At 51.8% G+C, this 140900-nt stretch overlaps 1 protein-coding gene across 11 annotated transcripts; it reads left to right on the top strand.

Moving 5' to 3' along the window:
• Positions 1-66282: 66282 nt before the first annotated feature.
• On the top strand, positions 66283-126639 carry ZBTB40 (zinc finger and BTB domain containing 40). 11 transcript variants are annotated; one of them, XR_015704372.1, is made up of 21 exons: positions 66283-66438; positions 74394-75184; positions 75811-75944; positions 82814-83009; positions 83542-83684; positions 89039-89231; positions 92083-92219; positions 92671-92860; positions 93925-94058; positions 95018-95186; positions 100616-101023; positions 101409-101726; positions 102435-102599; positions 103054-103268; positions 103854-104016; positions 104347-104433; positions 105422-105642; positions 106382-106688; positions 115296-115515; positions 116001-116284; positions 116456-126639. XR_015704372.1 is itself a non-coding variant. In XM_087755696.1 (21 exons), exons 5-21 carry the CDS (start codon positions 74455-74457, stop codon positions 106571-106573), a joined length of 3795 nt encoding a protein of 1264 aa, XP_087611822.1. In that variant the 5' UTR covers positions 66283-66438; positions 69244-69381; positions 71016-71500; positions 71682-71841; positions 74394-74454; the 3' UTR covers positions 106574-115116. The 11 variants fall into 11 exon arrangements, 7 of the variants coding, with proteins under 7 accessions (XP_087611822.1, XP_087611821.1, XP_087611820.1 ...); XM_087755696.1 differs by lacking the exons at positions 115296-115515; positions 116001-116284; positions 116456-126639 and adding exons at positions 69244-69381; positions 71016-71500; positions 71682-71841 and having other exon boundaries at positions 106382-115116; XM_087755695.1 differs by lacking the exons at positions 115296-115515; positions 116001-116284; positions 116456-126639 and adding exons at positions 69244-69381; positions 71016-71500; positions 71679-71841 and having other exon boundaries at positions 106382-115116.
• Positions 126640-140900: the final 14261 nt, after the last annotated feature.

The raw sequence follows: 140900 nt of genomic DNA, 5'->3' as shown, positions 1-140900 counted from the left end.
TCTTCAGCTGAGCCTCATTCCAGCTGCCACCATCAGCCAGGAACACCTGCAGGTCTTGCTGCTGGACACCTCACCTTTTTGTAGTCCCCTCTGCCTCTGATCCTTTGCTACTTAACCTGCTTTTCTGGCCCTTCCCAAACCCTGGTGCTGAGCGCATGGGCCTTTATCACCGTGGTGTGTCAACTATATTAATTTGAATCTCACCTCACATTGCTTTTTTTATTCTGGTCCAATTTCTATCAGGTCCTTCTCTCACCTACTGCTCCATTGCTGGACTACCTAGAGCAAGTGGAACATCTTGCATAAATCTGGGAAGAGTTCTTCTTGACTATAGTGCCTATTACCCTTGGATGTGTAGTGCCTGGGGTTGAAAAATGCTCTAAGATGCTCTTAGCTAGATGGGATCTAGCTAAGATCCCATCACCATGAACTGTAGAAGAACGGGCAGGATCTTTGGAAAGTTTGGTTCCTTGGGTCTTCTCTAGTTATGTGTGAACTGAAATCTTTATGATGCTCATAACTTGGCAAAAGTTGTGACAACATTGAGATACAGGCACTCACATGCACACAGACAAATTCTTTAAGCAAAAACCAAACACTATTCTCCTTGGCCCAACCCTTCTGGCTTAGGTTTCCCCTGCAGACAATCCAGCCCAAAACAGTACGTGAGGGTGGGATTAATTGAATCATCTGTAGACACCAGATATCTACGGGAGAGACAGTTGTGTAGGCACCTTCTACAGTTAATGACAAGGAACTTTGTCCTACCTGCAATGCTTGCCTCAGGATGATGTGATTTTTCCCCTGGAAGCCCCTATTTCTCTCCAGCGACTATAAAGGCAGGCAGCTCTGTAGCTGGCTGGGATGGAAAATAGCCCAGCAGTTAGAGTCTGGTGAAATGTAAGTAACTGAAAACAGTGTTTTATAATAGGAAACACTGCCTTAACACCAGACCTTGCTGTGAGACCCACCTGTGACAGTGCAGGGATGGAGGAGGCAGAGCCAGGTCTCAGTTACATCCTGCCTCCTGGGTGTTTTTGTGCAGGGCTGGGTGTTCAGCTGCAGTTTTACATTTATTCCCCACGTGTGCTGATCGTACCGGTGTGATTTCAGAGAAAAGAAGAGCAGGACACGTCCCACCTTTGCTGAGTATCTCTTTGGCCACACTGAGATATCCTTGGGCTGAGGACTCCTGTCCACCATGGGTGGCTGGGTGGGTGTGGGGCTGGGTTGGACAACCACATCACACTCCTTGGTGGGAGAAAATTAGAAGAATGGAAGAAAATGAGTTTCCTCCAGAGCTATTTTGCATTAACATTAAGGAGAAACATCAAGAACAGCAGATGGAAATATGACAAAACCAGAAGTTTTAATCCAAAAGGTGAAAATTTCTGAAAGCTCTGAAAAGTGTTAAAACCCAAGAATGAAGCTGTGGCTGCACTCCTAGCTCTATCAGGTGTAACGTTGCCAACCGGGGTGATATTATTGCAAGTCTCTCTAAAATTAGCATTTTCCTTAAAGCTCTGGCTGCTGGAGACAAATAAAAAGCATCTAGTAAAGAATCATGGTTTTTAAGCCAATCTTGTGATTTCTGGAGCCTGGTGTTTTAAAGACAGTTGAATTGTTTCACATCTGTGACTGGCAATCCTGTAGGTGCCAGAATACAGCTGGGAACTCCCAGAAACCCCTGAGCATGAGCACACATGGGTGTTGGGGTGTGCTGAGGTGCTGCCAACATGCATGATTTCAGCCAGTAGTTGTTTCCCTAATAACCCAAGATGCTGGAGTCCTGTGAATACCTACGCCTCTCAGCTTTCATTTCAAATAAAACTCTTTCTAATTCTCCCAGTTGTAGAGGAAAAAAGTTGACAGACTGTTTTGAAAGCAGCTTAAGCACCCCAAAAGCAGAAGGCCTATAAACCAAATTAACAAATGTAATATTTAAACAAGATTGCAAGCAGCTTAAGCCAATTCCACGCTGTTTTGAAGTGTGACTGTGCTCTGTGCCTGGCTTGGCTATGGTTGGGGTGGGAGGTGATGTGAGCGAAGGAAAAGCTATCATCTGCTCTGGAGCTTAACTCCGTTTCTGGGTCTTGTTCCTTAAAAAGCCACCTCTGGGGCACCTTTCTAAAGGGCTCTACAGGCGTGAGGGCCAAGTGCGTTCTTGGGGAGTGCCGGGAAATGTTAATTTGGGTAAATTGTGAAATGCAGAGGGAGAAGGGCTGGATGGACAGCTTCCCTGGTGCTATGCAAACCCCAAAAGGAACCAAATGGGACCAAGCAAAGACTCTGGCATCTCTGAGGCTCTACAGTCATGGTCTGCACCTCATGGTCTATGTCTTGGCCTGACACCAGAGCAGGGATGCTCACTGGCTCGAACTGACAATGCATGTTATAATAGATGTTCGGAAACAATTAGGAGTGTCTTACTGGAACCCCACCACTGCTTTTGGGAGGCTTTTAGCTCTAAGGCTCCAGTTGTAGCTGCAGACATTAAGGTCAAGAGGAGGTCAGGTTAAAAATACAGGATACAAGCACACAGCCCAGACAAGCTCCATCTGACACTCATGACAACTTGGCTGCATGGCTGCACACAGACCCTTGACAAATACACAGTGAGTACACTGGAGTGCCATTGTTGCTGGTGTTGTCACGCTCTAAGGGTAAAAGTAAGGCAAAGTTTGTAGAAAGGAACCATCTCATTTGTTAGGCTGATTGCTATATGCAATCCTGTATGCTATATGTAATTCCTGTACGCACAGGATCACGGGATAGTTCAGGTCGGAAAGGACCTCAGGAGGTCTCTGGTTCAATGTCTTGCTCAAAGCTGTATCACTTGTGAGATTAGGTCCGCTTAGTCAGGGCTTTATCCAATCTGGTCTTGAAAGCCTTCAAGGACTGAGATCGCACGGCCTCTCTGAACAATGTGCCCTGCTGCTGGACTGTGCTTAATGGTAAGAGAGGCTGAGACCTCTCTTAAGAAATACATTACACAGAGAGATGTGCACAGACACATATGTACACACACATACACACACACACACACATATACACACAGAGGCAGGGAGATGCTCACACTCGCTGTGCTCATCTCCTGAGATAAATGCTTGAATTACTTGAGCTAAAAAGCCAGCCTCTGCAGCAAGAACCCCCAAATCAGCCAATTTGGCCCTAAGGAGACCTCTTAACACCCCAGACCAGATATTTGTATCCATCACCTCACCAGCACCACCACAGGCACATTTGCATAAAGCCTGGGTGGAAACTCAACGAAGAAGAAAAGGAGGTGAAGGGTTCATCAAGGAGAACAGTAGTCCTGGGGGCTGTTGTGTCCACAGCACAAGAAGATCTTTCATGCTGAGGTGATAGAGAGCTGAGGTAGGACACCCAGGACAGCCAAACCTTGGGGAGACGTTGGTATAACACCCTCCTGAGTACTTTGGGATGGAAAGGCTAAGCACAGAGTGGAGGAGGACTGAGTCCAGTGTCCCCATCCTATACCTCTCTGCCCCTTTACATTCAGGCCCGGATCATGTTCCTTCACATTTGGTCATTACTCAAAGCTCACACTCTGGAGCAGCGCTTCAGCCAGTGGCAGCTAATCCCAACAGCAGGTCAAGCGCTTGTAGAGATGGACCTGACAAGAGGCACCCTCAGAGAAGGTGGGACTCCGTATGCGACTGTCTGCCTGCCCATATCCCAGTTTGGAGAGGATCGGAGAGGGAGCTATAAAATGCATTTGAAAGTGCAAGTTCCAGGTACTTTGGGGGACAAATGGACATTTATTTAAGGACTCAGACAAGGAAGAAGAGAAAAAAACGCATGGAAGTTCAGGCACATCTCCCTGGCAGTCTCTCTGACTCTTGCATCATTTGCAGCGCTCTCAAATGGTTATCAAAGCCAGGTTTTCATTCCCTGACTGACAGCAGTGCTGGTTTAACTGAAATGCTCTTAAGCTACTCAGTGTAAACAGGCATCCAGCCTGGGAAACTGCGGCCAAGACAGTGAAAGTTTGTCAGAGGCCATAACAACTTTAACTATAGGTTTCCCTAATTCCGCTGCCTCTGATAAGCCCATCCAGCTCCCCTCCATCCTGGGATCTACCATCCCCTTGTTCCTGGATGATCTTGTAGGAATAGGACCCTTTAAAGAGGGAGGGTCTGGAAACAAGTTTCTCCCTGAAAAATCGGGGCATGAAAGTCATTGTTTCCTGTTTGGACGATTGCTGTGAAAGGTCTTTGGGCTGCTATGAAGTGAAGGACAAAAATCAGCATGCCTCAGAGGCTGCTTTGGCTGAGTACGACCTTGCCCTGTGAATAATGCTGCTGAGAGCAGAAGGGGAAGGTTCAGACTAAGGCAGGTGCTGGTGGATACTGGAGTGATGCAGATTAGTTTGGAAATGAGGAATTCACAGGTTGATGGTGGCAAAGATCAATGAATGCATCATCAAATAGGAGCTGATCCATAAAACAAGCTGCCACTGCTCAGGAGAGAGGCTGTGCTGAGACCTCCCAAAGAGACAGTGATAAATGGAGCAGACATCCCACTGGTCTGTGTTATCAACAACAAAATGCTTTGACCCTCTCTGCTTTTGGCCAAAGGGTGCTGGTACAACAGAGAAGCCTCTCATGACCATAATGGAGCTATACCGGTTTATACTGGCTAAGACCCACACTTTCCACGCAGTTGATATATGGAGTGGAAAGAGGAGCTGGTCCTCCATATGAACTCATGACTTTAGCTGGCTGGGAAAAAGCTTCTGAAAACCATTTCAAATAGGATTGATAGACAAAATAAGCAGAGTGGGAGAATGAAGAAGAGGTGCGGGGCATGTGGGAGAGAAGGCCTTCCCCAGGCTCTCGGATGAACCTGGCCTCATGTGAATGAGGAGGGTTTGCTGGGGAAGGGCGCCCAACGGGGAGCAACGCACGGCGCTGAGACAGATGTTCACAAACACTCGTGATTCAGCTGTGACGAAGCTTTGCACAAGTGCATGAAGGAGTTGGAAGGAGGCCACTGTAGTGCCACAGGCTCCTTTGGAAATCTCAACCTTTCTGAACCAATCAATATCATGCCCGCCTGCAGGGTACAGAAGAAAGGGTTAATGCCTCCTAAAATCCTGTTGTTCTGAGAATGAAATAGAAAATCTGAAAGCAGGTCAGTACCTCAGCTGCTTCTGAATTCTCATTAATTTGCATTCCCCTCTCATTTATTAATGGGCTGACTCACACTGTATTTGCTTTCCCTTTGCTGCAATTTGCAAAATTCCTTCTTATTCCCAGTAGCCCTCTTGGCAGTGTTATTTTTCTCTGTTTTTCCCTGGCCTTTATCATTTCCTTGCAGGTCTTAGCTGAGTTTGCATATTCTTGCTCAGTTCCCCTGGCTATTTCTTTTCAGTCTTTTTCTTTTCATCTTCAGGCCTCCTAAAGCATCCCTCGGGGCTATCTCAGTGTCTCTGGGAGCAGCTGGGAATATCCTGCCACCCACTGTGCCCATGAAGGGGATTTTAATAGCTCCCTTGGCCCTCCATGCCCTTTTTCCTTTCAGTCCCATGTGGGGAACCAGATGCCCTCCCAAAGGCTTGGAAGCTCCCAGTGCTTGAAGCAACCTGGATTTCCAGACAGGGAACCACAGATCCCAGTAGCCAGCAGGTCCTGTGGAGATGCTGCTCCGCTCTTTGCTGCTGCCTGGTCCCAAATGCTCTGTGGGTCAGTTATTGCAGTGGACAGACTGGTTTCTTCTGTGCTCCAGCCAACACTGACCATCTTGCTCTGCCTGTGGTGGAGCCCAGTCTTCTCCAACCCAAGGGCCAGGCAGCCTGTTGTAGATGGCCCAAAACTGTGGTCCCCGCACCATTGTACATGCTTTGCTCCCCTCATTTGGCTGAGTCCAGGATCTGCACCCACAGAGAGCAAGATGTGACTGTGCGAGCCCATCGGAGGGGCACTGTTTGGCTATAGGAGCCCACCTCGAGGGGCTCTGTGGCTACAGGAGCCTTTTGGGGCTCCACACATTTGTTTTCCCAGGTGGTGGAGAGTGCAGCGTGCCTGGTGGGGGTTCACCGTTTGGTGTGGCAAACGGGGCGAGGGGGTGTTTTTGTGGGTGCCAGCCTTGCCAGGGCTCCCCGGGTGCTCCCCTTGTCCTTCCCCAAATTTGCCCACAAGAGGGAGGCAGCGACTTGCAGTGTCCACTCCCACGCTGCATGGGTGTCGCAGGGTCCCAGCCACGACGCCTGGGCTGCGTGGGGGCCCATGGGCTGCGTGGGAGCCGTACCCACCCTGCACCGCACACATGCACCACCGGAGCCCAGGCGTCTGGATGGGATGGCCAACGGTGGGGTGGCTGGGGCTTGTCCACAGCACATCTAGCCCTGGGTGGGAAGAGCTGAGGGAGAGCATCGTCTTGCCTCTCTGGCTTTTTTTTTTTGTGTCAAAAAGTTAAAGGATGTTGTTGGTGTTCATTTTTTGACCTGAGTGAGATATCTGTCCTCTGCCAGGGCTGGGTGAGACCTGTTAAGGTGCTGTGCCCATTAGCAGAAGACTGCTCCTTCATCCATGACACAGGTTGCTAGCAGAAGACGGGAGCTGGAGGGTACTGTCCTTGACAACCCTTTTCTGTCCCTCTCCAAACCATCAGCCCTTGCCTACTGCAGTGCAAAGAAGGCCAAAGGGAAAGGCTGAGGGACTTCCTGGTGTATTTACCAAGGTGATCCTTGGAAACTGATGCCTTTCCACGGACCTGGGGAAGGCAGAAAAGTCCTGTAGGTGCAGGGACTCTGCTCAGCAGTCCTGGATCCAAGGCAATAGCCCTGTTTCCAAATACTCCTGGGACCAGGCTCCAGGAAGCCAGACTCCAGTGACAGCTTTGTCCCCGTGAAGCCTGCCAAGACCTTTCCTATACTGGGAACCTGTTCAGATAGTGTGGTTAGCTCTGGTCAACCCAGGTGGATGGGAGGCCACCCTTTGTTCTGATATCAAAATAACGGGTTCATCACACATCATTTACTCAGATGTTGCCTCGATGACTTCAGAAATAAGCATGTCCCTTTGGGAAGTTCAAGGGAAGTTGACAGCAGCCAGGGATTTCTGTCCCAGGCCCTGGGTCTTTCCATTGCTCAAGAGACGCCCTGCTCTTTGGGCTGGACTCATGCAGTTGTGAGGCCCTCCTGGCTACCAGGGGCAGAGTTGAGGCTTGAAGCTGCTGTAAGATGGACCATCCCAAATCATGCCTCCCGGCGGGCAGCGTGCTCTGGGGTCACCTCACCCCATATAAGCAGTTCATTCTTCCATGCAAAGTGGCCTCACTCCAGCAAGGGCATGGAGATTGCTTGCCACGGAGAGCTGTAACTTCAACAAAGGCTTCCTTTCTCTGAACGGCGACACAATTGTTGGAGTTAAATAAATCTGTCATGCACAAAGCAAACTGCGTTAAACAGCGTCCTCTCCCACTCTAGCCGGATAAAAGCTGGGCACTTTGGAGAGTGTTTAAAAAACATTTTTCATTCCCTTGTGTTCACTCTTCCCTCCTGTTGCATCCTCATTGCATTCACTCATTCAGGAGCCTGCACAAGGACCTGAATTTCTAATAGGAACAAAAAAAGAAGAAGGGGAATAAACCCAGTGTTAAAACCCATTCAGAGCTTCTATTATTTGGGACCAAAAGGGGAAGGTCCCTTGCAGGTCACTTTTAAATGTGTCTCTCTAGAGGCAAAGAGATTCAAAGTGCATTTATCATCCTTCTTATTCACCCTCTCCGTCGTCCACAGCAACCCAGGGATTTTTTCCTGCTTCGTGATGCGGTGATTGCTATGAATCTGGCTGGGCTCAGCCACCATGGGAGGAAGGAGGGCTCTCCTCTGCCTCACACATCATCGACACGGCTGTGAGCTGCATACCACTGTTGCACTCAGCGTTGGTGGTGACATGCAAGGTGGAAGGGGCCCGGGATGACTTGTCCCAAAACTCAGCTGGGCTGCAGGGCAGTGAAACCCTGGGCTGCGGTGGGAGCAGCCAGCTGGAACCTTTTACGTGTAGTAATTCACCAAAAATGGGGTTTCAGCAGGACCAAAAGGAGCTGTAAGTTCATGTTTCAGTCGTTTGGATGTGTGTGAAAGTGTCAGCATAGTCCTGCTAGATGTTTCCAAGGTAAAAATGTCTCATTTCAGAAGTGCTGGAGTATTTCATTAGACAGCCTTGAAACAAAACTCTTTTCCTATTTTCTTAGGGCATTTTTATTTAAAGGCTGACCCAAAGCAGGAGAATATGAAGCTAAGCAAAACCATTGGGTATCCCAAAGGAAAGGGTTCCTTCTGGGTCAACGGGACAAACGGCTCCAGAGAAATCTCTTGTGATGGTTCTGATCCCTGGGCTTGGTCCCCAGCCCCAGGGTCCCCAACCCAGACATAGTCTGAACATGGGGAGAAACCACTGGTGCAGCAGATCAGCAGAGTCATGGAAAACTTCAGGACTGGAGGGACAGTGAGGAACAGGCAAAGAGGGAGCCATGGGGAATGGCATGGATGGGGGAGAGGAAAAGTTAAGGGCAGCATATGGGTGATAGCAAAGGAGGAGAAGGGGGAGAGGCAGATCTTCCGCTTAGCTTTCAGTGGTGCAACAGAGGACATGGTGGGAGAGGAAGAGGCAAAGCCCAGAGTAAGGCAAACTGAGGTATGGGTTGGAAGGAGAAGGGTTGGAAACTTTGGGGTTTCCTCCCTCTTACCCTGTGGAGTTTTGCTGGGAAAAGGCCCCATGGTCCATCCAGGGGTGAGGTCCATGAGGCTGGTTGAGCTTCACTGAGGTTCAGGAGAGGAGTTCAGTGTTGGGCAGGCTGTGGAGGGAGCAGGGCAGCCAGGCTGTATGACCCAGAGCCTGGAGAGTGCTGTGGCCATGTCCCTGGTGGGTTGTTGAGACAGGTGGGACCCACATGTGCCAGTGGGACAGAGAAGGAGTCATGGGGTGGTCTCTTCCTATGGCTCAACGTCTCCAAATCCTTGTACCCTCCAGGACACTGATGTCGGATGGGGTCTCTCACCTCTTTGACACATCTGGCTGGTGGCTGCTTGGCCATCTTTTCTCTCGCCCCACTAGGAACGGTCTGGCTTCATGTCTTACCCCTATGGCATCCCTTGCAGCTTCGTGTCCCTTCACATACTGTGTGGGGCTGCTCTTCTCACCGAGGTCAACATTGTCATCTGTCAGTCAACATGGTGTTACCCCAGCTCCAGATCCAGCCTGGTGCTTTTAGGTCCCCCCATCTCTTTCCAAACAGGTGGCTATGAACTAATGAGGTCTAAGGATAGTTAGAGAGTTATAAATATCTTCTGAGATGATGAATTTTAATCAGGAGCCTCTAATGAGCACAAGATGAAATCAGGAATGAGAATGATGGTCCCCCAATGGATCTTCATTAACAATTTAAATGACTGAGGTCTTAATTAAATGGCTCAGGACTTAGCTGAGGGATTACAGATTGCCCAGGGGGAGAAATCAAAGACTTCAAAACCATTTTTTTACACAAGGTAATGAGCTTTTAAATTAGATTTTTTTTTTTTTTAAATGAACAAGGCTTTGCTGTTTTATCTGGCTTCTTCACTCATTTAAATGATGCTCAGATCTTGAAAGGTGCAACCTTGGCCTGACAGCCACCTGTCATATGCAAGTCCCCACACTGCCCCTGTCATCATCTCACCTCCATGTCCTACTAAACACTGACCCTTGGGCAGGGACAGCATGAGGGTATCCATGTTCCCTTTAGGGAATCCCCCAGGGATTCCTGATCTCAGGGGAGATGTCTGCAGGAAGACATTGAGATGGGCCCAGCCTCCCATCAGCTTTATGACTCTTCCCCCTTGCTTAGTTGCTCTGAAATATTTTTCCTAGAGAGAAATTGTCTACTTGGACTTTAGTAAGGCCTTTGACACAGTCTCCCACAGCATTCTCCTGGAGAAGCTGGCTGTTCACGGCTTGGATAAGTGCACTCTGCGTTGGGTTAAAAACTGGCTGGACGGCCGAGCCCAAAGAGTGGTGGTGAATGGAGTCAAATCCAGTTGGCGGCCAGTCACGAGTGCTGTTCCCCAGGGCTCAGTACTGGGGCCGGTCCTGTTCAATATCTTCATTGATGATCTGGATGAGGGGATCGAGTGCACTCTCAGTAAGTTTGCAGATGACACCAAGTTGGGTGGAAGTGTCGATCTGCTGGAGGGTAGGAAGGCCCTGCAGAGGGACCTGGCCAGGCTGGGTTGATGGGCTGGGGCCAACTGCATGAGATTCAACAAGGCTCAGTGCCGGGTCCTGCACTTGGGTCACAACAACCCCATGCAACGCTAGAGGCTTGGGGAGGAGTGGCTGGAGAGCTGCCCGGCGGAAAAGGACCTGGGGGTGTTGGTTGGCAGCTGCCTGAACATGAGCCAGCAGTGTGCTCAGGTGGCCAAGAGGGCCAATGGCATCCTGGCTTGTATTAGGAATAGTGTGTCCAGCAGGACCAGGGAGGTGATAGTGCCCCTGTACTGGGCACTGGTGAGGCCGCACCTCGAGTACTGTGTTCAGTTTTGGGCCCCTCACTACAAGAAGGACATCGAGGTGCTGGAGCGTGTCCAGAGGAGGGCAATGAAGCTGGTGAAGGGTCTGGAGCACAAGTCTTATGAGGAGCGGCTGAGGGAGCTGGGGTTGTTTAGCCTGGAGAAGAGGAGGCTGAGGGGAGACCTTATTGCTCTCTACAACTGCCTGAAAGGAGGCTGTAGCGAGGTGGGGGTCGGTCTCTTCTCCCCAGTAACAAGCGATGGGACGAGAGGAAATGGCCTCAAGCTGCACCAGGGCAGGTTTAGGTTGGATATTAGGAAAAACTTCTTCACCAAGGGGGTGGTCAAGCATTGGAACAGGCTGCCCAGGGCAGTGGTTGAGTCTCCATCCCTGGAGGTATTTAAAGAACTGATAGATACGGTGCTTGAAGACATGGTATAGATGGACTTGGCAGTGATAGGTTAACGGTTGGACTTGATGATCTTAAGGGTCTTTTCCAACCTTGACGATTCTACGATTCTATGAAATACTGCATATGTTCAGCTTGCGTTTGTGAAGAGTTTCAGGATATACAAAACCAGATTTTTTTTATAACTGTAGTATTTGTTCATGCTCAACCCCAGGCCCGTTGCCTATGGCACACATACCTCCAGACAGCAGTCTTCCCTCCCTAGGCAAGCACTGATCTTCTCCTGAATCTCTGTGCTCCAATGGCAAGAAGCTCAAGGAGGGCTATCTGCAGGGGTGGTCTGAGGAACCTATATGAGGAAGAAGCCATTTTGGAAAAGCAAAATGCTGGAGTTGGATTTCCTGGCTATTTGTGCCTGGAGGGACAGCCTCCGTGGAGATCCTCTGCTGGTTAATAAGTCTGAACTTCCCCATGCAGCCTACAGGCATCTGTGACGTCTTAGACCCTCCACCCTCCTCCCAGAAATCTCCCAGGCACATCATATCGCTGAGAACTGCACTAGATGTTTGGAGATGACACTGAGCAAGTTTTCAGAGGGCTGAGAGAGATACACAGAGGCACAGAGTGCTATCCCATGACCTCTGTTTCATTAGGAAACTTGGCTAAAATGGACAGATGCACTTGGAAACTGAAGCAGGAGCCCTTTCCAAAGGGGCTGGCCTGGCTGAGTGCAGTCTGTTTTGGAGCTAAGATAAAGGGCACTATAAAACCTGCAAAAGCCCCTGAACTGGTGTGCTGAGTCTCACCCTGGGCTCCAGGTCAGAGAGCTGCTGTGGCTCCGGCACGGCAATGAAACTGTGGCTGGGAGCTTTGAATGGCTGCAGGATGGGGCATCCTCGCCTCGGAGGGTGCCAGCTGGGAGCTCAGCATGCCTGCATGGACATGATGCCTCTAGGCTCAGCCACCTCTGCACGGCTCCCACAGAACCCAGGGGTGACACCAGATGAACGATGGGTCCTGCACAGCTCCAGGTATGAGCGTGGAAGGATGGGATGCAGTAGGACTGAGCACTGGCTCTGGCAGGGTCCTGCAAGGGAGCGGGGCTGGGTAACAACCTGGGCTATTGCACAGGGCGTTTGGCCCTGAGAGGCATGGGGATGCAAAGAAATTGCCATGGAGCCCTCCCTCTTCTTCACACTCTCAGAGCTCAGCATGTGAGGCACAGTACTAAAAATGGCACCCATTTGCTTCTGCCCTTGCTCCCTATCCTGAAGGTACCACAGCCCCAGCCTCTTGGCTTGCCCAGTTTCAAGGATGCTGGAGGGAGACTCTGGCTCCTCTGAGGGGCTAAAGGACCATCAGTGACCCCCAAATTGTGTCCTTTGGGACGGAGAATCGGGCTGTGGGAAGAACAGGCAAAATTGTGGTGTCCTGAGAAGATGAGAAAGAGAAAACAAGTCCTTCCAGGGCATGGCAACACTGAGCAAAGGGGATGCTTCGCCTCCTGTGCCTGCTCCCTCTTCTGCATCCTTGCCCTTGCCCTTGGTGCTGTGTTGCCCAGAGTGCCAGGATGTGGGGCTGGCTTCTCCCCATCGAGATCCCCCCACCACGGCTGACCCATGCCACTCTCCCTCCCACCTCAGTCCCTCTCCTGGTGAGCCCTGCTGCAACAGGCAACTGCCTCAGGCTCCACAACCAGACCATAAATCATCCCCATGGCAGGCATGGGCACAGGGGTGGCTGATTTATCCTCCAGCGCTTGGTGCACCGAGGTTTCCTCTCCACCGAGCTGTGTCTCCGGACAGGCACTCTGGTTTCTGTGGAGCTGGGGGAGGCAGCTGGACCGTTATCTGTCTCAGACAGCAAAGATCTGGCAGGAGGGTCTTTGCTCATCCCCTCATTGGAGACTGCTGAGGATCTGGGGGATTTCGGACACCTCATCTGCAGCACAAAGATGCCAGTTTGGGGTCTGCACAAGGGTAGAGGCTTGTCTCCCTTCCATGGCTTCCCAGTCAGATGCTGGGACAGAGTTATTGTCTCAGCATCAGGGCTGGTTTTGTTGTGTAAAAAGCCCTGCAGATGATGGGGGGAGAGGGGCAGGGGTTGCTCTGTGGATGTGGTGGGAGGGGGATGAATGGGACTGGGGGAAGGATGGATGGGAAGTGGTGGCCCCTCTCAGCTACAGAAAGCTGATGTTTTTATCACCCTCAGCATGGCAAGTGCTTTCCAAACTCAAGGAGACTGTCCTTGTCCCAGAGAGCCTGCTGTCTGCAGATGAGGACAAGTGGGGTGGTGAGGGCTGAGATCTAGCACTAGGCAACATTAATGGAGATGTTAATGACTTTAAAGTGAATCTCCCCTGTTTTTTTCCTGCTCTTGCTCATCTGTTCAAGGCTTGGTGATCATATGCCCCTGTGAGCTCTTTGGAAGGGGCAGCAATCTCCTGCCTAAAGGGGCAAGCTGTCTATGCAAGCTGCAGGGTTCAGGGTGATGGTCCTTGTGGGCATCCTTGATGGGCAGCAGGAGATGGTCATGAACAGGGAGTGACCACTGGAAGACCCTACCAGAGAGGGTGGCCCAGGTGGTGCCTGGAAAGAGATACTGGCATTAACCCGGACCCATTTCCACCTTTTTCAGTAAATGAGCCCATGCTCCTCATGGCTGAGGTCACGCATCCCTAGAAAATGCCCCATCCATTCAGTTGTGATGCTGGCCTCCAGTGCACCTCCAGGTGCTGGGGGGTACCTCGCACGCCCCCAGCTGCTGCCCATGCTTGTCCTGTTGCAGAAACACGTCTGGAGTGGTGCCATAGTGCACCCACCATCACCTGCACCGACCCGGTCGCCATCCCCACAGCCCGAGGTGCGAGGGTGACTTCACTGGCTGCCCGGGGCTGGCTCAGGAGGGGCAGCAGCTGCAGGTCTGGCAGGGGTTTACACCTATCACTCTGTAACTTCTGACGGAGGCTGGATTTGCTGAAATGTTCACTGGATTTTTTCCAGCCTGCTGGGGCCCATAAATCTGCCTGTGCAGAGGCCGCTCCTGCTCCTTCCCCTCAGTGAGCGGGGCTGGTATTTTTCTTGGAGGGCGAGACTGGTTGCAACCCTCCTTCCAGCACCTGCCGCTCCACCTCGAGCCACATTCCTGAGCGGTGGCGGAGAACAGATCCGTCTCCGCCAACCAGGGATGCTGCAGCCTCCAAGCTGGCCCCGCTTCCCCCAGCTCCTCTGCAGCAAGGCAGTGAGGAGGTGCTGGTCTTCTCCCTGCTCCCACAGAAGCCCCTTTTCTCTAGCTGCCAATCTGCTTCAGAGCCAGAGAGCCTGGCCCAGCGCTTGTCAGGGGCAGGTCTCTGAAGACCATCTCTGATTGCTTCTTCTTGGACAGAGGGACCAGAAACACCGTGGATGCTGAATGTCCTGTTCAGCATCGATCCCCGGGGGACTGCCCTGGCTCAGCTGGGGGCTTGCTGTGGAGTATGGCTCCAGGGCATTTCATGGGACTCTCCTCCCTCTTTCGGCATGTGTCTCTCTGTGTCTCATCTGGAGCCCAGGAGACCTCCTTGCTGGCACGAGGAGCTCCCAGATCCCAGGAAACAATCTGGGATCCCCAGCATGGAGGATCTACCCCCCTCTGCATGGGCCATCTTGATCTCCAGGTGGGCAGAGCACCAGCTGCAGCTGAGGGATCAGCAGAGCTGGGTGGGAGTCGCAGCAGGCGAGGAGGAGGGAGGTGGCTGAGCTGGGGCAGCCTGGCTGCGGCAGGTCTGGGTACTCATCATTTATGGGCATGCCCATCATTTAACACTTCTCTCACAGACCAGGATCTGCAAAGTTCCAGCTGCTTTTCATCCTTTTATCCTTTACCAGTTCTTCATGCCCCACTTCAGAGATTACCTTTGAGTGGGGAGCTCTGCTTTGGCCCTCGTTGTGATGCACCAGAGAGGACTGTGGTGCCACTGAAAGATGCTTCAATACTGAGTGTCCGAGCAGCTCCTTCTTGCTCACCTCCCACCACAGACCTCTTTCCCCCATCACCTGGGCAGTTTTCCCTGTCTGCTGCCAGTGATTTCCAGATCCTCCAGGGTCTCACTGACAAGTATGTGCGAGTCCTGAGTGACGCGGGATGCAGTATGGCTGGCCGAGGGATGCTGGGCGAGCATCATGGCTCTTCTGGCTGAAAGCCACCTGGGATGCGCAAAGGGAAGCGTGTGCGTGTAAGAGAGGGCACTGGGACGCACCCCTGGGCAGTGTGGGGAAAGCTAACCTGGAGAGCTCTGCCGTACGCCGGGATCGTGTTACGCGCCTCGCTGTAATTAGCCTCTGGCTTTCCTTGCAGAATGAGCAATCGTTTCTGTAATCTGCCAGAGCAGAGTTATGGGCATGTCAGGTTGGCACAGGGGGGCTGTAAAATCAGACCTGCCTGACCCATAGCCATCATTTGTCAAAAGGAAACCACCTGGCCAGAGAAAAAGGGATTTATTTGCTTCTTCCTTCATCCCATTCTTGCAGGCAGAATGTCAGCTCCTTGGGGAGTCCTCAGCCCTGCTGCCACAAAAAGCAGCCATTTGTGCATCGTTCGGCTCCATTCCCTGATGCTTCTAACCTAGCATCATGCTCCACAGAAGTATCCTAAAAACCTACACTTTCTGGTCCCAGAAATGTCCTGCGCTTGTCCCCAGTAGGACAGGGAGAAGTTAGGAGAGTTTTGCATTGGCTTCAAATGGGTCTGTTCTCCAGGCCTGCTCTGCGCGGAGGTGGGGTGCCTCTGCAGTGGTTTGCCCAGGGAAACACCCCACGCTTTCCCCAAATCTTTTTTGTTCTGTTTGTTTCCAGGAATGTTTCATAGAAGGTGTCTGAAATGCAGCTGCGGCCAAGGATCATCTCCAGCAGCATGGCTTTTCTACTGACCATCACCTGCTGAAATCATGCATCAGGAAAAGGTCATATAATGTCCCCACAAGGAAATACCTTGTTCCCAACCCCCTCCTGTAAGATGTCCGGTATCTTACAAGCAGATCAAGGACTTGGGATGCAACTTTGTTCAAATTTAAAAGTGCATTCCTTTGAGCTGCCAAATTTGGCCTGAAAGATTCAGCCAAATTCCTGGTCCTCCTGGTGCACTGCGGAGACCTGATGAGACCTTCCAGCTCCTGCCACTTTCTGCCCACATCTGTTCCCCCTGTATCTGACCCTATCAACACCAGCAGCACTGGGCCACTTTGCTGTGTGCCAGTTTGGATGCCCAGCGCATGACAGCATCTTGTCTCATGGTAAATGACTCATTTGAGTCCCACTCTGAGATTCCCACTCCACCACGTTGTTAGCTCCAGCCTTGACGGATGGGCTCGTTAGCTTTAGGTTACTCATGAAGCATCTTCTTCTGTAGTTTCTGATTAAAAACATCTTTCTGTTTCATCTTTATGGGAAGTACAGCACTTATTACTTGGCTGCAGCTTCATTTAATCTCTTTGGCCTAAGTTAGCCAAAAGTAACTAAACACAGCAGGTTTTCAGAAAAATAGCTACCTCCCAGCTGTTTCTTCTGGATGTGGAGTGACATTCTGCTCAAGTGTTGGTCGCTTGCCTCCCAGGAGACCCCACTTCTCTGGGCACTGCCAGCACACCGGGGTGCTCTTTGCCTCTGGGAACCTTTTGTGGTTCAGTGGTCATGAAGGTTGGATTCAACAAAAGGCTGGGGAGGCTGATGTGTGTTTGGGGTGTCCCCATCTGCTCTGCTTGGGTACCCAGCACCTCAACATCTGCAGTTGTCCCAAGACTGTGTCTCACCTGAGGTCAGCTCAGCCAAAGGCCACAGAAACTGTCTTACCCCATCACTGAGTGCTGGTGGCACTGCTCAGTTTGTGCATGGGAGTCTACAGGTTAGAGCGGCTGGCCTGTAACCAGAAGACCGGTTTTCTAGGCTGCTGGCACCAGAGAAAACTCCTAGAAAGGGCCTGACATACAACTTACACAGCTCCCTGAGGAAATTCCTTGTTGGAGAGGAGCAAAAACGAGGATTTCAGACACTTGCAAGTGGTCAAGGAGGTCAAGCAACTCTTCTGACCCGTAAGTGAGAACCTATGTGCTGGAGAGGTGCTTCAAAGGAACGCAGCCCTTCCTGATCAAAAGAGAAAGTGCCAGTCCCTGTGCCAAGCATAGAAGGTTGTCTCCAACTCTGGTCAGCCTCTGCATGCTCTGGCAGACAGTGCTGAGACGGGACAAGAGACAGCTCCAGCACTGTCCTGCCTCTGGTGTTTCCTACTGTGTGTTTCCTACTGCTGCCCAACCTGAGCCAAGCCCCACATTTCATGCACAGGTGCCTGAATCTGCTCCTAGAGCTGAGACCTCCCATTGGGTTTTGCCAAGGTGGAAGGTCTGCAGGAGAACGCTTCATCCCATGTTCATCTCCAGCTGGATGACCATCAGGCCAAGGCAGAGGAGCTGCAGGTGAGTGTGTGTGTGTGCAGGACACCGAGGCTGGAAGAGCAGGGTTTGAGGGGGCTGGATTACAGCGTGCACCCAGAATGGTGTTCCACAGTGGCTGGAAGTGCTGCCTGCTGTTTGCTTCCTTTATTTCACCACTTTCAGATCCAAAGAAACAGCTGAAATCTCTGAAAGCACTGAATTTAGAAGGGAAAAAAATAATCAGAAACTGAAAAGATCAAGGGAGCTTTGAAGGCTTTATCTTCCAAGAATCTGGGATTATTTTTGGGAAGGCAAGTGGGGCAGAATAGCAAAAGGCAGCAGATAGCCCCTGCCTCTGATCCCATCGGGCTGTGGGTGCTGTAAGGCCAGCTCATCTTGGATTCAGTTGGGCAGATCGCAGGCTGCGGAGAGCCAAGACTCGGATTTATTTCTGCAGTTTCCCATTATCTGAATGTCCTGCTGGAACAGCACCAAAACACAGCGCGGGGAGTTTTGTAACGCTATTTTCTACTGCAGCGCATGGTGCTTGCACATCCCGCACCCAGTCTGGGCTTCCTGGTGCAAAGGGCCAGATGAGGCCAAAGGGACGCCACCTCTCCTACAGCACCCCAGATATTCAGATCCAAGATAAACAAGCTCCCCTACAGTGTCACCGAGAGGTGAGAGAGGAAACGATACAGTTGGATGCCAGCCCCAGAGGAGGGGACATGTCCCAGCTTCACTGCTCTTTCCTGGGGTATACGCTCAGATCGTGCGGGGTGATTCATGCCTCTGCCCTGACCCTGGCTGCAGCTTTGCCCTTCAGCTCTGAAAGCTCTTCCTCCCCTCTCCAGAAATACTTCTCCAGCAGGGAGCCAGGATCTAGCCACAACTATGAAACGAGGCAGACTGCCACCCATCGTGCCCACGGTTTAAAGATGCTACAGTGAGAGACACTAGAAACATTACACTTTGGGGCAAATAAAGTCACAGTGGCCAGCAAAGGATTAGCTCCCACCAACACGTGAGCTAAAGGCAGAGATGTGGTCTGTTCCTTTAGTGCTGTTGGTTTTCCTTTAAAACTACAGCATCACTTAGTGCAGGGACCCCTTTCCACTGGATGCACACATGGCTGCTCTACAAAGCACTGCTGGCCTGGCTACACCTGCTGGGCAGCTGGGGAAAAGTCACCTTGCTGGCCAGGAAAAGCCCACAAACATTTTCCGTCCATGTTTGCAGGTAGAGGAGCTGGGTAGCAGCTGCCCTCTAAGGAGAAGATTTTTGCACATCCACAAAACAATGCTGTGTGCAGTCAAGGGGCTTTTCTGTAAAGGGTTTCTGAGGTGGCAAAAATTGTCCACTCTGTGGGTTTCTGCTTATAACACATTACTCTTTAAGAATGTGACACTGGTTTAGAGAGATAACTGGTTAAAAGCTACCACACTCTCACCCTGAACTCTAAAGCACTGCAGCAAAGCATCTGTGTGAGGCAAAGGCATCCTGAGTTTGGCTGGTCCAAGCAAGGTGGGTGATTCACCCTTGCCCAGAAGAAGCGTGCTGTCCGCTCCCCTTGCTGGGAGCCTGCTCCGACTCCAGACAGACGGCGTCTTGTACACAGGTTGCGCAATCCTGCTTGGCAGCGCAGGCTGCGGGGTTGCAAAACACGAAGCTGTCTGCAACAGTCACACTCTGGCAACTCATCCGAGAGCAAGCCATTGAGCTCATCTGTCAGGGGTGCCAGGCTTTCCAAAAGCACAGACAAAGATGCCGATAAGCAGGGTTCTAACAAGCAGTAAACTGGGAAAGTTCATATTTCCTACTGAAACTGGGCAAGAAAAGCAGCTACTGCAATGCCCCTAATATTGCGGATGTCAAGGCGTGTGCAAGGTGCTGGCAGGGAGAGGGAGGGATGGAGAGGGAGAAGGGATCATTTTTCATTTTTCAATACATTTTTCATTAATAAAGCACCTGCGCGGGTGCACATCAGGCCCCCTCTGTGGTGGGGAGTGGGGGCAGCACCGTGTTGGGTGGTTGTGCCGGCCCCTATCACCAGGCAGGGCTGTCCTGATCTCATGTGGTCAGAAGTAATCCCACACAATTATTCTGAACAAGCACTGTTTTCCTTGGAAATAAAGAGCCTTCTTTCAAAATATCCCATTTTTATGAAAGATTGTTTTTCTGCTGCCAAGTTTGATTGGGATTTTTTCCAAAAATTATGATTTTTTAAATTGTCTTTTTTTTTTTTTTTTTTAAATCTGAAACTCTCCCAAAAAACTCCATTGGGGAGAATGGAAAGAGTGTGGAGAGAATGTGTTTTCTGTTGGCTCAACACTGCACCCAGACTCAGCGTGATGAGTAACTTTGGTTTATTAACAACGATACTGTGCTGCCCCAGAGCGATGCACTTGCTATTACTGTGCACTGCGGCTTGCTGCAGACTGCGACTGTAAACCTGATGCAAGCTGAAAAACCAAGAGACTCAAATCTGGAATTGTTCAAACCTCTTCTGACTATTGTTAAGAAGCGAAGTAGAGAAATTATGTGAAAGTACACCATTTGAGGTATGTGTGGTGGGGTAGGGAGGTTGACAGCCTGTACACAACACTCCCTCTGCCTGCTGGGCTGGCAGACCCAATTTTCTCATTTGCACTGATTTCTGCGGCGTCCCTGAGGTCCCCAGGAAACGTTTCTCTTTCCTTCATTTCTGAGGATTGGCTGTGTTTCTGCTCCCTGCTTTCCCCAGAAGATTTTCCCTCAGTTTTTCCCAGATCACAGCCCCAATTCTGAATTTCTCCTGCCTGCATCAGGGAGGTGCAATTTGACCCATCCTCCAGAGCAGTTTTCCTCCCTGGAAAGATCTGAATAACAGGTTGCAAAGAAGCAACTCACACCCATGCAGACATGGGGCAGGAGAAGGGCATGTGCCTGTGCACGTTGTCGTGTCGCCCACTAAAACCAAACTAGGACGGTCCCGCTAAGAAACAGCACAGAGAAAGCTGAAGAGGAGGAAGCCACAAAGTGCTGGTGCAGAGGAGGAGATCGAACGCTGAGGAGATGAAGGGTCCTTCCTTGGGTATCTCCTCTCCACAGGGAGATCGTGGAAGAGGAGAAACTTCTCGTGTGGCTCCAGCTCCCAGCAGAGGAGAGCGTGCAGCTTTGTGCTCGAGCATGCAATATGCAGCCAGTAATGCTGTAACAGAGAGGCAGAAAAACACATGGAAAAAGCAAAATCCAGCAGAGTCAAATCATCAGCACCTACCATAGCAAGTTCAGCACTCTTGCCTAACATACAGAAAGTGGATTAGGAATATCTCCCAGGAAAGGAAAGTAAGAAAACCTCTTTCTCCTGGGCTAGCTTCTCCTACACAGGGAGAGGGGACACAGTTCAACGACGAACTGGTGTAGGATAGCTTTTCCAACCACATGACAATGGCCCGGGTCGCTCTGTCATTAAAATTGCCAGCCTATGCTTTACATGGCATAGTTTGCAGGCTGAACTTTAAAGCTCCTTGACTGGTCACTACAAAGTTTCCTAGAAAATTTTAGCATGGGAGCTCGTTGTTGGCATCTCATACCAATAAACAAACCTCGATGTTGGTGCTTTCCATCCCCGACACTGCAAGTGAGAACATGAGAGGTTTCTCTTTCCTGTGAAAACCCCATAAGCCAGCCAGGTAATTAATTTTCTGCTTTTGAGGAGAGCTTAGTCTGGCAAGGAGTTCAAGGCAGGAGCATTAGCACAGCTCAGCTCCTGCTGAACCCCGGGAGAGATGGATGTACCTTCTCCTAGGGTCCCGCTCAGCTGGGAGGCAGCTAGTGAAAGCAAAATAGGCTTCCTAACAGCAATCACATCCTGAGTCATTATTTTCAGATACTTGAGTGTCAGCCAAGGACATACAGCGAGTCTGTCCCAGCGTGAGCTCTGTTGATTTTATCGGCCTGTTATTCCATCGTGCGAGAGGTCGCTGCCTATCCCGGGCTTTGTGTGATTGACCCAGCTCTGCCTGACTTCTCACCAGACCTCAGTGCCATCCAGCAACGAGCAGGGCCCAGTGCATGTCTCAGAAAAACGACATAATGAGGAGGTGGTGTTGCATCCCAGGGTACAAGCATCACATCATTTCCCCGTCCAGCATGCAACGTGTGGGGGTTTCACCAAGAGCTGTGGTGTTCCCATGTGGGACATCCTCTGGGCAGGGGCAGCTCTGGTTACTCAGGGACCTGGAGGCTTTTCCAACTGCTCTTACAAACCAGACGGGTTATTGCACAAATTGCAGCAGACGTTTTCACCTTCTCCTGTCCACGGCTGCTTCAGGAGGTGCAGAGAGAAGGCTGGGGTGTTGTTTCTGCCCCCTCTCATTGTTGCAGTAGTCGTCCTAAGGGAGCGGGGTAACAGCTTTCTCCATGTGCTGGGATCGGTGACCTGCAGGTCTGTGTGAGGTGATTTGATGAAAGAAAAACACACGTTTTGCCAAGTCTTTTTGCACTGTTTGCTCTTCACTGACAACTGCCGACTGTGCCCCAACCAGCTCCCCCATGCAGGTGGCTTGGCTGGTGGCAGCAGGTCACCATGGAGGTGCTCCTGCATGCTGAGAGCAAGAGCTCTGAGTTCATGGACAGCTGGTGGTGGCCTCTGTGCAAATCCAGATATTGCTCCCAGGTCAACTGGGCTAAACTGTCCAGTTGGGTCAACAGGCTGGGCTAGCACTGGACTTGGCAGTGCTGGGTTAACGGTTGGACTTGATGATCTTCAAGGTCTTTTCCAATCTAAACGATTCTATGACTCTATGGTTCTATGCCTGCCCAGCACACCGTTCCTTTCACATCCCCAGTCTCAGTGCCATGCCAGCTCTTGGCCCCGAGAGGTATGAGCACCAGCCACCCTGCAGACCTCGCATCCTGGGTTGGGTGCCTGGGGCATGATCCAGGATGGGCCCCTTGTTCAGGCTTGGCCTTTTGATGCTGCTGCTGCCGAAGTGGGCGCACACATCAGGAGTTTGTTATGGTCCAATGCAATGACATGGCACATCACCTCGGGGACAAATGCCTGTCTCCAAGGGGTGACACATCTTCCGTCCATTCTGCTTCTCTTCTCTGTCCCTTCCTTTGCCCCATCCTGCTGAGCCCAAAGAGCAGAAAATGACTCTGCAGCAGCTTGCTGCATTTTTGCAGGGGCTGGGGGATCCCCTCCCCCCCATGGCCGTTGCTGTGTGTAAGTGTTTTATTGTTTGCCTGTTGAGGTGTGAATGAAGTAATGGGCTTTCTCCGTCACTTCATCCGTCTCCGGCTGACAGCTTTGCTTAGACACATTGTGCTGTTCTGTATAAACCCTGTCACCTTGCCATCTCCAAACAGACAGCTTCCTCTGGGAAACTGTAATCAAGCCCTCCTGAGCACTCAGCTAGCACTGTCCGCGGCTCGTAAATCACGGCGGCTTTCCTGGAAAATCGCGAGAGGAGACAGACGGACCGACACACACACACAGTCAGCCATGGGGTCCCATGGCTCCTGGGCAGGCGGGCGGGCAGGAGCCACGGGGCTGGCCACGGGCAGCGGGGCTTTCCGGGAAGGAGGGAAACTTTGGCTGCCGATGCAAGCATGCCTGGCTGGGGTGCGAGGACCTCAGCGAGGCGAGGAAATATTTCTGCTGACCCCAGCGCTGCACCAGCCCGTGCATTGGCTGGCACCGCCACAGCATCTCTGATGTGCCTGAGGCTGGAGGCGCCTGTTTTGGGAGCTGGGGCTGACCCACTGGCAGTGGAGGTGCTCGCTGAGGGTCGTTCATAGTCTCCGTGTCCAGCCGTTAGATGGGCGACACCTTTCCCTCAGTGGTGTTGAAGTCTCCTCTGATACCAAGTCGCTGTCTCACACCGCCAGAGAGGGATCGTGAATGTGTCTGGGTTGCTGCTCCTGAGTGCTCAGCCATCTCTGGGTGGTGCTGGGCACCCCTCAAGGCCCCATCCTGGAACAGGTATCCCCTGTGAAGTGCAATGGGAGACAGCACCCAGCCTGCAAGGACCAGCTGCCTCGGGGTCACGGCTCTGCTCCTCCACGTCGTATTCTCCGCTCATCAAGTCCCATCTTCAAACTGCTCTGCTCGTGCATTGCCCTGGGCCCCCTGGCAAGCTGCCTCTGCCCGGGACCCGTCAGTCCTCCCGGGAGCCCAGCCGTCCGTGCATCAGCAGCAGAGCTGCTGCATAAACCTCTCAGCATCTGGAGAAAAATGCATGGGGCTTTTCTCTGTCCACCTGGGTGTAAATGCTGTGTCAGGAAGCAAGGCAGCTGCTCCCATTAGCAACCCGTGCCTCTCACTCTGTTATTTTGGGAAGGATGCTCAGCCAGCTTCAGCCGAGAGCTGGTGGGAGGTGACCTGGCCACTGCCATGAGCTGCCACCACCATCCCTGGAGCTGCGTAGGCACCTGTGCAAAGCACCCACCCGTGCACGCCATGGGACCAGCGTCTCCTGATCAGCTGGGGCTGGGGAGAGGTGGCTGAGGGTTTTGCCTTCTCAGATGCTCACTTCTCCAGGGACCCTTCAGCTGGAAAAAAGCTGTGTGCTATTTTTTGGCCATTTTTATTCACTGGCTTGGGAATTTCATGCAGGTGGGAGCAGAAGCCAGGGGGAATGACCAGTTCAGCACCGGCTGGAGAAGGTCTGTCCTCCTTCCGAAGGGACCAGACTCCCCACTTCCTGACAGACCTCTGTTGCCATCGGAGATATCAGTTTTAGAGGACAACAAGGCTTTATGGACCAACGTCCTCATTTCATCCCTCCTTTTCCCTGGATTCCATCACCAGGCTATCAAGCCTTCCCTTTCCTGAACCCAAACCTGTGGCCGAGGCGCTGAGCTCCAGCAGGAGCTGCCTGTTTCGCAGCTCTGGGGGCAAAGGAGATGAAGGCAAATTGTTGTTCCAGCACAGTTGGCAGGGAGGCATATATCTGGCCTGTGATGATGGAGCATTAAATACCAGTGAAGCAGGAGAGGAGACAGGGGCTGAGCCGGAGTCGGGGTTCTCTGTGAAATACAAGAGGACTTTATGTCTCTTTTAGGAGCCTGCAGCAGCAGGCTGATGTTGAGCTGGAGCACGGTGCATTAACCTGGGATTACGAGAAGACTAACGATCGCCCGCCTGGTGCTGTCATCCCTCAGCGTGACGGATGCTTAAAGACTTTGCCGGCACGGTCCTGGAGGACAGACCAGTGCAGCCGGTGTGTGTGCGGAGAAGCTGCCGGCGGGGAGAGGCACTGAGCCTGGGCCCCGAATCCCCAGCCCAATTCAGGAAACCATCAGCATGATATGCAACCCTAATTAGGGGAATAAACTTAGCAAAGAATTCAAACATAAATTTGCTCTTGCTGATTTCAGACTTCGCACACGTTCACTGAGCGGACGGGTTCCCCCAGGACCCCGTACTGAGCTCTGCACTGTCTCTGATTTATAAGGTCCTCTTGGACATGCTAAATATAGTATTAAGTGTAATAAATGTAGATCACTTTCCTAAATATTCTGTGATTTATGCCCAGGCTCGTTCCCCTGAGAGCTGGGCTCATAAATCCTCTGTGCAGAGCTGTCGCGGGGGGCACATTTCCTCAGGCGGATTGGAGAGTTAATAAGCGGGAAGGGAGCACCAAGTGTGAGAGGGAGCAGGGGAGAAAAGCCAATATGGGGAGGGCCAGAGAGAAAGTGGAAGGAGCTGTGGGGAAGGAGGGGGGGTTCCCATCACCCTTTTTTTGGCACATGTGGGCATGTTGGCAAAAACATGTGTTGGGCAGCGGGATGCTGTGATGGTCCTGATGGGAAAGGGGCTGTGGATGTCTCCTCCATGCCAGGCAATATGGCCCTAAAGGAGTCTGCCGGAAGGGTCCTGAAGCTCTGGTTAATGCTCCGTGGGTAGGAAGCTGCTGCTGTGGTTTGCAGGTTTGCTTGGCTGACCATCCTCCTGTGCCAGCTTAAAATCGGTTGCATCTTACTGGTGCAGGCTGTTCTTTGCTTCCCTTCTCTGCACAGCATCCACCATGAAGATTAAACACGGAAAATGCTGACACGAAGGCTGGAGGATGTGCTGGGAAACCCCAGAGCCCAGCTGGAGGGAATGGAAAGGGTTTTACCTACATCCAGCAGAGCACAGCCTGGGGAATGGATGTCCCTTGGGATGCCCAGGGCAGCTCTCTCCCCCTCCCCTGGGGACACGTTGAGACCTGCACACCAGGATGCCCTGTGCTAGGTGGGGCAGCTCCGAAAGCATTGCAATGGCATTAACCCCACCACAGCCTGGAGACAAGGACTGCTGCGGCTCAGGTCCGTGGGGTGTGAAACCAAGAGGGGAAGATGCTTTCCTCAGCTGAGCTGCCTTCTTCAAACTTCCCTTGATACTTGTGTCTGCTGATGCAATCCTTCCTCCCTGCCCTCCCTCCCCTTCCCAGCCCTGGGCACATCTTTTTCCTCGTCTTAGATGTGATTCCCTCCCTTTTGTTCCTCCATCCTCCTCTGGCGAGGTCCAGACTCCTGCCCACCAGCCCGTCTTTCAGCCAAGCCCTCACAGACCTTCACTCTCCTCCCCGCCAACCATCTCTTCCCACCGCTTTCTCCAGTGCCCATTCTCCATCCCCATCATGCAGGACACCAGCTCATCACCCTGGCCTCTCCCTCCCATGGGACCATCCTCTCTGAAGCTGTTGCTGCAGCTCAAGCACTCTCTGGGCAGTGGAGGGACCAGCAGCTAAAATCGTGTCTTCCTTGAAGAAGCCAGGCCACCCTTGCCGCCGTTTCCCACCCCACCCAATGAGAAAGCAGCCTAGGATGAGGTGTGCTACCTGATGGGAAAGCAACGCTGCAGGCTGGGAAGGGTTGCAAGTTCAGAGGAGGAACCTCTGGGCCAAGTGGGAAGGGGACCTGTTTGAAAAGAGCCTCCCAAAGGGAGGAAAAAAGGGGAAAAAATGGGAGAAGTGAAGAAAAAAGCTGCAGATTGACATCAGCGTGCCCTGCGGAGAAAGGCTCGTTTGTGATCGCGGACCATGCTTCCCGAGGAGGACAAGAGGGTGATTTATCTGCAGGAACAAGAGATGGGTCAGGCAGGGAGAGATGTGAAATGTGGATTTGGTCAGAGAAAACGGTCCCGCCAGCCCTCGGCACAACAAGGGAGGCCGTTGTGGGAGAGAGGATTCAGCAGTCCCTTTTTTTGGAGATGATTGCACCAGTTTGCTTCCTTGGTACACGCAAGGATAATCTCAGTGTTCAGCTTCATTGCTACTCGACCACAGCCAAAGCAGGAGGGCTAGAGCGGGGCACGAGGCCAGCTCTTTAATGACCGTACTCTGCATTACGGATTTCCAGTAAAAATCCATCATGATTAACGCGTTGAATTTGTCACAGCCTAGACTTTCATGACAAAAAACATGACTTTTTGGGTTTTCTCACAACAAGTCATGTTCTTTGTAATCTAATAAGCGTTGCTCCCCCACAGTCCTTTACAAACTCAGCTCTGTTTGGTTCCCGGGTCGTCACAGATGGGAAAATGACCAGAGCTGTGAAACACTTTCATGCCATTTGTCAAGTTTTATTAAATGGCTTGGAATATTTTTATTACCAAACAAGGGTTTCTCAGTGGGGCTGGGGACCCCGCATGGGCCCTCCTCCATCTCCAGGGCTTTCATGTGTTTTGTGAGACTCTTTTCCCCCGTTTTGCCCCCACAAACAGGCAGCCTTAATGAGAATCTGAGATTTCTCAGCAGCCTTGTGTCAAGCAGGGAAAACCTAGAGGAGCATTTGTATTTAGTTGCTTGAGGTATTTCAGTGCAAAAATGTGGACTGAAAATGACAGCCAACAGGCAGTGGGGTACAAAACCCCATTTTTCCCCTATTGGGAGGAGAGAAACGCCCCCCATGCAGATTTGTTCCCATTGGTATCAGCAGGGCTGTAAGAAGCTCCCACAGACGAGGATGGGACATGCAGGTCACATGGCTAGCGTGACACATCTTCTGCCCTCCATCCCTGGCCGTCTCTTCCCTGTGCCGTGCCGTTTCATGCCATGCCATACCGTCCTGCCCTATCTTATCTCATCCCGTCTTGTGTTTCTCAGTGCTGGCCTCCTCGTTCCCTGCTTACAATTACTTTGTAAGGTTGGCACAAGGACTCTTGCATGGCGAATGCATCCTGTCCAGTCAAAAAGTCTCTTGGTCTAAATTGTGACAATGAAAATTGAGGAAGAACATGAAATCCTGACAGCTGATATAAACTATAAAGTAACATGCTGGTCTCACAGCGACCAGAGGGTATTTGTGATCCACGCCAGAGAAAGCCTGCATACAGTTTAGCTATTTATTGCAGAAATTGCAGGGATTTGGCAAAGAATGATAAGAAGGATGCAGGCTTGGAAAGCCCTCCTGGCCACGGGGCTTTTCAATGAGAGGTGGGAAGTCCCCACCGTAGGAAAACATCACGGTCACCAAGGAGGGTTTGTCTGGGAGACAAAAATACCTTGATGGCTTTGGCCAGACTTTAATTACCAGGCAGGTTGATGGGTCTTGTCCTGGGGCAGACTGTCCACTCCTGTCAGGTCAGGCAAGGCACAGCCAGGACCCCAGATGACCTGGATGTTCAGGGAGACTCTGCAGCACCTCTGTGTTTCTGTGTCCTGGGCAGTGATGAGCTGGGCAGAATTTAATGCTGAAAGCTCATTTTTCTCTCTCTCGGAAATTTTCTTTCTGTGATGACAGCAGAGCTGGGCTCTCTGCCTGGACGGGTACCAGTCTGGGGGGATGAAGGTGAAGGCCAAGCACACTGGAATGCAGACGAGGGACCCACCAGAGGTGCAGAGGATGTTTTCCAGCCAGAAAGGAGTGGTGGGACAGTCCTGAAGAGAACCCCCTGCACATGTGGTATCAAACACAGACCGCTGCTCGATGCCTTAGGGCAGTGAATGGCACTGATTTACCCCATAAATTTTGGCATGGTAAGTTCTGCAGTACCTTGGAGGCCGGGGACTCCGTAAGATTAACTCTGAAATCAATAACCAGTAACCCTGGTCCAATAAACCAGGGTCTGTAACATAATGTCTCCTAAGTCTCAAGGGGCAGGAGTGTGATTTGGATAAAACAATGTTATGCACAGCGCCAATGGAAATGGACAGGCTGCTGGGGAGTCTGCTCATCGGCTGCTGCATCACGTGCTGTGTGAGCTACGTGATGGGATTATTTATCCAGAAACAACATTTTCCTCTTTGTAAGCCTCAAAGCAATCACCACTGTGTAGTGTGCATTCCCCTGCTCAGCAAAGAGCAATGCACCCTCCGGCCTAACCTGTCAATAAGGAAGAAATATTTGAATTTTATGAAAGTCTCTGTAGGTTGCAAGACAGTTTATGGGACCAGATCCAGTATATAATACTGGGGTCTGCAGGCTAGTTTGGTCAGGAGGAGAAACCAGTAAGGAAAGTCAGGCTAATCTCTTAGCTCAATGTACTTTTTCATATTACAGGCATCAGTCTCCCATCGCATGTATATAAAAAGGATCCAGGCAAATCCAGGGAACGGTCTTCTTCCAGGAATGGCTGCAGGTAGATGGACGGCGAAAGAAAGGACCGAGTCCTTTGTTAGGGTTTTTGACCGGAGCCTGTGGTTGTTTCCTGGGTTGAGGGTGACGGTGGGAATGTGGCCCAGTTGTGGGGTTCACAGAGTCACAGACCTGGGACACCCAATGTCCCGTCTCCCTTCCTGCCGCCTGCAGTAGTGATGGATCTCCAAGAGGTCAGTGAATTGTACTGCATGCAAGCACCTTCTATGTACTCTTCTGCCTGAGACACTGCATTTTCACTGAGCTGCAGATGACCTGGTTCTGAGCCTAACAAACTTGCTTGTATTTCTTTAGAGGTTTGCTGTGTGTTTTTATTTTGCAAATTAATATTATTTCTTTCTGTCCTTAGTTGTATGCACACTCAGCTCTTTGTAACTTTCCCTATCCTATTTGGTGTTGGCAGTGTGTCAGGTTCTCTCCACTTTATCTTATCAGGATAGTAACTTCTCTCTCCAGATATGAATGTGTCCAACTTGCCTGTTTCCCTTCTCACCAATTTAATATGTGTTTCTAATCTTACGGGTAGTTTCAGGGCTGTTGCTCAAACCACTTGGGCCCTTCTGTTGTCTTTTATGGTAAGATAGAGCGATACGTGCCCAGGCTTTCCTTACAGAAGCCTGGGGATATTTAACCTGCTTCAACTACCAGCATCTGCTAATTTGATAGTGCAAACAGAAAAGTGAGCCAACCTAGCAAATGTGGTTGTTACAGCTCTGTACCGATCATTTATTTCCCTTTGCCATTTTGCAAGCACCACTTTTATGATCTGCCCTTTGCTTGGAAGATGATCCTGAAACGTACGGTTACAGCAAGCGGTCTCTTGCCTCATTCAACGCCGCTCCTGAGAGCCATTCAGTTTCTCAAGAGTTTGACACTGGTTTGGTGCCTCATGCATCATTGCTCCCCTGCTGCCACAGGACATGCTGCAGCATACCCTGTCGCCATGTAAGGTTTTGGGGTTTTCATTTTTTTCTTTTTTTAAACTCCTGTGTCATAGTCAGTAGTAGCACTGGAAAACACGGTCATTTCTGAAGGACGTGAGCTCTTCCATCTGGTTTGGGAAGGTGGGGGTGTTTTCTTGGAAAGGATGCATCTGAAAGCTGTCTAAAGGGGCTGCATGCAAGAGAAAGCAGAAACGTCTTGGACTGGGACAACAATGCCTGGGGGAAACACCGGGTCCCAGCAGGGCTGGTGGAAGGGGGCTCGGGGGTCTCCACACCAGCCTCCACTGGCAGCAGGACTGTCTCCAGCACTAGATCGGGCTGGCCATGGCTTTGTCTAGCTGAGTCCTGGAAAACTCCATCCTGCACCTCTCTGGGGACCCATCCCAAGACATGGGGAAGAAGAGTTTCTCAATGTCCTGCCTGGATCTACCAAGCCCCAATATGCAACCATGGCCCCTGCTACCATCAGTTTGGCTCTGTGCTCTTTGTAACTGCCCTCCGAGTAGCTGCTGCTGCATTTCATCGCAGGATGAGATGGATCTGCCAGGACTGCCATACAGTGCCTGGGCTTGGTCAGAGCTCAGAGGAGACCCCAGAGCCAAGATGGCCGGGCACCAGCCCTCATACATCCATGTGGCAGGCTCCCAGGGACCCCACAGCTGCCACTTGTGTGAGCAGAGGTGATTTATGCTGACTTTTCATTTTGTTGTTTAGTAAATCAGAAACTTGGAAATCAGCATGGTTTCTTGTGCGAGCCTTACTAACGGCCGAGGTTATCACAACAGCTATAAATCCCCCACGATTCTGGATAGGAAATCTCATTATTTCTCTTCTCTCCTCCCCTCCCTGGGCCATGAGACCTGGCAGAGCCATGGGAGAGAGGAGTTGATTCAATCCAGCTCCGGCTAAAGTGATCAACCATGAATCATCATCTCCTGGAGACCCTCTCCTTTGCTGAGCCTTGACTCCAAGGGAAGCTGTGCTGGCTGGTCCGTGAGCAGGCACAGCCTCCAAGGCCGAAGCAGAAAGTGAGGTGGGACATCTCCTGCCCTGACAAGGCAGATCGCCATGCAAGAGAGGTGGAAACCATGCCGCTCTCCTTTTTTTGTCTGCTCCTTCACTCTCTGTGGGAACACAAAATCGCCAAGAGAGAAGGTGGACAAAGATGCTGGACAATCACTGTGAGCAGGTCTTCTAGGACTGGATAAGACTGTTAAAGGTCTTAAGCCAGCTAGGACATGAGGAAAAACACTCATGAACAAAGACAGACCCAAAGGGAATTCCTCTTCTCTCTCCTGCTGCCTTCCCATCCGTCTCTGCCCCCCAGGAGAGGAGTGTTTCCACACCACCCTGCCCCATGGGTCCCACTCTCCTGCTGCCTGCACCCCTCCTCCTGCATCTCCTGGCCCTTGGTGCTCTCTTAAACAGATGCTCCAGAGCCTTGCAGTTGGCATGTGGGGAGGGCATCTTCCTCCTTGCCAGCAGCCCAAGGGAGTCAGATGGTTTATGACCTTCCCTTGCACTTGGCAGCCGTCTGGAGAAGCTGTGGGTGTCCATGTAAGTTGTTCTTAGCTGGTACATTTTGTACGAATTGCTGCTAAAATAAGGACTGCTGCACCGCAGCACGTCAGTGAGCCCCACAGCAAGACGTCTTTTTTTCATCCGCTGTGATTCACTCCCTGCCACCCCATTTTTGGATAACAGAGGAGGGTGAGATGGAGGATACCAAGTCGTGTGGGTATCCCCATCCCAACACCTCCTCCTGGCCTGCTCACCCCATCAAACCGCCCTCCCTCCTGGTGTCCCTGGTGGAGTCCACTGCTGCTGCCCCCGGCCTTTCTGCCCCCCCATATCCCATGGGACACGACATGACCGCAGGGGAGGGCGCTGCTCCAGAGGAGGGCACCCCGCTGGCTCATGTGATGGCTTTATAATGTATTGCAGATTCCCTTCCATTCCCATCCCTGCTGCGTCCTATCATTTCCCTGTTTTTTTTTTAATTGCTGCTGAGCACAGATCTTTGTGTGCATATTTTTGTTAGTAGCTCAGTCATTTCATTCTTATGTTCCTACACAAGTCTTGGATGCATCATCGGGGCTCAGTGACTTATTGCTCTTCAGTGTGTCAATTTATTCCACCATCTTCTTCTGACACCACTGTTGCTCATTTTATAACCTGAAATGAGCAGATCCAGGGTAGCTTTCTCCCCAGCACCCTCTGCGGTCCTGAACAATCTGAAGAAACCACTCAGCGTCCTATTGCTGCTTTTTCCCATCACCCTCTGTTTCTCTCCCAGGCTTCCAGCTACTCGCAAACATCAGATTTTATGTCTTTTTATGTCTTTTTATTGCTTATTTTTATACCTTTTTTATTTTATAACATTTTTTGCCATTCGCTCTGATGAAATCCCATCCTAATTCCCTTGTTAGGTAATCCCTGGCATGCTTTACGCTTGCTTCTATTGCCTGCACTAAGGCTGGATTTCCTTTTTCTGAAGTACCCCGTTCAGCTCAAATACACGATGAAACCCTGTCGTTTCAGCAAATGCTGTTGATTTTCTTTCCCACATGGGCCTTTCTGCTTTTCCTCTTAGGATATGCAGCCTTCAAAGCCTCACTGATGGGCACATACACGGCTTCCATATCAAAGCCATGGCCTTAAATGAATTTGCCTTTAGGGCCCTTTAAATGAACTCTCCTCATTTATTTATTTTGAAGTAAGTTCCCACTTTCTAACATTGAGCAGCCTCCAGCAGTTTTGGAGACAGCACTTCCCCCAGTGACTCTGGCTAATTGCGTTGTGATCACTGGAAGTTAATAGCTCGGCACTGGCAGCTTCTTGAAGTAAAACCTCCATGCGACTTCGGAGTGAGGGCAGAAATGGCAAGGTATCTGTTAAAAAAACCCAAATAAACAACCCTGGCAGTCATCGTAACTCTGCGTGGTTGCTGTCTGGCTCGGATCAGTCACCCCTGCCTGAACTGGAACCCAAATCGTTCGTACTGCGGTTGCAGTTATTTGTGGGAGAAGTGTCAATTTTGATAACAGTCATTACAATCCGCTTTGAGGGACACAGCAGCTTAATTGTGAATTCGAAGCAGTTTTGTCAGATGGGTTCTGGATTCCTTGACTCCAAACTAAAGACATGAAAATGGGGCTTGAAGCAGCAGATATTCCCCCAAATACTGCAGATTTCCAAACTTTTTGAACCAGAGTAAACTTGCAAGCGCAATTATATGCGTGCCTGGGCTGCAATACTTAAAAGCATCCCTTGCAAAAATATCCTGTGTCTACTGTGGTGAGAAACTATTCCTCTGAAGCATGCCTTGCTGGGCTGTCCCCTTGTGCTGCCCAGATGCTCCAGGGCTTGTGCTGAGGGTTTGCAGGCGTGTTGCATCTCCGATGCATCCCCAGCTCCCTTGTAGCACGGGCTGGCAGGGGCTGAGCGCAGCATCCTGCCTGAGATGCCCTAGTCAGGACCTGTCTCCCAAAACAGCAAAGCAACTTCTCCCCCTTGAGGGCTCTCTGCACACCCGCTTATTTATAAATAGCAACTTCATCCCCATGTCCCCGCAGAGGGGACACCGTTCCTGCTGCCCTCAGCCCCCAAATAGCTCCTGGACGAGGAGGGCGGGCTGTGGGCTTTATCGTGGGACCGCCAAGCCTGGTGCAGGCAGCTCCCTGCCAGCTCCAGCCAGGAGCCAGCATTCCTCAACCAGCAAGCCTCTCACCCGATGAAAAGCCCCAATTCAGCTGCCTGCACGCCGAGTACCCGACACCTTCCCCAGCACAAAGAGGGCTTTCTGCCTCCTGCACCCGGCTGCTGCTGGGGAAGCGGTGGGCACAGAGAGCTGCCTCTCGCCGAGAGGGGTCACCGAGCCACATCCTGCACACACCCCGGACAAAACACGCTTGTCTTGGGGGGGGGCGGTGGAGAACATAGCCCAGGGCAGGTGGCTGCCAGCCGGGATCGTGGCTGCCAGACTTCTGGATGGGATGGCTCTCCCAGGTCTCCAAGCCTTGCTCAGGTCAACAGGATGGTGAGGCTCAAACTGCAAAGGTTTTAGGACCAGCCCTGTGGCTGGGCTCCTCTCTCTGAGCTGCTGACCTGGCCAGGCACGCTGGGGTATCCGGCGCTCCCCTGTCCCTGTGCTCCGCTACAGCAGGCCCTGAGCTGGGATGGAGTGGGTGGTCACACTGAGACTGCCACGCTGGTGGGTTGGATGGGGCGTGATGATACACAGACTTGGCTGGGAGGTGCGGGGTAATCCCAGCACTGAAAGAGGGTTTGTGATGGATGGAGGGTAACCCATTTAGGGAGGCACCCACTGGGGAAGCACTGGCGAGGCTGTTAGTCTTTATACTATCTTCTTTGCTCTTCCCGTTCCCCAGGAGACCCAAAGTTGGAAGTGGTCCACAAAAGCTCCCTCACCCGCCAGTGCCTAAATGCAGGCCACAGTGCGTGACACAGATCCTGCAGGATGTAAATTACTCAGCTCAGAGACCCTGCATCATTTCTGCTTTTCATCCAGGGGCTGTCCAATGCGATGTACATAAACCATCTAGGAGGAGAGGACCAGATCTCCGGGCTCCTATGCTGCAGCTGAGAGCCAGGGCCTCTAGACTGCAGCCCGGGCCTCCCATGCTTCTCTCTGCCTGTGCCTCAGAGCCGCTCCCTGGCTCCTCAATGGTCTCCTGGTCCAATGCTCCCAGTGCTGGATGTGGGGAAGTTGCCTGGGTCCCCTCCCCAGCTTCCCTGTCCATCACAGAGGGAACCCAGCCTTGCAAATCCATGTCTTGATGCAGATGCTTAAAACTCAGGCTGTGCAGTGCAGAGCATTGCAGCAAACCCCTTTCTTGGATCTGGTCCTGTGAAACTCAGAGTTAGGGTGCATATTGACTTCAGGTGGGTTTGGTTCAGACCCTGTGGTCATCCTGCTGCAGAAGCATAAGGGCCAGTCATCCTCCCCAGGTCTGGTGTCCACAAGGCCCATGTGCTGCCCAAAGAGGCTCAGCCCATTACAAAAGACCAGGGAGATGCTGGATGCATTTGCATTCCTTCTGAATACAAGTCAGATGTGATGTGAAACATCACAGTTCAGGCAGATTGGCCAAGAAACCAAAACCAAGATTGCTCTCAGCAAGATGTGCAAACCCTTTCCTGTCCCCCCTAATCATCATTTTGCCTTTTATTGCGCTTATGAACTCTCTTGCAGAAATCAGACGTGGCTTAAAAAAATGCAGATCCATTCTAGGTTATTGCCCATGTTTCCAAAGAAACAACTGAGCGCTTTGATGGGGAAGCAAGAAATCACTGTGAGGGTCTAATGAAGGGATAAAAGGCTGAAGTCCCAGGTAGGTATCATGGGATACCTTTCCCAGATGTGTGACCATTTTGCACAGTTGCGTATAAGCAGGTACGCCAGCACTGCTCACACATCTCATGGCCACCGCCTACCTCTGACAGCAACACTCAAGTGCAGACTGCTGGACGGGTGCAGTGCTTTCAGAAAGAGATGGGAGAGCCTTGCTCCATCTGTACATAACAGCTGGGAAGAGCAAAATAAATCAGGCTCCAAAGCCTTCCCTGCTTGTTTGCTTACTGCATTGAAGGCCCTGGGCTCCAAGCTCTCAAGCAGGGGTTGCACCAGTGGCTTCGTGGAGGCTGCAGAAGTTTCCGATCCCCAGGGAAAGCTGGTGAGTAGTGCAGAAAGGACATTGTGAATGGAAAGCATCGCGGCGCTCACAGCGTAGGGCAGGTCCCTCCATCACTAACGCAGCCCTCAACAACAGCCCAGTTGCTCTGGAGGCTCTCCAGTTGCTCTCCAGGCATTCCCATGCGATCAGCAGGCACTTCTAGTGGGGCGAGAATGCTGTCGGGACCATCGGGGGAGACACTTAGCTATGCTGCTGTTGCTCTTAGTGGGCTGTGCTTGGAGGTGGCATCTCTCCACCTCCTTCCTTTCCTTCCACATCTCAGCAACTTTCCCTCAACCCTTTTTCTTTCTCTCTCTTCTGCTTGGAGCTCCCCCATGCAGGCAACCAGGGCAGAGATGCTATAAACAGGATATGGTCTCTCTGGAAATCTGCAAGCAGGAGCGGCTGAAGGTATTTAAGAGTATCCCTGCAGTAAACAGGGATAAAGGGGGATCAGCTGCATGGAGCAGGGAATCAGTATCAGATGGGGTTGCTCTGCCATGCCGACTATTTACTGAAACAGGAAACAAATATTTTTTTGGCTTTTGCCAAAGAAAGATTTCCTTAAAAATGTGTTAATATTAGAAGTAAAAATGTAGCTTTTAGACATGTTAAGTGGCCACACTCACTGGAGTTTTATTTACTATATAAAGGTTACCATTGGTCTGTTTATCCTACGGACGAGATTTCCAGCAAATTACAAGAAGGGTCATGTAACAGTCAGCTCCTGCTTGCCTGAGCTTATTTGCCAGAGCCAAATCCCTGGAGCCTGCAGAGCTGGAGCAGAGAGAAGGGATATTCAAAAGGACTCTGAGAATGGGAGAAAAGAAATAACAGCGCTTTAAGTTGCTTTGAGCTCACTCACCGGGAAGGTGGAGGCTGGGCTCGTCCCGGTGCTGGGGTGGGGTGGGGTGGCGAGAGGCAGAGATGCTGTGCTGGACCCCCCGAGCCATCTGTGAGAGCAGCCAGTTGGAGTAAGGCTAAAGAAAACCCATCGTCAGTGCAAGCAAGCTGCTTTCCTGCTAACCCCAAAGAGCCAGTTTAAAGCCTGGATCAGGAGATTTTATCCCTTGGCCAACACTTCTTACGCAGTTTTACTATGATTACTCTGCTTGAGATATGGTGGTGCTCCAGAGAAACGTCCAGTCTCTGTCCTTCATTCAGGAAGGACATCCTGGGACTTGGGCTGAGGGAACACCCCCATTTAAATTTCTCTCACAGACATGCTGTCCCTTTCCTGAGGGTTCAGGCTGCCTTGCACCTCGCCCTGTCCCCCACGATCTGGCAGTCCCCTGCCTTGGGCAGGTTTGATGAGGTCGTCCCATCTCGTCCTGCCAGTTTTGGGACTTGCTTCTGCCTGCAGCTTCCTACACTGCCCTGTGGGAAGCCAATTCTCAAAACTGTTGTGAAAGTCCTGGAAAATGATTCAGTGTTAAAAAATATATCAGAAAATGGGTACATTATTAATGGCCCTGCTGTCAGCACCATAAAATCCCAACTGAACAGCAAGGCAAGGTGTTTTTTTTTTTTAATGAAGCAGTGCTAGTGCAATCAAGTAACACCGCTATCTGGAAGAGATGCTTTAGCCAAATTATTAGCCCTAATATAGAAAAATCAAGGTGAACATCAAAGGCTTGAGATACCTAGGAGGTTGAATTAGGTAATTTGCTACTTTTCTGGTCTTAAACTTAGTGATTTGCATAGCCTTATTAGCTGGAATCAACATGGCTTTACAACGGTCCTAGCAGCGGACAGGCAGAGAGCGGGCAGGGGAGAGCCTGGCTGCAGTCTAGAGGTCTTGGCTCTCAGCTGCAGCGTGGGAGCCCTGAGATCTGGTCCTGGTAAATGGCTGTTTGACACCTGGGGACACCTTGGACACTGATTTGCATGGCCATTCCTCAAAGTGGTTGGCACCAAAAGGTGCAGTGTGACCGGCTGCTCATTCACGGCACGAAGAGGCAGGCTGGCCCTGACTCGCTGAGTCCTGCCAGCGCTTCCACTCCACACGTGTAAAACCTGGCATCGCCACGGAGGGTGGGGGACAGGTGTCTGGACGGGAGGGACGGCCAAAGCAAGCTAACACCAACATGTGCACATCCAGAAAAGGGCCAGGCTTTGCGCCTGCCGCCATGTGTGGTCCCGTCTGGCTTCAGAAGTTAAGGGACCATCTTGCCTGGTCATGATGGGTTTTCATGGAGGGAAGCAGTTCATTTCTCCCTGCCATGTTTCACTATCTACCCACACTGGCGAGGTGTGGGAGCTGTTTAAAATAAAAAATAAATTAAAATGTCACAAATATCACTTCAGCTCCAAAACTGAAGGCTAGAGGCAGACACAAGCCACTCCGCAAGGGTGCACAATGGAAAGTCTCCGGCAGTGTTAGCCATATCTGCTGCTGTATGCATTGGATATCACAAGAGGGAAAACCTGAATCAGAAATAATGAACCAAGAGACCTGCATGTGGTAGGAGTAGAGATGACTGTTCCCTGAACACCAGGATCATCCCAGCATCAGGGATGATCTGAAAGGGATTGTCCCTCCTAGGTGAACCTTTCCAGGACCAGTTCTCCTCAGGGGTCCAACTTCTTGCCTTCATTGGCTGGTGAATAATGAGAGACATCCCCAGACCCTCATTTTGCCAGAGAGGTACGAACAGCTTTCCACGACTTTCATGGATCGTGCTCAACAAGCAGGAAAGCTGAGCTCTGTCCTGCTCCAGGGAGTCATTGTAAGTGGAGAGGCCCTGAAGGAAATCTCCAGCATGCCAAGTTTCCTTTCCACCTCGTGATGGAGGGGCAGCCTGCACTGTAAAGGATGGGGAGGAGAACGTCTACACAGTTATATCCCAAAACATCAGGTTAACTGGGGTCTGTACCTTCTCTGAGGGATCAGCCCAACATGCCATGAAAAAGGATGAGTTTCTGCCCTCTTTTTGGAATAGGAAGCTGGGACTTCCCCCACTGCATGCAAATGTTTCCCCAGATCTCCCCATATATTTCCCCACATTCCCACAGGTTTCCCCATATCTGTGAGAGAGGGTTTAGGGAAACAAAGGGAAACAAAACTGTTTTCAGGCACTCAGCGTCTCACACCCACATGCTCACAGCACCAGGACAAGTATCCAGCGCTCAGGCACTGAGACATATCTCCAGGTGGTCTGTCCAGAGCTCCTGGCAATGACACAGAAGAGAAGAGATGCCAGCTAGGCGGTCCTCACATCTCCCGGGCTCTCAGGCTGGCGAACATGCACTGGCTTTGGATATACCTTTTGGTACCATTTAGGAATTGATCTTTCTTTTCACGCTGGTCCACCCCTGTGAGTCAACGGGCAACGCTGCTGATTTACACGCTTTCAACTCTTTTTTTTTTTTTAAGACTCCATTATACTCCTTTTTTGGGCATAGTCTGTCCTTAGTTATATGCTGTTCCTTTGTTTTTGGGCTGCCCTTTGTTTTCCCAGTTGGCCTGTCTTGAAAAGCTACTCACAGATGTGCTATAAGCTGAATTATCTGCTGAACTTAGTGCCATCAATGCCTGATATTCTTTTATCCTTTTTTGATATTCCTTCTGGAGCTTTGACCTCTATACATCCTCATTCAGGCTTTATGTTTCTACTGCATATCTCCACAGATGCTCACAGACAGGTCTTTTGAAGGAAGCCCAGGCTACTCCTGTCCTCTGCTCTGATCAGGGAGGTTGTGTCAGTAAGGCATGACTTCTGAGAGCTTTTCTCCTTCTCCTACACCCTGCCACTGGGTGGGGGTGGACACAAAAACTTTTGCATGCTGTTCAGTCTGGTGTCTGCTGGTGGTGATGGGCAATTCTGGCACTATTTCTCCTTTCCAAACAAGCTCCTCACACTCTGAGACAGGACAAAAGACACAAAGTGGTGGGTACCAGAATGGTTTCAGTAATTTTATTCTACATGTGTAAAGCTGGCATAGCCCTCAGTAAGAGCCTTTGTCTTCCCAGGAATAGCTGGCACAGTCTCTTCTTTCTTCTCCCCCAGGGAAGGCTTGCATCCATGTTTCTTTGACTGCTGGCAAGGTGATGTGGCCGTGGTGAAGAGAGGAGTCATTTGGCTTCCAACCGCTCACCCTTCTCCTGTCCAGCTGGTATAACTCTAATGGAATGTCCCCTCTTTCTGGCCATTGCCATCTTCACACCATTGCTGGAAGCAGAGGATTAATAAACTGCAGCTCAAAAATGTCCATGAACGTGTGGGTTGGCTGTGTTGGACAGAAGATAATTTGTGGTGAAATCCACAAAACGTCTGGGATTTGTAAATGTTTTCATGATGACTTGGCTCTTCTCCAAACACTCCCATCTACTGACAAACAAGAGCCATGAATCACCACACACAGGAAAATCTTCCAAGCCCTTGACTTATTCCTCACCCAGCTCCACTAGACTGCCAGCTCCGATAGCACTCGCTGCCCGGTGAGGAATAAGGGCTTCAGGGTCAAGGTGAAGGAGATGCTTGGAAGCCCCACAGATGCTCTGTGTAAGTCCCTGGGCAAAGGAGGTGGAGACATGGCATGCTGGCTTCTCTGGGTAGCAGCCCACAGGACAGTCCTAGCTGATGTCAAGGCTAGGCTCCTTGACGTAGCCCAGAGATTACCTCCTTTCCCAGAGAGAGGATTTGCTTTCCACTACTGAAGGTGGGGTCCAGGCAGTTTTCTGCCTGATATCAGCTGGGGTTAATGATGCCTTTCTGCAGACTGGGCTGTTTGGGGTCTTGCAGAACTCCTTGCTTGCTGCCTGCAGTGTTTCCCATCAGTTCTTATTTTTGGACTCAGGAGTAAGCCTCGATCCAGCTGGCTAAGCAAGAAAAGCCCTCGAGAGCTGCTACTGCAGGGCATCTTTGCCATTTGCCACCCTGCATCCAGTAGGACCCTAGGGCAGGATGGTGACTCACCCTAACCAGGCAGCCTGGCTGCTGGGGACCATTCACCTGAACCCAGTCATAAAATACTCCCCCATTGATTCATAAACACAGTGGCTGGCAGCAGTTCGTTTGCTACTGGGGCTCAGCCCGTGTGCCAGGGGCAGACTCACAAAAATAGCTGATGATTCAGGGGCAGGATGCTTTGTCCCTCTGTCCATGATCCTGCCTCCATCCCCTAGTCAGGCCAGGAGAAGACAGAGAAGTGACTTCCAAGCAGCTTCTGGTCTCCGCTGTCTCCTGGTCTCTCCAAGAGGAACACATTAAAGGGAGTCCCTCCTTGTCAGAGCTTCTCATATGGGCTGTTACAGCAGCCACGCTTTTCAGTCCTGGAGCCCTGCAGCCCCTGTACCCTGAAAAGCAACACGTCCCTGTAGGGTGGACATCCCATGGGGTGCCTTGGTAGCTTTGTGGTGTGCAGTATGCGCAATATTGTTCCTGGGATTGCAAAGTCACTGCTAACGGCATGTCCTCCTGCAGGAGGGAATCAGACTTGGGGGTCCTCTCCCTCTTCTGCTCCAGTGAGCTCCAGTGCCACAATCTTCTGTGAAAATACAACCACCACTGCTTTCTCCAGCTTTGGTGGCTGGGAAGAAGGACACGTTCTGCCAAGGAGGGCCTCCTCTGGCTTCGGGAATGCAGGTATTTATGCCACTATAGCCTCTAGCTATGGCACGGAGCCCTACAGCTCTTCTTCAGATGCATGTGGTATGTGATATGTACCCTACCTGTAAATGCAATGGAGTCCAGGGATCCTAGCCCACAGCAATCCCTGGCAAGACACTTTATGTTTCCTCCTAAGTCACCTTCACTTTCAACATCAAACACAAGGAAATGCCAGGTTTCACTCCTGTTTCCCCCTGGCTATGCTATGTTCTGCTTTGTTGAAGCCCCTTAGATCCTAGGAATGGTTTGAGGCCTCAGCCAGAGGCCACTCCACTGTTTTTGTCTGATCCAAGCACTTATCTCAGAAAGGACAAAACGTGTGCCACCCTTTGGTTGCCTGGGATTGCCAGAGATTTGAGCCCATTCTCCCTACTGCAGAATTTGTCCTGTGCATTTCTAGCACCTTTTCCTTCCATCCCAGATCCCATCCTTGGCTTACAGCAGATTTTTTTTTTTCTCTCTCTCACATTTCCACCTCACTTTTCCTGTGATGCGTCCCCCCAAATGGATCAGTGAGCAAATCCCAATCTGTCTGGCACAAGGTGACAGCTGATCTGGAAGCAGGATTTCCAAGCACACTGACAGCCTAGCTGGTCCTGATGTCTCCTCAGAAGCAGGAGCTGCTGTGCTGTCTTCTAGATGACAAGGCAGGGCCAAGATGATGTGGAGCAGAAAGAAAGGAAACTTCCTCCAAAATCAGCTATGGACAAAATCATCCTTTCTGTTTGCCCCTTGCAACCCTCAGGTCTGGATTTGCAGAGGCTGCCTGGCCTCTCTGGCAACCTTGTGCTGATCCTGCAGAGATGGACTGGGCACCTTTGAATGGCAAGTAGAGGACAAAAACATCTCTCCCAGCTCTAGCAGAACAGTCCAAGGTTAGGATTAGAAAAGGATACCCCAGAATTTCTACTGAAAAACATTGCCACTTGTGGGAGAGACATGGGAATTTTGTTTTTCTGCTTCCTGCCTCCTTGTTAGTGATGGGATGTTAAACTGCACCTGCCTCCCTCTCCGATTTGCATTGTGGGAGAAGTGCCAGGAAGGGAAAAGGAGAACAGAGCAACGTTTTGGTGGTCAGACATGTGCCCCCAAAGCTTTGCCAACTTTTCAGCACTGGCAGTACTTAGCCATCACACGGCAGAAGTGTTTTCCCCAAAAACCGTCCGAGATCTTAGGAAACTGCCTTATTCTGAATTGGACTGACACACAAACCTCATGAAATCTTTCACAGGAGGAAAGCTACTGAGATATTTTGTTTTGGAAACACCTGCAGTCCAAACAGTTTGCTATTTCTGAAACCAAACTATTCACGACTTCCTGCAAACCTGGAAGCCACTGCTTCCTGCCAGCTGCTCTGGACGTGGCTGGGGAGCACGGGAGGGCTGGGACTCGCGGTTGCCTCAGAGCTGGGTGGGCAGATGAACCAGCAGGGAGGAGGGCAGAGCTCAGAGACACCAGCTTGCGCTCAGTCAAAATCTGCACATCGCATGTTCAATGATGCTGCGTTCTGGCAAAAACCATTTGCCACCAAGCTCCCAGCCTGTCCCGGTCCCACTTCCCAAGGAGAAACGTACCATTTAGCACACTGTAGCAGAAAGGAGTAGCAGCTGGAATGGGTAAGCAATGGGCAGTTAGGTGTGAAGGCGGAGCATGTGGCTTCCATGCCGTGAGACCAGGAATGCTCTTCTTCCCATGCGAACCTTGAATTCATGCTTTCAGGGCAATGCATGAAATAACCTCAGCAGTGGTACCTCTATACAGGAAGGTGATGGGATGGTTAGACTAAACAGTCTGTGGCATGGACCAGTTCTCTTCCCACAAGGACGTCTTCCACTGACTGGTAGATGTGACCCTTCTGACTATAAATATCATGACATTTCCAGTGGTCTCACACCTTCCTCTGTACAGGTTTTCCTGCAGGAGACCTGCCACGGGGTGCCCTAGAAGAAGGTCAGGATAAGGACAGCGTTGGAGAACCAACAAGCTAGGACGACACAACGAAATATTTCAAACTCAGAGGCATGGAAAATGTCTCCTGATAGTGGCTTTCTGTCAAATTCCTCTTGGCTGAGTGTCATCCTTTACTTTTCTTTATCAGCAGATTTCCTTCTTGGGACTTTTGTGTTTGCTGAATGACTCGTACCCCCAGGACATGATCACTGATGTGGCAAAGGGAAAAGTCCTCACTTCTGCCAGAACTGCGGGGTCTCAGATCATTGGCCATATCTGTCACACTGTTCATGGCCACAGCATCTCTGCAGGTCTTCCCAAGAGCTTGTCTGTCTCCCTGCACAACTATGGGTCTGAGATCAGATTTTTCTGGTGGCACTAGGCTTCTAGAGAGGTCATGCTGCAACACAGAAGCCAACCGGTAATTTACAGAGTAGTATTAGAGGTCTCATGCTAACGATACTTAGCGCTTGATGGAAACGAAGTTGCTTGAGTGGAGTTTCCAACCAGAAGGAGGTAACTAGAAGAGATGGTTTGGGAAACCCCATAGGGAGTTTGTGGGGTGTGGAGAGCAAGTCTCCCTTAAACACGTACAGCGTAGTCTGTAGGGAAGGAGGCTATTTTCTGGGGATTTGCAATGAAGTTTTCATTCAGCATTGGAATTAAAATTCATTTTATTACGGGACCTTTAAATATTTCCAGAGCCTGACCTTTTCTGGAGGCTGTTGACTAATTAATGTCTGGTCTGGTATTCTTCAAACTTTCCGCATAGTTCAACTTGTTGCCAGCTGCTTTCAAACACATTTTTCAAAAAATTAGGTTGTAATTAAGTACAGTTATTAATGACTGTTTTTCCTGCCTTTCCCATTGGGTTTGCAACTTACTTTGCTCCATGTGGCAGAAAAGATGGCCAATATTTCACAGGGTGAGTGAAGGAATGTCTAATATGATCTTTGACATGTTGATTTGACTCAGCTCCACCTCTGCATTGCATGGTGGTGACCACCAAACCGCACAGGAGAAACCTGGGTAGAAAACTACAGCGTCAGGGTCAAGTCCCTGTAGGGGAACTGACAGATGGGACAGGGAGCTCCTTCAGCCTTGGAGATCCAGTGTGTGGGGTGAGCGGTTCATGCAGATGGGACGATGCATTCGTTGCTCTTTGCCCTGCTCCCCAAAGGATGGAGAGGAGAAGCTGCAGACCCACCAGAGTGATGGAAATCACTCTCATGCTTAAAATTCAGGGCATGCTGATCTGGGAGCTCTGCAAATAATGTCAAGCTCATTCGAGTGAACACTCCTCTCCTGCATGGTCCTCCCTCCACCCAGGAGGGACTAACAGGGAGACCCGTGTGCGGAGAGAGCAGATGGAGCTGAAAGCAGCCAAGAAGGGAAGCGGCACTCCTACGCAGAGCCCAGAAAGGTTTTACATGCTCTCCGCTCTCCGGTGTCTCTGAGGTCACTCCTCTTTGTCAGGCACATGGCAGCAAATCCCCCTCTAAGCCCCAGATCTCGGAGGCATTATAATAATAAAAGCCTGGGCTGAAGCGTCTGAGCAAACACATCGGCTGAGCAAGTGTTTTTCCCCAGCACCGGGACCAGGTTATTCTGGGAACTGGCAGTGCTGAAACATCAAGGCAGCAACATCATCCAGCGAAATCTGCTGCCAGAGGGTCGGCAGGGGTGCGGGGGACGGTGGGCAGGTGAGGGAGCCCACCCACGAGGGGGGGACAAGGGGGGTGCATAGCACCTATTTCATTTCCTGACTGGCCTTCAACTGAGTCCTGGCAGCTCCGGGCAGCCAAGGCAGCGAGGGTGGAGGCAGATAGACGCTGACAAGTAACACACACGTGCACAGACACGGGGGCGCAGACGTGAACAGCCCCTTGCCAGAGGGCTGGGATTTCTCCAGGCATTTTACATCCCCCTTTTTTCCAGGCTCTCACCCTTTTCCTTTTGCTTTCTCCCAATGGTCCCAATGCCACGCATTCCCAGTAGGGCGGAGGGGCCCGGCGGACCTTGGCCATGGGGATAAGCATGCATGCAAGCACACAGAGGCTCACGCACCCCCCGCACTTCTGGCACACGTGTCCACGCATTGTGCACAGCAGGTCTGCAGGCACAGCGTGTCCCACAGCCAGGTGCTCCCTCGTGTGCACTGGGTGACGGGCCAACATGGACGCTGATGCTAGAGGTGTCCCAACGGTACAGAAATCCATCTGTGCTCTGCTCCCAACCACAAAAGCCACACTCACGAGTGAATGATGAAAACAAGCCCAGCAGTCACCTGCCTGGAGAGGTGCTGATGGGCAGGTCAGCCCGTAGAGCATCCGTTCTCCCCATGCAGCTCCGGCCACAGCTGGGACCTATCCCGCCTTGTGCTTTATCAGCAGATGTCCCCAGTCAGGCTGTGTTGAGGTTTATGAGCATCTACTGCCTGCCCTTCAGCACCTGGGATCTGGTTTTGGCTGATCTTTATGGGCGCAGTACCTGATGCCAGCCCTGGAAGCAGCTGGAGGAAGGAGCCAAGAGGGAGGTGGCAAGAGAGGAGATGGGGAGAAAAGCCGCCGGTGGAGGTGAACCGAGAAAGGTGGGACTTGGCCTTGATCAGGACCCAGGGCAGCCTGTGGCCATTCCCAGAATTGGAGCAAGGCTGGCTTCTCCGAAAGGATGAACAACAGGCCTGCTTCATCAGCTCAGCTGCTAGGAAGGACGGAGCAGAGCCAAAAATCCAGGAGAAAAATGTTATGCAAAATTGTTCATCTGTTACTGATTGGGAGGCTGAGAGCTCAATTCAAACCACCCAATAAAACCGGCTTGGACGAGAATTTCCTGAATCCCAGATTAAGTGAATAAAGATGTTTCAGGAGTTCAGGGCCGCAGTTGGGTGGTTTGCACACAATTTGCTGTTGGTTTCACCCTTTGTTGCTTAATGAAGAACAGAAGGAGGATCTCCCATCTCATTCGACCAAGGGAAAAAATTATTTCTTCTAAATTTAAATTAATTTCCTGTTGCAGGCACGGTTCTGTTTATCTGACCTACGCAGGGGCTCCATTTTGGATTGCAGCTCATTCTGCTCCGTGCAAGACACTCTTCCCCTCGGGGACCGCAGCATCCCAGGCTGGTGGCATCGAGTCAGCATGGCAGGGTTTTTGCAAGCGGAGCTCAGAAGCTAAAAGCTAATGGTAAGAAGTGCTTTGAAAGCCAGGTCTCAGTTATGGGGAAAAACCTGTGATTTTGCACACCCTGTGTGTCCCCCAACTCATTCAGGGAGTAGGTCCTTTCTCGCTGTACATCTCACTACAACCAACGTGCTCCCCAGTCATGCCCGTGGAGGAAGCCCTGAGGAGCGGTGGGTGCGCGGCTCAACTGTAAGGGCTGAGCAACAGCCACGTTCGGCGAGGATCACATCCCACACTGTGCTTGCTGGGGACCGAGGGGATTCCCCGCCCTTGCAGCATCCAATGTTGGAGAGCTGCTTTAGCAGGGGGGTTGCACAACCCTGAAAATCACTTATTTTAATAAGCCTTTTATTCATGGTGAGGGAAAGGAGCCAGGCTGTATGTACTGAAGTCTTTAGAAAGTTTCCAAATCATGGCTACATCTCTTGCTCCTAAAGGCATCAATCTAGATATCTGCCTATCATCTCCCTTTCTCTCCATCTGTTGTTCACCTTGCTAGTAAACGCTGAAGTCTCTTTTACAAACTGGAAACCTTTAAGTCACCTGGTGCCTGCATCATTCCTCTAAGTGGCATCATGTGCCTTGCTGGGACTTCAAGCTCTAATTAAGTGTGGAAAAGGGATGGAGATCCCTGGAGAAATCAGATCAAATTTTAAAGAAGGAAAACTAGATCAGAACAAAAGATAAAGAATCATCATGAGAAACTTCAGAAACACAGAAACAAGCTTTTTACTCAAGGGCCCATCTCTCTAAACCCCGTGCTTGATTTTGCATGAAAACCTCTCCAGAATATTCCCCTTTGCAGAATTTCTGGGGAATCTGACTTCTTAGGAGGAGTCCAAAGGCTCCAAGGACGAAGCAAGCTATTTGCAGCCTTGGGTCTGGAGCCATTACCATCGTACTGTAAAATGTAGCTTGTCTAGATGGCAACCCAGGGAAAATATGACAGTAACTGTCAGCAGGAATGTGATGGGTATGAACACCAAGGAGAGACATGCTTTCAGAGAGCCCCACGGGAGGATCAGCAGGAGTAATGGGATGTATGTGAGCAACAGCAGATTTAGGCAGAATATCAGGAAACATTTCCATCTCAGCTATTAGTTTTATTAGGAAAAGTCTCCCGTGGGAAACTGGAAGCTGCATCACTTGACTCACTCCAAGCTAAGCACTAGATAACATGAAGCAGAGAACAGGCGTGTATTGGCGGGGGCCGATGGCCCAGATGACCTAATGGTCTTTTCCATCACTCCGATTACAATCTAGCCCGGGTAGAAGCTCTTCGCTTGTCTCTGTCTGACTCAGGGTAATGACAGGCTGGAGAATAACATGTGAGTTTGTTCCAGTGTTATTTTCCACTTTCTTCATTTGAGGTCTCTGGGTAAAAGATGGGCTGCAGAGTGACCTCAGCTGAAGTGACAATATTTCCCAGTCCTCTTGCCAGGTCCTCCTCGGAGGGCTTGTGTGTGTTGGTGTGGGGGCTGCAGGGTGGCATCGGCCCCAGAAGCCAGGTCCTGGTTCAGAAATTGGTGCTTAGCAAAGGAGTGGAGGAAATACAGATACCAAAGACATCCAGAAAAGCTGGAAAAGCCTCTCACCAGCTTTTGCTGTCTGAGACATGCCTGCTCCAGAGTCTGTTGCTGCCTTTTCTCAGTGGTCGCTGGTTTCCCACAGAGGGACAGTGGGAGCAGCCGGAGATGCAGGACTTTTTGGTGCAGCTGAACAAGCAGAAGGGGCTGAGTGCATCTTCCCGGTGCTCAGGGAAAGCGCAGCTCGGCTGAGATGGGGACAGGGGAGATGCAGGGATTCATCTCATCCCGAAAGGGAACCCTCTGGGGAAGGCTGGAGCAATATTCCTTCTTCTCTGCTGACTTCACTCTCCCCCTCCTTCAAATCCCCTTTTTAAACTATTCCATCAGAAATCCTCCAGCCTCTGTCCTCCCAGCCTGCCCAGGCTGTCCCTCAGAGGACACAGGACAACAACATAGGGCACAGACTGCCCTATCTATGTTGTTCAAAGCTGAGATGAAGCAAGCTGATGATCTACAAAATGGTTTGCACAGCCTCATCCCACCCCTCTCCTTGCCACGTGCAGAGCCAAGGGGGACGTGCAGGTAGACAGCGAATGGCTCTGGGCTCACACTGGTGGCTCTGGAGCCCATCCAGCTCCTCTGTTGAAACCTCCCAGGTTGCTTCTTGCTTCACAGGACTTGGGTTTGACACCGGCCCTTCAGTGATACAGCCCAAACAGGTACGATCAAGCTGGCTTTTCCATGTTCCTCCCATTGCAAAGTACTTAACTGAAGTTCACCTCTTAACATTAAAGATATTTCTAAGTGCTTTATTAAGGGGCACCATAACCTCTTAAACACTTTGTTAACTAAGAGCCCTGACAGCTAGATGGGAAGTATCCCCTTGAAATGTGCAGCGAGTGCATCCAGAGGAGATTGTGTGAACCCACCATCTGCCATGGAGAAAGAAGGGCAGCGCTCGCCAGAGCCGTGCTCGCATTGCAGAGCATGGGATGAACAGGGATGCTGCTGCCCTGACTCCCATCCGTCCTGGGGGTGGATGAGGATCCTGAGCTCTGCTAAGGGGCACGTGCATGAATGCTGGAGCAAGAATTCTGGGGGATTTGGATGCTGCATTTCATTGACTCTTGCTGGCTATTTGAAAAATCGGACCTTAACTCTCATTGTCATTCAGCTTTGCCTCACTTTGCTGTCTAGTCTAGGAGCTGCCTGGGATTCTCTGCAGCTGGAGAAGAAAGGTGGATCCCTCCAAATGGCATGGCCTTTCAGTATTTCAGATGCCTTTTTAGAGTGGGATGCGCTGTCTCTGTCAACCTCATGATACCCTTCCCAGAATGCAAACTTGGGCCTGCCTGTTATGCTTCCTAAAAAGTTCTCATTTTAGAAATACCTGACTTAATGCTATAGAAATCAACTGGAATGGTCTGTACTGTGCAAAGTGATGGCAAAGATTTTCTTTCCCTGTTGGAAGCAACTGGTATGCTGCAAGCACAAGAACTTCATGGGAAAAACTTGTTTATGGGATTAATGACAGTACAGAGTGGTTGCCTGGGATGGGATAAAATCTTATCTAAAGAAAAACATAGACGGATACTTGGTGGCACAGGAAGAAATCAAGCTGGAGGGATGAGGGGTTCATAGGCACCGGAATACAGAAAACCAGGGACACTTCAGTCACCATTTAATGATTGCTTGATATCAGGTCTGCAGGCCACTTCTGCAATGACGGAGCAGGGAAAGCAGGAACTCTGGAGAGGGTTTAGGCTTCAGCTGAAACCCAGAGAACAGAAACTCCCACCGGTGCTGCAAGGCTGAATATGATCTTGATATACACAAGCAGGGAATATCAGGGAGGTGGCATTGCTCCTGCCTGTGATTTTAGTGACATCACCACCAAGATGGCACATTCAGGTCTAGTGCTTATGCTTGAGAGTGACACTGAAAACTTGGAGAGGACTCAGGAAAGAACCAGAAAATTATCCCAGGGCTAGAAATCATTCTCAGTGAGAGACTAATGGAACATGATCTGTTTAGTTTATCTAGTTTTTAAGAGGTGATTTAATCATGGTCTGTGAGAACTGATGTGAGGGAATACTTTGAGTGCAAAGGGCTCTTTAAGAGGGCAGACAAAGACAGAAAAAGATCCAGGGATTGGAAAGCAAAGCTGGTGGTTGTTGAGCTAGAGATAAAGTAACTATTTTTAACAGTGGGAATAACTGACCATTGGAACAAGGAGCCCAGAGATGTCGTAAACTCTCCATCCCGTACGGCCTTGAAACATAGACCGGCCACTCTTCTGTGAATATGTGAACTGAAACTCAGGCTGCTCGTCTTGATGAAGTTAGAAATGTGAATTTTCAGCTAAGAAAACCTGAAATGACCCGTGGTGGCAAGAGAGAGATACTCCATCTTCATCACACACTGACATGGTGGTAGGGCCAGGCTTGGCTCCTACGGACATTTGCAAAGACAGACAAACACAAAGCCATGCTTACTCTGTGTAAAGTCCTACCTGAGACTGCAAAACTTCTGCTGTTTGAACCTCCCTTTTCTGGTACATTCATCCGTGTTGATCCTTTCTTCTTTTGTATCAATACAATGTTCCTGGGAGCACGTTCTGTATCTGGCAAATGTGAAAGAATACTTTTCTGCATCCAACTGATAGTTTTAAAATATATTTTGAAAATGTATTTTCACGAGGAGAAAGCTCCTGGGAAGTCACCTAGAACAAAACTCCCTGAAACAGGAGCGTCGTGGCTGGGTCTTGTGGCAGTCCAGGTGCTCCTTCTCACATGCAGCACAGCTCACAGCTTCTCCATCACGAATTGGCTGTAGCACTTCTCAGCCCAGCTTGACAAGGACGAAATCATGAAGCTATCAAGGGCAGGATTTCATAAATGTGCAGATCGCCACCGTTGGTGAGGATCCTGGCTGGTGACCCTTGGAGGGGGGGTCTCCCCCTTTTCCTCAGCATGCAATAAAGTTTGTTTCCCCAGGCATTGCTGGGAGGCAGTCCCCAGGTCTCGTTTCTCCCAAACTCATTTGGTTGCTGCATTTGGAAATTTCTGTAATTCCCCTATGAGGCAGATCTAGAACAACAGCAGAAACAAATTTTATTCTAGAAAAGCAAAAGGTTAAGTTTTTCAGGACAAAACTGGAAATAAACTTGCTAGAAGAAAACACAAAATGAGGAAAATCCATGCCTTAACTTCTCCTGACAATGTCTGCTCATGGGTCAGCAGCAGGGACGTTGGGTCCTGAAGATGTGTGTGCCAGCGGGGCAGCTCAGGTCTGCCTCCCTCCCCAAACACACTTTGCTTAGGAATCCCCTCTTCCCAGTTATACTAGAGGGCTAGCAGATATACTCGGACTCTTTTTGGGAGATCGCCCTCCTGCCTCTAGGAAGGATCAACATCATATCATATCTTTCACGGCTGCGGTGATGAAAACTATGCTGGACTGCAGCAGGATCAGAAGAAGAGTCTTTTATAGGCTGCTTTTGCCCAGGAGGAGTCAGTGGACTCGCCACTTCTCCAGGCACCTTCCGTGTCATCATGACAACACGTAGTTTGTGAATTAGGGAGACTGTCACTCCTGGGACATGCTGCAGGGGCTCCCAGGGCATTGCTGGATTATATTACAACAACTGCAGCATACAAATAACCTAGCTTTGCTCTGTGGGTGTGGGGCCCTCCTCCAAGTCTAAGAAGGTCGCAGCACTGCCAGGGTAAAACATCTTCTCGTCGGTCAGATGAAGCTTTGTGTAGGTAGGTCTTTGCACTTCAAATGTCCTTTCTCTGATGTGAAAGGGCTCAGACAAGCGTTGTGGCAGGAAGGTTGCATCTGACGTTGATGTGACTTAAACCGCAGGCTCCCCACACGGCGGCCAAGCTGGCCACCTCTCTGGTCGACTGCCCAGCAGGAAGGCTGATGCAAATAGCAACTGTGGATGCTGGCACTTGCTGGGGGACAGCACAAACACGCATCTGTGCCGTCTGCCGGTTGCTATTCAGCACCCATCTTCCTTCTGTTTGTAAAGCTTCGGGTCCACCCAATCCATGAGCAGAAGCTGTTGCATGTGGCCGAGCAGCCCAGTCAGGCTTCATGGTGAATGAACAACAAATAAGCAAAAAATATTCTGAAAATAGTTTGAGGCTAAATATTGTTTGTGCAAGTTACTTGACCAAGACTCCTGAATGAGGAAGTCACCGGCAGGAACTGAGATCACCCTGGGAAGGATTCTGAAGAGAGTAAAATTCATCGCCTCCTTTGTCTCGCTGGACAATCGCAGCTTTCATCCTTCACCAGTTGCATTTCGAAATGCATCTCATGCTTGAAGCCAGAGTGGATGCTTTGGTCAAACTATTCAGCACACTGAAATCCTGGGCTTAAACTGTACCGTTCAGCTCATTGCCACAGTAACAAGGTTTATCCAAGCATGTTACCAAGGCTGTGAGGAGTCCTGGATCCTGGTACAGAAGTGAAGAAACACAGCTGCATCCTTAACGCAGCAGTTTCTGGGCCCTGGGAAGGACTAAGATCTTCTAAATTACTTCTCTGTGAAACTGGGAATATGTTGGGAACTGAGAGATGGAGCCTTCTTCCTAACCCAGCCCAATCCATTTTACCCATCCCTAGTTGCTTCCTACATAACTGTAAATGAGCACTTTCTTGTAAAGGGGCAATTGCCGTAAGCTCCGTATTAGTTGGCTGGGAAGATCGTTCGTTATTATCATGTCCTAGGTCTGCCTGAGGCTCACACCATGCCTGCTGTTCAGCTGGGATTCATTTGTAAAGGAGTCTCAATAATTCAGGGGAAATATGTTCGAAAGAGCAGATGAGTTATTTGCCTCTGTAAAGACCCTGAGGAGAAAGAACAAAAACTGAATGGCCTGCGTGTGTCTGTATGGTATGTGGTACACAGCCTCCGCTGATGGGTGTACAGGATTTGTGCGACACTGGCAAGTCCCCGTTGGACCCATGCTGGGACAGGATGTGTCTTCTTGCCCCTGGACCAGCACAGCTCTATCCACTGCCTGCATTTTCTTTTTGAGGAGGTGCTTGGAGTTGTGGCCCACCCCTGGGCTGCATGTCCAGCAGGGAGAGGCACAGCAAGACTGCTGGCTCCAGCACGAGCACATCAGGGCTGTGCAGGGAAGATCTAGCTGCTAAGAGTGTCATATGTAGCTGAATGTGGATGGTTTCAATGCCTGGACATGGACACAGCACACACTTCCCTGTGTGTTTCCTCCCTATCAATAAGAGCTTGCCCTGCCCATGGTGAGAGTGGAGGTTATCGTCATGGGCACCTCCCTCGGTCCCATTGCTGAGACGCCCCATTAGCCGAGTGCTAACTGATGGAAAAATCTTGCAGGAGAAAACTGGAACAGGAGAGGGAATAGGAATACAAGAGACACCTTACTGGGTCAGAGCTACAGCCTGTCTAGACAACATCTAGTAGGGCAATAGGAGTTGCTGCTTTGGGTGAGCCTTCTGCAGCCTCAGCACCTCACACTTTAGCATCCACAGTCACTGGGCTTGGGACAGCAGAAGGCACATACCTGCCTGTTCCCTCTGATATTCCCTTACGGACCTGTTGCCCATTAGCTGGTCTAATCCGTTTCTGACCATGCAGACAGCATCTCCCTCCACAGCCTCTTGTGGCAGTAAATTCCCGAGGTTTCTTCCCTTTCCTCTGTTTCAGAGCGGTATTCTACCAGTTCCACTGACTGCCCCTAGTTCTTGTCCTTGGGATTTGATTTCGTGTTCACCTGATTCATCACCTTGGCGATTTTTTTAAACTTTAGTCACATCCCTCTCAGCTTTCTCCTCTCCCAAATGATGAATCCCAACCTTTTCAGCGCTTCTTCACAAGACAACTGCTCCAGCCCCTTGCTCATTTTAATTTTTAATTGAATTGCCCTTCTTATAGGAAAGTTAAAGCATCCAGGTTTCTTTCTATCCTCTGTTTAGTTCTGGAGAAGATCTGGAGGATCTTCTCTAGGGGCTGTAATTGTGGTGAATGAACACTCAGCTGCTTGGAAATATATCCTAAAAATATCAAATGCCTTGTTTGTGATGTTGGCTATAGTCCTTTTGGATTTATAGTTTCTTTATAGGGTATTGCTCTTGCTCCAGCAACCTGTATTGGTAGTTGAAGACATAAGTGACCTACAGCTAAAGAAAATCTCAGGAACTCAGCTCTGCAAAAAGAAAAGGCTGTTGTGGTTTAACCTCAGGCTGAGGAACAGCAAAATTGTGAAGACAACCTCAGATTGAGGTCAAAAATCTCACAGGCCAATGTCCCTGGTGGCTTACCATAAATATGCATTTAGTTAACACTGGGCTGCATGTGGTCCTGGAGCATTTGCAGGACGGTTGATGTGTCTCACCCTGCTTCCAGAGCTGTCTGGAGATCCCAAGTCTTTGCTCTGCAGAAGCACAGCTGTGCTTAAGAGTCTTTTCTCAAGGCTCACTGCAAAGGTTAAGCTGTGTCAAAGGAAATTGTTTTTCCAGAGTCAGGGTTGAAGGACAGAGCTCTGGTATACCAGCATGCAGCTTGTGTGGTTGCGACAGGCCATCAGAAGGGCTTTGAGACAGAGAAGATGGACATTTATTTGTAAATTTTCTGGTCTCCTGAAATGCTCACGGATGAATGAATGAATAAAAACCAACTCTCTGCCATGTTTCATCTGCTTCACCTTCTGCAAAAGCATACACCTCACGCACAACTGAATGGGATAAGTTCATCTTGAGCATAACATCAAGCTAAGCATCTCCCCAACTTCATGTTCACCCCACATCTTCTGCTCCTTCCTGGCCCCACGCTTGTATGTCCCCACCCCTGGAAAGACCAGGTAGAGCTTGCACTTGGCTCTTGAGCCTGGTGCCCACAGTGGCAGCTCTCCAGTGAGGATCCTGGTGGCAGGACACAGCCATCCATCAGGCTCCTGTCCATTGTGATCAGCACAGTGCGTGCAGGAAGCCATGGGGCAGGACGGGGCAGCACCAGCATTCAGGTACCTGCTCTCTGCAGAAAACCGGGTGGGCAAGCAGCAGAGAGGAACCGCTCCAGAGAGCAAGGACCATGGCACAGGCACTGCGGTGAAGGGACTCACCCGATCAGGTGCTGCTCTCTCCTACATGCTGAATCACAGGAGGCAAGCATGGATCTGGGGGCTCTCTCCTCCCAGGGAAGGAGGTGTCCTGCTGACCAGGTTCACGACTCATGCAGAGTCCCTTTGCCATGGCCACAGATCCCAGGGAGCAGTGGGTGGTGCGCGGGGAGATACCCTCCTGCCCTGCTCCGCTGCTCTGAGACCTCTGCATCCCACATGGGCAGATGCAGGCCTGCTCTCGGCCGTCCCCTTGCAGATCCTGTGCAGCACGAGCGGGACACTGACCTCTCCCTGCACAAGACTGGACGCTTCGGTCTGTGCTTTGGGACCCGCTGACTCACACCTCTGACTCACTCCAAGGCTGAATTTCCATTGCCCCAGGTTACTCCATTTTGCTAACCCTTAAGTGCCCCCCAGCCACGGGGATCCTCTCCCTGTGGCAGGGAGGCTCTCAGCCCTGCAGCAGGAGAGCAGCAACTTTACTGAGAGTCAGCAAAGTGGCTGAGAAATGACAAATGGGTTCATGGTTTTGGCTCCAGCATGTGCAGAACAGAGCCCTTGCACACAGCTATTGCCTGTACTTGCTACCTGCTCGCTGGAGCAGGGCAGGGGAGCCCAGGAGGCCAACTCCAGCCTCCAGCGTTAGCCTGCAGAAGGAGGCTGCCTGGGACAAGAGCTGTCCGACATCAGCCAGACGGTTGACCCCCTCAGCCCAGGGCTCCAGCCCTGCAGCCACCCGCGGACCTGCCCAATGCGTGCTCTGCTCCTAGCTGGCCACGTGCATCACCAGTGGACCACCTGGCTAGTGCTGCCCGGTGCTGCAGACCAGCCTTTCTGTTTTTCCCTCCGGAATGGGGCACATGGGGACACCCGGAGCAATTTGCCTCCCTCCTCAGGAAGGGATGCAGAGCCTTGCCCAGGTGGTAAAAGGGGCTGCAAGGTGCAGAGGTCAGGAGGAAAGGAGAGACCAGAACGAGTGTTGTGCCAGCTCCGATCTTGCTCTGGCTGCCTGGTAAGAGTGGCTCACCTTGCCTTATGATTTTCAGTGCACTCTATGCTTCAAACCCCATCTCACCAGAAACCTCTCACCCCCAAAGAGAAGCACAGTCCTCCAGGAAGGTGTCCCTCTGACAGATCCCTGTGCTGGCTGAAAGGTGCAAGAATCAGCTCTTCCCTCTGGATGCAAGAAGAGGATCTGCCCTGGGTTGGGGAGAGCAGGACTGACACTTCATTTGTCCCTGTTGGTCCCAGGAATGGGGTCTCCTCAGCCCAGCTTTGATCCCAGCCCATGCTACAGCACTGCTGGAGCAGCAAACCCACTGCCTTGGGAAGGGAGGGCAGGCTGGCTCATACCTAGCTGCTTTGAGTTAAGTGGTGGGGATCTCCGGGATGCTTGTTATCCCCAGAGCCTCCTCTGCCTGCCCCAGCACCTGCCTGCCCATGCTTCTTTAAAATTTATTGGTCAAAATCCCCGCCAGATCCCACTAGGATGGAGCAGCTCTGCGCTGTCCCTGGGGCCTGGCTGGGCTGGGAGCTCTCCTGGGAGGATGACCAAATGCTCACCGTCCATCTGGTCTGTTGTCCCCATGCCTGCCCTCCCGTGTAGGAGGTCAGCCTCAGGAAGAAATGACCACAGCTGCCAGGTCAGAACAAACAGCAAAAGGTCTCTGAACTTCTACAGAGAGGAAGACTCCTGGTTCACAGCTCCCTGCCCAAGTGATCCAGATAGACAAACATGGGTTTCGGTTGCTTCTGCTAACCCACTACGCTTACCTCTGTCTTATTTGTACTATGTCCCAGTCAGGGCAGTCTTATCCACACAAACATTTAAGCAATTGTTGCTACAGAGATGTCCAGCACTGCCTCCTGAGGGATTACATGGCCCTCGGGGCTCAGCACCCTGGCAGGACCATGGTAGGATGTGCCTCTAGCTCCAAATGGGAGCCTGCATCTTCAGGGATGGAGAGCTTAGATGGTGTGGTTGAATTTGAAACCACTTATCACGATTGAACCACTTTCTTTTTCTGGAGGTTCCCCATCCCAGGAGATCAGGCTAGATCAAGGTCTCTGGGTTCCACCCAGATGTGTCCACCCAGTGACCCTCCACTTACAAGAGCAGTGTCCCAGCCCACCAGAACATGTGCCATTCTTCATCCCTTGCACCTGGAGTAAAAGACCTCCCGAGGCTGATTCACAGGCTCGATTAGAAACGCTGTCTCAGTCACATAACCTACCAACAAACTTCTGGAGCTTTGCAAGGCTCTAGAAACCTTTTGCAACCCTATTTCTGAGTCTCCCCTCCATTTTCTAGATGGTGCAGATGTCTGGGAGGCACAGAGGAGGTGCCGGTGGTGTTTTTCCCAGAGGGTGACTGTGGCTGGGTACCATGCATCAGAACAGAGTGTACCGTACAGCCAGTGCAGCGTTACTGCTGCCCTGAGCCAGCTCTGGAGAGGCGGGTGGGTGGCCGCGCACAACCTGTCCCCAGTGCGTGGGGAGAGGGCTCAAACAGTCAGAGGGCTAAGCTACTTCCCTGGCAAAGAGCTCTGTGATAGACAGACCTTTTCCAGGTCTGCCCTGCCCAGAGAGACCCTAAAATAAATATCTCCGAGGCACCGAGCCCCAGGGGAGAGAGGAGCAGGAGCAGGGAGCAGGAGCAGGCTCAGCCCCGCGCACAGGGCAGCCACACAGATCCACACTGTTGACAGATCCAAAAATAACTCCAGCATCTCTATTTAGTGCTATTTAGAAAAACCTCCCTCTCTGAAATGGTGAGCTTCCCCAAAGACAGGATCAATATTTATAAATGCCGCGACTTCCGTGACCCGGTGATTTATACGGGAACCGGGCTGTCGGGCAGGGTCTGCGTGCATTAATAGCGTCAGTCATTTTTGCTGTTCCCCAGGGGAGCAGGACGGGCTGGGGCGGCCAGAGGAGGAGGTCTGGGCTGTGCAGGGAGGCTGCTGGGCAGGGGCAGCTCACACGGAGGCTGAATTTTCCTCCCACGTGAAAACATAATGAATTTTTGAGGAAATTCAGTGTCAATGCTGAGCAGGTTGAAGTTGCCAAGTAACATTGGCTGGTGGTAAGCTGCTTTCCCACAGAGTCAGAAAGGGCTGGGGGCTCCTCTGTGACAGCAGAGGGAGCGTGGGGCACCCCCCGGACACAGGAGATTGTCCCCATCCTCCCGTGCCCAGGATTCAGCTCAGCTTGCCTCTTCCCAGCAGCCTGTCCTGCCCACGTGGAGAAGAGTCTGGAGGTCAGTGCCTCAACTTTCATGGACATGACCAAAGTTTGAACCAATAAGGAAAATTGCAAAGAAATAACCATTTTGGGTCAATGTGAACTGTGTTTTCTGGATTGCAATTTTCCAGGCCACAAATCAGCCAGCAAACACAGTACTTGCCCAGCCCTGATCAGGATGGCTGTCTCTTCCTACCAGACTGGCTGACAGTCCCCCGGTCCCCTCCCACTACAGCATGCTTTCTTGGGTGACAAAGATGATTTTAACAATTTCTCTCCTTCCTCTCACGCCTTGCCATCCCCTCCGCTGTTCCTATCAGCTGCCTGTGGACTGCTGTAGAAAGCAGATGGGGGATCTATTTAACCCCAAGTCATCTCCACGGCTGGAACTTTAGCACAAACAAATGTGTCAGCAGATGGCAGGGACAACAAGCTGTGGCATGAGGATGGAGAGATGATTACTAGCAACTCCACAAACGGACTTTCCCTGATAAAAAAGCCTCCTCTGCAACACTGCTTCCCAAAATGTCCTGCCTGGCATTTGGACTGGGATGTCTGAGGGATTGCATATGGGCTGCTGGTTGCTCTGCCTGCATCAGCTAGGGATAGGTCCCACCTTGTTAGATGCCAGCCATCAGGACCTCTCCTACTTGGCCTTCGTTGATCCCACGGGACAGGTCCCAGTCCATGGGAAAGGACCCTTTTGAAGTGACTGGGGTGCTACGCCTCTGTGATGGAGGCCTGGAAGCAGAATGCTTCCCAGGCAGGTGCGCAGGGCACAGATTTACCGGCACGGCCGAGTGAGGGAGAACATCAAGCCCTTCTCTGCTCTGCAGCTCAATCCTGCTGCCTGGAAAGGAGCTCATGATCCAAACCATGGCACTACCTTGGCACCATCAGGGGACTGCAGGAGTCTCCATCCCCTGCTCCTCCAGCAGAGAAAGCTAAGTGTGGCGGTGGGAAAGCCGAGCATACTTTCTACTTCCAGCCAGCAGCAGGCACTGGCGTGCAGCAGCCTGCATGTGCTGAGGGCCAAAAAGGGGACTGGCAGGAGTCTCTGCCCCAGCAGGAACATGGTCCATGCAGCAACTGGGCTGGGACGTGCAGAGGGACATGTGCCCCAGGGGGCAGTTTGGAGGGAGAGCAGCTCAGGCAGCAGGCGAGTGCATGGCTGGAGCCCCGCCAGCACCTGCCACCTCTGCAAATAGCTCGTACAGAACCGGCTTACAGGCGTGGAGTACCCTTCCCTTGTGTTATTACGCAGCACATGATACATGAAACGTATTGGCAGCGGTCAGTCTAGGGAGAGTTGCAGCAAGAGAGGGAGAGAGATTAATAGGAAAACAAATCAGCACCTAGAAACGGAGCAAACGGACAACATGGAGGGACCCAGACCACCGGGGATGCTGGATCGCAGACAAACCATGCACATGCATGGAAGGAAAAACAGGCTGTGTGCAGAGCTGGCCACCAGGAGTAAAGACAGGAAAATGAAAGGAAAACCCTTTATTATCTAAATGGGGATATGATTTCTGGAAGAACAGATTCTTCAGCCCAGGAATGGTGTTTGAAGCACTACAACAGCTGAGAGAGGTGTTGATGGGTGCTGTCACCAGAAAAAATGAGAGTACGGAGATACTGTTTTTTACCTAAAGCCAAGACACAGGAGAAGAAATAGATACTCGATTCTGGAGTGGGGAACTCTGCATCAGCATGGGCCTGCAGGTAGTAAAGTGGAACGTGTAGGGGAGATGCTGAGAGAAGCAGATCTAACACAGAAGAAATGTCACAAGACTAACAGCTATGAGAAATGATCGATAATGAGTGGTAGCTGCTGGTGTTTGAGAGATGCTGGCTGACAGCGATGTACAATGGCCACGAGGGAATAGAGCGGACAGAAAAATGTGTGGCTCTGGGCAGCAGTGGAGGAACTGCTCTGTGCTCATTGCCCAGCACAGTCTGCAGCGTGGACCCTGCCAAGCCAGAAGCTTGCTGCTCCGCTAACAGAGCATCTATGGACAGGAAGGAGGTTGTGCTCAGACCGAACAGGAGCTGCTGACCGCGTCCTCTGGAAGGGGACGAACCCACCAGCTCACGGCAGTGCATACACTGAGCGATCCCCGGTCACCACAAAGAAGCCCCTACTGAGGAGCTTTGGAGATCAGCTCTGAGAAACAAGAGTTCAAGTAAGTTAAGCTGGGCTTACCTTGCACTGCACATGCAGATTGATCTGCAGTCTTTTAGCCTGTTACAGCACTGGCATGGCTGGAAGGAGAGGCTCAGGGGTTGTTACAAAGATCCCAACAGAAGCAGGTACTGAGACAGGACAAGGATTTGTACAGTGAGGCTGGTGAGATCACGGAAAATCAATGTGACAGATACCAGCAGCGCCTACCAGCAGGTGAGGGGTGAGTTCCGGGCCACATTTAGGGTGGGATTTTGCTTAAAAGAGGCCAGGCACTAATACCAGGGGACTGAAGAGCTGACATCATGGACAAATGCCTAGGCATGCTGAGTCGAGGATGAAGGCATGCCTGGAGTGCTGCCAGGGCTGCATATTGATGCTCAGCTGAAGACAAGTGCTGTGCCCCATCCTGAAAGGAATCTCTGCAGCCTCCTGAAACTCCAGTCTGTCTGTGAAAAGACTGGAAGAAACCTGATCACGTTTAGTAATGGATCACAGACATGGCATCGCTGCAATAGCAACCACCGAGCCCAGGAACTGGACTTTCTTGAGGCCACTGAAGTCAGAATCTGATGGAGAAGGTGAAGATGCACTGAAGATGCACTTCGGAAAGCCTGATGTTCTCAACATGTTCTGCTCAGACACTGGGCCACCACACTCAGCAACAGAGTGGACACAGCCTGGCATCCTGTGGGAACCTGGACACAAGATACCGTTCCCCACATACCACAGACTGGGGCAGGAATGGCAAACGCCAAGGAGATGGTCCCCCTTGGGAATCATTGCAATAAAAAGCAATGAAGTCAAAAGCCAAGGAAGCTGGTGAACCAGAAACTACAAGAGGGCGTTAGGAAGTCAGTCTGGGTGCCGGCAGTCCACCTCTTAAGTGAAAATTCAGTTTGGCTGGAGAAACACACAGTGAAATACTCCAAACCCACTTACAGTCCCTGCTTCTTAAGGTGAACGTCCCCTTCCCCAAAAGACCTCATCAGACTCGGTTTCGAGGGCAATTTAGCTGGAGTAAAAGGGCAACGTACAGTCTCTGAGTACAACCCTGGAATGTGCTGGCAAAGGCAAGAGGATGGGGCAAAAAGGGGGACAGAGACTGCTCTGCCATGGAACAGCGGCTCCCATGGGAGGAGGGGGAAGGACTGGGGTGGGGGGAAATCTGGAGTGTGGTACATGGAGAGTGCACTTTGCTTGGTAACTCCCAGTGTCTCCTCTGGGACAGCTTGGAGGGGTTGTGCATGGTGTTCCGCTCCATTAGTAATTACTTTATGCCAGCACATGTAAATAATTATTCTGGCACAGCTTCCCAGCAGAGTGCTGTGTGCAGTCCTTCTGAGTCGTTGTAGCATTGACCCCGGAGCACAGCCTGCTCTGCTGGCTCCCTTGGAGGCCAACACCAGGAGCGATGAGATTTGTGTTCGCACATGGCCAGGCTGCAAGTCCTTGCATCAACAGCACTTTGGAAACCTGTGGTATCTGTGCAGGTGAAGTGTATTTCCGTGTGATCAAAGTCACTGCTTCCCCTCAAGAACTGATTGTGCAGCCCACCCCTTTCCCTGACATCAGGCCCTCAAGAGGGAAGCTTTGGGGTTAAAAAGACGGAAGGGAGAAACGCTTACAGAAAAAGGAAGATAAGTCTCCATCACCTGACATTTTCTGCGAAAGGTTTTGCCTGAGACGGGGCGTTTATGCCAAAATCAGAAACCCCTGCGAACAGCAAGGTTTCCAGTGGAAGCCAGAGTCCTTGCAAACTGACGTGCCTCTGCATGGTCTGACATGAAACAAATCTTTCAACCCAGAAATCTGCCTCTTTCCAAACTCCAACAGTGCCCTCAAGTGCTCAAAGCAGAAGCCGCAAGCCAGGGATGGAGCTTGCTACCACCCAGGCTGCGGTGCAGAGGAGAGATTATGAACTAGGAGGGGAAAGATGTGGTTGTATGGCCTTGAGCTTGGCTCGGTGCTGTCCCTGCCTGTGCTAAGCTGAAATGACCGCATCCCCCTGTCGTGTGTCTGTTCCCCTGCGTGGGCAGATCTGCGATATGTGACGGCCCAGCTGTCACCAAGAGACACTCCAAGAGCATCCAAAGCAGATCCGTGGTCTGTGTTGCCTGGAAAACATGCACACGTCAAAAGCAGTGTGGTTTGGATTTGACCACTGGAGTGATCCCACCCAGCCCGACCTCCTGGACCCATCCTTCAGAAGATGTGACCTCCTCTGGAGAGCAAAGGACCAAGTGTCAGTGTCCCAGCTTCGGCGGGAAGGTTGTGTTTCACCCCGTCTGACTCCCTGCCGTGAGCTTTCCAAGCTGTGTGGAGACAGTTTTGGCACAGCGAGGCAGGGCAGTCCTCGCTCCTTCAGTGGGCTGCCTCTCAGCAAGAGGGGCTCTTTCAGGGAACAAGAGGTAAAGCCTGTTTGGATCTGTGGGGCCTCTGCCTGCTCCCAGTGAGACAGTGGGAGCTGGAGACACTGTACATGCTCATCTGGGCCCCTTTGTGCGACACACAGGTGATCCCTGGCAGGATGGTGAGCTCAAAAACAGCTCACCTCGCACAGGTCTTCCCCTGCGGGTTCCCTGGAGAGTCGCCTGGTGGAGCTTTATCCTACGGTCCTACAGTTTGGGGAAAAAAACACTCAGATGGTACACCTCCACTCACCAGTACTTGCTGTATGAGACTTAAGATGTTTCCGAGGTGGAAACAGGGACAACAGGATGTTACTGTGATGGGAATTGACAAAAGTATATCGGGACACCGTTCTTGTCCCCTGTTTCCTCACCCTTTTCCTTATTCTTAGCCTGCATCATGGCATTGGTTTGATTTACACTGTGTGGCCCCAAAACCCGTTGAGTTAAGCAGTAGAGGGGACAGAAACAGGCAGATGGGGAAGGGAACTTCTGAATCTGTTTTTGTCCCTGTAGCCAGAGTATCACGGGACTGTCCCCCCTCTGCCCACCTTACCTTCAGCCCTTGGAGGAAAGCCTGCCTGCCTGAAGCATATTTGTCGTTCTCTTCCATCACTTCTCATCATGCTACTGTCCCGTTGTCTCCGTGCACCACTGTCCATCGCCTCCAAGGCAGGAGACCGTAGCTGCTCTCTCACCAGGCTGCCATCATCCCGTCAGTCCACCCTGAATCACAGGCACTGCCAAGCAAGCAGCGATTTCGGCTCCAGAGCCGGTTTCAGCAAAGAGCCACCCTTCTGTCACCTTTTGGTGCGCTTGCCTTGGTCTGGGCGGTGATGGGCGTTCAGCTTTCTCCTCTCTCTGATCCTGGTGAAAAGCTGCTATCACAGCTGCCTGCTCCAGGGGTTCGCTGCAAGTACCACAACACAAAGCCAAAGCAGACACTACACAGGCAGGCTCGCAAACACGGAGCCAAAGCCTCACACCCCTTCTAGTGCCGGAGCTGCAAGTTTCTTCCCCAAGGACCAATTCTGAAGGTACCAGAGACATCGGGGCTCTTTGCTGCCACCCTAGACTTTGCAGGAAAGGTTTTGCTGCTCCGGAGAAGGCACCTACTGCAACGCACAGCTCCTGCTCTGCTGTGGTTCACCACTGCCTCGGACAGCACGAGATGACCCTGCCAGCAAGCGCCGATCCGACAGTGATGAGGACAGTCCTTCTGGCACGGCGGGAGCGCTCACTGCCCTTTGTCTCGCCGATGCTCCTTGGCAAGCGCCAGCCTCTCCCTGCGGCAGATGGGGAGCGGGCTTTTCATCTGACACAGCCTGCTCATCATCTTCAGGTCAGCTGCTGCCACAGAGCAACAGACACTAGTGACTGCTCAGGGCTTCAGCATCAACTTGCTTTGCTCATCACCTGCCTGGGGCGAAAAATAACCAGATCTGGGTCCAACTTTTTTCACAGGGACCTCTTCAGCACATAAATAGGATTGCTTATGAGAAAACTGGTGGAGTGGGAATTGACAGCTGTAACAGAGACAACTAGTTGCAGGAGACTGGCACGGGACCATAGTCTGAGCAGGTCCCCCAGGAACCTCTCCACACCGCCGCAAGAAAATGGCCCGTCCTGCTTTTCTCGCATTCACCAGAAGCGACCTTGAAACCTGCTGCTGCGATGCCATGTCTATTCTAACGGCCAGCATAGCTGGCTGTGCCACTCACGGCTGAGGATCCCAGCCAAAAGGTATTTCCCTGGCAGAGCGCAGAGGCCCCACACCAGAGCAGGTCTCATCATGACGTTGTGGGTTTCTAATTAATACCCATTTGTTTGCAAGCTGATCTGCCCAGCCACATGCCAGCCCCGGAATTTCATCTGCATTCCTCCAGAGACGGCTTGACAGTCGCCAGGACCCAATATCCCAGGCCCTGCCAGCCTGCCTGCTGCTCTCTACCAGGTCACACACAGCCTGGTCTCAAAGCTGCACAGCCCAGGATATTACTCTCCTCAGCTCCATGCATTTATCCCGAAATTAGCACTTGTTTAGGCAATCCATCAATAGATGGCAGCAGATAGCCCCCTTCCAGGCCTGGGAATACAGATGGCAATGCCTGAACCTGCTGCTCCCCGCAGTCCAGCGACTTTTGTTTTTTTTTTTCATGCAAAATACAGCTAAAACCTTTCTGCTTCCACAGTGACACAAGTCGGACAAAACTTTCCCTGTGGGCAGCGGAAACAGCGGCTTTCAGGTGTGTGCTTTGGCACTCTGCAACCGTTCAGCTAAGAAAGCGGGAAACACCCGCCCGACGTAACACACGGGAGAGGGATCACATCTTCGCTGGCCGAGGTATGATCGTGATTGAGGCCAGCAGGGCCACTTGGTGGCCTGGAGGTTTGATGGCAGGGGCAGTCCCGCTTACTGGGGCCATCTGGAAGCTCTCAGAGCCCCCTGAAATGAAATGCACCCAGAGGCCCTTGCTGAGCTACAGGCTGGGTCAGATTACTGACAGAGAGACAGGGAACATAAACACACCAAGGTCTCGGGGAGGAACAAGCAGCACCCCTGCTGTGCCAGCGTGCGTCCGTACAGAAATACAAATGGGGGTCTCGTCCCTTCTGCGCTGGAGCAGGTTGCCAGCACAGGGGCTCAGCGAGGACAGCCTGTTCCCACCTCCGCTCCTGCCACACGCAGACTAATGCACAGCACACGTACACAGGGCCTTGAACAGCACAGTGGCCCGCAGCATCTGGTGGCTCCTCGCATTAACTGGGGCCAGCCGGACACCCCGGGGGTCTCTGGTGGGATTGCCTGTGACCCCCTCAGTTCGCCTGCTAGGCCTGGTGACCCTGCTGGCTTCCCCAGCCTGTGGTGCACGGCCCCCATGAGCCGGGCTGCAGGCTTGCTGGGGAGGCTACCTACCCTCAGGGTGGCTAGGGGAGGTGTGGGGGGCCACTACAACGGTGAGATGGCCGCCAGGAGGGAGCAGGCAGCGGTGCCAGCAGTGCGCTGCGAGGCCAAGGGCCGGCAGCTGGGCAAGTGGCTGATGGAGCAGGGGGAAGATCGGGCCCCGCTGCCAGGGCCGGGCCCCTCTGCCCTCCCACAGCCTCCGAAGAACGCCCCTAACCTTGGCCCTGGAAGGCCCAAGTCCTTCCTCCCCCTCGCTCCCGCCAGGGACCCCCCCTCCTCAGCCCGGCAGGGCCCTCGCAGCCGGCCGCCCACCACCACCACCGGGCTGCTCACCCAGGGCCCCCGCCCTGCCACCACCGCCGCCGCCCCCCTCAGGGAACGGGCCCCGGCTCTGCCCTGGGAGGACGATGGTTTATTAACGGAGGGGGCTCCCTGCGGCGGCCGGGCGGGGCGGGAGGAGCCGCCGCGGCGGCCATCGCCGATCGCTCCCTCAGGGCGGCCCCGCAGGGGCGGGGGGGGCGGTGAGGGGGCGCGCGAGAACCGCGCATGCCCAGCTGCCACCGCCCCCCCCGCCCCTCCGTCACGTGCCGGGGGAGCCGGCCCGCTGCCGCTTCAAGATGGCGGCGGGCGGCACAGCGCCGCTGAGGGGCGTCTGTTGTTGAAGCTTTATTGTTCCCGCGGCGGCGGCAGCAGCAGCAGCAGCAGCGGCGGCTCGTGCTGCCGCCGCGCGCCGTGTCCGCCGCGCCGCTCCCAATAAAGGTAACCATGGCGACGGTGGCGCCGGCCGGGGCGGGGGCGGCCGGGCCCGGCCCGGCCCGCGTCGCCTCGCTCGGCCCCTGCGCTCCGGGCCGGCGCCGCGGGCGTCCCGGAGGGGCTCGGCGGGCAGCTCCCCCCTCCGGCTTCCACCCCCGCCGGGGCCCGGCCTCGCTTCCCCGCCTCGGTGCCAAGCCCGCGCGGGGTGGGCCCAGCTGGGCCCCGGCTCTGCCGCGCCGGGGATGGGGCGGTTTGGCCTCGTCCCGCGGAGGCAGCAGGGGGACGGGAGCGGCTGTCCTCCCCCGCGGGGAGGGACCGGCCCCCGCCAAGCCTTTGCGGGCGGACAGGGAGGTTGAAGGGAGCCTGCGGGCTGCCCTTGCCCGCAGCCTGGGCGGGAGGTGGATCCCCGGGAGCGCTGTGGGGAATCGAGGGGTGCTTGATGGGTGCTCCGCGGGCGGCCGAAAACCGCCGGACGGCGGGCCCTCTCCTTTCAAACACGGCCCGGGTAGCTTCTGCCGGAGTGCATCGCTGCCATGGAAAATACGGCAGGGGTCCTTCCTTTTGTAACCTGCGCTTAAAAGCAAAGGTGCTTCCACCAGAATTGTGGCTCTGTGAGCCAAAGCCTGCCAGCTGGGTGCCGCCGGCCCCCCAAAGGTGTTTCTCATTAGATGCGCTTTAGGGGCTCTTGGAGCTGTGTCCCCTGCTTGGGCAGAAGCTGTGAACCTCCCAGAAAGTATTTCAAAGGTAGGCGGGGAAGGGCATTACCTTGCTCTTCCATGCCTATTGCTGTAGATGCCTCTCCTTTGCTTTGGACCACTAATTGTGTCTGTTCTTGGAGATGGTCGGTTAGAAGACTGACCCATCAAGAGACAAATAAGTAGTTTTTTTGCACTGAGCCAAGAAATCAGCAGTCTGATCCAGTTTCTTGTGTGATCACCAGCTCGACAGAGCTGCTGGAGAGGAGCAGGGCTGCCCCGTTCTGTAGCAGCCGCTTCCCAGGTTGGGTTAGATGTGGAAATCCGCTGTGGTGGGTCCTGGTCAATAAAACCCACCTCCTCCCCAGAGAGCGACAGGCTTGTATGTGAGTCTCGGGGGTAATTTCTTCTCCTATGGTGCAAAGGAAGGCTGGGACACCTCGTTTATAGGCCCAGATATGACATAAGGCAGCATGATTCTGCAGGTTTTTGGTTAAGGGATACCAAGTGTCATGAGTTTGAGGAAGAATTTGGGTTTCCAACCCCGGTCCAAGGACAGGGTGATGCAAGAACAGCCTGTTGGAGTACGGACCAGGACGGAGGTCTTCCCCCAGCTGACTGCCCCAGCCCCCGTGCCCTGCTCATTCCCCCTTGTTTCATCTCTCTTTCCAGTATATTTTGAGTTAACTGCCACGACATACCGCTTAAAGAGGGTGCTGAAAATGTCCCCGATGTTGCCTAGACCACAGCTCAGCAGTTATAGAAGTCCTCCAGGAGACGGAGGAAGTGAATTGGCCTCCTGGGGTAGATGCCATCAGGCTCTTACATTGCTGCATCCTTCTCTGTATGTGTTTTAAAGCAGCTGCACTCACATTTCAAGTATTGTTGGAGGTCCTTCGTGGAGTTTCGGGGCCGTGGAGGTGCCTCTCTGATGGCGTGAAGCAGGAGGTGACAGCATTGGAAGCCCAGGTGCCTCCTGACTTGCTGTCTCAATAGATTCAGCTCAAAGTAATTCTGTGTACTTTACTAACAGGTCTGAGGGAATCGGTCCCTGTTTGGGGCTGACCATGCTTGAGAAATGTCGTTCTAAACGTTTTTTGTTTTTTTTTTCCCCCCCGTGTGCTTGAAGAGGCCTTTAGATCAAGGCACCTTACGGGTGCATTGTGCCTTGTCTGCTCTTGGGTGTAGGAACAAATGTCTTCTGGACTACTGCTGACAGCAAAATGGATTGCAAAAGCTGGTCAAAGTAGTGTGGTTTTTTTGGGTTTTGTTTGTTTGTTTGTTTTTTAAAAGGCCACTAATAAATTACAACACGCAGTCTTCTCTGATGTAAATCTGCCTGACAAACGGGAGTTCAGATGTCCAACTTCTGTTTTTTGAGGATGTTGTGGGAACCTGCAAAATACAATTAGCACTTTCAGTGTTCTTGAGCGCAGTGAGACATGGATGAGCAGCGATGGAGCAAACCTGGGCTGTTGCTCTGGGTTTGTGCTGGTTTTCCACTGTGTGATTTCATTATCTTGTTGGGGCAGCCCTATTCCAGGAGGAACAGGCAGCAGCCCTCGCTTTGAAGAGGGATGGAAAACTTGCTGTTAAGAGTTGGAGCATACCCATTTGTTTTTCAATCTATTATATTTCCATTAAGAACATCAGTGCAGACAGATAGCCCAAGTGCTGCGTGGTTTTTGAGCGGTATATTCTGCTGCCTTTAGAGACCGTGGAGCGCTGAATTTAGTCAAAGTGTTGCTTATTTTCCTCTGTTATCTGTCTGCACTGATGCTCTGAACTGAAATAAAATAGATTGAAAAACAAATTGCTGTGCCCTGGCTCCTCATACTGGATTTTACATTATCCTCTGGGAGAGCTGCCTGCGCTGGCCCTTTGGAGCACCCCAGGGAAAGGTAATGACCCCTCAGCCTTTTTCAGCGCTTCAAAGACTGAATTACTTTTGGTGGGAGAGGTAGGAAAATTGAATTGCAGTACATGATTTTCTGGCTTTCCAATAACCCTCTTTGTAAGGTCATCATCTTAGTAACAAGAAAACAGGAAACTGGTAAACGCACACAAAAAGTATTCAGATTCTGATTTAAGGCTGTCACTGTCCTTAACTCCTCAGAGCTCAAAACAGAAAGTTGCCCGTTGCTTGGAGGCTGCTGTCGTACCCGAGGGACTGCAGGGCCAAGGAGCACGAGAGAACAAATCTCAGCTTTCTGTCCTGCTGTGTTTCCTGAGTCACACGGGTCTTTTGAAGCGAGTAAGTGTGAAAGGGGTAGTGATGGGGTGAGCTCCTCTCGTGGGGGCGGGGAGCCTTCCTGGGCTGAGCCTAGGCTGGCTTCGATGACCACTCTGGATTGTAGCTCCGGTGAGCAGAAAGCTAAGAGTGCAAGGAACGGGAGGGATGCGGGGCTGCCCCTCCGAGACCCTCTGTCCTGGTTTCAGCTGGGACAGAGTTAATTTTCTTCTTAGTAGCTGGTAGAGCGCTGTGTTTTGGATTTAGGATGAGAATAATGTTGATAACACACTGATGTTTTGGTTCTTGCTGAGCAGAGTTTACACCGGTCAAGGACTTTTCAGCTTCTTGTGCTCTGCCAGGTGCATAAGAAGCTGGGAGGGAGCACAGCCAGGGGGGCTGGCCCAGACTGGCCCAAGGGCTATTCCATACCATATGACGTCATGCTCAGTATATAAGCTGGGGGAAGAAGGAGGAAAGGGGGGACGTTAGGCGTGATGGCGATTGTCTTCCCAAGTCACCGTTACGCGTGATGGAGCCCTGCTTTCCTGGGGATGGCTGAACACCTGCCGGCCCATGGGAAGGAGGGAATGAATTCCTTGCTTTGCTTGCGCGCGCGGCTTTTGCTTTACCCTTTAAACTGTCTTTATCTCAACCCATGGGTTTTTTCACTTTTACTCTTCCGATTCTCTCCCCCATCCCACCGGGGGGAGTGAGCGAGCAGCTGGGTGGTGCTTAGCTGCCAGCTGGGGTTAAACCACGACACCCTCCAACCAGCTCTAACAGAAGTCACATTTACTTAAGACAGAGAAGTTGGATTCTTCCATTTTGCTTCTCTCTTTCTGTCCACTTTATTTTTTTTCTGCCTGCTTTGTTTTAGCTTTTTAGAACTTGTGGAGGATTTGCTTGCTTCTACTTTTGCACCGAGCGTGCAGGTTGGTCTTGGTGAGCTGCGTTATCCGCCTGGGCCTTGCGTCGCACGGCGCTGTGCTGGCAGCAGAGGGAGCGCGAGGCTGTGGGTCCGTGCCTTTAAAAAGCGGTGGGATGGTATTGTTTCATTTCTTGGTGGCCCAGCAATAGCTGGGGTTTTTGTTGTTGTTGGGGTTTTTTTAAATTATTTTTTCTGAAAGCTAAAAAAAGCCTGCTCCATGTGCATCCCAAGGAATAATTTCAGGCATGGAACACATCTTCAAGCTGGCCACTGACATGCTACTAATCAATGCAGAAAGTAGCTTTTGGCGTTATTTTATTAATGCCAGCAGCTGTGTTGAGCAGCACCTTGTAAAAGCTCTTAATTCTGGCAGCGAGGGGCATACAGAATCCTTTTGCTGAGGCCGTGGGGGCATTACAGTTCTTTCTGTGCCTCGTGATGGGCTTTCTGCCGATGCGCGGTACTGTGGCAGCCTCGTAACTGCAAGGGAGGGATGGCCTCGTCTGTGCGTCTTTGGAGCACCAGTCTCTGTAGCGTCTAATTGATAAAGTGCTCAGTCCTAAATTTCAATTATCTTTTGATGAACCTAGTGACGTGTATGGCTTTTGAATCTGTTGAATCTGGATTGAAGTAACTATATGAATAATGAAGGGAAGTAATTTAATTTGGGAACTCCTTTTCAGTTATGTAGATAGAATTGAGTGTTCCTTTTCCTGTTCTAATGTAGCTTAAAGAAAAAGGCGTGATCCCCTCGAACTGTGGAGGTGTATGAGGACAGAAATACCTGGGAAAAACAAGAAGGAGCTGGAAGTGGACGGTGGAGGGTAATGTTTGGCGCAGAACCATTCTGGACCTCCTGTAATTGGGAGGTTCAGAAGAAGGGGCTTCTTTGCTGAAGTGGGTGTCCTGAGAGCAGTCCCAGATGATAACTGCTCCTTAAGGATGAACGGGAGGACGTTTACCAGCACGTGGTCGAGTAGAGCCTTAGGAATATTAGGCACTTTTGAAAATGTGACTCAAATTGATTGACTTTGTAGTCTCGCTGGAAATCAGTGGAATGAAAACTCCTAAGCCACCTTGGTGTTCTCCCTGGAAGCTTAAGACATGGCTTGGTGTTCCTCGAAAGATTCATCGTTCTTTTGCAAAGCCTATCTGGAGGGCAGCTAAGATGAGCAAATATCTCTGTCTCCTCTGTCCCCCCTTCTGACTCAGGTGAGCCGATATTTTGGAACAGGGTAGTGCTTTTGCGGCTCAGGTGTCAGAGATCCCAGAAGCAGCCCATTTACCTTAAGTTTGAAATTAATAAAAAACCCCAGTGAGCCTGGCTCCAGAGAGGATGCAGAGAAGCAGCTTTAAGCTGAAAAAGTAACAAATGGCTTTTTCTTACCAGTAGTGCTGGCAGAGGCAGATGGCTCCTGCTCTGCAAGCACTCATCGCTGCTGAAGTATTAGTTACCTGCTCTCGGAGAGATTCCCAGTTCAGCAAAGTCCCCCAACCAAATCTCCCCAAAGCCATCACGAATGTGGCTGGGAAGTGAAGCCAGACAAATTCAGGTAAGAAATGAGGCATGTAATTTAACAGTTAGAATAACTATGGCAGTGGAGGGTCCTCCCCCTAAAAATCAGTTCTTATCATGACTGGGCACCTTGCTGGAAGAGAGGCTTTAGCCAAACCCAAGTTACTGAGTCCGGAAATCTAGGAGGCAGTGACGGATGAGAAATCGGATTGCTGGTGGTGGTCCCTTCTGGCTGTAAGCTTTAAATAGAAGCCTGAAGCGTGTTCTAAGTAGGGGGCAATTGCCTTGAGGATGGTCTTGGCCATCACCCCTTGTTAAAAAATGTCTGTTCTCTTCGGTAGTACTAGATCTTTGGGTCCCTGTAATTAAAGAAATAAAACATATTCAAACAAATATGTCTGATCTAATTGCTCAGGACACATTTTCCAGGGCTCTGGGTTGCTGTAATAAAGATGGGGAGGTGCTGCTAGGCTGCTTAGAGCTTTACTGTTTTGAGCTGTCATGGGCAAATATATCTTCTATATTTGTGCCAGGAATAGAGGGAGCAGACGGTGCTGCTGCTTCTTCCAGCTTGCTACAGTGGAAGCGATAGGTTTTATGCAGAAGGCTATTCATGGCAAAGTGAGCAGACCTGTCGTCCAGGACATCGGTGTTTCCTGCTTGTCCTTTTGTAGGAAGAGCCATAGCTATTATTATTTAACCAGCAGACCCCATTTCATCTCAGATACTGGAAATCCTTCAGCTCCAGGGAAGGAGTGGGTGGACTAAAACTGCTATTACATTGAGCCTGGCAAAAGAAATGCGTCTCTTTCTTCTCCCACGACCAGCAGCAGCTCTGCTGACGGCAGTGTGGTTACTCGTGATTTACAGCGGCGTGGGAGGATAGCGGAGCTTGCGTGTTTAATAGGCTGGAAGTGCAGGTGGCCAGCCCTGTGGATGGGTGAGGGGGCGGATCTGGTACTTGCAAAGTAGCAGAGATGAGCTGCAGACCAGCCAGCCTGCGGTAGCGATGTGCCCGGAGAAGCTCTGGCTCCTGGGAAGCCAGAGGGTGGGATATCAGCAACTACTTAGGTTTCCCTGCCTTCCAGAAAAGGACCCGCCTGCCCTGTGCTCTCGCTTCGGAGGTATTCGGATGGAGAGCGTGGCACCTCTGCTTTGAGGTGATGTCAAAACCATCTGTGATCTTAACCCTGGTGACTGAGAAGCAAGTTACCTAGTACTTCATCCTTAAAGCACGGGGGAGCTCTTGGCTGAGCAGCAGAGCTCTCATGCATGGATGGTATCCACCAACCAGTTGCTCAGCCGTCTGTAGCTTGGCTATGAGGTGATGTCTCTTGGCTCCTCCTGTCTTCCCGCAGCCACCGCGGGCAGTGCCGTGCGGAAGGACGGCTGGAGTCCTGCCCGCCTGGGGGCAGGAGGTCCGGCTTCCCGCCCAGTCTGAGTTCCAGCGGGGTTGGTGCCTCGTGGGAGCGAGACGCCAGCTCAACCTGCGCCCCGTGTCTGCTTGCAATTTGGTGCAAGTTGGGAGTTGCTCCGAGCCTGCTGTTCTGCGAGGCAGTGCTTCACGGCGGTGTATGAGCATTGGCTCATTAAAGCTCGTGCCCTGATGATAGACAATATTACTCCTGTTCTCTACGAGACAGTAGGAAGCTGGGTGCAAAGATGTTAAGCAGTTGAAGGTCATGTAAATTGTGTCCATCCAGGTGCTCTTCCTCTAGCGCTCATGCTGTTTTGTTTCAGCATCGTTGCCAGCACCAGTGCTAGGCATCCTAGTGTGTAGACAAGGCAGTAACATCTTTATCTTGTCTAGCTTAGATAAAAACTCCAGATATCCCGCTGATAAAAATTCTGTTGGCAGATGTCCTATCTGTTCTCCCTCCTGCAACGGGGCGGGAGGGGAAGTAAAAGGGGGGCTCTGGTAGATGGGATTAGGGCCACGGACTTCTGCAAGAAATTACAGCTTGGGGGAAAAGACTCTTGCGTCGATGAATTAGGACCATGGTGTGCTGAGAAGGGAGGTGCTGAAGGCCCCGGGCTGCAAGCAGACCTCTACCTCCAACACTCGCGTGCCCCTGCTGATCTTAGCAGTGATGTGGGGAGAAAATTAACTGGTTCCAGACCACTTAGTGCTTTGCAGGTCAAAACCACCACCTCAGATTCTCCTCTGTGTTTGGTACTGGTCTGAAGAGGTCTTGCTGCCCTGCTTCCTCACCTGCCCTTTCAGAAACCAGCTGCTGAATTCAGCGTCAGTGCCCGATCTGAAGAGCGTTCACACCTCCTTGAGCTCTGTCAGGGGCACGTCAGGGAGTTTCTTCTCCCTTTTTATAACTCCTGGGACTCAGTACTTGTTTCCAAGCTCTTTCTGAAGCATTTATATTTGAACGTTATCTAGACTCTTCAGCTCTAGTGGGGTAAGTTGCTGAATTTGGGGAGTGTGAGTTCAGAAGGGGGCCTGTTCTTGCTGTAACCGCTGAACTGCAGCAGAGTAAGCACTAGGAGGTGTAAACTGAAAAGTAATATTTGCTTACTCTTTCTGTCGTGCTAGTATCTGAGCAATGTGCTAACAGGACCCTTTGTTTTTTTTGCTAGCTGGGCTTTGTGAAAGCGGTGTGGAGACCACGGCGAGAGGAGGCCGGCAGAGCCTGGTGCCATGGATCTTCCCAGTTACAGCAAGCAGCTGCTGCAGCAGCTGTACGCTCTCTGCAAAGAGCAGCAGTTCTGCGATTGCACCATCTTCATCGGGAACGTTCATTTTAGAGCACACAAGGTGATTTTGGCTGCTGCCAGCCTGCTTTTTAAATCCTTGTTGGACAGCACAGACACTATCTCCATCGATGCTTCTGTGGTGACCCCTGGGGAGTTTGCGCTCTTGCTGGAGATGATGTACAGTGGCAAACTCCCACTGGGGAAGCACAATTTCACCAAAGTAATCTCCGTGGCAGATAGTCTGCAGATGTTTGATGTGGCTGTTAGCTGCAAAAACCTCCTCAGGGACCTCATCAGCTGTTCGACTCAGGACCAGGTAGTGAGAGAAGTCTCTGGCCAGGCAGCAGGCTCATCTGGAAACCACGCTGAAGCTAATAACCTGCCCCGGTCTGAAAAACCTGCTGAAGGAAAAACAGATATCCTCCTCCCTCCGAAAGTTTCCTCTTCTCCTGGCCCTGCAGAAGCAGAAATGGGAGCAGATGTTTCTCCTCCTGGCCAGGAACTTAACATGAATCACACCTGGGTTCACCAGGATGTGATGCCGAGTGACTCCCGATCCGTCCGGGTGGATTCAGGCTCTCGTCCTGATCCGCCTGCGTGTGCCGAGCAGGGTGGCAGCGCAGAAGAGGAGCTTGCTGAGCCTCCGGAGGAGAAAAGAGGAGCGAGGGATTTAGGTGAGACTTCACAGGTCTGGGCACAGCATTGCCTCTTATTTGCAGCTGCAGTGATTCAAGTTTTCCTCTTATGAGGGATTTTTTCCTGTGTTTTTTCTTTTTAGTTTGCCCTGGGTTGGCATCAGCACCAGCACGTACCCCTTTTCTGCAGGGATTTTCTTCCTTTGGCTCTGTGCAATGCTCTCCTTTAGCCTTGGCATTTGCTTCACTCTCACCACTTTACCAGAGCCGTAGTGAGGAAAACTTTTCTCACCCATGCATGTGATTGCATCTGACGTACGGTGGGATCTGCGTTAGTGCAGGACGTGGGGTTGATAAGGCAATCTGTATAACAGTAAGTGAACAGAGTTGCCTGCTAATGCTACCTTATCCTTTAAACTCCTGTTCAGCATGGGAGGAAAACAGAGGCTGTACTGGGTTTAAAATAAATGTTCCATTTATAACTGGTGTTAAATAAACTGTTGGTTTTCCCTCCAGGCTGCGTGATATCTTTAGAAGGGATTTGTGAGTCACAGTTTCTCTGTTATAGCCAATGTGCTGGTTACAAACTGATGCCTTTCAATCACATCACGCTTTCTGTGAATCCCTTCAATTAGCAAATAACTTATCTTGTTTCTCTCACACAGCAGCAGAGAGCAAAAGCTGTAAACTGGATTTCTTTCTTCGATATGAAAGTGTTTTCTCTGAGGCCCTTCCTGATGCCCGAGCTGTGCTGAAAAGACTGGAAGAGTGCAGAGAAATTGATGCCTCTCAAAAGGAGGTAGGTGTGTTTACTTGGGTAAATGATACAAGTTTTTTCTTCACCCTGCTGAGGGCTAGAATAGTTTGTGCCCTGCTTAGGAAATTGTTTGATGGGAAACTGGGGCTCTGGTGCCTGGTTGTTTGAAGGGCAACACGTGTTCACCTGAGCAACGCCCCGGAGAGAAGCATCTGTAAGAGCAAGCTGCTCGTGCAGGTAGGTAAAGAAGTATATGTCCTGCCCTGAAGACATCTTCATTGTGTTGAAGGAGAGGTCCGGTGCTGATTTCTCTCCTCTTGTTTATGGCATTTGCTTCGGGAACTGTATCGACTTGTAAATGACTGACATATGAGATCCCAAAATAGAGCTCCCGAGCCCTCAGCGAGGGCTTGCCACGGAGCATCTGCTCCGCTCTGCGTATGGCAGGCTGCTCGTGGGGAGCGTTACGGGTGCTGCCCCACCGCGCTTTCTCCTGGTGATGGGCTGCTTTAAAAGCAGTCGTTGCCGATGAATAATGCTCGAGTTACTGTCGGAGGGGCTATTTGAGTCTGGTGCTTGGTTAACGCTGAAGGATACTCTGGGCTCTGAACAATGGTAGCAGATGCCAGCTGTCGTACCGGCTCTAAGCCACCACGGAAACAGCAGGTTACGTCTGTATTGGCGTAGCAGTGTGCAGGAGGACACGGAGCTCAGAAATGGTTGGTGGGTCCGGGAGGGCCCTCGTGCTGGCTGCGCGCTGCTGCGTGACGCAGGGTGTGTGAAGAAAGCTGTGGCCGCTATGGAGCGAGGATGGGACTGTGTCTGCTCTCCTCACCCCGGCTCTTTCCGATAGAGCGGTTTTCATACCAGGCTGCGTGAACTGCCTTGTGTGCCCTTTCTGTAGGTGGAAAAATGCGAATGTGACTGCTTTATGGCCGGCTCTTCAGTGGCTCCGTGGTTAGCTGACCTTTTGAAGCTGAGAAATAGGCTCCGAAGCCTCACTAGGTCGGGGGGCTGCGATGCTGTCCAGGTTCCCACGCTCTTGCTGGCTGGGAAGCTGTCTGGATGCAAGTCACTTGGTCCCTCCAGTACCAGTGTGACCATGGGACATTTTGGCTGTGGTGGCATTCTGCTTTTAGAAACCCAAGGCAACATATTTATTAGAAAAAAACCTGTGTGACGGCAGGGAAGAGAATTCCCTTGAGTTGGGGAGTGCAGGTTTCTTTTCTGACAAGCCCTTAAATGTTCACGGAGGGAAGCCTGTTTTCCCTGAGCTGCTGACCCTCCTGGTGGTGGTGTTCTTAACATCTCTGGGGCTTTAGGAAGGAGATATGGGTCCTAATTCATGTTCATAGCAGCAAGCCCAAGCCTGGCCAGGCTGATGAGCACCTGTGAGTGCACTGCTGTCAGCACGCCTGTGCGCGCCAAGAAGGATTAGGTTTTTGTACACTTGTTTGTCGCCCTGATCAGAAAAATATGTCAGGTTTAAGGTTTTACCTATTCTGCACCATGACAATTGGAGCGGAGCTGGGGAGGGTGCTGTGCCATGTGGATGGGTGCTGCCAGAAGGGATTTGGCAGCTCCGTGCCCGTGCCAGCAGGCATCACCCGTGCTGGCATGCCTTCCCTCACCCGCTTGTGCTACCTCCACGGTCACAGGGCAGAACAGCACCTGCACAGCGCCCAGGCAGGCCTGCTGCCTTGCTTCTGCTCTGCATAACAGCCCTGTTTTCTATTGCTTTGCAGTAACTGTTGTTTCATGTTTCTTCAGCGCCTCCAGGACCCCGCAGGTGAGGTTCGCAGACCTGTGCCTGGCCCTTTATGCTCCCAGATGAGCTGTTGCAGCAGGAGCCGAGCGAGAGGTTGTGGAGCTCAGAGACAGTTTGGGTGTGTGACTGCAAAACGGCAGCTGGACAATTTTTCTGTAGCTATAAATAAACCTGAATAAATGAGAAATGGATTTTCTTTAAGCCTTCCCGAAAAATCACTTCTCAGCTGTGACGAGCATGAGAAGTGTCAGCCTCAGGGCAGTGGGGGGGACAGACTGCAGCCTGTTGGAAGTAAGGGCTCAGCCAGAACTGTCCCTCTCTGAGCTCCCCTCTGGGACACGCAGGACCTGTGGGCACCAGCACGGAGCCTGGGTTCCGTTTCCAGCAGGTGGAGTAGCTTTTTCCCCCAAGGGCCCGGTGTTTTCTTCGGGGGAAACACAGCGGTGTGTTTTTAGTGTCATGCTTAAAGTGCAAGTTCAGCTCCAAAGAGCCCAGCTCGGGATGCATAATTAAGGCTGAGATTGTGCCAGTGGTAGACATCAGTAGATTTTTTTTCTCTCCTTTTTGTTTTTTTCCACTCCCCTTTTTTGTATTATTTTGCTTGAAGTCTCTTAGGTGCCTCGGGGCAAGTAGAAGACGGTCTGGAAGCCGGTGAGATGCCGTTTCTTTGCACTAAGCAGTCTTGCTGGGCACGCTTGCCCTGCCGCAGGGGAGATCTCCCATCCCTTGTGCGCATCCCTCTTCTGCTCAGGAGCCTTTCGTGGGTGGCTTATCTCTACAGGCAAGCAGCGATGCGTTTTGGACAGCAAAGCCTGGGCAGCGTGGGGGCTTGCGGGTGTTCGTGGGGGTTTTGCAAGCCTGCCTGTTGACACCGAGGCTGTCCTGGTGTTTAGGCTCCTCTGGTTTCAGTGGCGTTTTGCCTTGGACGTAGCCTCTGTACTTCTGTTCCTTTGCTCGTGAGCTTGTCCCTGCGTGGGTGCCTCGTTCCCCGCCGTGGTCCTGTCTGCTCCCCTCCGGGGTTGCTGCCTTATTTTCTGCTACCTCCAGTGGAGATTTGTTAGGTTGTGGGTTTTTTCCCCAAGGAGATTTGTGGTGCAGGGCTTGCTTTTGTGAGAATTGTTGCTTCTCTCTAAGTTTGATGTTATGTTCTGCTCCCTGGGCTGAAAAATGCGGATGCATTGCTTTTCTGTGTAGGGAGATGTGATTTTTGGGGTTGTTTTTTGTTTTAGAGTCTCTGTGTATCTCACATAAACTATTCCTATCTAATTTGGTTCTGGCCTGGATGAAACCTGCTTGGAAATGAGAACAAGACTGAAATTGCAGTAATTTGGGGAAGCGTAGGAGAGCTTTGCTGGTGTCAAGTCTTATCTTCCTGTGCTCTCTTAGAGAAACTCAATTCAAATTATTGCACAGCTCATTTGTTCCCTCTACTTTCAGATGTTCAGATGAAGTGGGGGAGCGTTGATTCTCCCGCGCAGAATAAATGTCACTGTGCTTGTGGATCATTTTCATTGCCTATGGGCCTGTGCAATTATTGTCGTCCTTCGTTTGCAGCTGCAGGGATTTCTGGATGCAGCAGAAGAAAGAAGTTTCCCATTATCTTCTGCATCCTGATTAGGAGTGATAGGTTGTGAGGGTTTTATTTCGTGGTGGCAGAGCTGGAAAACTTTTCCCCCTGTTCTGGTGTACTTGTGTGGAAGTTTGGGCTGAACTTTTGTTCCTGTTGTGTGGAGCAAGCAGGGGCCAGCGTTCTCCACAGAGCCTTCCTGGGACTGAGGTCTCCCTCATCAGTCACGTACAAATGCAGCCTTGGAAAAAAAAAAGCACTTCAGATACCTGAACCAGAAAAGGGAACCTAGTTTTTCTCTGATTATGGCATGCACAGTGACAGCTGATAGACTTCATGACACAGTCACAGCCTACGAGCTTCCCTGCAGTCCAGATGTGTAGAGCCAGTCCCTGTGCCGTCCATGCCACCGGCGCTGTGGGCAGCGGCGTCTGTGCAGGTTTCCAATGGCTTTTTTGTATTTTTTTCACCTTATGCACATCAAAAATAAAAAAAACCAAAGCAGCTTGTGTTCACAGGGGACTGATGATTATGTCTCTGGAAGTTGCCCTGCGGTGCCCAGCCTCCTGTGGTTGGGGACTTTGCAGCTCGATGAACGGCCAGTGCAGCTTTCCTCAGGGAATGGAGGTGGCGTTGAGGTACGAGCACAGGATTTACCACGTTCAGGGGTGTCTTGTAACTGAACGTGCCTCGGCTTGTGAGGGAGGGATCTGAAGGGAGCTAGCTTTTTCTGTCACCCTAAACCCCATAACTTTCCAGCCGGTCTCTTGCAGATCCCTCCCCACCACCCTTTGGGTGCTCACATTCGCTTTAAAGCTGATGCTTGAGGGAGATCACTCAGTCACTAAAGTGGCTTTTTGCTGAAACATGCTCTCACGGTGTGAGCAGGAGCATGGATAAGGCATGAAAAACCATAACCCTGCTCGCCCACTTGTAGGGAAGAGGCTAGTGGCCACGCTGCCCTTCCCTCCCTCTCTCCCCACATCCCTCTTTAGTCTCGGTTATGGGCCATTGCGCTCTCGGGTGGGATGTGCATTACTTGCCCATCTGGTTGAGGTCCTCTCCATGTCCCAGGACCTCCCTCGGGATGGCACACCAGCTGAGCCCAGCCCAGGCTCAGGGTCCAGCCCAGCCACCAGCTGCTCTTTGGGCATCCCTGTCCCCACCCAGAAAAACTGAATCTCACGATCACGTTGGAAGGGGAGGTGGGATCCCAGAGGCACTGTTCCCTCCAAGTGTTGTGGATTGGTGTGAGGTTAGGGCCTGGCTGGGAGGACACAGCGCTAACTCAGCTCTTGCCAAGCAGGTTGTGGCTCTGCCTGAGCAGCCTGATGCATCTTCCTAGCCAAAGCGGCAGGGGACGTCGGAAGGAGCAGAAGATAATAAGGAGCAATGGGGCAGAGCAAGAGGTCCTGTGGTGGGGCAGAGAGACACAGGAATTGATCGTGTTAGGAAGGAAATCTGGAAAAATGTGGAAGATGTGGAGATGATACAGAGACAGGAGACCTACCTCCTGCAGCGTTACCTGCAGAGGTTCCTGTTCAGAGCTTGCCTTGGGGCTGCTGTGGACATGGGGAGGTTTGAGATGACCTGGGAGGGCTGTTTTGTGGTGTTTGACCATCGCGGTACTGGGCTACTGAGTTAGCAGTGCTGTGGCCACCAGGCCTGACACCCTCAACTGGGACCCAGCTTCTTGGTGGACATTGAACCTGTTTGGTGGCACAGCTCAAGCTTAAGATGGATCTTGGTGAGCAGGATTCCCTGCTCAGAGAGCCCATCTCTTCCTCCATGGATGCTGGATGCGTGCTAATTTGCGCCAATTTGGCCATGAAGGGTTTTGCAGGTGTCCCAAGCAGTGAAAGCCTAACGGGTCAGGCTGTAATGTGTGGGCACATTATGACTAAGTGGAAGCTGGGATTCCGGCTAATACTGGTATTTCTCCATTTTTTCCAGGATCTTTGGGAATTGTTAGTGCTTCAAAGTAAGTCTAAAATGCGCTGTGTGCTCTTTCAAAACAATGCTAAAAGGCTGTTGTTCCCCCTGAGCAATGTGTCCAAGGAAAGGTCTTCCAGAAAGGGACTATAAATAGCAGAGCCTTTCAGTTTCTGACAACTCATTTCCATTAGCCAAAACCACGCACTGAGGAAGGGATGTTATCTGGAGCTCTGGGTAGCAATGCTGTGCTGATTTTAATTAAAAAAAAAAAAAATTAGAAAGAAAAAAAATATTGCAACACTACAAGCTACTTTTCATCCATATTAGTAAAACCATGTATTTGGCAGGGTGCTGAGCACCTTTAGGATGGTGAGAGTCAAGATATTTTGTGTTTTACAGGATCGTTTTGATCTGGAAGGGGCCAGGCATGCCAACTTGAGAACAAACATGATCTGGTTATCGAGTCTCATTACAAATTAATGTTTGCATTAAAAAAAAATACCTTTAAGCTTGCTCTTCAGCACGTCTGCGGCATCTTCTTTCTTCCTTTATAACAGAGCCCTTCATGTCCACGTCTCTCTGTTCGGCAGGAAAAATGCCGTTAGCGGGTAAGAGCTGGGACTCCTGCAGCTTCCCCTCTGTGGATACGCTTTGCAATAGGTCATTGCACTGTCATGCTGCCCTAATATATGAGCATTTACACCTGCTAGGAAAAGCAAGTCCATCATCCCCCTGGTGCGGCCCCAAGCAGTTGCATTCAGTCTTTTTTATCATAGAAATAAAAATGACAATGACAGCAGAAAATGGCCGCGCTCTCTGGAGCTGGGCTAAGCTCTCCACTTCAAAGGTACTTTTATAGCATCCCTGGAGTCTCTAATAAAGGACGCCTGCTCTGAAAGGCTGGCATCTCTCCTGGAGAGCTGGGGAGCGTGTGTCTTTAGGGGCAATGTTTACAGCGTTAAAGGGCTCTGGGGAAATGGGAGCAAGAGTTACAGCTTATTTCTTTTCCTTTTATTTCCATAACTGTGCAGGCATGTTTGCCTCTGGTTGCTGTTTCAGGTCACTGGAGTGGATTTTGGAGCTCTGGGCATGATTGCCCGGCGTGCTGAGAGCCCACGACACTCAGGGCTGCGTGCCTCCTCTCCAAAGCTTTCTTGAGGAGACGCAGCTCCATCATGACTTGAGGATGGAGATTCCTGAAAGTCCCGCTTAAAATGCTCTCTGCTTTCTGTGCAAGTGATCTCTCCTTGTTCTGCAGTGAAATCTAGTATCCCCTGCCCTGGCCTTGGGCTTCCAAAGTAATGGTGTTTAAACCCGGTTTTATTAGGTCTCTTAGACTTATTGACATTTGGCTGTTAGGGGAAGAAATGAAGAGATTTTTGGTGCTGGAACCAGCTCCAGTTTGTGGGACTTGCTGTAAAGATAAGAGCTGTCAGGCAGGGCTTGCTGCCCTCCTTCCTGGGGCCGGTGGCCGCGGACCAGAGCTCGAGTTCAGCGGTGTGTGTCTATGTGGTTATTTTTTTGTTTTGTTTAATTTTTTGTCCCTGGAACAACACCCCAGTATTCTGCTTTTTGTGTCGGTTTGCGTAGGGCAGTTGACTCTGTTATTAAAACCTTCTGTGTCTGCCTGTCCTGCTGTAGGCCCTGGTTGCCTGTCTGGCAGAGGCAGGGGAAGAGTCGGTGTTCAAGAAGCTGCTGAGCGAAGTGAAGGATGCTCGGCCCCTGGCTGCTCAGACCCTCCTCTCTTTACTGAAGCTGTTTCAAGACGCGAATCCCAAGCTGAGAGCGGCTTTGCTGGAGAGGGAAGGGGGCAGCGGAGAAGCCCTGCAGCAAACAGGTACAGAAGTGGGTGCAGCCTCTAGCAAAGTGAGCAGGCAACCTTACAGGCAAAGCAGGTCTCCAGAAACCCTGTATCCTTACTGGGATGCAGGAGATTTACCGTGTGCTGGCCAAGATCCTGGAGTGTTCCCGTCCCGCAGCAGCGGGGTGCGGCAGCGCAGGGCTCTCCCCGTCGCTGCCTGGAGGGCTGGATCGATGGCTGCGCAGCCAGCGTGGGACGGAGCACAGCTGAGCCTCAGGACTGAAAGCTCCTTTCTTACTTGAGTCTGACACAAAGCAGTGGCCTTGCAAACCTGGTGTTAACCTCCAGCTTGCTTTATGGCTTTGTGCTCTGTTAGATAAATGAGACGTTTTCCTTTCATAGAGTTTAAAGAGAATAGTAAAGTGGTTTTCCTCTGCTGCTTGTGCTTGGGATGAGCTTTGCTATTCACTTAGATCTTTCACAGAGTCTTACTCGCTTCAGGAGCCTGTCAGTTCCTTCAGACTGACTTGTTTCTTCTCTTGTGTTTCTGAATCCTTTTCCCCCCCAGAGAGCACAGTCGAGGGAGAGACGCTGACCGCTCGCTTGCTGGGATGCAAGGAGGAGCTGATCCAGAGCGTGACACAGCTGAGCCCCATCGTAGAGTTCCTGGAGGCGGCAGAAGAGGGATTCCTGACTGCCTTGGAGAAGCGGGTAAAAAAAAAAACCTGAAATAAGGAAACCTCTGTGGATGAGGTGGGGGGTGTGTGTGTCTGCAAGGCACCGTCTTACTGCATGGTTTGCCAAGTGATGTGCTAGCCTCACCTGGCAATTTCACCGCCCTTTTGCACAGCACGGACTGCACGTGCGTGTTGTCCCAGGTCCTTCTGCGCTGAACTGTGGGAATGGTGAAAGCCGAGCTGCGAAGGCAGCCGCAAGACCAGGACGAGCACTGCCTGGTTCAGTGTCAGTCTGCCCCGCAAGCGGAGCCTGGGGCAGAGGAGGTGCCTGGTATTCCTCCTGGGCCCTGAAAATGCCTTTTTGTGAGCCCAGAGAAGGCTCTGTAGTAGAGTTTGGTTTCAGCAGAACCGCTAATACCTCTGTGCTGCCTGCTTGCCGGTTACGTCCTTACGTACGTGGTCATCAGCTGACCTTTCAGCTGACTCTCCCAGCTTTAACTCTTTTCTTTAACTGTTATCACACAGTTGCCTGCAAGAGTAGCACATCCACTGACAGTTTTGTTTTGTTTTGTTTTTTTTTTGATGTGTTGAATACAGCAGTTGGTGAGGAGGACTGTTGCTTTCCTGTAAGCTATTGCATTATGTATGCTGATTTGCAGAAGTCATAGAGGACAAAATATTGTGTATAACCTGCTTTTCTTTGTATTTTGGGGGGAGCCGGCTATACCCTGCCTGCGCAGCTGAAGCTTGCAGGGTGCCCTAGCGCGCTGCGTTCAGCACGCAGCGTGCAGACCTCCTGTCCTAGTTTGTCACATCAGTTAGTTCCCCTGACGCAGGATTATAGCGAGTGGAAAGCACTGTTGTGCTCAGTGGCATGAATGATGTCTGCTTTCTGTCTGAGTGAGCCTGACCAGAGCCATGACAGGCAGGCTGAGAACCTCTGCCCGTCTTGTAAGTCCCTCAATAACGTCTTGCTCGCCTGCACGCTGTCCCTGACCAAGTGTCCAGCGTGGAGCATCCCTGAGTACGGGCGCAGCTTGGTGCAGGAGGGCCGGAGAAGGTGCTGCCAACAGAGGCATCCGCCTTGTCCTGGTGGGCGAGGGTGTGACTGGCGGCTGATGAATTTTCCCCTCTGAAAGCAGCATGGCTGAGCCTGGAATGGGGATGCGAGAGGGAGGCGTGAACGCAGCAAAGGACTCGGCATCTGCTGGGGATATTGCGGCTGTCAGCAGAGACCCGCGCGGGGGTGCCTGGAGCTGAGCTCCTGGCCGCGAAAGCTGCATCAGCAGTGGGGAGATTAGCATTTTTCATATATACCTGTTCATGTTGCTGTGCGGCCTTTCTTCTAAAGGCTGCACCTTTTCCCTGGACTCTTCTTTTTTTCTTCATGAAATTAGATGGTTGTAATGCAGCCATTTTTAATCTCCCTTCCCATTTTAAAAAAACAAACAAACCAACCACAAACCGAGACCGTTCTGCCCTCATAATTCTGCCCCTTGGGCACAGGATCCAGCCTTTAATTGCATCATCATATACTACGGGACCCCCGCCTTGTTTGGTGAAGGGGTAGCGTTATTCAGTATTTCTTTTTATCTTCTTCAGTCGCTCTATGCTCCGTTTGCTGCAGAGCCTCCAAACCCTGCTCCGAATGCAAAATCCTTCTCCTCTCTATGGGATCCCTTCGTGCTCTTGTTTTAGCCCATGGGTTCCCAGCAAATAACAGACGTATTTGGGGAGCGCTCCGGTGAGGCTGGGTGCATCGCGCTTTCCCTGCTGTGGCACAGGAAAATAAGGTGGAAATTGCCAAGTGTAGGCTGACCGTGGGAGGTTCCCTCTTTTTTTCTTTTGGTTTATTTGTTTGGGTTTTTTTCCCTCCAGACAAGTGGAAAAGTGCTTAATTATTTCAGAAGTTAAACTGATTAAAACAGTGGGCCTGTGGCGTATGTGCAGTTGAGATCTCTGGTGTCTCAGGTGCAGTACTGGGAAAGCAAACATGGAATTAGCAGCCACCTCTGAAGGTTTCATCTTACCTGGTTCATCCAGCATGGCATGAGAGGTCTGCGCTGGCAGGGGTAGGATCTAGTTCTCCAAGGGTTCATAAAGCCATAAAGGCTTTCCTTTTCCCTCTCACAGTCACTGCCGTATTACCTACACATTCAGCAAGACGAGCGTGAGTTTTATGTGTAACAGCCTTTTTCCTAGGCAGCTGGCTTCTTTCTGTGCCTGGTCCAAGCTATGCTTGGAGCAAGTCTGATTTTCTTTGCTCGAAAACCAGTACGTGATGTGTTGCCAAGCCCCTTTGTAAATCACTGTTTTTCTGGGGAACTACCTTACATTTCTATTTTTTGAGGCTTAACAGTGTTTCTGTGATGTGGGGAGGTAGGGTGGAGGATTTGGGGGGTGGCTTGGATGCAGATTATCACTTAAAAGAAATAAACTTGGATACAAAGGAAGAGCAGGTAACCTCTCATGCGTGGTGTCCCATGGCTTAGGTCATTGCAGAGTTCAGAGCGACCAGTCCACAGTACAGCCCTGAACCTGGAGCGTCGGAGTAGCTGCTACGAGCATCCATCCTCTCCTTCTGTCCAGGCTCTCTTCTAGAGGGGACTTGGGTATTTTGAGCTCTGTGCTTTCCCCCCCTTTGGCTCCAGTGCCTACACAGCTTGATGCTCAAACCGAGCTGCTGCAGAGCTAGGACAGGGATCAGTGACAACACAGGCAAGGCTACTGGCTGTTGTAGGAGCGACCTTAACTGGCCACGCTGGGGGACAGAGAAGTCCTGCTGCGAGCAGAATGGGGGGATGTTTTCTGACTGTCTCGCCTGGTGTTGTCAAAATGAGTCTCAAAATGTCCGCGCCGCATCTCCCCTGCCAGGGGCATCGCTTCTGCGCCTGTTGACACTTGCCTGGGAGCGGTGGTAGGGTACAGCGTGAGCTCCCCGAAAGGATGCTGCTCTTGTACCCCTTTCTGTGTTCTCTTAAAAGAAGACTTCAGAGTGAGCGGTCCAGAGTCAGCTCAGTGTGAATTAGATGGGAGGATATGTCAACAGGTTCACTAACAGTGTTTTGGCTATAAAAGAACAGATTTTTAGAAATGAGAAAAACTAATTAATGAGATCAGCTGCTCGTAAGAGCGCAGGAGGAGCTGTTGGATTAGTTTCTTTTATGTTAAAGGTAGGAGAACTGTCTGAAGTTTGCATCCTGAACAAGAGAGGAGAATTTGTATGAGAGGTTACAGACCTGAGTGAGTGAATAACTTGAGGAAGAGTATTGGGACCTGCAAGGAATGGCTGAAATGTCTGACAGGCAAAGAAATGTACTTTAGAGGGATGAAGAGTCTTCGGTACATCAGGCTGCTGGGCATCGCAGCCTATATTGAGACAAGCAACAAATGTTTGTCTGATCAAGTAAAGAAAAAGAACTATGAGATGACCCTCAAACTCGCGACTGAGCCTAGGGACAAATGCAGGAGAGACATGGAAACAGAAATTTCCTGCAGCTGAAGTGAAACCACAACTCAGGGCATCCCCCAGCAGGCTGGAGGAGCTGAGACGTGGCTATGGGAGCGACAGCAAAGTTTATTACTGTATTCTCCAAGTTGAGAGTGGTTCCTACAACTGATGACCAGGAGAGACGTGGGAGAGGTGATCCAGGCAGCCGGCCCTGTGGGTGTGCAGGAATACGTGCTGAGCAGGCTGGAGGAGGTGTGTACCTGAAGCGTTGGGTGTAAGCAAAAAAATGGGATAAAATGCAGCAAAGGGTGTTCAACTAAATTGTTTCTGCCTGACCTGGAATCTTTATTTGATGAGATAAAAATGGGTTTTTCTGCCTCAATCTAGACGTGAGCAAAGCATTTGAATTCCATGTGAGGAAATTGTTAAACCAGAGGAAGCGGTGATATTAAAAAAGGAGGTATCTTATTGGGAGGTAACTACAGATTGTGCCAAAGGCATGACTGACGGGTTGGAGCAAGGTTACCAGTGGGATTCTCGGCACTTACTTAATATTAACACTAATGTTATTGACGCAAAAATATCAAAGCATGCTTAGCAAAACTTGCTGATGAGCAAAACTGGGATCTTTTGTCCACACAGAGGAGGATTTGCAAGAGGGAGAAGAATTACACGGCTGGGGAGCTGAGTAGTGAGAATTGAATGGCGTGGTAGTATAAAGTGAAGGGCACGCGTTTAGAGGCAGTAAGGAGAACTAAGAATAAAGACCTCATCTGAAATTTCTGTGTGCAGTTCCAGTCTTGTTCAAAAAAGGTGAATTTGTATTGAAGCAGAGACAGATCTGCAGTCATAAGATCAGGGGAGTGGAGAAGGTGTTTTATGAGAGGAGCTGCCTTATTTAGACAGTGAAATGAAGACTGAGAAGGGAATACGATCGTGCTCTTATAAAGAAATTGGAGAGGAAGGGTAGGGTAAACACCTTGGAGAGTTTAGAAGAGCTTTTTAAGCTAAAAGATAATGTTGGCACATGAACAAATGGGTATACGCTGGCCATGAATAAATTTAAGCTGAAAATTAGAAGGATCAACAGGGGAATGAGACTGTGGAAGAGCTTTCCAATGAGGGGAAAGGGAGCAAAAATGTAACTAGTTTTAGGACAGATCTTAATAATTTTATTAATGGGACTGTGTAGTGTAGTGCTTATGACAGCAGGGAACTGGGCTGGTGACTACAGGGTTTCTGCCAGTCCTACATTTCAAACGCTTAGGACGGCAGTGTTTGCGGAGAGGAGGTCCACCTGTATTTGTCGACTGGCTTTCCCTTGTAGGAGCCTTGTAGGTACTCTACTGGCATACCAGAGCTTTTCCAAGCTACACTGATTGCATCTCACATAAGAGATGTCTCATGTGACCTCATCATAGATATAATCATTCAATTAATAAGATGCTTATTTAAATAACGAGAGTCTTTTTTTTTTTGATGACAAGCAGAAAAATCGGGGAGACGGGAAAAGAGACTGCCAATTTAAAAAGTATTTGCTAAAAATACTAAATGAAAAATTATTTTGAATCCTGTGTTTAAGTCTTTTTGGTGTTGTGTTTTTTTTTTTTCCCTTCCCTTTGAAAAAATGTTTGGTTGTTTTTTTTTTTTTTTTTTTTGCTTGTCAGCCACTTCCAAGGCTAGACTTGGTGGAAGAACCCACCAGGGTAGTTTTCAAGGTGACACATGTCGGATATACCTGGGGCGTGTTTAGATGTTCCTGTAACTAGCACCCTGTAACATCTCCCAATTAATCTAATTAGGGGAAGAAGCGAATATGGATTTATTGCAGTGCTGTGCACTGTGATACTCTTACTGTTTCTCTGATCTCTGTTCATCTCCAGGAGTTTGTAGGAAGCTCTTACAAACACAGGTTCTTGGCTGTTTCTTCGTCGCAGGTGGTTTTGGATTGCTGTGAAGGCGTCTCTCAGAGGGAAGCCATGGACAATCTGCTCAGGAAGGTGGATGAAGAGAAAACCCTGAAAGCAGAAAGTCTGGTCAAACTTCTGGGGGCTGTGAAAGCATCATTCCCCGGTCTCCACCTTCTGCTAGACCACTTGACGACAACAGCAGATGTCTCTGATGGCAAAGGTATGGGTGCACTAAACTTCAGAGCCTGGGGGCTCAGTTCAGGAATCGCCAGGAAGTTTGGATGTTTGTCTGGACCTCAGCGTGCTCTTATAATCTTCCTTTCATGTAAGGGAAAGGGATGGCCATTTTATGCAAACAAAAATGGTCTGGGAGCACAGGCGTAGGAAGACTATGCCAGCAAGAAGGCCCCTGCTTTGCAATGAAATGAGGAGTGTTGGGCAGAAGCCTGTTGGGCTCCTTCCTTGAGTTTGACACTGATAGGGTAGAAACTGGGATGTCATATCTGGAAAAAGGGAGAACTGTTCCCTCCATTTCAAATTACTTCTTGATTTTGAGTCACTTAAAAGCAGCAGCATGTGTCTTCGTAATAAAAAGAACAATTTTCACATAATAAACACTTCATAGGTGTAGACATCTTTAACAACTCTGGTCTATAGGTGACTTAACTCATGGTACTTCCTGGCTTTGAAAGCAAGTACCTCAAACTTCCCCAAAGTCATAGATGTCTTGACATTAAATACAGGCGATGTCTTTACCTGGCTGCTGTCTTGGTGAATTCCTTGTGATTGAGGGATTGTAGGAAAATTTAGTTGGGCTGTGCTCTTCTCCTAAATCCAGGCAGTGTTTCTGCATGTCGTGATCGTGGACTTGTGGTCTCCTGTGCTGATGGGAGTCTCGCACTTAGTGTCCCCATTAGACATCCTTATCTTGGACAGCTAGTCCCCTCCTTTTTGTTTTAGTGGGGTTTTATTGTTTATTGCCCGCCTATGGTGGTTCAGGGACTCAGGAGCCCTCATCTTTCGACTGGTGGGACAGCCTCCCTAGTTCGGGTGGGTTTAGGCACACCCCTGCGCGGTTCGGATAGAGGCGAATTTCAGCAGCTCTGAAGTTACTTAAAAATTAAAAACTAAATTAGCATGCAGTGAAATGTAAATGAGTGTTTAATAGAAAGCAAAACTGTGCTCATAATGCTGATAATTTCCTCCGTAGCAAACGTTCCCGACAGGCAGCTTGCTTTGTCATTTGTTAAGCAAGATTGCTTTCTTGAAACACCAGATTCCCAACATGGTTAATTATCTAGTGGTAATACCCATTCCAAGGAGGAGCATTCCTTAATTACACAGAGCTGAATTGCCTCAAATTGCAGCTTGAACAAACAGAAGCACAAATATTTCTTATCGTGGAAATGAAGAGGGAGGGAATGATTTGAGCCACCGATGGTAGCCTTTGATGTCCTGTGCTGTCCTGCAAAGAGAAAGGAGGACGTCTTGTACTGAGCGTGCAGGGCACGCTCTGGCTACGGAGCTCACCTTGGTACGGCAGCAGAGCTGAGAGGGCATTCATAGCAACTCGAATTTGTGTAATAAAATCAGAAGCATTCCGATGGGAGAATGAGGAAAATATTTTTATTTGTAAACCAGCCCACGTGGGGCACATCCAAGTCATACCTAAACCCTGTGGAGCTCAAGTGCTTAATGAGGTTCCCTTAGCTTTGCCAGGGAGCAGACTTGTGTCTCCAAGAAGTCTTTGTGCAGGGAGTTTTTCATATTAGCTCAAAAATCTTCCATTGATTATTCCCACAGCCTGCCATTGCCTCCTTCTCCATCCTGGAGAGCTTTCTCTTCTTAACTGGCACTGTATGCCTTCTGGGTCCCAGAGACTGTCTTTTCTTTTCACCAAGCTGTGTGTATTTAGCTGCTTTTCTCCCAAGTAGTGCTGTGCAAATAAGAGGTTGTTCTGTTTGGTACTGAACCAAAATGATTAAAAGACCTAAGCACACAAACAAAAAACATGCACAGATGTCTTGGATGAACTACAGTTTTTGTTTTGGTTTCTCCTACAAAAGTATAACTATGCATCTTCTCCAATTTAGTAACTCCAACAGTGAAAAAAATCCTTTTCAGATTCGTCTATTTAGCAACTTCCAGTTTTATTTATCAACTAATCTGGTGACAAGTACAATCCTATATTACTTTTAGTACACAGTGTATTCTGTCCAAGTCTCTTCATTATCCTGAATAAACACTGTTCCTCTTTCTTGAATGAGTCCATTGCGTCCTGATACTGGGCTGTCCTTAAAGGGTTGTGGCGTTACTCTAGAGTCGTCGTTTCTCGGATTCATCAGGGCAGACCCAGCTTGGAATTAGATATGGGAGGGGGAAGGAATGAGGTTAAAGTTGCCTTTTTTTGGTGTAAGGGACAGAAAAGGGTGTTAGTGCCGCTTTGCAATCGCAAGTCTGGTTTGTGTTTCCTTGACACTTTCATCAAGGACAACTCAGCCCGCTAAGTTCTGGATTACCTTGGACCACCTGGATGTTTGTAGACTGTTAGTATGTTTGATAGTCATACACTTCTGAGACAGAGCATGTTGCAGAGCTCCTTCTCAGTGGAGTGGATCAAAGACTCTCTTTCAATGAAACTACAATTAAGAGTCAGTAATGAGGTCTCCTTGGTTCCAGGGCATCAGAAGAGGCTGATGAACATCTTGAGGTGTTGTCTTCACAGATAGGGCCACATGTTTACCTGGTGAACGTGGCTGAAAACTGAGACTTTCTTCTTCTGGGCTCAGGCCAGGACTGAGACTTGGAAGGCATTGGGGTCCAGAGATCTATTTCTGTAGGCAGGTATGGGCAGAGGATATTGTGTGTTGTCTTTGATTTGGACAAGTTCTGATTTGTCATGTTCATCCTCTGCTTGAAGGTGAATCCAAGTGTCCTGAGCGTAAGGCCTCGAGCATTAGTGACCCGGGGAGAAAGGGCTGCCTTGGCTTTTTCAGTCTCCCGTAGCTCTGATGCCCTTTGGGAAGATGCTGCAAGCTGAGCTGTTCTTATTTTCATTCACTTGCATTCAGCCAAATGGAGCCCAGAGGATTATGGAGCCAAACTGTTGAGACGATACCGAGAAAAGTTAGGGGAGCTCCTGACAGACACCGAGATGCTGCTGCAGGGCATCTCTGCTGCACAGAGCCTGGCTCCTGCTGAGAGAGAGGTAAGCAGTCTCCCGCATGTGTGCAAGTAGATACTGAGCTTTAATCCCCATCTGGGATCCCTATCAAGTCCTGAGGACTTGATTTACTACGTGTCATGGCTTGGTTTGGGGCAGTCCTCCAGCAGGACTTGGTTTAATGATTCCTTAGCATCCCATTGCGGGAGTGAAGCGGGTAATGTGTATGAAGCTGAAGGTTGGCAATAAGAGTGGCTGATTTGGGCACTGAGGCGAGATGCTCAGCTTTGGAGCGAGTCGAGGAAATGGCTGATGTGTTTGGGTGAAGGGCTGGGCTTCAAAGCCGTCACTGCTTGAGTTGTACCATGAGCCAGGTCTTTAGCAGGGCAGAAGCAAGGGAAAGCTGGGTCTGGGGTGAGCCACGGTCGTGGCTTAGCATGACGCAGGGCAGATGGACGGGGTCCCTTGTTAGTGCCTCACTGTGGGTCTTTCCAAGGCGATGGAGCGGGTTGTGAAGCGTGAGCCTGGTGGTTTCGCCTCCCTGGCGTCGGCGGCGCTGGAGGAGCGGTCTCTGTCGGTCTCTGCCGTTTGGCAGCTGCTGCTGGCTGTGCGGGAACCTGCACCGCTGAACCTGCTCATGGAGGAGATCCGGAAACAACCTGGCGCAGAGTTTTTCTTCCAAGCAGGTAACGGCTTTGGTGTCCCCCTACGCTCTCCCTGAGCTCCTGCTGCTGGCAGGAGCTGCTTTCTAACTCCTCACCCTCTCCATGGCCAGGAGCCTCTTTTCTTCCAGCGGGTCTCAACACCCATGTCCTCGGTGAAACAGTGGACTGGTTGGAAAAGCACTTCTGTCCACAAGCACTGCTGCTTTGCTTGTGGTTCTGTGCCTTCAGGTTTTGTAATGAGCAAGCCTTTTGAGAGCTGGCCACCATCCTGCGCTAATAACCAGCTGGAGGCCCATCAGACTGAAAGCATGGGTTTCATCAGAGGTCTGTGTGCAGCCACCACCCTGTCCTCTCCAGAGCCTTGGCCTCTGGCTTTGAGTTTTCCTACTTTAAAACCTAAACTCTGCTTTTCCCCAAAAAATTCTTGCCAAAATCTCATGCAAGTGTGAGGAGCGCTCAGGTTGGTGGTCCTGTGGGGCAGGAGAGGTTGGCTATGCAAGGGCCAGCTGTGTGTGCTGGCCCTGTGGGCACAAAGCTGGGGTTCACCTGCCTGCAGTCAGATGCCTGTGGGGTGGCTGCCTCCGTCCGAACTCCTCTTCTCCATCCCCTCCGTGCTCAGCCCGGAGAAACCAGCCCTTCTGGCGCATGGTGCACCCGGTCGCTTTTTACATGGCTGTCCCCAGATGAGGCAAATTGTCCCTAGAAATGCCTGTTTCTCTGCAAAAGGCAGAATGGGATGTCTAATTGGGGGAGCAAAGAAATCCTGAGTCTTGGGAGAATCATGCCTGCCTTTTGAGGTCGTCAGTGTCTCTTTCAGCAATGTGCTGTGGAAAACCTGATCTTTTTACCCAAAGTTGGACAAGCAGTGAGAAGTGAGGTCTGCTGGGGTTTTATGCTGGATGTCAGTGTTGCAATTAGTGTAGCCAGAGCTTGCCTGTAGTTGTTCGCTGTTTCCTGTGGCCTAAAGAAGTCATTCCTGCTGTTAACAGCTCAGCTTCGGGATTGGGCTGGGCAAAGCTAAGGCCTTCAGCTTCTCCTTGGTTTTGTGTTTTTTAAATACCTTTACTTTTAATTTTAATCTTCAGTGGCCACCAGTGAGAGCACAGCCATCGAGATCATCCTGCGGCACAGCAAGCTGATCTCGGAGGCCATCCAGCAGAGAGCGGACCTGGAGGGCTTGGCTCCGGGGGAGGCAGGACTCACAGAAGCAGTAAAAGAGGTACGAGGGATGCTCTCAGAGCCGGCATGGTTCGGGGCTCGAAGGGTGGACAGGCCCTAGCGTGCACCGAAATCAGGGGACGTTACTTAGGTTGGGGAAGCCATCCAAAGTTGGAGGTGCCCCTCTGCTGAAGTGAGAGTGTGTTGGGTATTTTATATAAATTCTGCAGGAGTTTTTAGGTAAAAGAAATGATCAGTGAGATTCTCAGCTGGTGAAAATGTGGGTGTTCAAACACAGCAAAACTGTTTCAGCTCTGCAAGGGTGCTGAAGTCCTAGAGAAAGCAGAGCTGCCAGGGAGTGGGTTTCTGTTTGAGTTGACTGTTCCAGGACAGATGGGAATGAAACGCTCCTAGAAAATGCACTGAGAATGCCCTGATTGCGTAGCGTCCCGGAGTGCCTTGCCTGCTTTCCCTTTGGCAAGGAAAATGGGCTCTGTGTGTTATCAGCTGGCCTTTTCCACCGAGCAGTCTGTGGTTGCTCATTCCTGCTCTGGTTAGCTGCTGTTGGAGATCTGGAAGGGGGAGGTACGTACGGGCGTGCACAGGTTCTCCTTGCAGTGGCTGGCTGAAGCAGGTTTGGATTTGGGAGTGAAAGAAAAGCCCAGAGAGAGTTGTGTATGAAGAACAGATTTATGAGTTAGGTAAGCTTGTAATGCTGTAAGGTATTGAGGAACCACTCTTTCCATGGAAAGGTGGTTTTAAGTGAGCTAATACCAAAACAGAAAGTCTGAGAATTTAATTTGTTGTAACTTTTTTTAATCCTGAAATTCTCTCAGCTCATCCACATATATTAGTGGAGGGGCAAAGACCTGTATGGAAAGGGATTTCTTTTCTGGTTTCTTAAAGCAGGTTCCCAGCAGTAGAGATGAAACAAGGAGGATGTGCCCTCACTCCCAGACCATCCCGACCTTTCACAGCCCAAAATCTCTGTCATGTGATGTTTTCTTCTTACTTCTCCAGCTACTGAGTATTTCTGCTCAGAAGGAAAGTTCAGAGGCCTCCTTGAAAGCAGCTCTGAGCACAGCCCAGGAGAAATCCGTCCCAGCCATCAAGATCTGTCAGCTGCTGTGCAATGTCCATGAGTCCTTCCCGGACCTGCAGCCAGTGATGCAGGAGCTGGGGCATGTGGGTAAGAAAAGCACAGGCTTTCATCCTACTGTGGTCTTTTACACATGGTTATGGGAGTCTTGGGCAGTTTGGTAGTGGACCTTGGTGGCCTGAGGTCATTTCACAGAACTGCCCCTGGCCAGATGTCAGGGTTGTACTTGCAGGAGGATTCACAGGGGCGACCTCTGGATCCAAGCGCTGGAGTGTGCTTCTGCTGGTAAAATGCACCAGATTAAAGTTTTGTACGTTACGAGGGTTGTAGACCCCGTACTGGTATTCCTTAACTGTGTTTGCATTTCTTCACCCCAGCCCTTGCTGTGGAGGCGTTTAAGCAACTTGTAACTTAAGCAAGTTACGTAACTTGTATCTATGTTGGGCTATTTTTCAGAATTTTTTTCCTTAACCTGTGGGGTTTCTTTGGTTCTTCCCATACTGTTGGATCTGTCTGAATCTGGACTTGTATTACACTCCCTTGACTGTATCTGTGTACGTGTGGATACTTCACAGGCTGATTGCAAAATGGTCGCATCGGAGCATGCTTGTCTTGTGCAAAGATGACCAGGATGGTGCATTTTGTAGTCCCAGACTGTTTTCTCAGTTAATTTTCTCATAGTGCCTTAACTTGGTCTTGCTATGTATACACTTTACAGAGCAAACGATCCCCTGGGAGGGTCCCACAGCAGTAGGGCAATGTTACATACTGTACTAGTTTGGCAAAGGTATGAATGAAACATATGCAGATAGCAATTTGATGAACTCCAGAAACAAATGCATAGCAATAACGATGTGTGAGACCCTGCCCTGAGCTGTGGGATGCTTTCCAGCTGAGCCGAATTGTATCTCTGCATCCGTCATTTGAAGGAAGAAAGCTTTCACAGAATTTGGTGCTTTAATGAAAAAGACGACAGAGGGCCAGGAAGCTAACTGCAGGTTTGCGTTCTTTTGAAAAGGATGCAAATGTGACTTGCTTACTCTGTTTGCTTGCATACATTTTTGTGGCATTGTGCTTCCCAGCGCATCCAAGTACAGATTCTTTAGGCTGCAGAGTCCACTGGGATGCACACAGTGTGGTTTTTATCCAAGTACAGGCACTGGTTCAGCCTAGTCCGTCCCCATTTACTCGTGGTACCAGAGCTGTTTAGCTTACGGCGCAGTGTGGAAATACTAGCCGATTGCTAGGTAGTTAGAGTAAGCAGCTTGTTATTAATTTCTGGTCTTTTTTTTAGGGCTAGAAGGTTTGTCTGAAAGTTTGGGTCAGCACCATGATCGGGCTTTATGAATGAACACAAGCCTCCTGGCTTTGATACTCGCCATCGTTTCGCGTTTGACAGTGACAGGTGAAACCAGCGTTCCCCGCGTGCTGGGAAGGGGCAGAGAACGAGCTGATGTTCGTTAACTTGCCTGCATTCTTGAGCAATGAGGAAACGTTGTTGGGGTGGTAGATGGGACGGGGTGACTGGGAGCAGTGTGAAGAAGGAACCGAGGACCTGGCGTACTGCTCTAGCCGTAAGGCTCAGAGGGTGATAGCAAATGCTCTGCTCCCCTTTCTTGACTTAAGGGCCTCTCAGGTCTCCCTGAGAGATGTCCTACACTGTAGATCCACTATTCATGCCCAGTTCAGATCGAGGTCCTCTCTTCTAACTCCACCAAGAGCTGCCACCGATCCAGTTGGCTTTTTCACCTAATCACGGCTCTGATGAGGATTTCCAGAGAAAAGGCGATTCCTTCTTATCTGCCATTCCTTCTCTATCTCCTGATGTTGCAGGCACTTGCCCCGCTCCCCTTGACCCTGTCTGACCATGGGATGTGCCAGGGCTGATGCCCTGGTGACTCTAGAGGAGGTAAGCCAACAAAAATTGCACGTGTCCGCGAACGTGCAGCCCACCTTAGCTCCCGAACACCTTGCAGTGCTTACCAGTGAGGGACTTGGGGAATTGCCTAAATTGCTCTGGCAGATGCCTGCTTCTCTGGCACCAATATCAAAGAGAGCAGACTGCTGTTACTAAGTGTCTTTGCAGGGCTTCAAGCCAAGGTTGAGATGAAATCAAGCAAGAAGCAACATCAAAAACAAGAGCCCTGGAAAAATGGTATTGACTTGGCAAAAACATATATTCTGTATGAAGTGTCCAGAGGAGGATTGCCAGTTACCAGCCCCTTTTTGGCATCCTACAGATCTTTACACTGAACTTCCATATCTTAATTTCTAGGCCAGTCTCCTCAGCTCTGGTATCGCTGCTTACCAGCCCTAAATGTTGCAGGTGGCTTTATGGATCAATAGCCATGTGGCTCTTGGCATGAGATACGAATGATAACTGTGGGCCTCATGCTTGAGGGATGTGAGCTTCCACTTGAAACAGAGGAGAACTTACATTTCCGAAGAACATATGTGCCACATGGAGATGTGTACAGTTTGCATTTCCACTTGAAAACAACAGTTTTTACATCTCTACAAAAAAAAAAAAAAGAAAAGAAAAAAATTCTGATACTTAATTTAGGTGAGCTGAAGCACTTGGAAAGGACTAGGCATCCCTGTGGAGGAAACGGTCTGAGTCCATCCCCAACCACACTCAGCATCATCAAAGTAATGGTTTGGGTTCTTTGGTGGAGGTACAATATGAAATCTGTTGGCTTCTCCTTGGGTCCCTTCTGTAGTTGGAGCACTTTCACTGTTGGCAGCTGGTGCTTGCAAGGACAAGGTTTGGCTCTTCCAGCCAACTCCATAACCTCTCTAGCCAGCTGCTTTCCAGGTCTCTGTACAGTCACTTCTTGGGAGATCATGTTTGTCAAGATATGTCCCACTGTCAGATCTCAGAAATGTGTGAAGAACTCCAGTGAAAAGGCTTTTCCTCTGCATAGTCTTATGTTTAAAAAAGACAGTTAGCACGTAACTTAGGCCTGAGTCAGCCCCTGGAGTTGTTAAACTGCAGGGTCCGCAAGCAAAATGCCATTCTCCCCTATAAAGATTCTGCGTTAGAAGCAACCATATGTGTCAACAACCATCGGCATGACCTTCAAGAGGCAAAGGGGTAGGTGGAATTTTCTTCCAGCTTAAGCTGAAGAAGTTGGAGATGGGATGGTCACACACCAAGAGATCTTCTGCTTCTGGAGTCTAATGTCTATGATGAGCTGCAGGGAGGGTAGATTACAGACTCAGGGAGGATTACAGACTCGGCAGACCACTTGCGAAAGAGAACTCGGTATGAAATACACCATAATTAACAGCAGGGTTTTTCTTCCAGTGCTGAATGTCTTTGCCACCAGAGAATGGAAAGTAATGCAAAGTCCAGAGTCCCGGAGGACCCCGCAGTGAAGAATTCATGTCTGGGACCTTTCTGGTGTACGTTTACCCTTGGGCTCTGTCTGCTCCCAGGAGGCTCAGCCAGGGGCATGGCCAAGGCATGCTAAGCTCCTGCCCCTCAAACTTGATGTGCAGTCATTTCTTCAGTCTGGTCTTATTTCTCATGAGAGCACTTGGTTTCACATCCAAGCTTCTTGCATCTCCAAGGATGGAAGCTGACTGGGTAACGTCTGTTGCTTGATGCTGCTCTAACGAGGTATGAAATGTTGTCTTCACCCACAGGAGGGGTTGTGGGAGACATCCTGGCTGCCAAGCAGAAAGGAATTGCTGCCCTGATGTGGCAGTGCCACATGTCCCCTCTTCTGTTCAGGCAGCAGCCAGCCCATGGTACTTGATGCTGTTAAAGGAACCTGCAAGTTCAGCAACCTGACGCCTGACCTTACTGTCACGTCAGCTTTGTGTCATGCAGTTTAGCATGTCTCCCATTCTCCCGTCTCATGGCAGCCAGACTTTGAAAGCCTTTTGAGGGTGTATCCCACCATCAGGCAAGGTTCCTCCTGCCATCCAGGATGTCTATGTTACACTGGCACGGGACTGGAGGGTGCAGGGACCTAGCCATTGATTTCACGTGATCTGCTTCAGCTTTCTTTCAAAACTGTTCTCCGGGAGTAGTAGCATCCCCCTGAAGATGGAGAGCTGTTCCTGGAGCCCCTTTATGCATTTCCCCATGAAGGTGGACTGAAGTTGAGAGCTCCCCCTGCCTTTATACATTACAGTCTTGACCTGTTGTCTAGGCTAAAGGTTTGTAATCCTGAACAACATTTTCACAGGTGTTAAGAGCAGGAGGACCACGAGCCAGCTCTTGGTGCACTGGGGTCTATGGCAAAACTCCACTTCATCTGACTCAGGTTACACCCCTGCTGCCATGGCACTTCTAGACATTTCCAGTCCTGGTTTCCTTAGCGCTCATATCTTCATCCACATTCATCCTGCCCAGCAAGATGACTCTTTTTGACATTCAATGTTTCTGGGAGGTTTAAAGATACTTCTTCACTTGGGTCAGAAGAACTGACAGTGTTGGCTGTAGGGATGTGGGAAGAGACCTTAGAGGTGAAAGATGTGTATTGCTATCTTGACAGAGCAGGACAAACTGGAAACCAGTCTTCCAGTCTGTTTTTCTCCCTTGATGTGTTCCCAGGTCGGTGGGTCACCACTTGACATCTTAAGATTTCCAAGTCTGTTGGAATATGTCATCTGGTTTCTAGTCGGTTGGAAAGCCAGGGCAGTAGCGCTGTGCAGGGAGGACACTTTGCTGAGCTCTTCCCATGGTGAGGAAGGCAGAAATGAAGTTTTGCAAGCACAGGCTGAATTTCCTGTGCATTGGCAATAGGAGAAGTCTGCACTGGTTTCCATGGCCACACAGTTGCATGGTTCTCATTATAGCAAAGAAGCCAAATATATCTGTTTGTATTTTGATTTCTTCCATACGTGCATTCCCTGTGGGTCTTTTCTGTAGATTGAGATCCTAGGTGAATTTTCCAGCTTGTGCTTTTTGAGATGATGGTGTTACAGGGACTCAGAAAAGCATTAGACTTTGTAAGAAGTGAATGTAATGAGCGATTTAAAATACCTCAGGGCTTTAACCGGAAGACTCAAAAGGGTCATAGCAAGATTATCTGTTCCCTTTCAAAGAGTTTGCGTTTGGGAAGAGTTCCTGAGATTTCTCGTAATTAATGGCTGGATATCCACTCTCAATGGCAGACTTGATATCATACCTGAGGCTCAGATCTTTTTAAGCATGGCCATAACTTCACGTGTCGGAGCAGGAGGCAGGCGCTTGGAAGCAACATTTGTTACTGTTTGAGGAGGAAGCTCTTTGGAAAATCTGGCCCTGGCTCTTGCCATCTAATCCAGCCCCTGGTACATCTGGGTGGAGAAACTCAAGGACCGCTCTTTCATGCATTGTACCATGCATGGCCACGGCCACTTTTGGGCAGAGCCATGTGTTGTGATGGGACAGCGTGTCCGACGTGTGTCTGTTCTTGCTGTGCACGGACAACTGTCTGTGTAGGAGCATTCAGGAGATGGGAGACCGAGGGGCTGGTGCCCAGTCCTGCTGGTCACCACCCAAACAGGAATTGCTATTTCCACAGGTTTCTTGACTGAGGGAAGCGGGGAGAAACCTGGGATCAGGAAGTGGAAGGTGAACAGTGAATCCCAAGTTGAAGCTCTAGACAAAGATGAGGACAAGGTGGGAGGTACTGGTGCCAAGGAACCGAAGGAACCCCAAGAAAAAGCTTCTTCCAAGAAGAGTTTTGTCTGCAAAGCCTGCGACAAGACCTTCCACTTCTACTGCCGCCTGAAGGTGCACATGAAACGTTGTCGAGTAGCCAGAGGAAAGCAAATCCAGTGTAAGGAGTGCAGCGAGGTCAAATCAACAAAGAAGGAGCTGGAGAAGCATCAGCTGGAGGTCCATGGGGTGGTGGGGACGGTCAAGAAGAAGAAGAAGAGGCTCCCTGTGGCATGCGACATCTGTGGCCGAGAGTTTGCTCATGCCTCAGGTAGGGTTGGTGGGAGCGGTAGTGTTTGGACAGAAGTCTGGACAATATAATAAAGCAATAGTCTGAAATCTTCTCCTCCTCCTCCCTGCAGCTCTGTGAGCATTGTGTGTGAGAAATGTGGCTCAGCTCATTTCTCCTGCCCCACTGAGCGCAACTGCTTTCTGATTAGTTCTTCCCTAATTGGTTTTCCACATGGCTCATCAAGGAGAAGTGGGGCTACTGGCAAATTCAAAAGCTTCCAAAAATAATCGAGCTGTTCCAGTTCTGTGGCTGGTTTAGCAGGACGAGTAAGAGGAGTTGAGTCTCTTTGCCTTCCCTGTGGCAGCTCACAATATTCTGGTGGACCTCTGGGCCGGAGGACACTGGTGGAACCCCTGTGTTGCAGGTGGGCTGGTGGACCTCCGGGATGGGTGGAATGGTGCTTCTGCAGCAGGGCTGGGCAGGGCTGGCACTGGGTCCCACCAATGCCACCTTGGTGTCCTGCCTGCCTCCCCAGGGATGCAATACCACAAGCTGACGGAGCACTTCGACGAGAAGCCCTTCTCCTGTGAGGAGTGCGGGGCCAAGTTTGCAGCCAACTCCACACTGAAGAACCACCTGCGGCTGCACACGGGGGACCGGCCCTTCATGTGCAAGCATTGCCTGATGACCTTCATGCAGGCCTCGGCCCTCGCCTACCACACCAAGAAGAAGCACGCCGAGGGTGAGCCTTCCCTGTGGGAGCCCGGCCACGGGCTTGGCTTGCTCCATCCACCCCTTCCTGCCCTGTTCCTCTGTCTGCCCCCTGGTCGCTTCCCCATCCTTTGGGGGAGCCCTGGGCAACAGGCTGCTCCCAGATCTCCTTCACCCACGTGGTTTTGCCTCCAGTTCCCCACTCTGCCTTTCCCCTACCCCCTTCTCCAGGTCCTCTGATTAGCAACGCAGTTAGCAGTTTGCTCTCCATTAAGGGGATCTTCCTCTGCCTGCCTTGTTTTTTCTCTTCGGTAGCTCTGTCCCCTCACATCTAGACTCCTGTGATGCATCCTCCTCCCTCTGGTTCACTTGCTTTCTCCCGTTCCTCCCTCTGTCTGAATTTCTCATAGTTTTTCATGCCAGTACTTCTCCTGCCCCTGCACCCAGCCCCTTCCACTACCAGGGCATGAGCATGTTGCAGCTGGGCTGTTAATTCTGAACATGAGACATGCCAGCATGTAGTACCTCCAGATACTTGAGGTCTTCAGTAATTTAATACTCCCTGTGTGGTTTTCTCCAGCACCTCTAGGACCTTTTTGACCCTGTGCTGAGATGCTCGGCTACCCCAGGAAAGCCTGTCCACTTCACAATCTCTTCCCTCTCCCTCTGAAATAAGGCATAGTCCAGACAGAGCTCCTGTCCTGTTAGGTGCAGGCTCTCACCCTGGGTGTCACTGCAGGGAAGATGTACGCCTGCCAGTACTGCGATGCCGTGTTTGCCCAGTCCATCGAGCTGTCGCGCCACGTCCGGACTCACACCGGGGACAAGCCATACGTCTGCCGGGAGTGTGGGAAAGGCTTTCGCCAGGCCAATGGCCTGTCCATCCACCTCCGGACCTTCCACAGTGAGTGTGGCCCGCTGCCTCTCCAGCTTGGGCAGTCCACCCTGCAAGACACGCCTTCTCCGGGGTCATGCCAGACCCATCCGTGCCAGTGGAGGCTTGTGCAGGTGTTACTGGTGCCTGCAAGCTGGCTGGGTGTCTCATGGTGGGCTTTCTCCCTCCCAAGAAAAGCAAGACTGTTTAGTGATTTGATGCTGTGGGTAGGGTTATCCCAAAGAAACTGGCAGGGCTGGCTTCCAGCAAACTGCAAGCTGCTGGGAACCTACCAGGGGAAGCTGTAGGTGAGCAGGAGCAGCAACATCTCTATGCAAAGCCAAAACTCCAGTGCTAGTTTTCATCTGGGAAGTAACAAGCTTTTATTTCCCTTTTCTTTCCTCCCTCTGTGAATTCTCCTCTTAATTCTCTTTAACTTGATTTCTTTGTCCCCTGTGGTTCTTGTTGCATTTCTGGGTGGCAGACATCGAAGATCCCTATGACTGCAAGAAGTGCCGGATGAGCTTTGCTACCCTGCAGGAGCACCGCAAGCATGTCCACGAAGCCCACTCCCGGGAGTACCACCCCTGCCCTACCTGCTCTAAAGTCTTCAGCGCCCCGTCGCTCCTGGAGCGCCACATGGTGACCCACGTCGGAGGGAAACCCTTTAGCTGTGAGATCTGTGATAAAGCTTACCAGGTGAGCTGGTGCAGCAAGGATTTGGTCTCATGTGCCGGAGGTTGCCGTTGCCTGCTCCAGGATGATTCTCCTGTCCGTGCGCACTGAGTGCAGCGGTTTGTGGTCAGCAGAAAGAAAAATTGCACAGGGGAGGCAGAGCCTGTAGGGAAAAGGGAGGTCCATGGAGAGAGACGGGCCGTGACTGTAAAGGGCTACATACCTGCCCGTCTGGACCCTGAGGAATCTCTTTCACCCAAGCTTCTAGCTGCCAGGAAGTGTAGGAATAAAAATACTCACGTTGCAAATGGCATGCCTCAGTGGCAGCGTGTGTGGGAGCACATTCCTACAAGGGAACAAAAATTCACACCGAAAGGAGACCTGCAGTGAGTGAGATGAGGGTGAGGGACTCAGCAGTGTTCAGCTCTTCAGGGACAATGGAGAAACAGAAGTGAGGTGTTAGCTGTTGTCCTGTGGGAGGATGAGCAGGTCTGGTACCTGCTGAGCACAACCCCGCTGTTCCCGTTGCTTTCCACGCGGTTTCTTGCTGTCATGATGTCCCTGGAACAGCTTTGTATTGTAACCATGATTTGATCCTTATCATTGCAGCAGTTGTCAGGGTTATGGTATCACAACCGGACCCACCACCCTGATGTCTTTGCAGCTCAGAATCACCGCTCCTCCAAGTTCTCCTCCCTGCAGTGCAGCTCCTGTGACAAAACCTTCTCCAGCACTGCTGCTCACCGAAAGCACGTCAAGGCTGAGCACGCAGGTAACAGCCTGTTCATTAGTGAACAAAAACACGTGGTGATTGCTGGGAGAGATGTAGTAATAACTCTGACAGGACAAGGTTGTGCAACCTGTTTACATGGAAATCGCAGTAGATTCCTTGTATTCTGTAGCAGTCTCTTCTGGCAAGTCTCATCTCAGCATCTTGCAGCTCATTTGCTCTTGGCCTCTCCTTTTCCTGCCGTATCTCCAAAGATGCTTCTCATGTCTGTATGCATGTGTAGTGTTGCTGAAATATTAACAGAGCTCTGGTCTAGAAAGTCTCATGTAGAAGACCTCGGGTGCACACTTCTGTTCTTGGCCTCATTTGCAGATGTGAAGTTCCACGAGTGCGAGACGTGCAAGGAGCTGTTCCCCACGCTGGCTCTCCTGCAGGTCCATGTGAAGTGCAGGCATTCAGGTCTGTTACGTTTGCTGTTGTTCGTGGTAACCTTGTGAGCAATGACTGCTTCTCTGTGAGTCACGTCTAAGCTGTAAGCGGGAGAGTAAAGATGGACATAGTAAGGAAGCAGAGTGTGAGGAAACAGAACATATGGATGAACTGGAAAACCACTGGTTTTTGTGAGGCTGGGACATGTTCGTTAAGCTTCTGGAGCTGCTGGAGTCAAGGAGGGATCTGGATTTGCTTGTTAGAGCAGCGAAGAGAGCTAAGTGCAGGTGAGGAGACATCAGCACACAGGAACGAGGAACTGACCCCCGAGCATTGGGGTCTGTGGAGGAGAGAGCTAGGGGGAGACTGGAGAGAAAAGGAGTTTAGCACCAGAAAGATCGGAGAGGGACCTGGGCTTGGGGAGACCATGTCAAGGGCCCTTTGGCAAGTGTGCAAGCTGAAGCAAGGCTGTGAGGGCAGAGCAAACTGGCAGACCAGACTGCTATGAAAGGTGGGTCCCCATGGGATAGCATGGGGATGCAGGTGAGAAGATGGATCAGGAGATGTTGGAGGGGGCAGCCAACAGCAGCCTGGAGAGTGAGGAAGGAGAAGACCTAGACGTAGCTCTGTCTGAGATGAGAGCGCCCCTGGGGTGGATAGTGGGTTTGCAATAGCTGAATCAGGAGGTGCAAGCCAGGCCAGCAAGGAGCAGTGCTGGATGGTGCAAGGGAACGGGGAGAAGAGATGTTTGCGAGAAGGGACAGCTGCAGCTACAATCAGATAGACCAACCTGGTGTTTGAACGCTGGTGCAGGGAGTTAGAGCTGAAACAGGTCTGGACAGCCACAAACTGTTTGACAGATAGTGGTGTAGCCAGGAGAAGGGACGCTGGCACGTGCTGTGCCCTGAGGCCCTGGTGGCTTTCAGCCCTGCGCGTCCTGGCCGTTTGCAGCTCCGGGTGCCCTTGGGCTGGCCCTGGCCATCGCAGCCCAGGCTCAGGGCAGTGCTTCTCCCCCCAGGCTCCCAGCCGTTTCGCTGCTTGTACTGCTCAGCATCCTTCCGCTTCCCTGGGGCCCTGCAGAACCACGTCACCACCGAGCACTTCAAGCAGACGGAGAGCACCTTCACCTGCGAGCTCTGTGGGGAGCTCTTCCCCTCCCAGGGCGAGCTGGAGGGGCACTACAGCACTGAGCATCCCAAGGTGGTCTTCTCCCAAGCCACCACGGCCCAGATTGTGCAGGTAAAGACTGCTCTGTGCCACAGCCCCTGCGGTTGTTCATCCATCCTCCCCCTCCGATCCTCTTACTCTTCCCAAATCCACCCTGCGGCTACTGTCACCCCTTCTGCTCCCTGATTCCCCCTTCTTAGAGGGGTCCAGGATGCAAGTCCCCCAGCCCACAGTGCTCTGGGATTTCTGTACTAGTGAGAGGTGGGCTCGCTGGAGGAGAAGCAGCATGGTCCTGGTTTTGAGGAACCGAGGAGGAGGGACTGGCAGTGTGTGCAGAGGTGCCTGGTTACTCAGAGGCTGTTAAAACCCCAATGACACACCCCATGAGATTATAGCTGTTTTGTTGGAGGCCAAGTGCTAGGCTGGAACCCAGACTCTTTCTCCTCAATATCTCAGCCATCAGTGGAGAACAGTGCCTTGCATGAGGGAGCCCAGTGTGCAAGATTCCCTGGGCTGGCATTCCTCCAGTGGATAATCACAGAGCGTTTATTGTCTACGACTGCTTATGGAGTTAAATTATAGCAATTTTGTGGAGAGAGATATTTAAATTACTCTCCTGTCTTCTCTTTTGCATCATCGGGGTGTGTGGTTTGGTGTTCCCCATTAGTCTCACGCCTATTGTAATTGCAGACCTCTGGCATGAAGCTAAATGTTATTACCAGAGCTGGGGCTGGGAGAGATGTGGGTACCAAAGGGATTGTGGGGAGAGCGGTGCTGTAAGTGTCTGACTCTCAGGTCGTCTTCCCCGCAGGTGATTCAGACGTCAGAGCAAGGAGCAGCAGAGCACATCATCTCTTTTGATGAGGCCCAACTCGCTGGCTCCCAAGTCTTTGTGACGTTGCCTGAATCCCAAGTGAGCCAAGCTGGCTCTGAGCTGGTGGCAGTGGCCATGGAGGACTTGTTTGATGACAAAGTCACTCTGATTTGTGAAGAAACCAAGTGAGAGTGAGCAGGAGCCCCTGTGTGGCACCTGGTGTCCACTGGACTGGTTCAGGAGCTGTACCTCATCGTGCTGCTCTAGCCGGGAGATTCAGGGTTTCTCTGGGAAAGCAACCTGGGTATGTGATGCTGCAAAAGAAACAGCATGCAGCAAGCCCAGAAGAGGTTTATAGGCATTCACAAGGGCCTGGGAAGTCTCCCTGCTGTCAGCAGCTGCTGGCTGGGGTGAGCTGGACCACCCATCCCTCCTGGCTCAAGAGAAATAAAGCAGCGGAGGAAAAGATGGGAATTGGGTGTGTTCACGTGTGTTCCTCCGCTGCTGTGACCAGAGTCGGGGGGAGGAGACTAGTGCAGGACAAAGTTGGGGTGGTATGGGTATGTGAAAGCAAACAAAAAGCTCTCCTGAGAATTCGGGGTGGAGGTTTTTATGGATGGATCAGTGATGTGCTTGCAGGTATCTGCTATGCGGCTGCTTTGTCTCTTCTCTTGCTCTCCCTTGTGCCATCGTGCTACCTATTGTGCCAGCTAGAAAAGTGCCCCAGCGCAGAGCTGACATTTGGGCCTCTCTGCTGAAGCAGAGACTTCTTGGGAGCTGTGCTAAATGGCTTCAGAGTTGTTTAGATAGTACCTTGTGTAGCACAGGTCTGAGCCCATCCACGTTTTTGCTGCGGCTGCCTGCTCCAAAGAAGGGTCACAGGCAGGTCTGGGCATCCTCATCCTCTTTGCGAGCAAACAGCCCTGCGATCTCCCACCCCTCCCCTAATTCACCACACGCACGCTGAAGCTGCCACAGCTGAGAAAGGAGAAGGATCTGTGCCTGCGTGCCAGGGCCCCTCGTTACTGGTACCAGTGGATTGGCGCTAACGAAGGTATTTCTGTCTGAGCATGCAATAGCTGCTGTGACTGCACGTAGCTGTTCCCCGTGGCCCACAGGGCGTTGCTTTGTACAGTGCATTCAGATACCTAACGTAAAGTTTGCTTCTCCGGTACCAGCACAGCTCAACAGCTTCGTTGCAGCACACTGGCCCCTTTAAGGCTAAATTTCATAAAGCTTTTTTATCTGCAGTTTCCTAAAATATAATCTGATAATTAATGGTTTGCTGAATCCATTATGAAGTGCAATTAGATAGATGCAGGGTTCCTGTGGCTCTGAGGGGACTGGTAGCATTTATCTTCCTTTCCCTCATGCCAAAAGGTTGAACTCTGCCACTGCGATATTTACACATGGAGCGGTGATCCCCGCCGCATCTCGCAGCCTGAGACCCTGCGGCGAGCAGTGCCCGTTTCATCGCGCTGCCCAGAGCCACGGGAGTGCAGGAGATGAACAGATTGGAGTTTTCCAGCAGCATCTTGTGCTGGCTGCTCACAGCCACCAGGCAGAGGCGGTGGCACGGGAGCGTGCCAAGGTGGTTGTGCCAGCGAGATGGTTTGTGGTTCCTGTTACAAGTTGGAGAGAAGTGAACAGCAAGGGGTGCCCCCAGAGAGGGGCTTGGTGGAGCTAATGTTCGGCATGGCATTTTGTGTGTGTGTGTGGCAGCGAGTATGTGACCCTGTTGAAGTGTTGCACATGCGGAGAAGTGCTCCCACCGTTCTCTTCCTCGGCTGCCTGCAGGGTTTGTCCCCCAGGCTGTGCAGCGACAGTGAAATGGAGAAAGCATGAGGTTAAGTTGCCACTGAATCCAGGAATGACCAGGAGATGGTGCTCAAGGTCTTGAGGATTAGTGCTAATGGCCAGGTGCCTCTGCACCTTCGGTGAAGCTCCTCTTAGCCTTCGCAGGCCTTACCCAGCTCCTGGGCTGGCAAGCATGGACAACCCTTGAGCCACTGCCAAGCTGAAGGACAACTCCAAGCCCTGGATATCACTGCTTAAAGAAGAGCTTGAAACTGGGCTGTGGCTACTTGCGGAGAGGGTAAAATAGATCTGTTACTGGGGTGGAGCAGCAAAAAAGCCTGGGATCCCCCTTGGCCAGGAGGAGAGCAGAGAGGGAACTGCTGGAGACCATCTCATGCCTGCCTGGACACGGAAGAGCTGTGCGCGGCGCTTGAGATGAGCGCAGGGATAATGACAGAACATGCAAGTACATCTTGATGGTCTCAGAGCAGATGTGTTGGGAGGTAAGCAGTGGATTTTGCCCCACAGGCTGGTGGAGATGGAAGTTGTTCCCCCTTTTCTGGCTCTGTGGTGGCTGGGAGCTGTGGAAATCCTGCACAGGCTGTGGGAGGGCTCTGGAGCAGGGGATGAATTGTCCAGGCGATGCTTTGCAGATGTCCTAGCCTTCATTTGGGAGCCAATATCTGCAGGGAGTGCTAGATGAAGCTGATCTCCCTTTGCTCCTGAAAAACTCTGGAGGAAGAGAAAAGGTTTAGCGAGGTTTGGGGAGAAGTTGCCTTATTTATAGCCCTCTCGTAAGGCGGAGGGAACTTAGCTAGGGAAAAGCATGCAAGTGATGCATTTTGGCTTTGATCCGTTTGGTCCTTGTTGACTAAGCGTTGTCACCGTTGAAGTGGGGCGGTGTAGATCACACGTCAGGCACAGTTCAGGCTCACGTCTCCTGTTTAGGGCCATCTCTTCTGCCTTTGCGCCCTGCAAGAGCCTGCACGGACGGATCCTCAGCAGAGTCCTGCCAGCAGTATACACCCAGTGAGAGCTCTGCAGCTCTGCAGAGACCCTCAAGGATCTCCTGTATCATTATGAGGAGATAATAACTCAGATGCCTCCCTTCCAGTTCCTTTTTGATGGATGAAATATGCACGTCGGAGCAAATTGCAGTGTTAGCAGCACCTATGTCCTACCCAGAAGGAAGCTGCGTTTCCCAGGTCGCATCCTGGTCTGGTGTGCGCAACGCTGAAGACGCTGATCACTAGCGATTTCTTGTTATGCTGCGTATTCTTTTTCTTTCTCTGTAAAAATAAAACATGGAGAATGAAAGATGCAGCTACACAGCGTCACGCGAAGCAACTGATTCAAAGGAAAAATCCTTGTTTCTGAAAACGTGGTTTTTGCCTGTCTGCTCCCTGGTGCTGGATGACCCTTTGAGTTGTGTGGGTCCTGTGCCCCTCTTGACCTTGGCGCCATCCTCTGTAAGGAAGCAGAGGAGCTGCTGCCAGGGCAGGCAGGAGCACGGGACCCTCCTGCCCTTCGCTGTGCCCTGTTGCTGGTGCCAGGTGCTTTTGGAAAAAGGGCAGTGCCTGTAAGAGAAGCCTGAGGAGTAACATCCTGTGGAGGACGTTAGATCAGTTAACGATTTATATATCTCCATGCGTTAATCGATGCCATTTAGGGTGCAGGACTAAGCTTGTGACTGTTAGGAAATGTCTGTTTTCTGCACAGCTTTCATTCTGACCTGGTGTCTGTCCTGGTAACTGACGGATCCTGTGGAAAAAGGCAGGGTGCCGCTGGTTACGGCAACGGCAGTGGGCATTTCCCAGTGCAAAGTGTAATTTTGCAGCCCCAAGGTGTTATTTTAACACAGTGTATCCAAGTTCTGTGCTCTGGGCTTTGGTTTTGGTTGGTTTTTGTGGGTTTTTTGCGTGGGTTTTTTTTGGTTTTTTCTTTGGGTTTTTTTTGTTTGTTTGTTTTAAATCTAACCCATCTGTGATTAGGTGCAAAGATGCTGCTGCCTTGCCCAGGAGCAAGGGATGGAGGTGGCAGGAGCACGGAGAGACCTCGGACGTTGCTTGAAGCCTCTCCTGGGGGAGAGGAGGAGGAGGAGGGGGAGAGCAGGTACCAGCGGTCTGAAAACCCTCTGTGTGAGTCGGGCAAGCCCTGGCAGCCCCTGCGCCCCGGCCGATGCTGATGTCTTGGCAGATTTCATTATCAGTCTGGCAGGCTGCCAGCCCGTCCCTGGCGAATTCAAGCGCTGGAAAAGGGAAGCGACGTTTTCAACAGCCTCCAGCTCGGCAAACGCCGAGCGGCGTTTCACAGGGCAGAGTCGAGATGCTTCAGCAGCCAGAGGGAATTCCCTCTCCCGAATGTCCGTGATTTGCTGCAGACTGTGAGAGCCGAGGCGCTTCCCTGGGAGATGGGCTCAGTAACCTTTTGTAATGGGGAGGAGCAGGCTGGCTAATGGAGGGGGCTCGGCTGCCTCTCCACCGTTGGTTAATGCGTCTAATCCCCCAGCACAGTCGGCTGTACGGTGCCTCGTTGCAGTAAGTCACCGCGATTCCTAATTTCCTACGTTAAAACGGTAATTCCTTTTATCGGCTCTCCAGCCAGCCTTTTGCACACAATGAGAGCACAAGCAGAAGCTCTCGCTTTGCCTTCCCCGCACCATTTATGATCACTCAAAGCAGGAAATCTGCCCAGGTTTCTAATCATATTTAAGCAAACCTGATAAAGTGTAGCTCTTAGTCCGTTTAATACGAGACACGTGGATGCCGTGCAGCACGTGCTGTTCAGTTGCTATATATAGCTCTCATCTACAAATGGGGCTGGGGAGCACCCACGGGTCGGACCATGGCACCTGTTTCTGTGACCTGCAAGGAAACAGAAAGTCCTTGCCGGCAAAACGCGCGGGCGAGACAGGCTGGAGGAGCAACGAGGAGCAGTGGGGATCCAAACTGCCTGGCACGTGGGCGCAGTCGAGCTGCGTGCATCTCGGCATCGCTAAATGTCAGGCTGTGGATCTGGGAAGAGGCGATGCCGGCCGCGTGGAGAGAGGAGGGGACCGCGGTCAGGGTGTCTGAAAGGATCTTGAGGTCTGCTGGTCGTACCCAGCGGCGTACGGAGCCGTGAGTGATGTTTTGGGGCTGTAGCGGCTGCTTTTGGCAGAAGTCGGGAGTTTACTGCTGCCCCCTGCTCCGAGCGTTGCTGCAACTGGATGCCATTCCCGTACAGCTGCTCACCCACAGCAGCGTATGACAAGTAAATGACAAACTGGAGGCTGTGCAGGCAACAGCTACCAGCACAAGTCAAGGGCTGGAAAATCTGCCTTTTTGCACGCGAGCGCAAGAGCTGTAATTGCTCGGCGTGACTAAGGGGTGACCTGGTGGCAGCCTTCGCCCCGCTATGCCAGGGGACTCTGTTTGCTCCGTCTCTGTACTCTAGCAAAGGCAAAATGCTGAAGGGCATCAACGCTAGTAAGAGGCCATCTGTACAGAGCACAAACACTTGGATTTGCCTTATTTCCCTTCCTCTCTTGGACACCCTTGAGATGCCCAGCATTGAGGGCAGTCCAGACAGCGACCTTTTCACTTCTAACAGGAGAAGTCGATCCCTGTTTTGTTCCCAGGGAGCTCAGGGTCAAGTTTGCTGGCTGATATTTCCTTCATCCCCTGCATCAGGGATACTTAGAGCCCTGCAGCACATGGGAAGCCTGGTCTGGGCAGGCTGTCTACTTGTGTTCTTCTCTGTGCTTCCCAGACCTTCTCCCACTGCCCCAGAGCCTCTTGGTGGTGGGGAGGGCTGGCCAGGATGGGTCTGTTGTACACATCCTCGCTTGGAGCATGAAGTAGCTGCCAACAAACGGGTCTGTCCAGATAGATTAGATCTAGCTTGGTGCCATGCAAAATCATCTCAACCCACAGGTCTTCCAGCCACTGGAGGCTTCCTGCCAGAGATGGAGGTTGCTCTCCTCCTCTTGGCTGTAATAAGGTGAGCAGAGCCCTGCCTCAGGTTTCAAACCGCCTGTGGAGATAATCCGTGCCCCTCCAGCTGTACTGAACCTGCTAACAGGGATGATGACGGCTTTCCCTGACATGCGAATCTGGCTTTCTCTGCCCAAGGAGGCCAAGGCCATATGCCACCTACTCCGTGGCGTTGGCTTTCTTGGCCAGCACTTTGGTAGGGAAGGGTTGACCTCCAGTCCTTGCCATCCACCCTCATCCTTCCGCTCTGCTGTGCTTCGCCTGGACAAGGTTTCCCTGCAGGTTGCCCCCAGCCCTCCACCCGCCTTCCCCTGGGCTTTGGCATCACCCAGAGCATCTTCCCCAAAGCTCGTCCCACAGAGATGGGGCATCTCGACGTATGCTTGCCATGAGCTGAGCCCCATGCAGGGCTTTGCTGTCTGTAGAGACTACACGTGAATGCACAGCTGGGAAGTGTCCAGTTGCTGGTAAATAACTCCCATTCTGGCCTTCTGCAGGAGCTGCAGGGAGGGCTCTGTGCTGGGTGGAAGATGGGTGGGATGACTGAAAGGACCCGTTGGCAATTACAACGTGTGGGTGGTTCCCTTTGTCCAACTTGTGTTGCTTTCACTGGTTCCAGCCCAGAGGTGACACCTGAGACAGTATTTAGAGCAGGGCTGCCCTGTTGATACTTAATGCCGTAATAATATTACATTTGTTTAGCCCATTGCACTTCAAACTTTAAGTTGTTTCTTTTGTCTCTGAGCATTTAATAGCTGTTGTTATCGAGCTGTCCAGTGACACACAGGGCTTTTTCCAGCGTGGTTATAGATGATAGTGAATTTGGCGATACGCAGGAGTAGGTCAGATGATCCCTACGGCGTGCGTGAGCTTCCATTTATCAACACTACGTTTCCCTCGCAGCGAAACTGGCCTCTGTTAGCAGTGAATTCCCTCTGCAGCTCCCTACAGCCTCTCTCATCGACTAACCCAGATAATCCTCTGCTATCTGCCACATCTCGGTAGATCTATTAAGCACACAAAAGTTCTGGTGTCCTTGTGTGTAACCAGGGTAGGTTGCGAGATTTTAAATCCCCCAATGCAGGATACTGTCAAAGTTTTATTGAAAGTCTAAATAAATAAACCACTTTTACTCATCCATTTCTCAGTGGTAGGAGAGGGCTTTTCTTTTTTAGAGGTGAGGCATTGCTCTTCATGTGATGTGCTAGTTTGGGTTATTGATAGAGCTGACCAGGAGCTGATGCGGCTGATGAGGCCCTGTGGTACGTGATGGGATGTGGGGTCCCAGGAGCTTTGCGCAGTTGGGTTTGGGTCTGCCTGCCGCTCTAGTGGAGGACGTGGACAGGTAGGACTTGCTTCGGGGGTTTGCGGTGACTTGCTTTCACGCAGAAGAAACCAAACCATCAGCCCTGCTCTGTGTCCAAACTCTTGTTGCCTGTGTCCCTCTGGGATGTGCACAGGTGACTGCCAAGCTTCGGCAGGCTCCATCCCCTCCTCCGCTTCAGAGGGCCAGCAGAGCAGGCAGCACAGAGAGAGTCTCACTGCTGGTACTTCTTGGTGCTTGCGTGTCGGTACCTGTCCCCCACTTCCCGTTTCTCACTGCAAAAGGCTCTACTGCTCCTGCATACCTAATGCAAACATTGCAGAAGGATGATTCAGCACTTGGCAGAGAATTGCAGATGCCTGAGAGATTATTTTGAGCATCTTGGAGCAGCTCTGGGAAGCGGCGGGGTGATCGGGGTCCCTGCGCTCCTCCGTGTGTCAGCCGTGTCCCTGCGCAGCCGCGTGCCCCAGCAGCCCTGGGCTGCAGCCCTGGGCCAGCCTGGCGCGCTGCCGCCTGCTGCGTTCCTGCCGCTGCAGCCTGCCCGGCTCCTTTCCCCCGCCAAAGCTCTGCAGCCCCGGCGGGGACCCTGAGCAACCCTTTCCCCTCCGGGGAGCTGGGAGCTCACCTTGCCAAAGCGATCGAACACAATTTCCTTTTTCTATGTTGCGAGCCTTCCCCTGGCTGGGGGGGATTACTCAGGTCTGTAATTTGAGGGGGACGAATTGGTGTTGGTTTAAACGTGAAAGCAGACAGGCTGTCTCCTGCGATAGGAAGCAGAAAGAGTCTGAAAGCATCTGGGATCAATGGCTGCAGGTCAGGGGGATGTATGCAGCCCTCAGCTGGTGATGGGCTGGGACCTCAGGGCTGGGATATCGGCATCTCCAGAGCTGGCTTGGCCCTTCGCCCTCCCTGAGCCCACTGCACCGTGCTGCGGGGCTGATGGGTGGTGCCTTGGGGGAAAAACATGCTGCTGGTGCTCTGGAGACCCCAACAAACCTTTGGGGGCTGGAGCCTGGCAGTTTAACCTGCAGATGCTGTTTGGCTCCAGGTCCTGCACTGCAGGAGCCATCCCCACCCTCATTTATTGGGGCAGGTGTCTGCTCATCGGTGGTGTTGCTCCATTTTCTTCTGGTCCTGCCTGCCGTGCCATGTCCCTCCCTGCCTTCAGTGAGCTCTCTTTGCATGTCTTCCTCCGTGCTCTGTACACGGGGCTGCGTGGGTTGGGCAGACCTGGACCAGGTCTCCAAAACTGTGCAAGCGTGGTCAGAAGAATTGTCTGCTGAGACTGAGTGCCTCCTGCCTTGTCCTGGCATCACCAGCCAGTGCCCTTGGTGCTGAGCGTGGGGGAACCAGCCTGGAAACCGCCCTGGAGGCAACAGGGAGGTGGCGGTGAGGGGCCAGAGCCTTCCAGCTGCCGGCCCAAGGGATGGTCGAGAAGGGCGTCTCCCAGGCACGCGTAGGTGCCCCGGTCCACCCACCTGCTCTGCTCTAGGTGCTTCCAGCGGGGATGGCAGGGGTTGCTCACACGAGGCTGTATTGGCACCTGGTCTCGTGCAAGGAGCAGTGGCAGAGTGGAGCGGCTGTTGCTGGGCAGGATGATGGAAGGAGAGGATTATGACAAACACTATTACCAGGGAGTGCTTTCCCCCCTGCTTTTTTTTTTTTTTTTTTTTTTCCTTTAAGCTCAGATAATGCAGAACACATCCATGGAGATTTCATCTCAGTTTTCCCCAAAAAAACCCTTTTGTCTGTGATGAAGCCTGAGACATCTCCAGCACAAAGAATTCTCTTTTTTTTTTTTTTTTTTTTTTTAAAGTTGTTAACGCCTGAAAAGAGGGGTTTAGGAGAGAACGACCTTCAGTGTCGGTTATAATCTCACTGCACGAGTCTCTAATACCCCTTGCTCACACGAATACATACACCCAGCTTCCTCCAGAGCATCCTTCAAGAAAATCGATGAGGAAACGGGATTTGCCATGCTGGTCCAGCTCGCTCAGGATCCTCTCTTCAGAAGTGACCAGTCTCATGCTCCAAAGGTGAAAATCCTCTGTCACCCACACAAACACTTCTGCAGCGGCCTGAAGGGGCAAGAAATCCCTTCAGAGCACTACAGCCCCCTCAGCTCTTAAGTAAATTTTTTGGTCATCCCTGTTGGCTGCAAGGCCTGTGAGGGTTGTCCAGGTTGAAATGAATTTAGGGGGCCGGTTGGCAGGACTTGCTCCAGGCCCCTCGTGCCCAGGGTACCAGCTCTAGCCATATACACTCCAGTGAAGCAGAAGTCCTATCTAATGGGCACTGGTGATGGTCGCCCATAGAAGGATGCTGGCTGATGTCCTGCTGTGCCTCTGTGTGCTGTTAAACCCCGCAGCGTGAACCATCTACGCCAGCATGGCATCTCCAAGCGCTTTGTTGGGAGGAAAAACGCACAACAGGGAGCAGGGTGGGTTGAACTAGGTGATCTCCAGGGGTCCTGTCCAACCTCAACAACTCTGCAATTCTGTGATTGCAATTTTTTTTGCAGATCTCTCCAGTTTTCCCCCCAAGGATTGAGTCCATGGCTTTGGCTGGTCTTCCCTTCTGCAGCACAGAGGAGCATCAGGCAAACCTCAAACTCAAGAGCGCTGCATCCGTTTTCCTGCTAGAGAAAAAATGGACCAAACCCAAGAGACCTTTGGTGTGGGCTTCAGTGCAATCCTAGTGCCGAGACAGGATGGAGCTGGACAACTTGAGGCGGACAATTTGTCTCGCTTGGCTCCTGGGGAAGAATAGCTGACTCCCAGTTATGCCGTGGATCCAGAAGGACTGGTGCGTGGTACTTCGATCTGCTCCTTGCAGAGCAGGTTTCCTGTGGTTCAGGTGGTCATTTGGCAGCTTTGTGCCCGCTGCAATAATAGCCCTATAGCAGCACTGTTACAACTGCTCCTACCTGTGTGAAGAAATGAAGGGGCAGTTTCTGACCTCTTCTACTTCCCACAGGTCCCACCAGCCGTATCTTGCTGTGAATGCGATTTGGACCTGTCTCTGGAGGTGCCAAAATGTTGGGTCCCTGGACCACACTGCTCTCTTCTCCCAGTGATGCTGATCTGACCTTGCCATTTCCCCGAGTACCCAGACATCTGGCTGGATGGCAGCTCCATCCTCCCAGTATTGCAGTTCTGGGGACTTGGGCTTGTTGTCACAGTGCAAGGCACCACAAGGTAGGTCCTACAAGCAGTGGGACCACACACCTGAGCAGTGCATCATGGTGAACACCCTCACTGGGGTCAGGCAGAGATCAGCACCTCTCCCTGTGTCCAGCCTCCGTGCTGGCCCTGGCTGTTTGCCAACCTGAGTCTGTCCTTCCAGGAGTTTCTTTTCTTCGAGGAAGCCGATCTTACTCGGTAACGCCTGACGCCTGTCCCCTGCTCGGGGGGGCAGGGCCGACCATCCTCCCCCCCGCGCTCTTGCTGCGGCTCCACGCCACATGCTCCATCTGTGCCAGGGACACGGCGGCTCTTGCTGCCTGCAGGCACGTCCTAGCATTTGCAGAGTTGTTTTAACTTTGCCCTTCTGCCTTCTGTTCACAATCTTTCAGATCTGCCCTTTCTGATTTTCTCCACGGGCCTCTCCAGCTCTAGGCTGGTATCTGGCTTTGTATGCAGGACATTCCTGCTCTGGGCTAGCTCCAGTCTGTCCTCAGTGGGGCTGGAGAAAACTCTTGTGGTACCAGGGCAAGCAGCCTGGTAGTGTTCACTTGGAAAACCCCTCGCTTGTCCAAACCGTAGTGCGCTCAGGTCACCGTTATTCCTGCCCCGGAGCCATGCAGCGGGTTAGCTTGACTTTATTTCTTTTAACAATCACGCTGCTTAAAGAGCAGGTACCACAAAGGATGCTGACTCACTGCCGATGACAAAACAGGGCTGCAAAACCCAGCCCCTCGTGTCCCACCGCTGCGGTGGTGCTCCTGGCTGCACCTCCAGTGGGCAAACCCAGTCCTCTTGCAAGATTCCCTCTCCTGCTGGGCGCACAGAGGCATGCAGATCTTTTAATGACAGCTGAGATTTGTGAGTATTGACTTCATTATTCAGTGATTAAAATATTCCAGCTTCATTGCGACGCAGGGGTGCATTAATGATTTATAGTATTGCATTTTGATTCAACACCTTAGCAAAGTTTAAAAGCGGCTTGTGCTATGGATTCTGCTGAAATCTGGAAATTAAATCTGAAAATCTAGTAGTTCATTGGCTTGAAAGATAGGAAAATGGGCTAGATGCACCATGGAGAAAAAAAAAAAAATCTTAAAGAGTCTTTGAGAAGTGACCGTAACCCAGATTGGCACACGGATGCAGCCGTTGCCCGAGGAGGCGGCGCTGGCCCTGGGGGCACGGCATCCATCTCCACACGACAGGAGGCTGGCGCGTGGCTTGGCTGCTCTGACCCTCTGTCATTCTTCTCGAGGCAGCTTCTGCAGAGTTTTAAGTCTCTTCTAATGTGCTGGGTCCTGGGAGCAGGGGGGCTTCCAGGAGCATTTCTGGGCTGTGGGGGCTCCTAGCCCAGCACCCCTCTCCACACCACTGTCCCACCTCGCCGTGGGACACTGCACTGTGACCGTCTGTCCTAGCAGATGATCCCAACCCTTTCTCTTGCTCCTCTGGTATAGGACGCTGGGAGTGAGACACAGTCGTTTCTTTTCTGTCCCTGCAGGGAATCCAGCATCACTGAGCGTCCGTCTCCATCCTCTGCCTCACCTGCTATTATCAGCAAACACTTTGAGACCTGTTTGTCTGAATCTCTTGTACCCGGTGGGGTTCCCCATCGATCGCTTTATTTCTTACCTCTGCTCTTAGGAGACCCCTGGGGCTGTGTCTTTGCCTCTTGCCTGCGTCCCGAGAGAAGCAGGAGGGACAGCGAGGAGGGGAGCGCGACCTGCTCTGGATGCAGGGTGTTTCAGACGTTCCCGTCGCAGGATCTGCCCCTTGAATGGATGGCTGCGGCAGCCTCAGCCCCCGGGGACCCCCAGGTCCCCTTTGTGTGCGTCATCCCCATTCCCTTTTATCCCCGCTCCCTTCACAGCCCAATTAGCTGTTTGCTTAAGGTACGGCAAACCTCACTTGATAAGTTTACCTAATTGCTTCACTTAAGTTAATTACTTCTTGGCTGAACAAGAAAGCAACATAATTGATGTCAAGGCGTATTTGTCGCTTCGATTAATGTCCCGGGAGCGGGGAACTTGGCGCTCCCCCCGCTCGCACCCTTCCTCCCCGGCTGCAGCCATGGAGGCGGCCGGCTGTTGCAGGAGAGCAGAGGCGGGTGCTGCGCCTTGGGCAGCCCTGCCATGCATGCGTGCCCTCCTGGGGCAGCCTGCAGTACGCTGGTGACGCTGCCTCCTGCCCCCACCTCTTGCCAGACCCTGGGAGCAGGCGGCAGCTTCCAGGCACTGATGATAAATCCCGTTATACGGCACTGCCTGATGCACGGGAAGCGGAGGTGAAGGCAGGGCGGCTGCCCAGTGCGTCGGTAATGAGAGCAATTACCCGTGGTGCAGGCAGCAAACACCTTTTGCATTAACCTATCGATGGGGAAAGAGATGACCCTCATGGCTCCAGCCTGCCCTGCACGGGGAGCGGCTTCATGGGGACAGGCAGCAGGCAGATCCAGACCATACCCCAGGCAAGGCTAAATTCAGCCCATGCTCTGCCTGCATGCAGGCTGGGATTTGGGTCAGGAGACAGCCTCAAGTGACTTCTTTGAGTCCTGGCTGTTTGCTGGGAGTCAGGATAGCTGGTGGGATGCTGGGCTGAGGTCTCTCCTGCTAAATGAGGCTGGCAGCAATTGTCAGGGAGTTTGCACCCGCTCCTTTCTTTCGGAGGTTTTTTTTTTTTTTCTCTTCCCTTTGCATCTGAAAGGATTTGAGGCAGTAGGTTAGCTCATAAAAAGCTTTCCCTGGGAGCGGCTGCCTGCCGGACTTGGGGTGAATGCCCCAGAGAAAATGCCTCCCACTCCAGTGAAATCTTCCTCCCGTGACCTGCACCAGGAGGTGAACTTTTGTGCGAGAGAAAGATAATCCCCTTTGCTCACCGGGACTGAAAGCTCTGTGATAAAAGCTTTATTCAAGATCAAAGACAGATGCTGCTTTTTTTTAATTTTTTTTTTTTAACTACTACCTTAAACAAAAAGGTTGGTTTATGCCAGATTGAAGCTCTGAGCGGTGACAGCTCCGGAGCTCATCTTCCCGGCTGGTGCTGGCGGGGAGCGGGACGGTGTGGGGATGTAAGGCACCGTGACCATTATCCCAGCACAAAGAGGGTTTGGGGGCTCAGCTCCATTTCCCATTGCACAAAACTACTCAGGGTTCAGGTTCCCTTTCAGTCCGGGGGATTATCTGGGCAGCTGGAGGAGGCAGGGGGGAGCCTGGGGAATGGTTTGCGTTTGATCTTGCTCAGCAATTTTGTCTGCACGAGTGTCCGGCGGGGGCTTTGCTCAGGGGTCCAAGAAACCTCCTGTGATGGAGGTGGCACAAAGGGCTGTGGGCTTTTCTCGGCAGCGAGCTGGTCAATGGGGCAGGTGTTGTGCCGGTTTGCACTTCAAAAGCCATGAGCTGGGCTTCCAAAACTGTGAGCTCAGCTACAAATTGCAGGGTTGTTTCTTCATTATCGGAGCCCCAGTGCTGGGACCCTTTTTGTTGCTTTCTTCCCAGCTGCAGACTTTTCTCTGCAGCCAGCCAGGCTGGTACCTAGTAAAAACCAAGCCAAACTGCCTCTTTTCAGGGTGCTGGATGTCCTGTATCAAGACCCACATCCTCAGGACATCCCATGCTGTGGGGTACCCTGTATCTGAGGACATCTTGTGTTGTTGGGTATTTCACAGGGCACCCCACTGCAGGACTCCCCACATCATGGGACATTCAAAACACACGTACTCTGTGTCTCCAGACACCCTTTCATGTAAGACATCCCATACCCCGTCCCACAGTACAGAACAGCAGCTCTAACGTGAGAAGCTTGACTCCCAGGACCACGCATTTCAGACAGTGAAACAAGTCCCATGTAACCTCGCTTTCACCCCCAGTACTGATTTTCACATCACAGCCGAGTCCTCCTGTGTGTAAAATGGCAGAGAGCCTCTCCCTTCCACCGCTACATCCTCTCTGCATTTAGCCCTTTGTAAAATGAGGGATCACAGGTCGAACTGTGTGCTCAGGATAACTCCTCTGAAGCTAATGGACTTACTATGGTCCCTCATTTCAGAGCTAAGCTCAGCAAACCTGGTCTCAGTGGAGAAAAAAAAAAAAAAATCTCTCCAGGAATGAAATTCACTCTGTCGAGTGCGACACGTTTTGCACAGAGATAAACCTCACTCCTCTGTGTGGCTCCTGCATGGACCGGTCCCTCAGCTGTCCTCCTTGGCTCCCCAGGCACTGCTGGGCAGGCAGCCCACGACCCCAGTCCCCAGACTTGGACAAAGTGGTGTGTCCCACCTGTGCTGAGCGAGGGACATCAGATGATGTTTGCCAGCTTGTTCTGGTGAAAATCTGTCGGTCCACAGGCCGTGGCATTGGGAAAGACCAACTTCCCTTACTCTGTTAGAGAAATAAAACCATTTAGAGAATCAGGGTTGACCCTGATGTATGTGCTCTCCAGCATCCCTCCAGCTGGCTCAGGCACAACTGTCTCACCAGATCAGCATTAGGCTGGGAGAAGATCATCCCCAGCAGGACCAAGGAGCCAGGAAGGGTGGACAAGCAGCTGTATGGCTGATAGGATGTCACCACCTGCAGTCTGAAGCCTCCTTTACCTTCTGCTCCTGCTACACAACCTTCCCTTGCATCCACAAGCAGATGCCAACTTGGATGTGTCACTGAGAAGATGGCTACTGAGATTGAAATGAGGGACGGAGGAAGCCCAGGGGACTGCTGAGTTTGGGATCTCATGGTCTAAGCAGAGGGAAGTGGTTAGCCCACACAGATTTAGGAAAAGGGGACAATTTTCCCTGCATAGCCCATGAAGACCATGGCCATATCGTAGGCTACTACCGACAAATGGGTTTGGAGAGGCTGAAATAGGATTTCTCCTGGTCCCTGGCGGGCACAGGTCAGCAAACTCTTCACTGAGACTCACCACAGAGCAGAGTGGAAAATCAGCACAATGTCCTTATACATCTCCCCAGAGCCAGGGGTGATACGGACACTTGGTCCCACTAAAGTGTTGCAGGGCTCTACCTTGCAGCTTGAGGTCTGTCTTTAATTAAAGGAGGGCAACTGAGTTGGGATAGTTCCCAGAGCTTGGGGAGGATTTTCCTTCCCTGGGAAGAAAATGCAGGAGCTTTGTAATGTGGGGAAGAGCTTCGCCTGAGGGCTGGTCCAACACCGAGCTCTTCTGCTCTGTCTTCTGTAGTGGAGCAATGTCCCCCTCCGTGATGTACACCAGCTTGTACCAGCGTGGCTGCCAAGGACGTGGCCACGAGCCGTGCAGAGCTGGCTGAGAGCAGTCAGGGAGGAGGCAAGAGGAGAGGGGCACAGCTCAGACCTTTTCCGAGGGAAATTGTCCTTTTCTTTAGAGTCAAAGCTCCGCTGTCAAAGGGGTCGTTCTGGACACAGGGGAACCAGCAGCACAGCAGCTGATGGAAGTGCACTCTCACTGGGTAATCCAAGAGCTCTAATGATCTGCCTTTGATCTCCTATTCAACGGGGAGATTTATTACAGCTTTCATTTCAAGTCAGAACTGATGAATTTCAGTGGACCTGTCGAGTGGCTACAATCTGGAGGCATTTATCTTTCAGGAGGAAGAGTCAGTCTCTCTTTGTCTCTTTGAAATGACGGGGGGAGACACGGTAGCCAGCTAGTGAGGGTCAAATGATACCTGCTGCATGGTAGCAAGGTCCGCCTTACTCAGGGCAGGCTCCCTGCTCCAGCTGTGGCACAGCAGCTGCTTCAGCGGCCCTTCTACTCTGGCACAAAGTTAATCTGCTTAATACATGTTGCTCTTCCCCTTCCCTGCTTTCACAGACAGCCCAGAGAGGCTGAGATCCAGCATCACGGGACAGGGCTCCCAGGGCTCTTTCCCTGGCACCAAACGCTGCTCTGGATCTGGAAGATGCCTCTGCTTCTCTAGCAGATGGTGGCCTGGAAACCTGGTGTCCAAAACCATCTCTTCTGGCTTGGGTTCTGCAAGGGACCTCTGTTGCATTTAAATTGTTTTCTGAAATTTCACCAGAATCAACACATTTGCTTCTGACTACTCAAGGATGCTGGGAGCCTGTTTTAGACTTTTCCATGTAGGTGTGGTTTGTCTGTCCTGTCTAACAGTATTTTCGCTTGATACCTCTCCACCAAAGCAGGTCTGCAGCAGCAGATCCCTTATATGAACACCGGGATGGCCTGTGCCATCCTGCGGCACACAGAAAAGCTGGGGATGATCTTTGTTAAATAATAACAATTTTATCATTGCTAAGAGCCACAGAAGAGCTCGCAGTCATTATTTGCAGCCTCTTATCAGTTTGAAGGCTGCTCCTCGGCAGGGCCTGCCGTGGGCACCTCTTTGTGCTGTCGCTGCTGCTCCCTGCCTGCACCCAGCGGCAGCAATGGCAGGAGAGTATTTTCTGTTACATATTAGCGCTGGTTTGGGGTTTGGACTGAGAGATGCGTTCCAACATTTAGCATCTGCAGCTATTTCTCCCAGTCGCTAGAGGTGGTCTCACTGCTTTGGTTCACCCTCTACCCCATCTTGTCTCCATCTCTCCCACCAAGGAAGAGGCTTTCACTTGGTCGGAGACTGCACCTTCCTGATGCTCTGTCTCAGTGCTGCAATGTTTGTCCTGGGAGCACTGCACCAGTGAAAACAGCATCCTTGCAAGCTCCCACTGGTGTCCTGACCATACCAGTCATCCTGGCCCTGCACCGCTGTGCTGCTGTGGTCCCACTGTGCAGTTCTGCATCATGTCCCAGCAAGCTCTGCACTGGCAGTGGCACCTCCACGGGGCCATCATGCTCCCGCCCATCAGCAGACAACAAAGAGGCTCTGACGTGCTTCTGCTCTTGAGCAGGGATGGGCTCTCCTGGGACAGGCTTGGCTGCCTTCCCTGGCTCATCTCCGCTTCATGAGCGGCTGTCTGAGTACGCTGCCAGCCCCGCAGACTCTATATCAAGCCCTTGATCCTTTGCTCCAGCGGGACCTGTGGTGGCAGCAGGAGATCGTTCCTGTCTTCCCTGGTCCCTTTGAGGATCTTACCCATGGGAGCCTCAGGGACAGGGCAGCAGCAGGATTTCTGGGCTGCTTGGGCTCCCCTTGGCCACGCGTGGTCCCTCAGGACCCTGCTGCTGGCCCTGGTCACATGCTGCAGGGAAGAGCCCTGTCCCTGGACCAGCACAGCTCAGTGGCATGCAGGGGTTTTGGGTGGAGAAGAGCTGCGTACCAAGCACTGGTGCAGCCAGGGGCAGGAGAGATGGATGTGGTCCATGCAGACGAAGAGCAAGTGCTGTGGAGAGGTGGCACCATCCCAAAGGGCCTTTTGAAGAACCAGGGTGCAGCCAGAATGCTGGAGTTACTCAGATCCATTGCGCAATGCGATGGACATGGGACTTTCTGGGAGCAATGCCTGGCCCAGCTGGCTGCATCTCTGTAGCTTTGGTTTGTTATGAGAGATTTGTTCGTTTGGGCTCTGCAGCAAGACAGTTTAAGCCAATTTAAAGGAGCTGAAATCTTTTCTTACTCCTGACCACAATGCCTGCTTCCTGGTGTTTATCTTCCTCCCGCTGACAGTGGGATTGCACACAACTTGCATGGGTGGATGCTGGTGGCATCATGCCACGAGCCCTCTGCGATGTGCTCAGGGCTGCGCCGCTGGCTCAGCACAGCTGCTGTTGCGGGTTGTCCCACTGTGCCGTGCAGTGTCCAGGGAGCACGTGGTGCCCCGTGGGGCCTCGGGATCAGGGAGGCTCTGTGAAAGCCAACGGTGTCCTCCAGCACATTCCCGAGCCACACACGTGTGGGAGTAAAGCCGCGTGCATGGGATGTGTGACCTGGTCCCTATGCCTCATCCCCATCTATTTCCAGGCTGCCCTGCTGCGGCCGTGCAGCACAGCTGCAATTTGTATGTGTGGGTGGCAGTGGCAGGGGAAGAGCCACCCGTTGTCAGTCTGTCCCCTAATCCATCCTGCAGACGAGCGGCTGCCTGCCTGGCTGGCAGATAGCGCTGGGAGGGCTGCTGCTCCCTGCCAGGGATTGCTAAAGAGCAGCCACTGTATTGATTGGCCCTGTCACCGCTTGAGGGATGTATTCTTGGGAACAGCCACCGGCATTAGCAGTCTGCTCACATGTTGGCTGCATCAAGGGCCACCAAGGTCTCCATCCCCAGCAGGTGCAGTGGGGACAAGGCTAGGCCTCATGGCCACACTTGGCAACTCCTGCCCCAGAAGCCAGACCACGAGGATGGCTGAGGTAACCCTCAGCAGTGCAGGTGGGGGAGGGAGAAGACCAAGATGGCATTGTGTCCAGGGATTTAGGAGATGAGGCGATGCTTGGTGAGCATGTCTGGTGAGCACCTTGTGCTTTGTGCCTGCTGGTTTTGACAGGCTTCAACGTCCCGCCCCCCACCCCGCCCCCCCCCCCCCCGAAAATGCTGATTTGCTAATCTCAAAGCCGTTAGTATGAAATGGCTGGCTTGGGGAAAAATTTCTTCTTTGGAAAAAATAGGATTCAGGAGTCTCCAAATTTCTAGTGACCCCTTTGGATGCCATCAGATTGGAGAAGCTCAGGATCTCTTTGTTCAGAGCTGGTCCGGGCTTTGACAGGTAAATGGTGATTCCTCTTCTTCTGGTTGGAGATGCAAAACTTGTTCACAGTCCTTCATGTGCTTGTGGGGACTGGGGTGTGTTTGCTGGGCCCCTGCTGTTTGCAGATGTTATTTCTGCTTCTGGAAGGAAAACTGTGACCCAGTACATGTGAGAAGAATTGTGATGTGCTGCACCAGCCTATCTATATGGCATCAGGCTCTGCACCAGCCTTTCCAAACTCTACTCGCTCGTGTTAGTGGGTTGTTTATTTGTCTCTTGAATGGGCAAATAAGATATATGTAGTTTTCTTTTTTATCTGCCCCTTCATTAACATAATGCTGAGCAGGAGAGCATATCTGAGTGGTGCTTAGACTTCATTACAGGGATCCAGCCCAAAGAGAGATGTAGCTCTGGGAGCTTGCTGCAAGGCCATCCGTCAAACCAGACCCAACTGTCCCTATGCAGACAAAATGTCAGACCCCCAGCAGAGAGAGGCGAGCACGTGATTCCCTCTGCCCAGCACAGACTGAGCTACTCTTGCCATTAATCCTTCCAGAGAACGCGGCTCCTTTCTTGAGTAGCATTAAAGAGATCTTTGTTTTCTAGTTACATATCTGCATTCATGATGCAGTCACCCAGTTTCTGCCTCTCAAGCTGCCCCAGTGGTCGTTGGTTCACCACCAGACACCAAGGCTGATGCCAAACCCAAATGGATGACAAAGCTTTTCATGAACACTATGAAACTATGTTTGCCTCTCTGACAAATCCTTTCTTTGAGCAAGATGTTGAAGGGATGCTCTCTACGGGTTGTGTGTGTTGGTTTGAAGGTCCCCTTGGCGCAGCAGATGGTAAATCCCCACCAGCCTGCAGAAATTCGGATTAGTTCTTCCTTCCCCACAGGTCCCAGACCAGACGCCACCCTGCAAACAGCTCATGACCTGGGCTTCTCCCTCCATACCCGTCCTGCAAAACCATCCTTTCTGCCCTGCCTTGGGGAACAGCCCACAGCAGAGGAGGTTAGTTGAGCTAGGTCTGGGAAAGACCTCCAGAAGGAAGGCCGTAGCTGTAGACATGCAGAACGAGGACACAAAGAAACACAAATGAAGAAATGGGCAGCAACTTGGCCCATGATCTGCAAGGGCTGAAGTAAGCAAGATCTTGAGGGGAGACATCACCCTGTAATCGCCGTTGCCTCCCAAAGGGCATTAAAGCCAGTTTGTTATCACTAATGCTGAGATAGGATCATTGACTGATGTCTCATGTCCCCTCTGTCATGAACAAGTGATCCTGGCCAGACCACTTGGACACTCATGTGGGTGCTGGGGGTGAGTGGACAAGGTCATCTTGGAAATGGCATTAAATAAAATCCCCTTCTCGTTCATGTAGTCTCCCCCTGAGGTTTTTACATCAATTTCCTGCATTTTGAGCTTATCAACAGGATCTTTTCCAGTAAAAACAAGCATGTTTAAATGGAAAAGTCTCAAGATCACTTCCTGATGAGTGGGATGTTGTGGCCCTTGCACTGGTCCCTGGACTGACACTGTGTCTGTGCCTGGGACACACAGTCCCTGCTCCCTCCTCCAGCTGACTTCTTGACCCTGTGTGATCCCATGGGGAAACGATCCCATCGATCCCGTCTTTCTCACGAGCTTGCCAAATCACTGAGGAAATGTCCTGGAAAGGGAGTCCCATGACATGCGAGGCTCTCTGGGCTCAGTGAAAGGGGATATTTGGGGAGCTGACACCCCAGCTGGTGGGACCCTGTCTGTTCTTGCAATCTCCACGTGCAAGGGCTGAACTGGGAACTCCCCCAGGCTTGGGCTTGCAATGCAAGGACTGCTTGGCACGTGGCTGCCTCTTAGGTCATTAAAGCAGAAAATGGTGACATTTAAAGCCTTTCTCCCTAAGAGGAAGTGGCAGACGCAATGAAAAGTTAATGACGGTGGCTGTGCCTTGCCGAGCCCGGGCTCTCCCCTTCCCTGCCATCCTCTCCACTCTCCAATTAACGCCCCGGCTGGATGGCTGGGCCACGGTACGTTTGCCAAGACAGGAAGTGGTGGGGCAGGGATGGATTGGAGGAGGCACCAGCTGCTCCTCTCATCGCATGGAGCAGATGAAAGGAGCAATCCTCCGCGTGTTTGATATGGGAACAGAGGCCCCTGCACTGCCTCCTCCTCTCCTGTTGCAGCCGATGTCTGCCGAGCATGACAATGGCAGTCATAAGGAGCATGGCAGCTATTGTTGATGCTCAGTGGTTTTGGTGCTCGGGGTGACTGATGGAGATGTTTGTCCCATTGGGGACAGGGTGCTGCTGCCCTTGGCGCAGGGTGCTCACCTGCTGGCACTGCTGGGGCCTGCAGAAGGACCGTGAGCTGCCGCAGGAAAAGCAAAGCAATTGGAGCCTACAGCATCCCATCCTCTGGCATCATCTTAGAGAGATGACGATTAACAGCCAGGAGCTGCAAGAAATTTGTTTCTGGCATGGCTTTCTGACCATCCTACTGCTTTCCCGTCCATGCTGCTGGCAGCCGAAGTGATGAGGGTTTTGGGGGAATGCAAGGGGGTGAGGTGAGACACCAAAACCCACATTTGGAGGTTTGAACCTCCAGCTCAGGCAGCGCCTTGCCCAAGGTAATCAGGATGTGACACCACTGGTTGCAGACCAGCTGGCCACCAGTTTGCCAAAAGCAACAGTGGTGAGATGTGCCCAGTGATCCCTGGGCACTGCTTCTCCTTCCAAGTCGGAGGCTTATGACTCTTTGCAAACTGCAGTTGCTGCTTCAAGCCCTCCTCCTGCCCAGTGGATTTTGAGTTGCACAGCAGAAACACACGCTCATAACCCTTGCACCAGCTTCCCTGCTTGCTGCTCTCGCCTGGAAAATTGGGGTGGTGGGCTATACACAACACAGTCCGCATGACCCCCAGCAAGTCCCCACCACATCCAGACACTTTGGTGTTGGACCTGACCAAGGCTGGGAAATGCAGCCAAACACCAGGAATTAACCAAGACAGTGGAGAAAAAACTTCTCACTGTGAGCCCTGATGGTGTAGTTGTTTGATTGGGTCTGTGCCTCCTTGTGCCCCTTCGTCAGAAATCCAGGGCAAATCCACAGTAAACAGCTAACAACTGGGAGGAGACATTCAGCCCTGGACTGTAGCGACCTTTCTAACAAAGCCTGCAGTGAAAGCCTCTGCTCAGCAAGCGCCATGTGTTCTTGCAGTGGCAGGAGCTCATCTCTCCGTCTGTGTTGGTGCAATTTGCATCAGCCCAGGAAAATGTCACAGGTTACATGCTCTGGGGCAAGTTCTGCTCCATCTTCTCCTGCAGTTCAGGGGGGAATTGGCCACACTTCCCGCCTCTGACCTGCTCCCAACCCCTCTCAAAGCCGTGTGAAATCTGCAGCTGATAGCTCTTGGCTCAAAGACATTATGTGGAAAGACGCAGGAGTGTAACTAGTGCCACTCAAAATCCCATCACATCAGCTCGGTAATGAAAGAAACAGCTCTATCCAGAAGCAGCTGACATCTCAAGGTTTTGGGCTGACAGGGAAACCTCTGCTTAGAGATTCAGGGCAGGCAGAAGAAACTGGATGCCCTAGGCTAGCAGGGCTGGGGAAAGAGCCAGCAGTGGCGGGCTGCCTCCTGGGTAGGCAGCAATGCTGTGCTCAGCCTCTCAGGAGAGCGGAGGATGGTGTGGTGCAAAGCCTGGGAGAAGAGGGTTGGTATTCATCCTAAGGGCCATTATTTCTGGGCAAATGTCTGGGTTGGACTGAACTGGAGCTGGATATCAACCCAGTTTTGTCCGTGTTGAGAAATATTCACTAAGGGGAGATGCTACAGCTGTTCTTGGGGGCGCTGGCCACCACCCCACTGTGCCTGGCCACTGGTTTCTAGTGTCCTGGTGTGCTTCCCATAGTCCCACCATGCTGTTTGGCTTGTGAGGACCTTGGGGGCTGTGAATTTCTGTGTTCATCCCTGACAGGTGCCCAACTTGGAGATGCAAGGCATGTGGGGTTCGTGTTAGGAAGAGCCACTACTGGGACTGACCCTTTTTTCAAACTGGTGCTAGACGATCAAACAGAGGTGGTCTGTCCTGGGCTCCTGCTGGCTCTGCTGCAGCTTCTCAGGGATGGTCTGGGGGTCTCCAGGGCCCTTCCTTGGGGCTCAGGTACCGCTGGGGCAGCAGGATGCTGACTCTGGTCTGTCTGGAAGGTTCTGGAAGAAAGCGCAGTGTGGAAAAATCCAGCGTTCAGGGGACCGGACTTACTTTCTTGGGACTGATGCTGGTTCTGCATCCTCCCCAGAGGACTGTGATGAACTGTACGTCCTGTACATCACATCAACTCTGGGAACCACCAGTCCCTGGATTGGGACTGGAGAAGGCCTCTCTCCCCTCATCACCGAGCTGGCTCTGCTAACGAGGCAGCTCCTCATTTGCATGGGCTTGCGATGCTGCAGCCAGGAGGTTGGCTCCGAGGGCACGAACGCGGGGACAGCGCTGACCCCTCTTTGCTGTCTTCCCTCCAAGTGCCAGCCCGTCCCCCTTAATGGGGAGCTTTGAAATGACTCATTCATTTCTCCTAATGCAATAAGAGCCCGGTTTGAGTGCGGTCTTTGTGCAGGAGCAAACTGTCTCTGCTCCCTGGAAAGGCAGTATTATGCTGTCTCTCGCACTCCAATATGCTAATACACCAACTCCCTGCAATTTCATTTTCAACAGGGACTAATTTAAAAGAAATGACCAGCCTGCCAGTGGACTTCAAAGATATCTTTTGATGAGTTTTAGCAGCTTCAGCAAAACTCTAATTTGAATTTCAGTGGCTGCCGTGTGATTTTCTCGGTGACAGTTAAGAGAGATGATAGCGCCAGCTCCATCTGTCATTGGAGCCTCTTCTCTTCCCTCTTTTCACTGATTTGTTACAGAGGGGGGGAAAGGAGAGAGGGGAAAAGTTGAAAGAGAGGGTGGCTAAATTCTGGCGCCCTTGTGCAGAGGCGCACAAAGGGGAAATGTGGAGCTGGGCGGTGGGAGGAGGTGATGGGGGGCTGCCGGGCACCATCCCTGCCAGCACAGGCAGTGCGCTCGGCAGCTCCGGGGGTTTTCACAAAACGGTGCAATGGCTCAGGCAATCCGGGTTAAACTGATAATGGCGCAGAAAACACTTTCACAGGGAAATTAGCAAGCGTTTTCTGTCCGAGTTGGCTGCCCAGGCCAGCAGCCCAGCGAAGATGAGCTCTTGCAGCAAGGCAGGTTTTGGGCTCGTCTGTCAACAGCTGCCCCCCTGCAATCCTGCACCCTGGGTGCTGCAATCCCCTTTGTGGTTCAATGCATTTCATTCGCGGTCACAGCAATAGATGGCCAGCTCCAGTGGCTGGATGGCCAGGATTTGGGCAACATGTCACCCAGTCCTGGTGCTGGTGAAAGACAGGGGACAGAGCATCACCAGGCAGCGGGGCCAATGCAGGGACTGTCTCCATCTCATACGTTGGTCCTCCACCCCACCACCACATGCACTGCTCTCCACAAAGGCGGCAGAGCCTCCTGGGTGGATGCAGCACAGCTCCTGCTCCCCCTCTCATGTCTGGAGCTGCCCTTGTTATGGTTGTCACCCGTGATTTCATGCTCCCTCTTACATCTTTAGTTTCCCTTGTCAGAGACAGCTTCATCGCTGGCTCCCCTGCGCCTTGGGGAGTCCTCTCACGCTGAGCTGGCAGCTTTGGGGGCAGAGGCGCTGTAGCCTTTTGTTCCTGGAGACCCAGATTTACATCCTCTGTCTGATGTCTGTGGACAGAGTCGTGGCCGGGTGCATTTATGCACCAGTCCCAGCATCCGAGCTTGCCCTCCTCTCACAGGGAAGCCCTGGCCCGGATGACGGGAGCCACTCGGGGCTGCTCTGGCTGGTCGGGGCATCTGGGTGGCGTGGGAGTGGCTGTCAATCCCACCATAAGCCCCAGGCAAGCTGATCAGGACCTGTTCAGCTCATGTAAAATCTGGGATTAGAGACTGGTTTGAGTGCCCCCTGTTCCCGATTACAGCTGCTCCCAGAGACCTAGGCCAGGAGTCATGCTAGCAAGGCCTTGTTTCATGCATGCTCTCTGGTACCCTGCATTGCTAGCTCGTCCCTGGGAGTGAGATGCTTCCAGTTCAGGTTTCTTGGTGGTGAGCATCCTGCTAGTGCTCCACCCCACACTGCTGCCAGGCTGGGACCCTGCCCTGGCGGAAGAGCCTGGAGAAGGAAAGTATGCGCCCCGTGCACACACATGCATCCCAGCGAAGTACTGCCCATGCACCCTGGAGCTGTGAACTCCCAAATGTCTGGGAGCCCAGCACTGCAGGGGTCAGTGCCAGGAGGAGCCTGTGTGGGGCATGCTGTGCTGCCAGAGTGGGCAGCAAGACCCTGAGAGCTGGAGGTGGTATCTCTCTACGGGGCCTGGATGCAGAACGTTCTGGGGAGGTGATGGAAACCATACTTGGCTGGGATGGGCCTCATGGATGCCCTGCCAGATTTGCGGGGGTCTTTGCACAATATGAGAAGATGACATGGTAAGGAATTAGAGAGGAGCAGCGAGGAAACACTGAAAAAAAAGACGAGGAGAGCAGGCAGGTGAGAGCATCCTGGAAGGCAGCTGTGAGGCAAAGGAAGGGTCGCACCCTGAGTCTGCTGAGCCCAGGAGCTATCGGGGCCAGCGCTGCCAGTACTGATGGTAAAGGCAATGGCACTGCCCCGTGTTTCCAAGCATGCGTCTCTTTTCAGGTTAGCAAAGCTGATCCTACTACCAATGACAGCTCATGAATACAGCGCTCGCCCGTCCCACCCCGCAGGTGATACCCCAGGAGTACGAGCAGGCTGGTGACGCCCTGCAAAGCATATCCCTGCTGCTTCCATTGTCTCCTGCAGCAAAAAGCCGGGGTCAGTTGCCCTCTAAGCCCGTCTGACAGTGCTGCCGAGGCTCTGCGGCGGAGACCGCAGCTCCCAGAGTCAGCCTGCCGCTCTGAGATCCGCCGTGAAATCGCTCCGACATTAGGCACTTCCTAATAAAGCTGTCACAGACACCCCCATTATCTCTCGGCTCAGCCCCCTGCCCTCTGTTTAACCAGATAATCTGCTTTTTAAAAATACATTTTCCTCTGGCTCAGTGGAAGCTCAGGTCTGTCCCAGTTCCTTGTCACCGAGGCGCGCTGAGGAATTATCAGCACGCCGGCCTTTTTTATTTTTCTTTGTCATTGTGTGATACTGAAAAGTCTATTTTGTGGCTAATTATGCTGGCATCTGCGTGCCTCCCTCGGTGTGCATTTGAGTTTGTCTCCGCTGCAGTGGAACAGCCTGTGCGGGGAGGCATCTCTTTCCATTAGACATGCAGAGATCAGACCTGAAATTTGCCCCAGCCCTATGCACAATGCTGATGTTCAGGGTCCTCATCCATCCTTTTGTCCTCGACCCTGGGAAATTCCCATTTCTCTGCCATAGCATGGGGGATGAGGGGGTTTTCTCTCCAGCAGCAAGGTCTGCCACCAGATGCTGGCTATGGGATGTGTCAGGATTTGAGAAGGTTCCTGGGATCAGCCTGCAAATGTTGACTGTGAGACCAAGGTCATCCTTTCCCTTCCTCCAGCCTGGGCATGTTCCGCTCTGCCCCTGCCAGGAGCCAGTGCCTGAGTGCCCATGGGTCTGCGGGTAGAGCCAGCGTGGCCCCATGCTGCTCCCCTGCATGTGGCCCTGAGTGGGGTGGCCAAGTGGGGCAGTGCTACTGCAGATGTCACTGCCCCTTACACTCACCCCAAGAACCACGGTGTGAATCTGTTCACCTTCTCCACTGCACCCAGCCCAGGTACTTGCCCATGATGCTTGTAGGCTTAGGCATGGGGGGACTGGTGGGGACAAACAGCACAACTGTCTAGGTTGCTTCCACCATGTGGAGAAATGGGGTACGCATTAGGCTCATTAATCACCTGAGAAGTGCCATAACGGTCCCCACTCTAAGGTCTGCCCTTCAGAAAGGCTCCCTGAGCCCAGCAAGCATTGGGGCAGAGCAGCGTCTCACTGGACTGTCCTCAAGGCTGGCATTTTCTCTCTGCTTTGGTCAGCTAGTGGTGGCCCTTTCATTACCTGACATGGCTCTTTCGGGAAAGGTTAATCCTGTGCTTTCATTCTTCAATTTTGCTGAGAGGCAGAGGGGTGGGGGGGGGAGTCAGGGTGAGCCCCCACCATTTCCAGGCTCTGCTGGTGGTGCTGGTCAGGCTTGGTGTGACACATGGTCATGACCTGGAGACCACACTCAGTAATCATTTGGCCATGAACTGGAAGACCTCAGTGACCAGCTGCAATTGCTATTGCTTTGGTTAGTCACAGGGGAAACGTGGTGTAAAGCATTGCACCATGCTCTGGGGGGGTCACATGAAAAAGGTGACGTATCAGCCTAGGGAAGAGGCTGATTTATATTCCAGGACTAAGCTACCATCTCATGGGAGGATGATGTATCTAATCCCACTAACCTTGCTGAGACAGAGCACCTGTGACACCTACAGACCTCACAGAGCTGGAGGCAGATCTGGATATAATTACCCAAGTTCACGCCAACGTGTCCGGGGTTAAATTACTGCTTTGGAGAACTACTGGAGCAACACTGCGGATTTGTGTTAGATAAGGAGTGTGACATTGTTTTGCAGAATAAAAAAGAGCCTTATCTGGAATGTGCCAGCCTGAGTGTTTGTTCAGCTCTGCAAGCAGCTGACTCTGCAAGCGATCAGGTTGGCTGTGGCTGGGGAAGGCTGCCCGCTGTATCAATCACAGACGGGAGAGATGCTGCCCTGCAGGGAGACGGGTCCCAAAACTGCTCCGCTGAGTGTAACGGAGAGGCTGGTCTATGCAGCGTGAGCCTGGCCCGAAGGAGGTGCTATTAGCATGATGCTGGCAGTTCTCTGATGGCTGAGATGGGACCACACCATGCATGACCCACAGGTGGAAACGCCTCAGAGCTGCTGCTCTGAGCCTTGATATCCAGGAGTAAATTAATGGGGAACCATGGAGACACATGTGGTGCATCTTCATATACCGGCATGAGAGGATGAAAAGAAGGAAATTAAAGAGGGCAATGCAACAGCTAAGAAGGGAACCATCTGAAGCTGGAAACAAGACACTCGCAATATGTTTCTGATGCCCCTGCATCGACACAGGGCCTGGGAAGCGCAGCAATGAGCTCTCACCGGGGGACAGGATCGCCACTAAAAGGGAGGAAATGAGTTTTTCCACATGCATTAAGACAAGACATGCCAGCGTGAAGGAAGATGTTGCATGTGCCCAGAAATGCACGGGGAACCGCTGCGTCCTGGTGTCTCATCACAGAGGATACGGCAGAAAGTGAAATCCTGAAAATGATAATGGGTGGAGAACGGTTTCCACATGAGAAGAGAGAAGAAAGGAGCTATTTAGTTTGAGAGGGGATGAATGAGAGAGAACACGGTGAGATGGAGAAAATAATGAATGGGACAGGGAAGGTGCATCCACCAGTCACCCTCAACAAAGCAAGAGGCACCTGGGGAACTGAAAGGGCCCTTCCTGCAAATGGATGCAAGAAAGTGCTTTCTGGCGGAGTCCAAGCAATTTGTCCATGGGATCCAGGGCAGCAGGAAGCAGAGTACCAGCTCATTTCTGCTGGAGCCACCTGCATCTGCCTCCATCTCCCTCCACCTTCCCACCAGCATCGAGCAAGGCAGGATCTCTGATCTGCTCTGTTTGCTCCCCGAAATAGCAGTGATCTCCAGCAGTTCACTAGTACGGTGTTTCCTTCTGGTGTCATGCCAAGCAGGTTGCAGCTGTGGCTGCTCATGGGCACAAAGGCCATGGTGACGGCCACAGGGCTCTGACACATTGAAGACGGGTCGGCCAGGTATGAAATGCCTGGATTCCCTCTGGCAACAGCTCTCAGATAGTGTGGGACATCAAACGCCTTGTGAAATGACTGTGTGCCCAAGACACGGTGGACACGGCCCCAGGGACTGGAGTGCCCCCACCCCAGCTGCACATTCCCACCTTACCATGTTGCACCCCAAGGCAGTGAATGCAAGTTGGGGTGAGTTCAAAGGCAGTTCCCTGCTGAGTCCTGGCCACTCAGTGCATGTGTCAGTGGTCAAGGGGCTCTGGGAATTGGAAAATACTGCCTGAGATGCTGTCAGGTACTCCAAATTAAAGGTGGTGGGTGATGGGGAGCCAACTGTGGGGAAGCTGCATTGCACAGAGGCTCCGAGGAGGGCATGATGTGGGCATCGCTACCCAGAGGATTCCCACAGGATTTAGGAGTGGTCAGAAGGGAGTTACCCATGCAGAGCAAACAGGGAAGGAAAGCAGTTTTAATAACAAATTTTTGCATGTCCCTTCTGTCACCTTTCCCCAGTGTCAGAAAGCAGTGTGGCTTCTGGGGCTTCACGGTGGGATGGGAGAGTCGCTCTGTCCTGTCTCTGGGGAGAGGGGAGCGGCCAGGTCTCTTCACCCACTCCCTGGGGTGCTGCTCCACTGGGCACACTGGGCATACTGGAAGCCGGTATCAGGCTGCTGGAGGAGCTGATCCACAGGCCCGTACCCCTGAACCCACACAGTGACAGCAGCAGTGGGTGATGATGCTGCGGGCGGTGGCGTGGTGCGTGTGCGATGCCCGTTGCTCCCGCAGAGCTTCATTAGGATCCTTCTGTTTTTTTTTTTTTTTTCCTGGGGCTGCTGCTGTGGCACTCCAAAAGGCTCTGCCACCACGGGGAGGTGCTTTGCACATCATTTCCATCCCAATTCGTGTCCCCTGCTGGGCACCACCTGTGCCCTGGCCTCACCATCCCCGTTTGGGCCAGACGGAGCAGGTGGGGATGGAAAAGACCTGAGGGCTGCTCCTCCTTGCTGCATCCCCATGGCATCCCCTAAGGTTTTCCTAGCCATGCTTGGCTAAACACCACGCCTTGTTGTCTCACCTCTCTGCAAAGCATTTCCCTGCCCCACGGCCCAGCTGGGGTGCGGGCAGTGGGGCTGGGCGGCTGTGGACGGTCGCAGGGGCAGGTCCCCACCAGCAGCCCATCAGCACCGAGGGGCAATGTTCGCAGAGAGCTCGGGGCAAACTGCTGGGAGGACTCACTGGCTGCTGCTGCCTTCAAAGCTGCACCTCCCCAGGATGAGGCAGGTAGATCAGAGTTCAGCTTTTCTGCCAGGTCTGAAAACAGTGCTTTTAAATTAACACCTGGGACCAATTCAGAATAATACTGGCTTTTTTTTTCTTCCTCTTTTTTTCTTTTTTTTTTCTTTTTCCTCCCCAGCATTTCCCACAAATCAAAAAGTCAGAAAGAAATTGGTTTTGGGGTGAAGAAGTGAGTGATTTTTGGGCATCAGCATCATTTAAGGCCACAGGAAAAAAGGATACATGAGCAGGGAGCTGGGGTTGGGTTTTAAAGGCTATGGACTTTGCAGACGTCCTGCCAGGGGAAGGAGAGCATGCATCCCCAGAAAGTTTCATGCAGCAGGCGATGTGAGGGGATGCATTGCATTTGCTTGCTAGCCACAGCCTGCTGCACATCAACTCTTTAACCAAGGAGATCTGCACCGTGCTCCTCTCTGGTGACTCCCAAGTGCTCTTCTAGATCCACCACCAGGCTGGGGCTCGGCCAGCACGCAGCTCGGAGGACTCTTGCCGGCCACTTATATGTATTGATTGGGAGGGCACGACTCAGCGGTCCAGCACATCCCTGTGCTTTCCAGCCAGGAGCGCCTCCACGTCCCGACACCGACGGGGTAATTGCAATATTGTCATGACATGTAGAAGGTCAAAGGCTGGGTGCAGGGGAGGTGGCAGTGGTGGTTAGAATGACATGCAGTTTGCATTTAGAAAGCACTTAAGAAGCAATTATCCAGTGCTGGGAGCCCTGGCCAGAGAGTGTGGCTCATGTATTTTAATGCATATTTCAAAGAGATGAAGATTGGTGCCCAGCGGGAGGCCTGGCAGTTGTGGAGCAGCTGTGTGCAGCTTGCTCCGGGCCAGGCTGCACTGCAGTGGCCTCACGCAAAGCTGCAGGCTGCCAGCACATGGGCAGGCTCTCAGGCAGCTTGCCATCATCCCCTGCCCCTCTCTGCTCTGCTGCATCGAGCCACCTCTCCCTCTGCCTGCAGCGCTGTCCCGGGGGCGGGTGGACAAGGGGTGAGGAGAAGGAGGTCTAGCATTGCCCCCGAGTATCACCGCTCCAGGGTGGCTCCTTGTTCCTGGAGAGGGAGATAGGTGCTGTTTCAGATGGGATGCTGGGCTCTGCTCTGGTTGCAGCACTCAGCTGCAGCAATGCCAGCTTTGCTGCGCTGGTGCGGGGAGGCTCAGGATCATCCTGGCATGCTTGTACCAGGATGCTTGCGCATCCCTCTGCAGTGAAATTCAGTACCTCCTGTGCACCCCTCCAGCGCAGCACACGGTGCTTCAGCCCTGCTGATGGCTTCCCTGAATCAGCCAGACCCCCCCTCTCCCCAGCTCATCAGCACTGCATCGCTGGGCTGTGGGAGGGCAGTGGTCCTGCTGACTGCCTCTCTGATTAGCAGGGGGCATTGCTAATGGAAAAGACTCTTTAGGGAAAGAGACCACCTAGGAGAGGCAGCCTGGTCCTTGTTTTCTAATTAGAAGCAGGCTGAGACAGACTAAACGGGTTAACCAATAATGAATAAATTATCGCTCATAATTATCTTCTTCAGTGCTGGCTGGAGTAGCAAAAAGCACAAGGGATAACCCTGTAGCCTGAGCTGCAGACCTGTCATCTCCAAGGGAGCATCCCATGGAGACCTCCCAGCTCCTGGGCTGCCCCAGGGTGGGCAGCCAGCAACACCCCGGGGCAAACCCATCGGTGGGTTGATGCTGAGCTGGACCTTCAGCATCTGTGTGTGAGGAGGCAAAGGACAGCAAGAGGGCAAGCAGGTGTAGCTGGCATTGCACTGCGGATGGGGTTGGGAGCATCCCAGATGCCCAGGTACCCCTGTGCAGGGCACTCCATCCCCTCTGTGGGACCAATGGAGCTTGCCTTGCAGTGAGCGCAGACATGTCTGGACGGGGCTGCCAGCATCGCCCCCAGCCCATGCTCTGGCTTGACGGGCTGCTGACAGCCCCGGGTGGGCGCTCTCCGGCCGTGGGGCTGGCAAGGGCAGGCTCGCAGCCCCGGCATGGTGCTGGCGCACACCCAGGGAGGTCTACCCCCACATCCACCCCAGCGTCTGTCCATCAGGCCATCCCAGGGGAGCTTCACTGCCCTGACCTGCCGCCGGAGCCCGCTGCCTTTGACAAGTCTCTCCAGTGGAGGTCTGACAGTGTGTTTCAGGGGAAGGGGGCACGGGGGGGCCCCGACATCTTACTGTGGTGCTTGAAACGCTTGTCCGCATCCTGCTTGGGTCCCTGACCCCCCCGCCTTGCTGGGTGCGTGGGGATGCTGTGAGCTGAAATCAGCACCCATGGCACGACTCAGTGGACCCCTCCTGGTGTGCTGCTTTCTCCTCCCAACATCACCTCCTCTGCTCACCAGGGACCTCGGGTTTCTGGAAACACTTTGCTCTGAGCTGTGGGGGTGCTACTCTGCTTTCCCAGGGACACAGAAAAGCTGGCGGGGTATTTCCAAAGAGCCCCAGCAGCCTCTGTCCTTGCTCCCCTCCATCTGTTGGAGCGGGGAATGCCTTTGTGGGAAGGTCAACAGATTTGTGCCAAAGTGGGACAGGCTGAAGATAATCCCAGAGCTACAGGGATATTCATACTGATCCCAAATCACAATTCTGACTTCTGTCTAAAGCTGTTTGCTTTCTGTTGCTATTCCCATGCGCAGTAAAAGCCACTGCAGCACCTTTGTGCTGAGCCGGGAAGACGACAACGGGGAGGGTGGGGGGTGCTGGCATCAGCTCTGCCGGAGGGAAGGAGATGTGAACAGTGGATCCATCAGGCCCATGCAGATTGTTCCTGGCCCAGTCCTTGACTTCACCCATTGATTTCTGAGCCTTTTCCTTGATGATGTGTATGTCTTATCCACGTTCACTAAATGATTTAGACAGGAGAAATGTTCCTGCTGTAGGTTTAGGACCTGTCTCCTATCAGCCATTCAGGAGGTTCTCCCTGCATGGGAGACCCTGGTGCAATTCCCCCTGTGCCAGGCTGGAGCCCAGGCTTTAGGACGTCTGCTGTCCTCAGCCCCTCTCTTCTGCTGCATATAAAGTACTTGCAAAGTCTTTGGGAGCATATAAGATGATTTTTCAGCCCCATGGGTCAGACCTTGCCCAAAGGGTGGGACAGGGGCATTTCATTTAATGTGCATGTGGAAGAACTTGAGAGATGGTAGCCTGGCCAGGACATCTGCCTGGCTGGGCTTTAAGGCAAGGCAAGACTTGGGGTGTAAACCTGTAAGCAAAGGAGAGAACAGGACCTAGATCTCCATCTGCTGTGCAAAAGCAGTCCTGTCCTCTCTGTCCTGTTCTCTCATCTATGGTGCACTTAGATCTTCAATCCCTTTATTTAATAGTCTGGAGCAGCAGCATTTTCTTCTGGATAGATGTGGTGGGTTGGCCCTGGCTGAATGCCAGGTGCCACCAAAGCCACTCTGTCACTGCCCTCCTCAGCCGGGCAGGGGAGAGGAAATATAACAAAAGGCTCCTAGGTCGAGATAAGGACAGGGAGATCACTCAGCAATTACCGTCACAGGCAAAACAGACTCAACCTGGGGAAAATTAATGTGATTTATTACCAATCAAATTGGAGTAGGATAATGAGAAATAAAAACTGAATCTTAAAACCCCTTCCCCCCCCTCCTCCCTTCTTCCCAGGCTCAGCTTCACTCCCAATTTCTCTGCCTCCTCCTCCTCGCCAGCAGCGCAGGGGGATGGGGAATGGGGGTTGTGGTCAGTTCATCCCACGCTGTCTCTGCCGCTCCTTCCTCCCCAGGGCAGGACTCCTCACACTCTGCCCCTGCTCCAGTGTGGGTCCCTCCCAGGGCAGACAGTCCTCCATGAACTGCTCCATCGTGGGTCCTTCCAAGGGCTGCAGTTCTTCACCAACTGCCCCAGCGTGGGTCCCTCCCGCGGGTGCAGTCCTTCAGGAGCAGACTGCTCCAGCGTGGGTCCCCTGCAGGGTCGCCAGTCCTGCCAGCAAACCTGCTCCAGCCTGGGCTCCTCTCCACAGGGCCACAGCTCCTGCCAGGAGCCGGCTCCGGCACAGGCTTCCCATGGGGTCACAGCCTCCTTCGGGCATCCCCCTGCTCCGGCGTGGGGTCCTCCACGGGCTGCAGGTGGATCTCTGCTCCACCACAGACCTCCATAGGCTGCAGGGCACAGCCTGCCTCACCGTGGTCTGCACCATGGGCTGCAGGGGAATCTCTGCTCTGGCCCCTGGAGCACCTCCTGCCCTCCTTCTGCACTGACCTGGGTGTCTGCAGGGTTGTTCCTCTCACATATTCCCACTTCTCTCTTCAGCTGCAGTTGCTGTTGTACAGGTTTTTTCCCCTTGTTCTTAAATACGTTATCCCAGAGGTGCTACCACCATCGCTGATGGGCTCAGCTTTGGCCAGCAGTGGGTCTGTCTTGGAGGTGGCTGGCATTGGCTCTGTTGGACATAGGGGAATCTTCTGGCAGCCTCTCTCAGCTGTAGCCCCCCACTACCAAAACCTTGCCATGCAAACCCAACACAGTAGAGGGGAA

The sequence above is a fragment of the Nipponia nippon genome, unplaced genomic scaffold, assembly GCF_047370975.1.
Source record: "Nipponia nippon isolate SJK-2023a ecotype South Korea unplaced genomic scaffold, ASM4737097v1 scaffold_19, whole genome shotgun sequence".
Lineage (NCBI taxonomy): Eukaryota > Metazoa > Chordata > Aves > Pelecaniformes > Threskiornithidae > Nipponia > Nipponia nippon.
This window is presented reverse-complemented; position numbering and strand designations above follow the sequence as displayed.

Excerpts from the sequence above, each read along its gene's own strand:
- ZBTB40 (XM_087755692.1), top strand. The coding sequence starts at position 74,455 with ATGGATCTTCCCAGTTACAGCAAGCAGCTGCTGCAGCAGCTGTACGCT. Across the intron at positions 95,187-100,615 it reads GCAGGAGCTGGGGCATGTGG|GTTTCTTGACTGAGGGAAGC; the intron begins GTAAGAAAAGCA and ends CTATTTCCACAG. Across the intron at positions 104,434-105,421 it reads TGTGAAGTGCAGGCATTCAG|GCTCCCAGCCGTTTCGCTGC; the intron begins GTCTGTTACGTT and ends TTCTCCCCCCAG.